The sequence below is a fragment of the Pholcus phalangioides genome, unplaced genomic scaffold (genome assembly GCF_987345545.1).
Source record: "Pholcus phalangioides strain wild (caught in Gottingen) unplaced genomic scaffold, Ppha-v1.0 ptg000011l_1, whole genome shotgun sequence".
Lineage (NCBI taxonomy): Eukaryota > Metazoa > Arthropoda > Arachnida > Araneae > Pholcidae > Pholcus > Pholcus phalangioides.
This window is the reverse complement of record NW_028301604.1, coordinates 22913500-23057678: the sequence shown is the minus strand read 5'-3', so window position 1 is coordinate 23057678 and position 144179 is coordinate 22913500. Positions and strand designations below refer to the sequence as shown.

Genomic DNA, 144179 nt, shown 5'->3' with positions numbered 1-144179 from the left:
CTATATGTGAAAAATGTACCACAGATGGGTCTATGCCATGGAAACAATCCATTGCCGATTTAAAATTACGAAGTCTTTGCTATGTTGTTCATAATGAACTTGTCTTGTAATTCTCAATCTTGATCCTTTTCATAAGGTATCTCTTCGGTTTCAGAAGCATTCAGCTTCATTAATCCCTCCTCTGTCGATTTCTGAATTGCTATTAATTAATTATCTAATTTCTTTTATCTCTATATCAGCGAACCCTTCTCCATTAAGAATAAAGAAAAGGTGTTTTCGTAATTCACGTTTTTTCATTGTCCATACAAAATACTGAGTGATGTGACTCATTCTTTTCATCAATACCTCACGGATTTGCAGATTAAATAACGACGACTATATAGTGTGCAAGTATTGGAATACATAACTTGCATACATTTTTGTTTATCGCACCTACAGAAAAACATCACTTTCAACATGAGAGACATGTGCATCCAGGGCTATATAATAGCAGGTGCAGATACAGCAACGGCTGATCGAATTTTACGTTCGTATTTCTTGATATATTTGACTGTATATTCATTGATACCGTAATAACGGGAGACCGCAGATATGAAGCTAACCTTTATCAATATTTCGAATTTTCCTCGCACGTTTTTCACTTTTAGAAACATTTATGTATATATATATAAACAACAGTCTTTTTTGTATAAATATTTTCAGAAATACCTTTAAGAGGGATTTTTTAAATGTTTATTAAACACGCATAAACTATATTTTGTTCCCATGCAGAATTATTGCGTCAACAGTGTTTTCCAAAAAAACGGGAAAACAGACTGCGAATACGAAAACCGCGAATATAAAATCCGCGAATATAAACGACTGTATTATTTATATTTTTATTTATTATCACACACATTTTATTCTAATTCTACTTTTCGTAATCTGGTAGATAAAGGGTTAAAAAAACATGTACTTGAAAATATCATGTGTTAAGAATATTTTTATTCCTCGTTTGTGAATGTGCAAGATATAATTGAGTTCCCCTTTCATCCATCTATTGTGCAAATACTTTTTTTTTGATGAAACAACAACAACAAAGTTCAGATGCGTGATGAAGCGAGAAATTTTATCAGTACTCAATTTTTTCCCGATGAGAATAAATGACGTTCTGCTTCAGCCTATTGGTTGATAAATGAAACCGCGTATTCTATTTATAATTTAGAAGACGCACACATACGAGCATACAACATATTCGCGCTCAGTGGAACGTCTTCCGCGAAAGCTTGGCCTGCAAAAGAGGCCGGACATTTATGTCAGTCGAAACGTTCCTCCAAACAGTTCTGAGAATGGAGGCAGAAAGAAAACACATGAGTATATAACACACAGTTATCGCCTTTGCAGCTCAGTGAGTGGACTGTGCGCGCCAAGGTGTGTGGCCAGTTGTGAAAGTAAGAAAGGCAGAGCCGGTCTTCCAAGATGACTATCCTCCACGAGAAGCAAGTTCGAGTACTGAAGCTTTTTGAACGACTCAGTGTTGCAGCTGGTAGCGAGAATATCCCTCAAGATCAAATTGACAAGAGGCTTCAGAGTGTCGGAATTCTGAGCAACAGTGCTTTCTTTTCTTGCTTCTTGCCTGAACATTTGGAGGAAGCGAGAAGGCTCTATGAAGCTTTTTACAGTAAGTGAAATCTACGCAATCAATAATTTCCTAGTCGAATCAGTGGAAAACTGACCTTTCAAATAACTAAAAACTCTTAAATCGCTGATATAGTCCACTGTATATAGTCTGCTGACTTTTCTTACTCAGCACTATCTAAAGTTTAATATACGTGTTCATACCATAAAAATTTTAATTATTTCGTTTAATTCAATGAAACTGAAAATTATATTTAACATATCTGTAAAGGCTCAATGTGATATTAAATATTTAGCCGGTTAAAAAAGTCAGCCAAGTGGTAGAAGTGCCAATGTCTCATTGCGCATTCAAATACTGCAATAGGTACTTTTTCTGATCACACAGAATTAGTTCAATCCAGTTTGTCTCAGCCTGAATTGATCACCTGACCTGAGTGTACAATTTTTCTATGGCATAATAAGTAATATGTAGTTTTTTAAACTTGGTATTTATTTCACTATTTTTCATTCTTGATCACAATGTAATTTCCTTTATTTTTTCGTACTATAGATTTAGAATTAGATTCATAATATCGGGCTGACACAAGTAGTCACAAAAATTCATGAATATCATACACAATATTGATAAAAACCTGAAACACATTTCAGTTGTAGAGAGTGATTCAGAGTAATAAGAGTGAAAATAAAGCTTCTTTTTTGATCTGATTTGAGGCTTTTCGAAATTAAGTTGGTATTCTAAATTAAAATAAGAAAATCATATTAATAGGTCAGAACTATGTGGCAGCCGATTAGTTTGATTATTAACTTCTGATGTAACAAATGTAAAATTCCGAATGCATCGGTCTAGCTATTCGGAATCGGCTTTTAACTTTACATCATATTGATAGCATATCAGTAAATAAAATTACCGTGTTAAAAGAAAAGGTATAAGCAATAATTGATAACCCATCTCTAAAAGCACAACGAAACTGTAAATTTACTGCCAATTTTATCAGATAAGGAATCTATGAATCGTAATATTTTGAAGAAAATGGAAATTTTTGGAACGAAAAGAAATGCACGTATATATTTAGTGATAGATTTAAATATAATTGCATTCAAGTCCATTCAGTTCGTGAAATCAATTTGTAATTTTATGTAAAATAATTTAAACGTTTTTGTACCTTCTCAATATTAAAAATCTATAATATTGAAATATTTATTCAAATCGACAAATGATGAGAAACATAATTCTTTATTGATTATCAGTGAATTCAATAATCAATTTTTTGGTAACGTTATGTGGCGTTGTATATTTATTTGTACTAATGTTTACTTCGTTCATACATTTAATTCACGTAGACCATTATACAGGTTACTAAGGAAAGTCCTTTGGCCGCATTTTACTGGTGAACCGTTGAGGCATAATTCCAATTAGTAAAAGTATCGGAATAACGTTTAGATTTCAGATCATCCATATTATAAGATGTTTCATAGTTATTAAAATAAAAACCGAAGTTTTTATACAGACACCCTGTCCTAATAACCCAATTGGAAAGTTGTGCTGCCTTGCTCTCTTGAGGACAACAAAAAAATTTCCACGTTTCAAAGTGCAATATTAGTTGAGATATTTGAATTCAAAAATCTTAGAAAAAAGTTGAGAACGTTTCATTATGAATTTGTTCATTAGTTTATGCTGCTTTTTTTTTTTCCAAACTTTTCTTCGGTTTTTGAATTCAAATATCTCAACGAATATTGCATTTAGAAACGTGGAACTTTTTTTGTTGGCTTCAGGAGATATAGGGCAACAATTTTCTAATTGTGTTTTTGAGGACAGGGTGTCCGTATAAAAAGTTAATTTTTGTATTTTAATAATTATACAACCTTTTGCAACAAGAATGGCGTATCTACACGTTATTTAGAGACTTTTCTGATCGGAAGTATGCGGTAAAATGCGGTCAATGGACTTTCCTTACTACCCTGTATATTTGAATATCCATCGCGTACACGGTATTATAATAAACTGATTTTGTGCCAGCCCCTTTGCAAGTGAGTGGTTAACATGCTGATCTTCAGTTGTGCGGGTCTGGTTCGGGCATGACTCACAATTGAGAATGTTACAAAGAAATAAGCTACAAAACTTAGAGAAGGGATAATAAGAGCCCATAAAAATATATATGGTTGTCATCATCTAAGTATGGATAGCTTCTCAGAGTTTCTCCCACCATGCATAAACGTATTTTTTTAAGTTGTCTAATGCGGGAGAATTTGCGACAATAGAAGATAAGCATTGACAACCCTAGTAAAGAATGAGTCCCTTCGACACATAACAACCTGCAATTATCTCTAACCAACCAATGCTGATGTTCCCTAGTCGAAGCACTAATTAACGGAGCAACAACCATAGGCGGGGATAGACCTGGAAGTCTGGGGGGCACGGTCATTATTGCTGGGGAGGGCACGATGATGATGATGTCAATTTATATATGCATATATACATTAGATCAGTCGACTTTACCTTTGACGCTGGGGGGGCAATGTCCCCCCCCCCCACGCCCCCCGTATCTCTACCCATGTTTTTTACTTCCCGCACCCCCTTCGATAATACGTTTTTTATCTGTTAGAAACTTCAGGTTTTTTTTCTGCAGTTGATTACATTAATTATCCGATAATTAATTTCTATGAATTCTTTTACTTGTTGTTTAATGTCTTTTCGGCTATGGCTAATATTTAATTTTCGCTTCATTTTCTTTTTTGAAAATTAATTCAAAAACGAAACTAAAAAATTACTATTTTTTAACATCTTTTCAAAATTTGGAAAAAAAAAGATTCATTGACGATTCAAATTTCATTTGTAGATACCAGCTGCAACAACTATAAATTAATGTCTCTTTGACACTTGACTGAAATTTTTGACGTTTTCCCTAAGTTATGTGTGTTCACGGCAGTATCAAATCTAAGCACAACATCCTAATAACACGAGGTTCCAATGTAAATAAACCACGAAATAGATTAGGTAAATAATGGTATTTTTTCTCAACCGAAATGGAAAACAAGTACGATCGCTAATCGAAAAAAAAAAACTTTTACCATGCAAAATTCGTATGACACATTTCTGCCAGTAGAAGTCAGAAGATGAGGCTTTAAAATATTGGTGTCATTCATATTTTTTTAGGAATTGAAAAATTCAATTTTTATCATTCCAATTTTCCTGAATAATCAATCAGTCAACATGTAATTTTTTTTTTCCATCTCGCACCCCCGGTTGGGAACCACTGCTTTATACTATAACTTTTGAGTTTAAGTAGAAGGCTAGAGCACTCTATCCCCCCCCCCCTCTACGTCAGTATTTTCAACCACCGAGCCTTAACATCGGTAATACCGAACCACAAGGATTAGATTAAATCTGAGCCGCAGTCCAAAGGTTGAGAACCACTGCTTTACGCCATTTTGCGACACGTAGTGGATACGCATTCAATAAGTGTCTGTACAGAATAGTGTTAATCATATCAAATACGAGCTCAATTATAAAAATATTGAGTATATAATTCAATCAGCTATTGTGAAAAAGTTCGATCATTGGGAAAAATTCATTTATTGTATTTCTTTTATTGAAATCATATAGCTGCACCGGACTTCGATGATTTCATTCATCTCGCCCAGCAAGCACGTACATTCGTCAACTCCACGATGTTTGCGTTTGCTGCGGAAGTAGCGATCTTGCACCGAGAAGATTGCCGTGGTATAATCGTTCCTCCGATCCAAGAAGTTTTCTCTGATCGCTTCGTTCCAGCCGATACCCTTATTCGTGCATTCACGCTGGCCACTACAAAACAGGCTGGTGATGAGGTGAGTGTTACTGATATATATGTTACGGTAAATATGATAAATCGGTTACTATGAATACCTACCAATCGTCTTGGTAAGTTTGATAAATTTATCACTTTTACCGCCAAATATATCCAATACCCAAGCGTCGTTGGTAAATTTGATAAATATTTGAAATTTATTGCCTTTATCCGTGACTATGCATAATACCCTAGTGTAATTGGTGAATTTGATAAATATGAAAAAATGCCAAATGTATGTGTGATGAATATAGTCTGACCCCGATATAATGATAACAAATTTTACGATCGTACCCCGATACAATAATACAATGCATGTGCGAATTATCATGTACAGAAACCCAAACTTTTTCTTCAATCTCCCCCTTCTTCAAAAATTTTTTCTTCTCATCGCCCCTCAACTCAAGCCAATCCATAGAATCCTATACTAAACCCAAAGCTTCTACCGCCCCCGAGAACCATTCCATCTCCCCCAGGGGACGATATTTCCCACTTTGGGGAACACTGGTGTGTAGTATATCAAATAGTGCGATTTATCATGTTTAACCACGACGCTTGGATACTATGCATAATCACCGGTAAAAGTGATAAATTTAGGGAAATTTATCAAACTTACCAAAATGCTTGGTAAGTATGCATACTAACTGGTTATTGCACATAATAACCGCATTTAACACATTCACCGTAACATATACACAACTGCAAAGTGCATAATGCATCAAAATGAATTATGCCCATTTTTTAGATTAATCAAAACTTCTCGAGAGAAATAAAAAAATCATAAATTATGCGTAACTTAAATTATAGACAAATTTTATAACTAGCTTTGACTTAGATTTTATTTTGACATAAATGAATAATTTTAGAGCATAACGTGTTCAATAACGGGGGAAAAATATTTATCTCTCTCTCAGAGCGATGTCATCGTAGATGTGCAGGAAACTGGTAACATCTTGGATCCTGAATACAAACTAGCCTATTACAGAGAGGATATCGGAGTGAACGCTCATCATTGGCATTGGCATGTCGTTTATCCCTCAACATATGATCCGAAATTTTTTGGAAAAACTAAAGACAGGAAAGGAGAACTTTTCTACTATATGCACCAGCAAATGTGCGCCCGGTAAGGATTCTTTTTTTATTCCATACACCGAAACCATTCGCGATTGCATATACGGTACTGTGATTGTTCTAGTTTCAAAATTATTAAATTAGATTATGGATTCATCAATAATAATTTATTTAGATACGACTGTGAACGTTTATCGAACGGACTCACCAGGATGCGTCCTTTCCACAATTTTGAAGAGCCTCTTGAAGGATACGCTGCTCATCTGACTCACGTAGCTAGCGGTCGCCACTATGCTGCCCGACCTGATGGTTTAGCAATGCATGATCTCCGTCTAGTGGATGTCCAAGATATGCAACGTTGGAGAGAAAGAATAATGGAAGCTATTCATTTAGGAAAAGTAATCACAGAAACCGGAGAGGAAATTCCTCTGGGTGAAGATAATGGAGCTGATATTTTGGGATCTCTCATTGAATCAAGCTACGAGTCTAAGAATCGCCAGTTCTACGGCAACTTGCACAACTGGGGACATGTCATGATGGCTTACATTCATGATCCAGATGGTCGATTCAAGGTAAGATTTTTTCACTAGAGGGAAAAAAGTCTACCTTGTTTGTATTCTTCTGTGTGATCAATATAAAGATGAGAAGATTGTTGCCTGTAAGCATCTTAACATTAACTATACAAAAGCTCGTTTCTTAAGATTTCACATTATATATTAATTCATTTGCCAGAATCTGTGTGGTACAGAAAAAAAAATTACATCTGTTGTATCTGAAAGATGCCTAACTAAAATTATGAAGAATTTGTTTTCGTTCATGACAAAATTGTTCTATTCTGTTCTTCAGGAAACTCCAGGTGTCATGACAGATACGGCAACCAGTCTTCGTGATCCAATTTTCTACCGTTTCCATAGGTTCATTGACAACGTTTTCCAAGAATATAAAAAAACACTACCAGTTTACACAAGAGAGGCAGTGAGTAGTTCACACAAAAACATGTATAAATTCATAAAAACTAAATAATCAATGTTTATATGTTGGTATCACAACTTTTCATTTTTCTTTTAGCTCAATTTCCAAGACATTCAAATTACAGAAGTTAAAGTGAATGCTAAGATTCCAAATGTTATCCACACATTCTTCAGAGAAGATGAGCTTGAACTTTCTCACTGCATGCAATTCGGCAGTCCTGGTTCCGTCAGGGTAAGTTCATTAGCGTCTTCGATTCGGTTTTCGCATGCGAACCTCAAACGAATGTTTTTACTATTAAGATATATTTTAAATACAACCCCAAATATATATTTATTTATTTAATTAGACGATGAACTATTGTAATAAAAAGATTTCTTCCATTTCTTCAACAATTCAGTTATATTTGTTTCACACAATTGTATTTGTTTTTTTTCAATAGGCACGGTACCATCATTTAGACCACGAGTCATTCTCTTACATCATATCTGCTATCAATAACAGCAATTCTGAAAAAGAAGGAACGGTTCGCATATTTTTAGCTCCAACTTACGATGAATTAGGCAACGAAATCCCACTTGACGAACAACGACGCTTGTACATTGAGATGGACAAATTCCAAGTTCAGCGTGAGTACTTTCGAGCATATTTATAGCATATTTCTCAATAATTGTTTCTAAAAACTTTTTGGAGACTTTTTATATATAAATTCCATCACAATACAAAATTCAAATGTGCCTTTAAAAAATATAGCCGGTGTTTGCAATTCACCAAAATTTCTTTTTACAGTTACAGTCGACCTTTGGTATTTGCATGGGTTACGTTCTTAAGATCATCGCAAATACACCAAACTTTATATTTTAGTATTTTAGGCATGCATACTGCCTTTAATTGAACGTACTGAGAAAAACATGATGACATGAAAACGGATGCAACGGAGGTAGAAAAATTATCAAATGTGATGCTGTGCTATTCTTAATGATATTTTCTGGTTATGCTTGCCGTTTCTGCTTCTTCATTTCTTCAAAAAAAATGTTCTGGCCGACAATACAATTCTTTTACGTACAAGAAGCTTACCATCGAGAGATTCATGTCATGAAAGTGCCTCATTGCGGATTTGCACATTTTCCCATTGCAAAACTTACGCAGCTCTTCTGGTACAATCTTTTAAAATACCATGTCTTCCATTTCAGATATTTAAATTCTCATCATCATCAAATATTCGTCTTAGCTTCATTAACACTCGACTCAATGAGGCAGACTATCGTCAAATCACCAAACTGGCTTTCAGCGCTGAAAATCACAAAGGCGCAATCATGTACAGTATCATAGGGCGTTTGCCCCTAGCTAATCTACACTTTCTTGTTTCAAAGATAGACTCTTGCTTTTCTTCGTGTGTTCTTTGAGTCTTTTTTCCCAAAACATTATAATTTCATCAGTGTTGAGCACTACCTGATGTGCAATACTCTTCTTTTCAAATATGCTGTCTTGATGTCTTAGGAAGTCCACCGGGGCTTGTGCTCTCTCAATATTTGTATTACGTAAGCGCATAAGCCAAATCGTACTCCAGAATTCTGAACTAATTTTTCGCAAGCATGAAACTATACAAAATGCGACGCTTCACCAGCTCTTACAAGAATACACTGCCTTTTCTATATATACAACAGTTGTATATATGTGTGTATGTGCGGAAAAAACCCCAAATATGAAATCTGCTAATACCGAGGGTCAACTGTGTACCAAAAAAAAAACTTGGATATTTGAAACTCATATCGTATTGGCATTTGCTTTATCTAAGTTTTAAGTTTTATTTGCAAAATGGTAATATATAAAATTAGAAAACGCTTGAAAATGAATATCTTAGAACACTTCAGCAAAACGCATTTTAGAACTGATGTGTTGTGAATAAAAAGTTTAAAGTTAAAAGTTTAGATGTCTATGGAACGCAATCAATTATTAAATACTGTATTTCTCTCTCGATTAAACCGATGATTTCAACGTGCTTATTTAAGCGTTGTTAGTTTTATCTCTAACATTTTAAATGAGCAATCAATCAAGCTTTATATCATTACGTATAATAACTTCAGTATGAGTATTAGACTCGAGATTTAAATCTGAAGTAAAATGTTTCAAGTTTTTTATAGTCTTGAAATAATCTAAAATTCAGAAACAAAATTAATTGCCTATCTATTCATCATTACGAGTTTGGCCAAAAGAAATTCATTTACTCAGTATATTGTTTCTTTCTTTATCTACAGTGCGACCAGGAAAGAATACTGTTGTCAGAAGTTCAACTGATTCCAGCGTTACCATTTCATCCACGTATACTTTCAAGGAATTATTGCATGGTGAAGACTTGGATGAGGATCGAACCGAATTTTGCAGTTGTGGTTGGCCTCAACATCTTCTTGTACCTAAAGGAAGCGACAAAGGAATGGCATACGATCTGTTTATTATGGTTACCGACGCAGCCGCCGACAAGGTACGAAAACTGTTCTGGATTAACTATTGCCGTACACAACTATCGTTACACACATATACTGTATGAGATGCTTCAGTTTTTTTGTTTGAGCCCGGTCATTGTTCATTGATCATTTTTGGCACACCACGGTCATTTTCTGCACATGAGGGCTAATTAGACCTGGACCTATAATTTATTGCCGATTCCGAATGGTTGCTTTTTTTTATATTCACCCAGAGAGTGGTGCGCTAACCCCTCGGTATAGGACTCGACTCCCTGCGATAGAAATTTTTTTCTGTGGTCATGTCACCGTTTCCATTGTACCCCGCGTCAGGAAAGTTTCTGACAAGGACGAACCTGTTATCGAACTCGCGACACCTCTAATGATCCTTTGGTACTTAAGGCGAGTATCTTATCTACCTGGCCACCACACCCATTTGAGCCCGGCGGCACAAATATGTGATGAATGTTTTTTCACGGTTTATGTGATAGCTATTTATTACTCCCAAATTATGTGCTCAAATTAAATGCTTAATAATTATTAAGAAACAATCCTGGCTTTTGTTGGTTGATTTTTCTTTCCTATCTAGTAGCGAACATATTAAACGTTGCAATTTCATTAATGAATATAATATGTGAACGTAACTCGTACACTATGTGTAGCTATCTGAATTTGGCACTGACTGCTGTTCTCAGAGCATAATATTTTGGCGATACCCTCGACACTCAAATCTTCAAAAAGCCTTATATCGAGCATCGTGAGGAGCGACGTCTGGCTTTCGCAATACTCAACGTAACCGTAGTAGATGTAGTCACATTTTGTACCCACTCCAGTCTCTAATACTACCCCTGGCAGAAAGTGTTTGATCATCCACAAAAATACTGGCAATGGTACGTTTAAAACGAAAAAATAATAATTCTTTTTCACCGAGTGAAAATTTTTGGTATAATCAATCATTCTAAATAAATTAAAAAAATCAAAAACTTATCCCATTTTTTGTCCTTAAAAATCGATTTATGAACTAGCAACACCCGGGAAAAAAAGTGTGCGAGCAGCACTGTCGTGTGGCAATAGGTGTTCGATCACTGTTTCAATAAAATATGTTGGCTCGAAATAGTAATGAAATAATGTTTACGAGTTGCAGGGTAAAACCAGACAATGAATGGGAAAAAAATTAATGCATCGGGTTTTCATCATTATGACTTTTTATGAAGCGCTAAGAGATGACTTTCAAAAGATATCTTTCTAATCATCTCTAAAGCAGGACTGAGCAAAAAAAATCTAGACGCCAGAAAAAATGTTTACCCAAAGAAAAATGTCCAAAATAATGCTTATTTTAACTTTTCAGAGCATTGTGATCCTCTTTCATGCTGGCAGATATAATGCTATAAATTCCAAAACATTTTGTGCTGCTCTCAGTCTGTAATTCAGTAACTACATAAAGCAAATTTTAGGTGCCAATACCAATTTTTTAGTCGCCATGGTGACCTGGCGTCTGGGATTTGTCCAGCCCTGCTTTAAAGCCGATCATTTTCATGTTCGAAGACGGAGTCAAAAAAAGTTGCAGGATCGTGTTTAACTGTGGTCTATGTACAGAGTGGAAAAAATATCAGAGAACTGGTGGGGTGATGAGAATTAGCCTCGGACTGGTTGCACACAAGGAGAGATGATATAAATCTCATTGCACTTCAGAAGAACCATCGTGCCACCCCAAAATAACTGAATACCAAATGAACAAAGTACAAGGTTCGTGTCTGAAACAGTACTTTACGCAATTTTCATGAGAAGAGGGGAAAACATAAACGTCATTCAACTCGACAGCAGACGAGTTCTCGATTGCAATGATGTAAATAATCACATCAGCTGGAAAATAGTTGACTGGAAGATGCCTCAACTTCACAATGAAGAGTCAAGTATCAGCTTGAAAACTGGAGATGGCTACGATAAATTCGTATGGAGAAGAACCGAAGAGAAAGTCTCAATCAGATTAGTGCATTGATAAGACAGAAACCACTCAATTTGTTTTGTCGTTCATTCAACTTTGGGCATACATGATAGCCAAAGGGACTAGGAGCATCGTGAAGTGCACTATGGTTTCAGAAGTTCTACATGGACATTGTAGAAGAATTTTTGAATCGTAGAAGAAGACGACAAAGTGACTTGCCATCGCGTCAAAACACCCCGCCAGTCCTCTGATATTTTTTCCAAAGATAGCTAGCTCACTGTACATACGACACAGCTAAACAATTCTTGCAACTTTTCTTTGAGGGAAGTCCGTCTTCCAACATGGAAATTATCAACTTTAGAGATGATCATAAAGATTTCTTTTGGGAGCTCAACGCTTTAGAAAAAGTTATAATGATGTGAAAACACTCCGTTTCATTCATTTTTTTATACATTGTCTGGATAGCCTGCAACTGCGCAAACATTATTTCATTAACATATTTCGAGCCAATATAGTTTTTTAAACAGTGATCGCGAACACTTATTGCCACATGAAAGTTTTGATCGAACACTTTTCCCTGAATGTTGCCAGTTCATGAACTGATTTTCAAGGTAAAACTGCAATAAAAAATTTGATTTTTTTTTTCATTTATATTCCGTATTTATAATGATTGTTTTCACCAAAAAGTTTTCACTCGGAGAAAAAAAGAATTATTTTTATTTTTTGCGTTTTAAATGTAGCATTGCTAGTGTTTTTGTGGATGATTAAACACTTTCTGCCAAGGGTAGTAGGTGGAAAACCAAGTTTTTCCGTCGCTTTACAATTAGCATTAATTTTGCAGATACCTTTAATACCTTTTCAATATCTTTTTCCTTTATGGATTTATTTTATGGCTGCACACAGATGAATTATAGCTGATTTAATAAATCTGAACTGAAAGTGTCAATTCATGTAATGTTGTTACAACTTTCACGAAATCTCATTCTATCTAAACTCTCATCTTGCACTCTTCGATTCAGTTTAAAATTTACATCTCATTAATAATTAAGTAGATTCAAATTTTTCTGTTGTAGATTGTGTTGTTAAAATATAAGAAGTATAACAGAATTAAAAATATTCATAGAATAAGCTACCTCCGACGGCGGTCAACTCGAGATCATCATCTAACGAAAAAATGACAAATTTATGAGAGAATGAATGAATGGTTTAATTTTGATAGCTCTTTAAAGGATCAGATATGCAGTGTTTGGAGCTCTAAATTTTCTTAACTTGAAAGCATTCATAAACGTTTTAGTTGGCCTATTGTTCCAGCATATTCTATATAGCTTTACATTTAAAATATATAATAATATAAACTTATCTCCACCCCTTTCCAATATGTCTATACCTATCAGAATACATAACATACCATATGTCTATCGTTGCTTTTTTCTCGTTAGCAAAACAATAAATATATTATCCTTTTTAGGTCTCTGGAGGAAGTGGAAAAACTTTGTGCACCGATGCCTTCAGCTATTGCGGTGTCATGGACGAAAAGTATCCAGATAAAAAGGCTATGGGATATCCATTTGATAGAACCATTCTTTCAGACTCACACGAAGAATTTTTAACTCCAAATATGAGTGTTTCTCGCATCACTGTTCGATTCCAAGACTAAAAAAAGATCCAAAATATTTGCTTACGACATAATTTGTTCACCGAGTAACTTGTATGCGTAAACTACAATAAAGTTCTACGAATATTTAATTTGAAAAAATAATTATTCAAGATAAATACACGCTTGCAGCATGCCCGATACAACAGACTTTCTCCATTCATATTGCAATGTAATGTGTGGTGAATGTAAACATTAAAAATATATCTGGAACGCGTAATCAAGAGTCATTCATTTCAAATAGCTATTTTTATATAATTGGTAACTTCGGCAATCATTGATTTTATTGACTGCGGTGAAATTTTAATTGGCATAGGGTTATACCAGACGTCCTCTTACGTTTTAGGCCCCTAACACACGGAGCGGTTTCAGATGCGGACGTGGGTCTGCATCCGCATGCCTTTTCACTCGAGCGCATACACTTGCGGGCGTTTCGCCCGCATCTTTAGACTCATTTTGTTTTCACCCAGTAAACGCTGTACGTGAATAGCGCGTTGTTTTTTATAGCATTTAATTTTTTTTTTTTTTTAAGTTTTATTTTATTATTTAAGAATAAAATTGGGAAGTATGGTCAAAAGAATGGTTCTACCTGTACTAAAAGTATTCTTAAAATATTTTAATATAAATTGCTTGTGGCAGGCATTATATATATACACATGCTAATGTTTTTCACTAAAATGCTTTTTTCTCAAAACTAAGTTTTTTTGTTAGACAAGGAATATTTTTTTCAAACATCACTTATTCAAATGTCTTAATACCCTGTGTGTCTCTCAACACTATGGTGTTACATATCGTAAATTGGGGTGACTTTGCGCCAAGGTTCTCCGACTAAGTGTCGTTTACGACGCAAGAGCTTCCTGGGAGCGTATGGATGAACAATCGGCTTCAAAATTTTTCATGCCGACTCACCGACAGCATTTATTGCATCATCTGCTCTCAGCTGTTGTCTAGGGAATTTTTTACAGAATTTTGGCAGAAATATGACGCATAAACAAAAAAATGGGATTCAGGTGGGGACTTTGTGCCACCTGTTTTTTCAAGTTTTTTGCCCTTTTTTCACTAGTTTGTTATTGTCCCAGCAATGGTTCGCAAGTATGTGTGGAAGCTGGGTAGTTGGCCCTACTCAAATTAAACACTTCAAGGGGATCTTAGTGTGATAAGAAACCGGCAGATGCTCACCATTTTTTATCATATTGGGGAGGCCATAAAGAAAGTTGGTAAATTTTACTCATGGCCTGACCCAACTGACGAAATTTGGTATCCAAGGTGACGAATCATAATGAAAATGAAGAAACATGGACCTATTAGCAACTTTGTAGTGGATTGGAAGAAATGAATGTTATATTTATAGTCTTATTTTTTAAGAAGAGCCTTATATTTTTGAGTTTGAAGTCTTCTTTATTTTTGTTAATTTTTCAGGGAATTAAAATTTTACAAAAAAAAGTAAAAATAAATGCTTTTTTTACTTAAAAATATCAATAAACTGATTTTTTAGGTTTCAGATCATTTGATCATTTTTGTCGCACCACGGTCATTTTCTGCACACTAGGGCTAATTAGACCGGGACCTACAATTTATTGCCGATTCCGAACGGCAGGCTTGTTTTTATACTCATCGAGAGGTTGGTGCGCTAACCCCTCGATGGGGGACTCCCTGCGATAGCAATGTTTTCAGCGGTCATGTCGCCGTTTCTGTTGTACCCCTGTGTCAGGAAAGTTTTCTGATAAGGACGAACCGGGTATCGAACTCGCGACACCTCTAAACATCCTTTGGTACTTTAGGCGAGAGTATTAGGTTTCAGAGATTATTTTATTTAAAAATTCAAGAATGACCTAATTTTGGGCAGAAATAATTTTTCCAAAGGGTTCCAAGTAAAGTTAACTACCGGAATTCAATAAAAATTGGTGTGACAGGCGAGAAAAAACAGTGATGGCACATAGTCGCCCCCCCCCCCCCCAGGGTGAACTATGCACCACGCGTAAAAAATTCGATGTGTCCTTTTCTCCCTTGGCTTCATAATTTTTTTTTAAACCAGAAATCGAAAGCTTGAGATGTGAGGCTATCTTTAGTAAAATCCCCAGCAGCCTAGACAAAGCATAAGGGAAGATATCAAGGAATAGCCTTAAAAAGAGTGGCACAAAGTCATCCTAGTATACGGTACTTTAACACGAGCTTTTAGGATTTTAATTGATGGTTATTTTGTATTGAATTTTAACTTTAACAACATGCAACCTTTTCAAAAATGACCAAAATTTACCCCTATTTTGTGCCATAAAATTTTTTAAAATAATTTTAATAAAATATCCTCGTGTTAAAGTATGTAACACGTAGGCAGTTAAAGTTGCTATATCTCCTTTATCTCAGAAGGAAACGGATGGATAGACGTATGTGGGTACATCCTTTTGATGAACAGGCACCTTCATATGGTGTTTTTAAGGGTATTTATGGCAAATAATTAAAAAAATTCCATGCAAAATCATCTTTAAAAGTAGCCAAAGATGTGGGCGAGTTCGACCCGAACCCGCGTCGTATGTATAGCTCAGGGTTTTCCAACGTGAAAGCTCTCGCGGAACCCTTGATGATTATGTGAGGCTATTTCGCGGAACCCTTAACAAATTTTGAAAATTTCTTCAATATACAGGGTGTCCCAAAAGTCCACATTCCGTCGGCGGAACAAGAATCCTCACTTGCAGTAAATAAGAGTGTCAAAAAATATATTTGTGAGTTACACATAGTGTGACCATAATTATGACCCATATTTTACAGATTATTTTTTATAATATTCGGCTATTTCATCGTTTTAATAAAAATGTTTTTGTCAAGCTTGCTAATTTGAAAACCCACTTTGAAGAGTTTTTAAATAGTGAATTCGTTATCTTAACATCAATGAAAATGTCTGTTTTTGTTTTTTGTTCAATTGGCCATCCTAGTTATACACATAGCTTCCGGATAGCGAGAAAAAAACACGCTCATTTAATCTTTTTGTTTTTTCTCCACCACCTTCATTTTCTGCACAATAGAACTAATTAAACCGTTACTTATACAGTTCGCGGCCGATTCCGAACGGCTTTTTTATGTTTCTCACCGAGAGGTTCGTAAGCCAAATGTTTGGTGTGCAGACATTCTTCAATAGCAATAGTGCTGTTTGATCATCATGCGCTGTTTTTGCAATTGTTCCTTGGATCATAAAAAGCACTGGCAAGGACAAAAGAGGGGTATCGAACACACGACATCTCTCTGAACATCTTAAGGCACATTTCGTGAGTATCTTGTCGACCTGGGCTACCATATTCCACTGCCGTGTAAGTAGCAATCCGCAAATACCCACGATTTTTTAATCATGACAACTGATTCACAAGTTTTCAGCAGTTCGAGGTTGAATATCATTCAGATCTGATCCTTTTCTTTAGACAGGGTCTGAACTAGAGGGGGTGGAGCAGTTGCCCCAGGCGAAAAAATTTAGGTGAACACATAGAACACCGTGTAAAATCATGGAATTTTTAATTGGCGGGGGCGGCAAGATGATACAAAAATCCTAGTTACGGCCCTGCTTTAAAGATATCATCCGAGAAACTCACAGGGAAAAAAATTTCCTGTATGTTTTTTGGATTCATTTTGTCCATGAAACAAAATTAGAATAAAAATTAGATAGTTTTTCCCATCGAAAATGGGTGATTTTCGGAAAATATATACGCTATAATAAATGAAATTTTTGTTTTCGAATTATAGCACTGAATTTATATATTGACACAGCACTAAACCAACACGACTGTCGATATATATGTAAAAATCCCTTTTCCTCATCTTCGCGCATATTTTGAACAATTTCAACTATAGTTGGCAATCTTACAATCATTTGGCATTTTTGGTGACAATTGGTAATATCCCGCATTTTTCCGTATTTCTGAGAGGAATTTTACCAGGTATTTCCTGAGAGAGGAATTTTCCAGATTTTTTTCACTTATTCCTTGCTTTGTATTCTAAACACTATATTCATATCAAATTTCATGTCTCTAGGACTGCTAAAAGTGCCTAGGATTTTTCATGATCGTGAGTCAGTCAGTCCAAGTGTCAAAATAACCAAATTTTGAGTTCAAATTTAGAAAGAACTACAGATGATAAAAAGTGAAATTCAAGGGCTTAATTGACCTTGTGAAATACTCTGGATATGACAAGTTTCAAGTCTCTGAGACATAGGCGGTGATAGACTTGGAAGTCTGGGGGGGGGGGGCACGATGATGATGTCAATTCATATATGCATATACACATTAGATCAGTCAACTTCACCTTTGACGCTGAGGGGGCAATGCCTCCCCCCCCCGCATCTCCGCCCATGCTCTGTACAAGTTCAATACAGAGATATGAGGGTCCCAAAAGTACCCAAGTTGCTTACAAAAAAGACTGTTACGGCCGTGCTTGTTTTGCTTGATCTGGCGGGGACACTGCCGTATGTGCTACAACTGTCGAGATCACTTTGTCTGGCCAAAGAATGTTTAGAGGTGTATCGAGTTCGATACGGTTCGTCCTTGTCAGAAAACTTTCCTGACACAGGGGTACAACAGAAACGGCGACATGACCGCTGAAAACATTGCTACCGCAGGAAGTCCCCCATCGAGTGGTTAGCGCACCAACCTCTCGATGGGTATAAAAACAAGCCTGCCGTTCGGAATCAGAAATAAATCGTAGGTCCCGGTCTAATTAGCCCTCGTGTGCAGAAAATGACCGTGGTGCGACAAAAGTGATCAAATGGTCAAACATTTGCAGTTTGAACTATTTCTGTATATCGGAGATAATTGGCACCATGTGCCAAAAGGGAAATTTTACAAGACAGCCGTTTAAAGTGTTTTTAAAGCGAATATCTGTTATTTATTGAAATAAGACTTGTTCTATACCTATGTATATAGCGTAACGAAAATACAGCAAATTAATAGATTTCTCTCAATATTGACAAAAATGTACATGGTGCTTTTAACATTTTAATTGTTATATTAATCCCCTTATTTCATGGAACGAGCATCGTGTCGTCTACGTTTTGAAAAACGTAATTTTAGAGACTGATGGTGACTGAGAGATGCGACGTGTGTATATATATATGTTCATTTTCATTTTAAAAACACAATTTCCAAGAGATTGGTATATTGAATCACATGAAATTCAACTGTCAATTAACCGAGTAGCATTTTTAAAATTGGCAAGCATTTGACAAGTATTACTGAGCATTTAGCAAGCATTTCCGAAATTAAAAATAAGCATTTAATAAATTTTATATCAGAAATGTGTGTGGCGGATGCAGAGCCTTCTCAGTAAATCCCACATTCGTATTTAGAATCAATTTCATATAATAAATTTGATTATTCAGACCTATAGAATTGAAATTTTGGAAAATTGTCTGGAAACTGCCAACTGTGATGAACTTGCCAAGTTTCGGAAACCATGAAGTTATGTGATGGATTTTTGGTCACTGATTTTAAACGGGGTTCATTTTTTAATATCATGTAAAACCATATCACAAAAATTGATTTCGCCATAACAGGAGAAAATACATGAAATATGTGTTATTCTAACCTTTTAAATACTAAATTAACTTTTCAAATACTTTTTACACATAATCTTTGTATTATTATATTTATTTATTATGTAGATTTCTCAATATAAAAGTAGCACAGGGAAAAGAACGAAAATGGAAGGAACAAAAGCAGTTTAATAAGAATTTCCATGTGTCTAAGTATTTACTGAGATATTTTAATTCGAAAATGGGGAGAAAAAGCGGCAAAAACTAACGGAAAACGCTTCTTTCCCATTTTTTCTCTGCTTTTTAAATTCAGATACTGTATCTCTGCGAATATTGCACTTAGAAATGTCTAAATTTCTTCGTTGGCATCATAGGAGACACATGTGTAGTGGAGAAATTGCTTTCTGAAATTGTAACAATTTTTCAGAAAAGCAGGTTTTTCTATGAGAGAAATCTGTGTAAGAGTTGGATTTCCAAATGATATGCAAGACTTATAAAATTGTATGCAAGCTGCTTTCCGTGGTGGCAGTGCTGAGCAGGGCCAGAATTGGCGGGAGGTGAAGAAGACAATTGCCCTGGCTCTGCATTTTGCAGTGGTCGGAGCAGCAAAATCATGCTGTCGTCGTCCCCTCACAAAAATCCTAGTTACGGCTCTGGTACTGAGGATTGCATGAACATAGATGACAATGTACAAATTGAACCTGACACGACATATATTGACTCCCTCATTGAAAACTTTAGAGAAAGTAAATGTTGTCAATTCAGATGAACAGTGTGTGGGGGGAATATGCTGTGAAAATCGAGAAAATATTTAGTAATTATAGAGTAAAAAATTTACATTACTTTATATATATATTTTATCTATATTTAAATTATATTTATACTTTTTTCAATTAATTTATTTTAATTTTATTTCAGTTACATATGAGATCGTTGCATAATCACATTATGTCAATTGAATCTTTATCAAGCAAAAAGTTGTGTTCAACGGAAAAAAATCTTGGTCCCCCTGCAATTCCGTTGAAAAGACAGGTTTTACTGTATTTAACGAATTTTCAAAAAAATTCATTAAAAACAGCATGATAGAATGACATCAATATAAACATACAATATTGAAACTAAAATGAAGAAAACTGTTCATTTTATAAAATGAACTAAAAGATTGAAATTTCATGGACTCATTGTTATTTAATATTTAAATTTTCAAATTTCTTTTAATATACATCAAATATTTAAGTAAGGATCTGAAATCTTTTCTCTCTCATTCTGAAATCTCTCTTCATTTTATGAAAAATGAACCGGTTTCTTCATTTTAGTTTCAATATTGTATGGTTACATTGATGTCATGTCATTTTATCATGCATGCAAGCTCATTTTGATGTATTTTTTTGAAAATTTTTAAAAAATTAAGTATTAGAGATATGTAAAATTTTATACTGACATAAGATAGCATAATTAATCAAAAATATGTGAGCAAATTTCTAATAAATCAATGGTTAAATAGTATTGTTAATGATACTTGACTTTTCCCCCCATGTTGAAGGGTATGTGACCCCCTTAATTTCATTATAAAAAGTAGGGTTTGAAAATTCTGTATATTTTGGTGGTAAACAAATGTTTTAATGAGCTAGTAACATAATATTTTTATAATAATCACATTCTTCTTTGGTTGAATTGTAATGTATTGTTTTCTCTTAATTTTCTCATTAATAATCTAAAATCTTTTTTCTTACCTTTAATAGTTATGAGACATGTCAATGGAAAAAAGGTTTAATTTCATTGTAAAAACTAGGGTTTGTAACTTTTATTTATTTTATATATATATATATCTCAGTTATCTAATATGTTATTAAAAGTACAGGTCTAGCTTCGACCAATATAACAAGAACTTCACTATCAATAGCCATTTTTGACCATTTTAAATAAAATAAAAATGTAGTAAGTAAAGTAAAATGTAGGAAAACTTTACAGCCAAACCACTCAGAGAAGCTCCATATGGCTGAATGTCTGTAGTGTGTGAAGGCATGCATTTAGTCACATGGGCCACTGTGTTCTTGGAAATGGCATGGCAGCCATGCATTGTATTGGCAGCACAATGGTGACTCATCCGCATCATGTGAAAGCTACCATCCAATTGCTCATGCAACTAATGGAATGTCTCCATACGTCCGATCCTCCGTACACACGAACACGTAGTGTGTGAAAGGAGCAATAGAACCTTCACACCAACCAAACTTTGTTTTTCTTCAAACTGACCAGAGTTCCATAGACATGCCCCCCACTCAACGTAATTCAGTCTATGGAACCGGTTTTTTAGGGAAAGAAAAGCTTATGTCATTTCCGTTTCTCCTTTTGCAATTGTGGGAAAATAAAGTTTACACCATTTCCGCTTCACTTATTATATTGTGGATTTCAAAATTCGCTCCCTTCCTAAAGAAGTTTCACTTCAAACAGCTGCAAATAAGATGCAGTGGTATGTAGTCCTAACTAAGAAATAATGATTTTTTTTTAATGTATAAATCCATGGACAAGTAGGAAAAAACAGTAACTGGATCAGATTATTTTTTCTTTGGTGCAAGGATGTTTGGCATCAGGCTGTGCCTACTATAACTAGTCTTCTGGCTATGGATTACCTTCATGCTTTCAAGATATGCATGATCAAGGCAGCAAACTGGTCAGCCCAGGCAAGCACTCATTTTGGCACCCTCTTTTAATGGTAGAGAGTTTAAAGGGTCATATTTTGCACCCCCTCTGGTTTGGCGCCCAGGGCACCAGACCCACCTGCTCTTCTCCCCCCTCCCCAGTTGCAGTTCTGTGCACAATTACATTTTAATAAATCAAAATGAAGATATCCTGATACCTCGCATGCAACAGCTCTGAACACAACTATGCAACAAGAAATCATAATAAATTTATTCCATTCAATATTAAAACCAAACATATAAGTATAGTTTCCATTTTGTTGGCCTAATATGATGTGGAACAAACTCCTAAATTGTCTCACAGATCTTAATAAGTTTATTAATTTTCAGGGCGAGTTTAGAAACTTGTATGTTTGATGGAAATAGACTACATTAATAAATTAATGAAAATAGTGGACATGATTAATATTAATTTTGGATCTACTTCTATTTTGTATGCATTCAATTTCTGAATTGAAAAAATAAATTTAAAAAAAGAAGAAAACCTTGAGACAACATGATACTTACAAAAACATCAAAATTTAGGCATCAAGAAGTGCTGCCATCAGACAGATGGCAACACTTCTTGAACAATAAACACGTATAACTCTGACATTACTAATACGGTAGAACCCCCACACAATACACACACACAAAACTTCCTGGCCTGTATCAATTTGTTAGAAGTTTCTCAGAGAAATGTTTACAAGGTGCATGTACGATTTAATTTCGTAGTAATCAGGGTATATAATTATGGCTCAACAACACTCACATGTGTTGCAAATTACTTTTTTTTTAATTGGTTTATGTGAATCGTCTATTTGTCTCAATGAACTTAAATTGATTTTTTGAATTTAATTTGATTTTTTTTCCTTTTTTGGGAATGAATTGTAAATTATACTTCATGCCTTTGTACTTGTATTGTTGTGCAAATAAGTTATATTTTATTCTTTGAAAAAAGGCAATTCGGGATAGGGTATTTGTGATATTTGTGATTGAAGAGTCCTCTAATACCTCACTAACATAAGCATAAGCATCAAGCCCTCTTAGGAGTTTCAGTTAGCACTGCTGTGCTCTTAGAAGCTACAGGTTTAACCCTTTTACTTAAATTTTTGGCAACAAATTTAAATAATATACCGGCAAAAAGCTTCTACAACTATAACCTTGATTTACATATAACAAACATAGAAAACAGACAAATGAATTTGATTCTTCTTTTTCTATCAACCAACAACTGTCAAACACCAGTTTTTCTTATCCCTTTCCACTTTAGAAGAAAGGAAAAACTATATTACTTAGTTGAATGAAAACAAATAATTTTTTTCCTAACCTCGCTCTGTTCTCACTAAATGATGAAAGTTTATATGCAATGCTTCTGAATGGACTACGAAGAGTTAACTTGTCCTTGTAAGTGATATGGTAAAAAGATTCATGCTTTGCACTAATATTTTTATCCCCATAATCTTTTTGAACAGAAATGAACAATTTAATATTTTAGTCAGCTCTGAATGAAGTTATAAAGTATGTATGAACAGAAATTTATTGATGCATTACAATATAAAAATATGTATACTGTTTAATTTTATAATTTAGATAGATGATGATGAAAATTCTTTTAGTACATTCTGCATTTCCAGAGATTTGAAACTTAAACTTTGCTTGTATTCTGAGATCACACTGCGAATCTAAAAAAAAAAATATCACAAGTTATTTTACAATGAAAACAATTAATATAGAATGCAATCAAATGAAAATCAGAAGTTTTATTTGATTGACCTATCGAACTATCTTTAGGTTTGAAGCAGATCTGAGCCTTCTGTATTTCCTGAAATCTATTACTTTAGCAGATCATTCTCCCCATAAATATTTTACTTCACATCTGATATTTTTAATAAATCAACAGGGAGAAAATGCAAAGAACTGAAGGTTCAAATCAGTCAATTTAATTTATTCTGAGAGTCCAGATATTGTAAAATATTCTCAAGATGCTGGTCTCCCTTGCTGTTTCACAGCATGCTGGCTACGAAAGGATATGGTACATACAAACAGCATGTTTATATGGATGTTGTGAACATGTGTAAGTTGTGTGATCCAGGAAGTTTGCACATGAATACAACTTCTGCCTACATTATTAGAATCTACCACAGGTTTCTAACTCCCTGGCCAAGTATATAAAGTTTATAAAGGCGCGTACACATTAGTGTGCCGATCTTGTAGCATACGACCTCCTGCAGTAGTTCTAATCCGCTCGTGGGTACACAAACTTCCTTTGTGCTTTCTTTCCTTTGTGTTCGTTGAAAAAACCTATTCTAGGCAGGTCCAGTTAAAACAGCTCAAGAATTGTTCATAACACAGTACAAATTATTGAACAACCAACTGGGAATGCTTTCATTGCATGATCCGTGCACTAATGTACACACACCTTAATAGTTTCCTGTATATAACCTGCAGGCTATCCAAGAAAAGGTTGGTTTTATGCTCTGCAGACAATATAACAATGCAAGGAATACAACAATATGTCTTTTATTCAGCAACCAAACAAAAATGTTTGACCCAAAATTACAATTGCATTTTTACTCATCCTTTATAACTTCACTCTGGGAACAAGTTTGGGAGAAATTATTAATGTCTCACCGATATTTCATCCCATTCTCATTTACGTATCTCTCTTCTGTTTAAAAGAGTTGTAGGACCAAATAGCATAAATTTGTAAATGAGGCTACACAATGATGTGGGCTATATATCAAATTTAATCATTTTAATCAGCTTTTTCTCCTGCAGGCTAAACACAGGGTATAACATTTCTTTTATAAATTTCTCATTTCTCCTTCAAATGGTCTTAGATGAGTCCATCTAATCAAAAAATTAGCATTTGAAAATTCTTCAAAATCAGTCAGATCAGGTTAAAACATTCAAAAAAATAATTTTTTATGCAATTTCAAACAACAAAAAAAAACTTTTTAAAATTTTAGTATACCAGGAGAGTGAAAAAATGTGATTCCTGCGGTTTCTCTGCATACTTTTCATACTGATCCAAATTATCATATAACTTCAGTGTAAGAGTATCGTAATTATTTCTTACTACATGAAGAACCTGAAGAAGAATTAAGTAACTGGTGAAAAGCAGATAAAAAAATCAGGTAAAAAAATAAATAAATGCATTAAAAGACACAAATTGAACAATTTTCAAATAAGTATCAAAGTTTTTAAAATAAATCTTGAATGAAATATATTAATAAGAATTTGCTATACAAATCAGCTTCAATTTCAAAAATTTAATCTGTTGGATAACAATTTTTATCCAAATTGCTAATGTTTGTGAATGGAAATATAATAATACTCTTACATTAAAATTCTGTCACATTTCTTTCAAATTTTTAATAAGTTTAATTAGTGAATGAATACCAATAAATAATACTGCATGTATGAAGGTTTCAACAGCTCAGCCAGCTGTCGCAACCTTTGTAGTGATAGTGGAGAGTGACATAATCTTCAGATACTGCATGTAGCCTTTAATTATTATAGTATTAAACCTTAAAAATTGTCTGATCCATTAACAAGCTTGTCTAGTTGCTGAATTATCAAGATGACACCATCTATTTACCTGATGATAAAAAAGAGGGTTTAAGGAGGCAAAATATCTCGTAACTCCTGCTGAGAGGGTTAGCAAAACCAGTCTTGGCTCTGACATCATTTAAATTTTGTCTCTTTCAAATCACAATTATTTTTCAATGCTAATTCAACAATTTCAATTAGTTTTACATTGTGTATAGGAGCTGTTAAAAGTTCACACTAGAAATATACGGGTCTCACAAATGGATTAATTCCTTTTACTTTGACTACTGTAAGAGAAACTATTTCAATTTTCAAACAATTCAGACTATGAATGGACTTCAGAAACAAACTAAGTTCATAAACCAAAGGTCGACTGTATATATTCACCATAAAATCAATATAGTGAGGCCATCTCCTGCAAGGTCTAATTTTTTTCCCAGATAATCAGTTTCAGAATAATGAGTTTTCAGAATTCTAAGGTGGTCTCTGTCCTGTCCACATCAGATTAAAAAGACTCTATGGTAGGTCTAGATTAAGATTTTTTGCAATTTGATTCACTTAATCTGAAAAAACTTCAATAGTCTCTCTCAATTTTTTTTTTTTTTTTTTTTTTTTGCTTTTCTGTATATACACAGCTTGAATATTCAAATAACTACCACGTGAAATACTTTTTAACAGATGCTGGAACCTACTTGGTCTTCTGTCAAAGCAGATATGTGGTTTTCTATAGACCATGCCTGTATTTTTGGTGTAAAATGATTAATGATTGCCCTAAAAGAAAAACACATTGATTGTAAGATATATGTTCAGAAATGTAAAAAAATACTTTATTAAACCACATTGTTAACTACATGAAGGACAACCACTAAAAATAATAAAAAATTTAACGAAAAGTTTTGGTACAGTTTATATACAGGGTGATTCAGAAAAGATGGAAAATCTTTGAGGTGATAGTACACAACACAACCAATTGTCATCAAAGGATGCATTGTCTAACATGAAATGCAAATGCGCTAGTGCATTTTGAAACAGCCGCTTTGCAAATGATAAAATGGCATTCCTGTTGAAATTTATTGGGAGAAAAAGAACACCATGCATGCAAATGTAACCTGGGGAAGAGGAAACCTTATGCATCCATTCTGGCAGTCCTTTTACGACATGCATCAGACCGGGAAGCAAGAAAAAGGATCTTGTTTTACACAGCACTGCCAATGCAAATATGCAAATGTTTCTGAATTGGGCAGCCGCCAGTGGGGAAAACGCTCACCGTACATCTGTGCTGCCTCTGTGGTACTTCCATTTGCAGCTCCATAAATGAAATGCATGTCTGCTGTTTCAGTATAACCAAAGTGCGCCATTATTCCGTACATTACAACTGTTAGAACGCTGAAAGAACTTCACAGGGCTGTCATCCACACCTTTAATTCACTGTGACACCGATTTGCATAGTTTCTTCTTCTTCCCCAGGTTACATTTGCATGCACCATGTTCTTTTTCTCCCGATAAATTTCAACAGGAATGCCATTTTAACATTTGCAGAGCGGCCGTTTCATGTTAGAACATGCATTCTTTGATGACAATTGTTTGTATTGGTGTGCACTATCGCCTCTTAAAGTTTTTCCCATCTTTTCTGAATAACCCTGTTATAATAAATAGGACAAAATTATATTCCAGAAATTTATATATAGTTTTGAAACTTTTTTCTAATCACTTCCCACTCATAATTAAATCTCAAATGCATGCCTATTGCTATTTATTACTTTTTCATCAATTAAATTTTATAAATAAGTTACAGTAAATTAGTTTTTTTCATAACAAAATGTCTTTTTCCTTGCTGTTCTGAAGCCATTTTGATGTGCAGTGCTGTGCTATAATCCTTGTATCCACAGAAATGCATTCTTTAAGAGATCAGACTCATCTACTGGTACAATCAGCTGTTTTTGTGGTTATTTTTAGAACAGTATTTTTAAATGATACTTACCAGAGCACTTTCGGTCAAACAGCATGGAAACCATGGTTTCCCTGGACAATGACATAGGTATTCACTGTATTTTAGCCCTAATTTCTTTGCTCTTTTCGGAAACACATCTAGACACCACATTAGACATTACTTGTGGAACCCTGGGGTCTGCAGACCACATTTAGAAAACCACTAACATAGGGAAGAGTCTACACTTTTCTCCTTAATATTCAAGGGAGAAAAACTCCTTCAGAGAAAATGTTGAGGATTATTTTTCTCATGCATCATGTTTTTTTTTTTGCTTTTTTTAAAAATCATTTTCACGTCCAAAAGTTGCAGTTATTCGGAAATCCTTGTTCGAAGGTAGACCTTTATATTAATGGGATGCATTCTGTTCCAAAAAAATGTAGACATTGTTTAGAGGTGACTATTATAGGAGGTTCCACTGCATTTGTTTCAAAAATTTCTAATGCTTCAATTTTCATGGTCCAGAGACAAAGAAAAATACTACTGAAGAGTCTATTTCAGTACAGTCTATTTCAGTCGTAGTAAACTATTACAGTAGTTTCAGTCTATTTCAGTAAATTTTGCTTTACTGATAAGATACGTGCAGCTGGGACGGTGTAAGTGACCAAAGAAATGGTGCAAATAATTTGAGAACTAGATTTATTAAATTTGTGTACAATTATGTACATAAAAACAAGCAAATTTTTTATAAAATGTTATACAATCTCTTGTTATTTTTATACAATCTCTTGGTATTTTTATACAATCTCATGTTATTTTTATACAATCTCATGTTATTTTTATACAATCTCTTGTTATACAATCACTTTATTATTTATACAATCTCTTTATTAGCTTTACAATTTCTTATTTTAACCATTATACAACTCTATTGAAATATTTACTCATATGCAAAATTCAAGGAGTTCAGTGTCTTTGAGATAGATTCCATTGTAAGGTAATATGCAGGGTGTTTTTAAAAGAATCATTCAATTTAAAAGAAATCATAACTATTCAGCTTTTAATCTGTTTTGATCAAATAATGTATAGGTAAAAGAGGGAAATCTTGAGTTTCAACTCAGTTGCCGACAGGTAGTGCTAACGCTCTTCCTTCGGCCACCACTTCAGTGTTTGTCAAGATGGCGACAGCACAACAGAAATCATTTTGTGTACTAAGCTTTGTGAAGTGTTAGTCCATAACAACTGTTCATTGTGCTTTTCATTGACAGTACCTTGATGTTGAACTTCCCACCACTTAGAGCATTAGGCGATGGTATAAACAATTTGGAGACATGGGATGTCTGTGCAAAGAGAAATCCCCTGGCCATCCCCGCATGTCAGAAAAAAATGTGGAGCACATCTGACAGAGTTTAGCACAGTCCACAGAAATCCACTCGCAGTGGATGTAAACATGATTGCAAAAGTTTGGAACGAATTTGACTACCGTATAGACATATGCTGGTGGACATATTTAGCACCTTTAATTTGGTTTGTAAAAACTTTATGATTAGCCATGTAATATAAAATTAATCTTAAGTGTCTGTGTTCAATATTTTTGTAATATACACATTTCAAATCGAGTGATTCTTACATTACATTACATTGACTACCAGTGTATAGTTAGGTTTCACTGTAATCATATTATTTAATATGAAATTGATAAAATCTGTTTCTAACAACCCAATGTAAGTTAATCCTTTTATTGTTTAAAAAAAGTATAGATATTTCAAAAAAAGTACACTACCTTATATTTACTAGACCATTAGTAAGCTTAGCTGCTGATTCTTTGGATTCCCCGTCTAATGTTGTATACCTTAAAGCTGAAATGGAAAAATACAGCAAAAATTAAAAAAAAAGAGCTTATTGGGGTTCAAACTAAAGACAATAAACACGTTTTTTCAAAAATATCAGACAGAATTCCTCAAAATTTTATATGAATACAGGGAATAATGCAGCAAAAATAAATAATAGTTTATGCCACACTCTCTCATGAATGGATACACTCATGATCATAAGAGTAATCTCCCAAGAGAAGGAATTTACAAAACTGATGGCAGTTGATGATTTACAATCACCCTAGTAAATGTGTTTCAAACATGTTAAATCAGGTTCAAATCTTGAGATCTGGCAATTCAATTCATCTGCCAAATATCCCCACTTTCATAGATACCAGAACCTATGAGGATATTTGAGACTCCCCCAATAAATTTTGTCAGAGGGCTGAGCCCTCCCTGCCCAATAATCTATGAATATACAATGCAAAGCACCATTCCGCCTCTTGCATACAGGCATGAGTCCCATATGGGCAAATGACAATTTTTATCTCCCCCCCCCCTTTTCAATGTTTTTTTCATGCTGGTGCCTCTGCCCACGTTGAAGATATTCATCCATAAGTTAGTTTCAATAAAGGCAATCATTATCTTTGTTGGAAAAAAAGCTTGAAAGTCAAATGCAACCCCCTGAAAAGTCAAGGGGCTTATGGTGTGTTACACTAAAACTCTGATTTCTTGTTCTGAAAAACCTGTTCTGTCTCTCTTTTCTTTTCCAGCATCACCTTCTCTACCAATCTTCTTCCCTTCCCCAAAGGGAAAGATACATACAGTCCTTGGTTTTTCAGATCAAAGTAGGTTGAGAATCACGGTTTAGGATAAATTTAATGAATATCACTGTATGTAAAAGTTGGGTTTATAATAAATTCAAATATACATATAAAATAGAGGAAGACAAACCTCCTTCCTCCCCCAGCAATGAATTTAATCTGAAAATTTTGTCAATTTGTAACATTTTTGATTTCACCACTATCTGTCTTTGAGCTTTTCTCCTCATAGCCTTTTTTTGAACCCCAGTCTAGATCTTCAATCATACACACCTTAGAAAGGTCCTGTTTACAGTCTTTTGATTTTACGGTTATTTTCCACCTACAAACTGCACAAGCATTCTACAAGAACTTGACTAATATATTAATTCAAATTGAATCACCAGAAAGCATTGCTCTGAAAAATATGAGGAGCGATTCAAAATTAAGGGGCAGTCAGTAATGAAATGAAAACAATGGAAAAAATTAAAAATGTATTAATGGTTTCAAAAAAATTTACATGATTACTTTATTTTTCTACATAATCACCATGTTGTTCCAAACACTTTTGATATCATGAAACAAACTTCTTCAAACCTTCTGCATAAAATTCCGCCACCTGGGATTTCAGCCAGTTTTGCACTAAGATTTTCAATTCCTCACTTTCCTCAAAACATGTAGATGCAAGCCAGTTTTTGATGTCGGAAGAGATGGTAGTCACTGGGGCGAGATCAGGACTGTAAGGGGGTGATAAAAAAAATCTCCCATTAGAATTTTTTTTTTGAATTGTTGCACATAGTGCGTGCAGGTGTGCTGACGTGCATTATCATGAAGGAGAACAATTCCTGAGCTTAGCATTCCCCATCGTCTGTTTTGAATGACACGGAGCAGTTTAGAAAGTGTTTTACAATAGACTTGTAATGTAATGGTTGTTCCAGGTTCCATAAAATGAATCAAAAGCACACCCTTTTGGTCCCAGAATACAGTTGCCACGATTTTCCTTTGAGACTAGATTTGTTTAAATTTTTTTGGTTTAGGTGAACTGGAATGACGCCACCGCATGGATTGTTGTTTCGTCTCAACATTGACATGAAATCTGTTTCATCACCAGTGACGATACGGGAAAGAAATTCGTCTCCATCGTGGTTAAAGTGGTCAAGAAAAGCACATCAAGAAGCTTCATCGTGGTCAAGAAAAGCACATACAGATGTCATTCTGTGATCTTTGTGAGCATTTTCAGTACCCATCGTGCACACAGTTTCCGATAACTTAGAGTTTCAGTCACGATTCTCAATAATGTTGTCCTAGAAACTTCTGGAAATTCTAGAGAAAGATTGCATATCGTAAAGCGACGATTTTCTTTCACTTTTGCATTGACATGCTCAACGAGATCGTCAGTCCGGACACTAGGCCTTCCACTCCTCTGCTCATCGTGAACATTTGAACACCTTTCTTAAACTCATGACACCATCGCCTCACTTTTCCTTCACTCATTGCGGTAGGCCCATGTTTCACACAATTGATGGTGAATTTGAGCAGCATTATGTCCTCTTGCGTTTAGAAATCTAATCACTGATCGAATTTCACAACTGGTGGGATATGTTATTACCGCACTCATTTTAACACACTGTTTTGCGAAGGCAGACAACAATCAAATGATGGCAATATGGTGGTTACATTCCCAACAGACCAAATAATGCTACTACACATGCGCGAACCAATCAGTATTGCCATTCTTTTTTTTATATATGATTGCCCTTAATTTTGAACTGTTCCTCATATTTTTTTTTTTTGTGAATGAAAAAGAAAGCCTTAAGTAAACATAGGACTATTTTAACAGCATCATACGCAAAGCAATAAATTGATGCATCTATAAAGTACATCACTATTCATTTTAATTACAGTGGAATGGTATCACAGCTTTCCCAAGCACCAAGAACTGCAGGCCCAGGTATGCCCATGTGTGATAACTTCTTTGTGTGAACCTATTACATTTAATAAGGGAATCTTGATATCTAGAGGCAAAATGTACAAAAGTGAATTGTTTAAGTACATATAATAACTTTTTGAATAATTATTTTCCCTGTCAAGAGCAAACTTGAGGATTTAAATGAAGAAGTAACCAATCTTATAATAGTCATCTCTGCAAGCTTCATGCTTTACTTTGATGGGGACAATTTTAAATATTTTTTCCCCTTTATAAATCTTTTCCCCACGCATACCTGCAGAGCATGTATACCAAGTTTCATTCAAATCAATTCTTTGGAATTTGTGGTGCATGTGTGAGTGCACCAACAGTTTTATTATGATCAGTAATTATATTATTTTTTCAATTCAGATTTTTATAAGAATTATATATTATCCCTGCATGTCAGAAGCATGAATGTGCAAATTTTCCCTTTTTTTATCAGCTGGTCGGATAGCTGGATACCTTACTTTGCTATCTAAGTTGTGCCTGAAACGCAAATGTGTATCTCTATTGAAACACGTTGCAAAGCACATTTTAGGAAAATAACTTCCATAGAGTAACATGGGTAAAGAAAAAATTCAAACGTCATTTCCCACGCTTCTTTTTTTCTAAGGACATTGCACATTCGTGCTTCTGGCATGAGGGGGATGATATGCTTCTGCTCTGATCGTCAGTGATTACTTTCATATTGGAAGGATTTACAAGTATCAAGAAAAAAATCTTTTGTGGAAAATAAATAAATATCTTACCCATACAATATAAGTTTTCGAACACTTGGTTCATACGCATGATTTCATAGTATAAATCATCATAAAAAGATGCAGATGGAAGAAATGTATCCCCAAATGTAATAAAAAGGTTGAGCACATTTATAACCTATTAAAGAATCACAAAAAGTTTCAATCATGTTAAATTGCACAATGAATGGCAAAACTATAAAATTTTTACAGAGTGATTGTTATAATGAACTTATGACTAAAAAAACAGAAATTAATAATCTCATGTCTTGAACTTTGTTTTTGAAATAAGAGCAAATTTTTTTATTTGTTATTTTGGAGGTCATATATCTGTAAAGCAAGATCATGTGAGTAGTGAAGAAGTATCATGGAAGAATAAAACCACAGATTATATGCAGTAAAATGCATACATATTTCATCTTTTTTGTATTAAAGTTATTTTTTGATTGTTCATTTAATAATTTACATTGATTTTATACCATGCTCATCAGCTTAAAATAGTTTTGCAAAAGTTCACATAAGAAATCTTCTGGGTCTCAGGAATAGATTAATTACTTTTACATTGATTTCTATGGGAGATATGTTTCTGTTTGTGAGCAATTCAGTTTACGAATGGACTTCGGAATGAATTAAGTTTGTAAACTGAGGGTCAACTATACTAGTTGCTTTGAATTTATCACATTGATGTGGTGATTCCTCCGTATTAATGCATTTATTTGTAAACTTGGTAATGACATTGTCTAGTAACAAAGAGGTTCTCAAACATTTTTGAAAGAATAAAATTGATCTAATTGATTGATTAAAACCAAACATCACCAAAAAATTATAAACATCCTAGCTACAAATCAGCACCATAAGCATCGATTGATATTTTCAACCATTATATATATATATATATATATATATATATATACAATATTTACTACAGTAAAACCTCTCTTTTGTGTACACCGGTGGGACAAAAAAATTTGTCTGTAAAAGAGGGATGACCATTAATGAAGAAGTTGAAATGCATACTTTTATTGTACAAGAGGAAATTATTATTCAGCGTAAAAGAGGGGTGACCTCATCTGAAGGGTATCTGTTACTTGGGGTTTTACTGTATTGTAGTACAATATACAACACATAAAGTATAATAGACTGGATACCAAAGTGGAGATGAAGATGAGTTCTGAGAAGAAAATTCATATTCCAGTCTATCGTACCTTGTATGAATAGTGAAGAGTGACATTGTTTCTCTCTGCATACAATATATTATGGATATGATAATCTTTTCTGAAATTGCTATAAATATCAACCATAGTGTTTCCTTTAAATCTGTGTTTCTCAGCCACCGGGCTGCGGCCCGACAATGGGCCCTGCCGTAAGTCAAACCAGGCCGCAAATGATTCAGTGTTTCATATTAACTTATTTATTTTCCATTAGTTGTGTTCATGATTGGTCCTTCCACTCACAAAAAAGAAATCAACCATGCCACAGGCTTCCAAAGGTTGAGAACCACTACGTTAAATTACCATAATTCTTATGCATACCGACTTTATAAGAATATCAAATACAGTTAAAGTCTGTTATAACAACAGTTCACAATCAGAGGGAAAATTGTTGTTATGCATGGTTCACATACTCTTTTAAAGTAATAAAATTCAAGGACTATTCAAACCCTGAAAAAATTTAGAAATTCTAGGATATTTATATAACGGTTGATAAAAATTGTGATTTTTTCAAAAAATTCAAATTCTATTTTTTTTTTAATAATTTATATTCAACATTCACCCACAATCAATTTAGAGTTAGAAATGATAATTTATTAAAGATTTATAATTTTTAAAATGGTTATAGTTCTCATTTTTTACTTGTACGTAGTATCTAGTTTTAAAGGTCTTGCTTTTAAAGAATTCATTGTAGTTTAGCATGCAAATGGCATCTAAGTAGAAATCATTTAATGTTTGAGACAGTATTGAAATTCATACTCGATAAAAAAGAATCAGAAAGCACCAAGTCATATATGTAACTGACATTCATTAATGTAATAGGTTGAAATATTTTGAAGCAATTACCTCAAGTGCAGTGTTTTGCTGCCAGATTCTATGCAACACTTTTTTAAGCATAGAAATGAGGCTTTTTGAATAGATGTCATCATCAGCATCACTGAGGGACAGGCATAGGATGGTCCCCATAGAAATCAATGCTAAAATTGCCAATTTTTGTGCAGAAATACAGAAATTTAGTGGGGTTTTCCACCACATCAATAATTTTAAAAATCGAATTGAATTCTTGATTTTCAAAATATTGAGTTTGCTTAGAAATATGAAGCCAAGAAAATTAAATATAAAATAATTAACCGGGCCTACTTTTGAGTTGGGTATCCATTCAATAACATTGATTTAAACTTTTTGTTTATATCTTCTCAAGCACGAAAATGAAAATTAATGTCTCCGTATTCTCTTTTAATGTCCAACTACACCAATCGATATAGTTTAGGATATTTTGAAATTCATTATGGGATCATAAATTCCATTGCAGAAATTCTGCAGCTTTAATCAAGCATTTTTTGAAGCAAAAACAAGCAGATTGATAACTTGAATTTCACAAAAATTTTCAAAATATCTAGCGCCCATTAAAAAGAAAACAAAAACGATTCATGTCTACATTTCTTTAATTTTGATTTGCTTCTTTCATGAGTCGTGCAGGAAGTCGCCATGTTGGTTACTTTGCCTACGGTTTGCATGTCCCTCAAGAAAGAGGGAAATATCACGTAATCGAAAAAGCCTCATATCTCAAGTATGCATCACCTGTTTTAAACATTGTCCTGTACTTGTTGTTTCTCTGCTCATTTTATTCTCAATGAAACATAGTTCAGGAGAGAGGGGACAAAAACTGATGAAAGAAATTCATCCAAAAAAAATTTTCAACCACTTAAAAATTATAATTTTTTTCCAAGGACTGCAACATTTTTTCAAAGACTTTTAAGAATTTTTAAGCAGTGAATAAACGCTGTTATAATTAACTTTTCATTATAAATAAATTTTAGTTTTTTGCACTGTAGAAACAAATAAATGAAGAAAACACACAAAAAATAAATTTACCTTTCGTTTTCCCCTTTTATATTTTGAACTACTTTTGCTGAAATATGCATCTAGAGTTGACTGTTTATGTACATAATGGTTGATTATGCAACAAAATTTTGCACTTTTCGGAATGCACAGTTTTTGCAACTGGAGTATATTGCACTGGAGTATTGCACTATAAAAATGTCCAATAATATTTGAGGCAAAGAAAATTATTAAGACCTGTTTATCCTGTGTCCAGTTTTGGAAGAAAGATTTTTCCAAGAAAGAAGAGTGAGAGAACGAGTTAAGCATTCAAGGGAAATAACAACGATGTCAAAACCAAAGGTTGTGCCTCACCTGCCCAACTGACACACCTACAGATAAAATGTCCCCCCATATAGATAGCAAGAAGATAAGATACAGCATGTGGTTTTCTTATCTATGGGGAGGTACCCTATTTATATACACCTATGAAGCGATCTTAAAAAATACCACTCTTTCTAGTCTCTCTATCTCCATTTTAAATATAATTCTTAAATACAGGGCAAGAAAAATATGCTTTTCCATTGTTGTTGTAGTTTTTTTAAACACCTTTTTCAAAGGTTATAACAACACATTTTTGTGTGTGCCATAAATAACTCGCTATAAATGGAGAGATATTTTCTGTATCTCTAACATTTTAGCTCTTTGACAATTACTTACGAATTATTATAATAGCAAGACTTTCGTTATAAGCCGTACTTGTTATAACCGACTTTTACTGTGTATGCATGCTAATAAATATATATAAAGCTACTTGAAATGGGTACCTGACTAGCCAAATGAAATAGATTGCAGTTTTTTGCTAATGAGTTCTCTTGTGTCATAATGAACTTCAACAAGCATATGAGAGCTGGAAAGAAAAGACAATATATATATATATACAGGGCGTATGATATTTTACTAGCAAACTGTTGATCCTAGAGGCATACTTCCAATTAGAAAAAGTATCCAAATAATGTGTAGTACTCAGATATATGTCATTCATGTTGCAAGGAGTGGTATAGTTATTAACCCCTCAAGCCAGGAGAAGACTTTAATGAAATTGCTGGTTTTCACAGATATTGGTAAAAAATTAAAACTTTTTACTTAAAATTTTTTAATTAAAAATTAAACTTTAAACTAATTATTGAATTAACTTTAAATTTTTTGTGTTTATAAAATAAGGTCTTGTCTATAATATTATATAGTATCCTTAGCATCACTTGAAAATTTATATAATATTTTCTTAAGTAAAATTGTTTTTAACTTCTACTAATATTATACAGGGTGTTCTGTTGGTAGACCGACAAACTCAGAGGATTGTTAGTAGGCATCAAGAGGAACAAAAATTGCAATGGAACATGGTGTCGCAAACCACATGGAGAGGATGAAAATCACGAAAAACGCATGCAGGCTCTGAGTCCAGAGGAGACAAGAGGTGGACAAAAGATGGTGGTCTCAATCCGTGTGACTTTTTCCTATGGGGTCACCTTAAATCACTCGTTTATGCCATGCCTGTGGACACACTGGAGGATCCCATAGTGCTCATTGTTGTTGCTGTGGCAGACATCAAAAGCATACCTAGTATCTTTGAGCGCATCTGGGAATAGTTTTTACGTAATTGTAGACTGTGCAATGACATCAACAGCTGCCACTTCCAATAACTCTTGTAATAGTTAATCACATAAATATTTTTGTAGTTATTATTGTACTTTTTATGGTTCCAGCGTGACATCAAAAACTGCACGCATTTTTCACGATTTTCACCCTCTCAACCTGGTTTGCGACATCATGTTCCACTGCAATTTTTATTCTTTTTGATGTCTATTAACAACCCTCTAAGTTTGTTGGTCCATTAACAAAACACCCCGTATAGTATCAGAGAGCCTAGAGGACCTTATGTTTATAAAATAAGGTCTTGCCTATAATATTATATAGTATCACTAGTCATACTTAAAAATTTATATGATTTTTTTTTTGTTGGTAAAATTGTTTTTTCACTAATACAGCTGCCAAAAATCGAATTTATAACACAGTCTCCTGGCTGTAACAAAGAGCTACTAACTCAATTATAGGGAGCATTTTAGCTCAAAAGAGCTTAAACACACTCTTTACAATAATATCTCAGATCCCTATGGGTTAAGCAGAAAATGTTCATCATTCACAATACAATATGATTAATGAAAATAATATTAGTTATGATTGTACAAAGCCACATTATTCCTCTTTCGAATAATGCCAAACATGCAGAGATCATGGAAATAATATAATGGATTAAAAAAATTAAGATATGAGTTGGAAGCCGCAAGTCACTCATTGAGGGGTTAAAATTAAAAAATTAACTTTTTATACCATCCCCATGTGCCCAAAAACCTAATTACAAAGTTTTTGACCTGTCTTTCCTGATGAAAACTAAAGAAATTCCACGTTTCTCAGTGCAATATTCACTGAGATATTAAAATTTGAAAAACAGAGGAAAGTTGGGACAGAATAGCATTACATGCGGGTTTATCCGCATTTAACCTCTTTATGATCAGTGACGTAATATTGCATCCAAATGCCAGAGGAATGAAATTCATTTATGTTGACTATTTCTTCAACCTTTGTTTTCCTCAACGCGAAACTTATTGCAAAGTTAAGTGTGTGTGGTTTCCCCTATCTGTTTTCCTCAGCTTTTTCCTGCTCCTTGTTCTCCCCCGCATTCCCCTCCCCAATTTACCATCTTTGTAGAGATTTATGAACAAGTGAGCAGAACTTTTGCCATTCAAAAAAAGGTTTTTTTATCTTTCTATACTTCCTTGTTTAGTGATTCCCCCTCCTCCCCCCCCCCCACACACACATATAATGTGTCTTTCTCAGAACTAATCCTTCTATTATATACTGTACATGAAAGTAAGAAAAAGAACAAGTAAAAACCTTGACAGTGAAAAAGCAGGAGACACTCTACTAATATTTCCTTATCTAATCATCTACTCTCTATACTGTTCCGACCACTCTTGTTTCTTTTTTATTTCTTTTCTTTCATTCCTTTTTTTTAACGTGAGAACCAGGCAACTACATTACTACATTTATTGCCTATACGTCTAATACAGTCAAATTTATTGCCAGTTGTTTTTTCCTAACTTTCTTCCGTTTTTCGAATTTGAATACCTCAGAGAATATAGCACTTAGAAACGTGGAATTTATTCAGTTGGCATCAGAAAAGACAGGGCCACAACTTTCTAATTGGGTTTTTGGGCACATGGGATGGTATAAAAAGTTAATTTTTATATTTCAATAACAAAGTAACCTAACATGAATAATGCATCTGAATTCTAAATGTTATTTGGATACTTTTTCTAATTGAAAGTATGCCTCTAGGATCAACAATTTGCCAGTAAAATGCCATTCAAAAAAGCTACTTATATACACCCTACCCTGCTACTTATACATCCTACATATATGTGTGTGTGTAATATATATATATATATATATATATACACATTTATTGACAAGGAAAAGAAATGTCTAACAATCCAATAAAAATACAAAGAAAATTCCAGCAATTTTTCCGAGGGGGAAAAAAAAAAATTCAAGGGAAATTTTTTCACTTCAATCTATAAATTTTCACAAAGTTACTACAGTATGGCCACTGAATAAATTAAAAAATATGTTATAATACCTTTATACCTTCAAACCATAGGTTTTCAACTGGTGTTCTGCAGTTTCAAATGCTATAAAAATGTTCATTGATATTACAGGAAAAATATCTATTTTAGAGAAAGATTCATGTTGTTTAGATTCCCGGGTACTGTCTTGTAACCATCATGGTACAGTGAGAACAAAAACATCAAAAACCTTTGCCTTAAACCAAGGAAAGTAAAGAACCACTTTTATGAACTCAACTTTTATGTATTTATAATTATAAGTACACAGGAAAATAAATTAAAAAATTTCAAAATAAGTTAATGTTTTCAAAAAATATGTTATTGTAAAATTAACAAAACTTTTTAGGATTTCATATATAGGACTATTAGATTATTTTACAAGAATTATATGCATGTATAATATAAATTGCTTGTTTCTCTTCTAAGTCTGAATATATTTGAAAAGCAGCTATCTATTGGTAAACTTGTTGATAGTTATCAGTAGTAGAAATTTTGTCAACTGCAACAAAAAGCATTGGTAAGGGAAGCTTCCTTAATTTTTTGCTCTGTTTATACAATCTTACACACATCATCTAGAAATACAAAAATAATTTGTAATCGACTTATGCTTCCATTTAACTCACCTAATCTATATCAAAAAATGCACTTGGTGTCCGACATTTTTAATAAATCTAGATTTGTGGTAGCAAAACTACAAAATTCATAACACAAAATGACACTCATTTTTGACACTCAATGAATGCCATCTACAGAGAACAAATATAACCACTATCATGCAGTCCAGGGTATCCTACTTGGGTCAGTTACCAAATCCTAATTGGTTGGTAAATTTACAAATCTGCTACTTGCTCTCAGCAAAAAAAAAAATGCCTGTTTGAGTCAGACATCATGATCAGAATGGAGCTGAGTGCTTACATGTAAATCTAAAGCAATGTTCTGATTGGTTGCTCACAAAATAGAGCTATTTAATTAGTCTGTTCAAATTTTCTTAAAATTCCTGCTTCTAATGAACCTAAGCCATGGCGCTGCAATTGGTAGTGCCGATTTCTTACTATTTACAAATATATGTTTGAAAGCTTGAATATATGTGTGCTTGAAGAAGTCAAAGTATGAAGTGGCAAATAACAGGTTTTATGGGTGCTGCTATCTTCAAAGGAAAAGAAATATTTTGCAATTGACCATATGATCTCACTGACCTCTCTGGTCTCTGTAAAGACTAACCTCACACTTCTCCACAGGTTGCTCAGTGGATCAAATGATACTACATCTGACCAAGTCAAATGCTAAGGTTGAAATGAAGGTGAGCTTCCTGCTTGCCTACTAGTCATTTCCTTGTTGGCTTTTGACTGTCTTTGTTCGGTATTACTAGCTGAGAGCGGCTATAACAGCAAGACTGATGAGGCTACATCTTGTGATAGATAAATATTGTGATCTATAAATAGGGTGTTGATATAATCTAATGGGTTGAGCGGTGGAGCTCTCAGGACAAATTTTTTCATCACAGTCAGTGTTTTCAATCTCAATTTCAAGTTAAGAGTGAGATGTCTATTGTCCTGACTGATAAGCAGCATCAAGTTCTGTTCAGTGTGCATAAAAATTTCAGAAAATATTTGTCAAAGCTCATGTGGGGCATGCACACAAGCACATAGATGGACATTGGGGGAAGAGGAGGCACGGAGAAGCTATGGGGAAAGCACTTAAATAAACAAAATTTTCAGGATCTTCTTTCACAAACACAATGGAAAGTTTAAGATTGAGAATGCTTGTGTATTGGTTGAAGACTTTTGTGTCCATGTGTCAAACCCATAACTTCCAACAAAAATACAAATGGTTGTATATTTTGATTCTTTTTTTTTGCCTATCTCTATAATGTCGATATTTTATTATCTTAATCAGTCATCTGGCTATGATGAAATAGAACATCATGGACATTTTTGGTGTACTTATTTCTCAGAAAAATAATTAGTAATTACTTCAATTATTATAAAAAAATTTGTTAATGATTTTAGAAAACAGAAAAGAACACGATATGTGAACCGAGTTTCAATATATTCATAAAGAATTTTAATCAAAAAATATATTTTATTAGCTTCAAACTTCCGAAAAAGGAAAAAAAAGAGAATTAATTGACCAGATGACTGGTTGAATCAGCATAAAAATAGTAGGAAATTTTAGGAACAAAAGTTATACTTTGTTAAAATACTTCTGCTAAAATATCAAGTTTTAAACAGGTCGTTTGTGAGTCAGCACAAGAAGTCAGAAATGGAACTCCAGTTCAAGAAAATTATGAAAACACCATTTCCTTGTATTTAAATGGGTTTATTTTATTTTTTTATGAGTAAAGATTACATGCAGCTTATATGAGGCTGCAGTATGGAAAAGGCTGTGGCATTTCTACAAAAGCTTTTTCTGCCACTTAACTTTTCTTGATGCTACTTAGGCAAGGTTCCCAGCTCGATCATTTCCCTGACCAAAACTGAAGAAAGAAATATAATTCAAAATCTTGACCATCCAACATGTTTTTCAAATTTCAGTATTTTCCATCCACAGAATTTTCCCGACTTTTATCAAATGTTTGCAAATTTCCCTGTCTTTTACAAACATTTTACATTTTCCTTAACCATTTTTCATTTTTCTGACTTTCTAGGCTGAAGAGAACCCTGTTACACAGCACAAACCCCTCTTAACAGTCACCTCTCTTTTACGACCACATAATTTTACTTGTGTAATAAAAAAGTATGCATTTCTCAAACCCCTGATGTTTGACCTCTGGGACAGTCATTGGTCTGCTATACATATAAAATGCAGTTCAATGCCTGAGCGAGACATGTTATGTGAAACATTTAGAAAAGCAAAAATTTCTAATTTTCCTATTTTTCTAACACTGACTGCGTTTATTTGAAACAAAATCATTCACGTCTAATGCCAAGTGGTCATGCATGGCAATACCAATCTTTCAGATCACTTATTTGCATCTAAAGGGGTCTAGGGGGGGGGGGGATTGCTGATGATAATTAATACTGACAGTTGGAATATTTTAAAAAGAGCAATCCTTTTGAAGTTCTGAATGCTCAAAATATCCAAGTTTTACATATTATGGTCTCTGGAATTCACTAATAAACTTAAAATTATGTTAAAACACAAATTTATGGCACAAAAATTCCAAAAAAAGCATTTTTACTAAAAAATTTTAAAATAGGAAAAAAAAAAAAAATTTATGTCATTTTGCCTTAACTTTTGGGCTCTAGTTATCACTTTTGTAAAGTATGAAACGGACCAATATGATAATATGGAGAAATTATTATTTTTTAATTATCAGGACATTGGTTTATACTGTCTATTTTTTTTTCGTGAAAAGTTTTCTTTTTACATATTTTGAAGCTAACATGGAACCAGACTCATTTTGTCCCCATAAGTTATCCTTATCAACCTGCAACACTATGAATTTAAGTATTTATACAATATTGTTTGACTCAGGCCTATATAAGAGGATGTGTGTGATTATTAGTTTGAGAATTAGTGATTTAACTTGTCATTTGGTAGCATAATTGGTGGTCTAACCAGCACCCCCTAAAGAAGAAAGCCCCACACCAAGCTTCCCTCCAAGGGATAAGTCATGCTCTGGTGGTTGGAAAAAACCAGTCCCACAGACAGCCTTCTTCTTGCTAAATGGGACAACATTCGTGTGCCAACAAATATGCGACGCCTGCTTAATGTTGCACGTTTGCTTGAGTGTTGAGTCAATTTTGTTTGTTAAGGAGAATTCTAATTTTTGTTTTGAAAAAATATTAATCTCCATGTTTTTTCTCTGCACATAAAACCTAAATTAGAATACAGTTTTTAAATGTTCCATCATCAACTTCCACAGGAATTACGATGGAACCGAGAAAGTTTCAATGTTCCGCTTCCCTGAAAGATGATGGCATTTTAAAAAAATGGCTCGCAGTGATTCCTCAACAAAATCTGAAGATCACTAAAAATTCAAAAGAGTAAGTTTCAATCTATTTATTTATTTATTTATTCAATTTCATGCTATTTTTCATCATATATTTTGAAACATTATAAAAAATATTTTTCTGTTAGTGAATATATTTATTTTCTTTTTCATTAAGGCAAACACATGGTCTAAAAAAAAATTTTTTAATGATTTCTTATTTGTTCTATTCCTTAAATTTTGGGTAGTTGTTAGCTTTTCAAAAATAAGGATAATTTGTTTCAATTATAATTAGATTTTAAGCAAAGCCTAAATAATTTCTAATTATTTTTGTCAGTAATATTATTTGATATAATAATAAACAAATAAATCATGTATATATAATTGTTAATTATTAATTCAATTTAATAAATTTAAATTTAATTTTGGTAATATTTTGTCAGTCACTATAATCAAGTACAAATAAATTATTACTCATAATTTATTCAATAATTACCACATTTAATAGCAGTCTAAAAGTATAAACTGAACAAAGCATTTTAAAATTAAAATTTTTGAATCCAAAAAATTCCTCTCCAACATTAGACTATCCAGTGATATACACTCATGTCCATAAATTAAGGATAATTCAGAATCACACGGAAATCGAAATCTAAAGTAAAAATTTCACCTGTAGAATTATCACACACATCTGCAAGAATGATATGCAAATTTCAGGAAGCCACCAGATGATGCCGATAGTACATCACAATGACGAGAGTGTAAGAGAGGGGTATATAAGGAACGGTGGCAAAGAAGTAAAATTGTTCACAAGAGTTCTGTAAGGCGCTCAGTGCCATAAACGAATAGTTATGACACAGAGGATGCATGTGGATGATTTTTTACGTGGTAGAATTATCGGCCGCCTGGAATGTGGGGGTACTCAGATGGAAGTATCCAAGGAACTTGGAATTGCCCAAAATGTCATCTCTAGGCTTTGGCAACGATTCCAAGATAACGGAAATGTCAGTAGACGTTACAGTACAGGTCGCCCCAAGTGACAACGCCAAATGAAGACCGGTATTTGGTAGTAACTACCAAAAGAAGCAGACGGAGCACAGCATCCAACCTGTCTCGTCAGCTATCTGCAGCCACGGGTACCACAGTTTCAAGGCAAACCGTGTACAGACGTTTGGGAGATATTGGTCTATATGCTCGCAGGCCTGTCAGATGTGTTCCGCTCACGGCAACTCACTGTCGGCAGCGATTAGCCTGGAGTAGAGAACATGCAATGTGGACATCGTCACAATGGGCTTGTGTGATGTTTTCCGACGAGTCCAGGTTTAGCTTGCAGTCTGATTCACGTCGGACTTTCATATGGAGAACGCCAGGTATCTGTTACCACCAAGACAACATCGTTACGGTGGTGCAGCATTGCTCGTTTGGGGTGGAATTATACTGGGTTCCAGAACAGATCTGCATGTTCAAACCGGAACCATGAAAGCCCAAATTTATCGGGACATCATTCTGGAACAACATGTACGTTTGTTTAGGGGTGCCAATTTGTGTTTATGGATGCCAACGCCCGTCCTCACCGACGTAAACGAATCAACGTTACGACATCGTAAACGAATGTCTTGAATCTGAGGATACAACCCGTATGGAATGGCCAGCATTCTCACCTGACTTGAATCCGATAGAGCATGTGTGGGACATGCTTGGCCGACGAGTTGCAGCCCGTCAACCACCTCCTACATGTGTACCGGAACTTCGGAGAGCATTGCTTGCTGAGTGGAGTGATCTTCCCCAAGATCAGATCGATAATTTGATACTCAGCATGCCTAGGCGTTGTACGGACTGTATTTTATCGCATGGGAGCCATACAATATATCAACCATCATACCAACCATGTAATAGTAAGTTTTTGTAAAGGAGATATTTTTTACAATTGCTCCAGGGAGCAAAAATCATAGTTTTTATGAATGGTATCATACATACACCATCGTTTTTGTTCTTTATCTTTTGTTTAATAAATGGTCTTTATGAATAAGTAACGTTTGTTTTGTTTCTGAACCTTTATTTGCCGGAGCTGGCATTATCCTCAATTTATGGACATGAGTGTATATAGGTTTGTGAACGTCTCTTCTTTTAATTTTTCCCATTTGTAACTGTACTTTCTCGACTGAAATTATTGAATGAATAGGGATCAACTTTTCATGTTTTTAAAAATTTGTTTTCTTAGCAGTTAATTTTAAAAAAAGAAATGCTATGTTTGTCGCCTTTTTCATCTGATTTGTGTTATTGTATCGATTTCTAGATCTGTGAAGCACATTTCCAAGAAAGTGGCATTCAGTGAAGCTCTGAATTGTTTGTGGAAAAAACCGGTGAAAAATTAAGTGTTCCACTGCCTCATCCACGAATTTATGATTTTGCTATCCCTTCCAATTTTCCAAACTGCCAAAAATATGTTATCACCAGAAAATGTTCCCAAGAAGGACCTGATGCAAAGCAACTTTCTTTGGAAAATGAAGCTTTCTCCAGTACCATTCAGGGCAGCATTAGATCAAAAGAACAATACGAGATGTTTGCGTTCAAGAGTTTTCAAGAACTAAAACATTGTTTGAAGGACTTCAAAATTAACTTGTCCATTATGTCCACAAGAAGATTATGCTGCCACTTTACAGCGATTGTTTGTAAATCACATTACTGATCCATTAGATGAGCAAAATGTTAATTTCTTATCATATATTACAAATAAAGTCTCTCATATCAATGAAAATGATAAAACAGTGTCATTGTTAATGGATGAGATTCACATTAAAGCTGCTCTCAATTACAAAGGTGGAAATCTGATTGGCCTTTCAGTCAACTTAGTAGATATTGCCATTACATGTTATGTATTCGTGATACAAAGTGTTAAATCTATTTTTAAAGATGTAGTTCATATTTATCCAGTTAAAACCATTTTCGGTTTTTATGTGCATTTTTATTGAAATTAATTATTGGCTTAGAAAATGTTGGTTTCAGAGTAATTTGTGTCTGCAGCAACAATAATGCAATCAATTTAAAAGCAATGTCTCGATTCACCAATCCTCCTAAACTTCTCAGTAGGTATAATCATCCCATTGACAACAACAGGCCACTGTTTTTTGTTATTGACACTGTGCATCTACTGAAAAATATACGAAATAATTGGCTGAACTAGAAAAACGCAAAAATTGCATTTTAACGTTAATATCCTCTCGTCAATAGCAATGAAATGCTTTCATGTGATAAATTTAAAATATCTTCATTCCAAACCCTGAGAAAATTACACCGAATGGAATCCTTGAATGTTACCAAATATTGCCATACCATAACTAGCAAGTCACTTTTTCTTTCTGGTTTAGAATAACAAAATGTCAAGTTAGTATTGCAAGTATTTAGTGCACATACTGTAGAAGGTTTGAAAATTGCAGGTCAAGTTTATGATTTGCTAAACTTTGAGGAAACTTTTTTATTCATCAAACTTATTACCACTTGGTGGGATATTGTAAATGTTAAAACTCCTTTTAAAGGCATTGCAAAAAGAAATGAATTTCAGCAACCACTCGCGAACTCACCAAGTGATACGATATTAGAATTTTTGCAAATTTTTTTGGGGGTTGAATAAATGGAAAATATGCAACAGTGACACTGTAAAATTAAGTAATTAAACTCATTTAGCTCTGTCACACTCAACAGAGGTTCTAATTGATATTGTCAAGTATTATACAGAAAAATTACAAATGTCTTACATTCTTACTGGTAAATTTCAAACTGATTAATTAGAAAAAAGATTTAGTTTACACAGACATTCGGCAGGTGCACAATATGTCTCTTTAACACAAATATTTGAAACTGAAACTAAATTGAGAGTACAAAGTCTTCCTCCCTTAACTTTAAATTCACATTTATATGGGGATTTTGTTGTTGACAATTTCAATACTGAAGAAAATGTAAGTGCAACACTTATGGATGATGAGATTAAGATAATGACTCCGAAAACTTCAACATTTCAGTGAACTTAGATGATTTAGAATGTGTTGATGATTTAAATATCATCTTAACATATACTGCTGGGTATTATGTCAATGTTTATTTGAAAAGATAAAATGCAAAACTTGCCATGACATTCTAATTCCAAAAATCTATAGTTCAAATACCAATTAATAACAAATATAGATAAAGGGGGATTAAAATATCCATGTAATGAAATACTAACCATCGTAAAATTTAATTATGTGATCACAAAATTGTTATCATCTGTATTTGAAAAGGAATTTATTAAATGCAAAAAACCACCTAAATGTAGCTTGCAATGTTACGTTACAAAACCTACATTTATGAGAGATATATTTGAATTCAGAATGTCATAAGCATAATACATATGATATCATCAAAACTATCATTTTTTCCTCCACAAATACACTGTTGAAAAATTACTGTAAAAAAGTCAATGATGATTTGATTTAAAAAAAAAATTGGCTCAAAGGAAAATAGGAAATTAGAAACATTAAAGAAATAATTTTGTGTACATGTAAATATGCATCTGATTATTTATGTTGCATGTTGTTTAATAAACCTTTTCGATCAAAAATTTGTGGTTTTATTTTGGAATAAAAAAATTCAAAGTGTTGCATTTTCATAGATTAGCAAAGGCAGGTTGTTAATTATTTTTTAAAAGAATAGGACGAAAAAATCTATCAATTACTTTTAAATGGAAATAGTCTATTTTTAATCTTTTTCGCATTTATAGTTGCACTTATTAGAGAAAAAGGAAAAAACAAGAGAAGAGAAAACAGCACATAGGGAAATTCCCCTTATCTTTGAAGGAAAAAACAGAGGTCACCAAAGCACGACTCATTCTTTGTGTGTGAGGGCTTTCTTCTTTAGGGGGGGGGGGGGTTGGTTTTTAAAATAATTATTTGGCAACATAAGCTATTTGGCATTCATTTATTATCCACATTGGAAAATAAATCTTAGCCAACCACCACAGCATGATTGAAGAATTTTATCAGGCTTTTGAAATGGGAAGCCTGATGAAAGGCCATGATTTTCACAGATGAAATCAAGCAAGGGAACTTGTCATGGAAATTCAAAAATAGATTTGTAAAAAAAATCCATGACCATCACTCTTATTTTGTGACTTTTCCATGATTAACACCTTGCTAATCGTTTGGAAATTATGCAATTTAAATCAATTTTCAACACATTGAAAAGGAACAGATATTTTTCAACACATTGAAAAGGAACAGATATTTTTCAACACATTGAAAAGGAACAGATATTTTTCAACACATTGAAAAGGAACAGATATTTTTCAACACATTGAAAAGGAACAGATATTTTTCAACACATTGAAAAGGAACAGATATTTTTCAACACATTGAAAAGGAACAGATATTTTTCAACACATTGAAAAGGAACAGATATATCAGCTATCTGATGCCTTTCTGTTAAAAAATTTAGTTCTATATTTGTGATCATCAAAACACCATAAGCCTTGAACAATGCTAATGTTTTCATAGCAGTTTAAATGTTTTTAACTACTTTTTAAATCTGAATTTCTCATTTTCAAACGAAACAACTAAATGGTATGAAAAAAATTACATGATTTTCTCAAAAGTGAGTGTAAAATCAAAAATTAGATATTTAATTTTGTATATATAAACTCAGGAATTTTTTTGAAAGAAAAGAAAAACATCACCAGTCCATAATTCTTTCCAATTATACTGAAGTCGAATGCGTCCTCTCTTCTGATAGCACAAGATTCTTTGTACCACTCCTAGACAAAGGCTAATGAAACAACAAACATTTGTGAAAAGAAAATATCTCAATCTTTGGGAAAACTCACCATAAACAATTCATAGAAAAAAAAAGATATGGAAATAATAGTTCAAAAATTAAAATTTTTTTTTTTTTCAAAAATTCATTTAATTTGTTTCTTAAAATATTGGACAAAACACAATGGAAAAAACTATTATTGGCCATTTTCTTTTCAAGAATCATACAAACCAGGTCAAGTAAAGAGCCAAACGAAGGAATGAGAACCTCGGTACAATAGCGGGCACCAGTGACTAAACCATCTTAGAAGATGTACGGGTACCAAGCATGATACCTCCCAAAGGAGAACTTCGCTACCTCTAAGCTGGTCCCTTTTGATGATGTTGGAGGGGTTATTGTGTGTCCCCTGCTCTCTCCAGATGTGTAAGCATCCTGAATCACTAATCAGACTAAATCTGCTTTCATCCATAACGAGTATTCAACCTCAATTTTTCAGCTTCATCCTTAATTTTACACGCCAGCGTACATATATACATACAACACATTCTGGCATCTCAGACAAATGTCTATGAGGTGCATGTACGGTTAAGCAGTGTCGTCTTAAAGCATGGGCCTACCCGGGCATGGACCGGGGTCCTCAAGAGAAAAGGGGCCTCCCAAAAATGAGATCTGGTTGAGATTTTTGAGAATTTGCCTGGTAGGGCCTCAGAAAAATCATTTGGCCCGGGGGCCCATGATGCTGTTAAGACGGCCCTGCAGTTAAGTAGCAGTAGTCAGATCTTGGTATAGCATACTTAATATAGTACCACTCTTTTAATAGTACCCCATTTATAATCAGTTTTTAAAAGATCCTTGCAAATGTAACTAGCTCATTGAGTTTACTCATTATTAAGTCACCCTGCTTATGAAGTCGTTTTTATTTTATTCCCATGGGTAGCATTATACTGAGATCCGACTATATTTGGAATTGATCAGATGTGTTTGAAAAGTATTTTCTAAAAACTATTTGTGGAATGCAAGAAAACAGAATTTACACGAAAGTTAAATTTCATCAAAGAAATGGCTGTGGTGCATTTGCAATGAAGCTCATTCTGATAAATACATTATTGCAGTGCCAGTCAAGTTTCTATAAGTGACTGAGTGGCACAGTGGTAAGATGCTCGTCTTCCACGCTATGAAGGTTACCATCAAGGTCCACAGGTTTGAATCCGGGCATAGAATGTCAGAAGCAACTTCTTTACCTACCGAGCCTGGGGCAACCACTGACGGATGGAGCCTTCATTTCCCACCCAACTCGACTGGTTGGGAATTGCTGTATGGCAATATATGACCAGAGTTGGTGTATGGCAATATATGACCAGAGTTGGTGTATGGCAATATATGACCAGATTTGGTGTACGGTAAAGTAGTAGTAGTCAAGTTTCTACATTCTTTCACTATTTTTTTTTTTATTACACACTTAGATTCAATATATAGTTTTTATGTTATCTGTTATAACATATTATATATATAATTCTTATATGATATAATCATCCTTGACAATCATAGTGATCACAGAAGCGACATATCATCTGTGTTCAGGCAAAACATTGTATGTAAAAAACTGCACTTTTTAGGAGAAAGAAACTGCAATAATAGGTGATCGATTTGAATACAAATATAAAGGCCACAACAGACAAAATGGCCATCGAGGTGGCTGAAAAAAGATGCTCATAAAAATATGGTTGTCAAATATATATCTAAACTATATCAAAAATACAGCAACCCAATAAGAGCAATAAAAAAACCAATAATTATGACAAAATATAAATATACTGCCCATAAAAGTTGTGGATGTCTCATCTAAGCATGTGTAGCCTCTGGATTTATCCCAATATGTTTATCATATTTTTTTTTAAACATGTCAATCGTGTTAGAATTTGCGACTAATGGTAAGCTATTCCACTTATTCACAACCCTATTAGAAAAAAACTCCCTGTGACACCACAACCTAGAATTATCCTTTACCAATCGATACTGGTGTCCCCTTGTCAAAGTATTTCATTGATAATGTATAACTCATGGTCCATTTTATCCATGCTGTTGAAAATTTTAAACACTTTGATCATATCTCATCTGATACCCGGGCTCTACCAATGTAAACATTTTCAAAAAATTGAATCTCTCTTCATAGCTCAAGCCCAGTGTGCCACAGAGAGCACACATGGCTTTTCTCTGCACCTCCTCGACCAAGTCAATGTCCCTCTGTAAGAATGGTCTTTAAAACTTAATGGCATACTCCAATCCAGGACTAAATAAGCTCCAAAAAGTGGAAGGATCACTTTGGGAGAAAGCGAAGAAACCTCTTTGAGAATGAAACCGAGCATTCTGTATGCTGTTTTAACTACTGCTTAACAATTTTCAGAAAACCTAAGCTGCTCGTCAATGAGGATTCCCAAATCGGTGATCCTAGTTGTATCTAGAAAAATAATACCATTAAACTCGTAAGTGAAACGTGGGTTGTTTGAACCAAACTGAGCAACTATGCAATTATCAACATTAAGGGTCATGTTCCATTCATTAGCTCATGCTAAAATCATATTCAAGTTCCTCTGGAGCATATCCCTATCGCTTTGATTCCCCACTACCCCCCCCCCCACCATAAGCTTCATGCCATCTGCACATTTGCTAACAATCCCGTCAATATTCTGATCGAGTTTATCAATAAAAAGTGAAAAAAGTATGGGCCCAAGGACACTTCCTTGAGAAATTCCAATGTTCACACCTGTCCAATCAGAAAATTCCCTGTTCACCACAATCCGTTGTGACCTATCACTCAACCATGATTCAATCCAATTCAACAAGTTGCCCCCAATCCCAATCTCATGTAAACGCTTCAAGAGTTTACCCTGTTGGTCCCAATAGAATGCCTTCTAGAAATCAAGATAAACATCATCTATGTTTTTGCCTTTTCCCAAAGCCTTAGTCACGTGATCATAGAAGCAGAGGAAGTTGGTTACCTAAGACTTCATCTTCCTGAACCCAAATTTGTTTTCCAACAATATGTTATTCTTGTTTATCCACTTCACCCCAATTGACTTTTGATAATAATTTCCATGCTGCTATCATATTCAAGTTTTTCTGGAGCATTTCTCTATTGCCTTGATTCCCAACTACCCCCATAAGTGTCACGTCATCTATGAATTCGCTCACAATCCCATCGATACCCTGATAAGCTTACTGATAAAAAGTAATAGTCATATGATCATAAAAGCAAAGGAGGTTGGATACATGTGACTTTCCCTTCCTGAACTCATGTTGGTTTTCCATTATTTTTATCACATTATTTTCATCAATCCCCTTCACCAATCACCTTTTGACGAGTTTCCAAAATTTTCGAGAGGGGAGGGGTTCGTTAAACTTACTGGATGATAATTTGACACGGTTTACCTACTACCCCTTTCAAATATAGGAAGAACATTAGCAAACTTCCAATACCCTCAGCAACACTACTTCTGTAAATCTATGCAACTGGCGATAACAGTTCATTACCACATTTCCTAAAGACCCTAAGAAAAATATCATCTGGTCCTGTTTTGCTTGCACATACATAGTTTAGGAGTTTTATGACTTCCACATCTTCCACTCGAATTTCGTTGAGAACTTTGTCACCCCATGTCACACTGGTACTTTGAATATCACCTTCACTATCACACTCACATGAAAAAGTCATTGAAAGCACTACACATGCCTACATTGCTCTCTACCCTAGACCCTCCTATCGTGATTGGACCAACTGTCCACTTGCATCCATTACTGACATACCTGAAAAATGATTTTGGGTCAGAGCCAATGTTAACTGCCAACTTTGATCCAACTTCCTTTTTACTATCCCTTATCACTTTCTTCACCGCCCTTCTTTTCTTTTTCAGTTTTGCATGAACACTGACGATATAATTAGGATTCTTTATAAACTTAGTGACAAAAATTATTATACCATATTGTTAAGAAATTTAAGTCAATAGACATTATTTATCATTAATTATACTTTTTGATTGTAAACAATGTAAATAGCCTTCACTCTATGTGAAACCAATAATTAGGACAGAACTACACATTTTCCTGTAAATCCCACCAAGTTTGCCGACAACATCTGTGTTTTGCTTATGTTATAACATTATCAAAACAGAATTGAAGGTTGTTGAAGATACAGGATCTCATGAGAATATTTGACATTTGTGTCAAACTTTCTTTTCCTTTATGCATAAAACATGCACCAAACATGTGTGAGAGCATGTTGTAACTCTAGCAAGAGAGAGAGAAACCAACTTATGTCCTCTGTGATTTTTAAAGAGCGGAATCGCTGCTTGAGAATCAGTGTAAAGAGTTATTCTGTAAATAAATCTGAGATGTCCTGCATTAAATTATTTTGTGTCTTTACACATTTTGTAATATAAACACCACACACATTGAAGTTTAAATTAAAAACTACAAGGTGTCTACAAATAATTAACCCATTTCTGACTGATGTTGCATTTGCACAATTTTTTTTCAATTAATTTTCATGCAAATTTTTGTATGAAATTAACATTTTTGGAAATTAAAGGGTATAATGAGTGTCATAGTATTTTTAAAAATTTGTTTACAAAGACATTTAATTTTTTATAACTTTTCAAAAAAAAATTTTGAAATTTTATCCTGATTTTTGATCTGGAAATGACCATGAACAGAAATAATTTTTTTTAAAATAGAAAAAAATGGTTTTTCTTAAATTTCTTTTGTCACATAATAAATGAGATTGCCCAAAATCATAACTGCCAATTACTTTAATTAAATAACTTTTGAATAAAGTTAATTAATTTATATATTAATTGGAAGTTTACATTAATTACAAAAAAAAACATGTTAATGTCTATATATAATTTTTTTAAAACTTCTCAAATATGTTATATAAGTAACTAGTTATCATTTTTAAAAAAATTATGCAATTTGGCCAATTGGGGGAGTGGTCAAAAATGGGTTTTAAAGCATTTTCACAATTTTTTGGTAGTGTCAGATAAGAGATGCTCTGATTGACTTTGATGCTACAAGGTAAGTATCTCTCAAAGTTTAATTTGTTTTTTGCTTGTGGCAGAAAAGTGAATGCCTTATAGTCAGTAAAATGGCATCAAACAATAAAAAACGTGTTTGCTTCTTTTTTTAACAGACTATTACAACAATTGTAAAACTGAACATGCTGGAAAATTAGCTCACACTGCAAATGGAGACCAGCGGACAGCATTTCATTCACCAATAAGATAATTCTCCCACTATTTCCATAGCACTTTTTGTGATTCTTGAATGAAATATTTTTAAAAGCAATGAATAAGCCCTGTTGGAAATAATAATCACCAAATCACCAGAATGATTCAATTCTTCTGCAATTCCTTTCAGCAACATTAATAAGCACATGATGCATAATGTGTGGGAGGAACATTGTTGCAGGGTTGATATTTGTCAAATAAATCACTTGAGGGGCACATACTGAGCATATGTAGGTAACGGTCATTCTGGTTTTCTTTTCTTTCTTGCCTGCATTGACCCGTTGATAGTGCATTTTATTTTTATTTATTATTTTTTTATTTTATTTTTTACTCATCTAATGTTCGTCTGCATGGTATGATAATATGGACAGATATTATACCGGTTTTCTTTCTTGCCTGCATTGACCCGTTGATAGTGTATTTTATTTTTATTTATTATTTTTTTATTTTATTTTTTACTCATCTAATGTTCGTCTGCATGGTATGATAATATGGACAGATATTTTATGTACAATATGGTGAATCTTCACTGAGCTGTAAATATTCTGTGCACATCAAAGCATTTTCAGCCACAGGAAGCATTCACACATACAGCTTAGATGGAGTATTGCCTATAGCAGAGGTTCTCAACCGGTGCTCCACAGAGCCCTTGGGGTTCCTTATGCACTCTCCAGGTGCTCCGCGACCGCTCAAGGAAGATTTAAAAAAAAACAGAAAAAATTAAAAAAAATAATTATAAATATTTTTAAATAGTAAAAATAAATCAGTAACTTTGATGAGTAATTAAGAAATGGGTCTTGCAGGGCTCCGTCATAGAATTTTTTACTAAAAAGGGCTCCGCGAGTCAAAAAAGGTTGAGAACCGCTGGCCTATAGCATGCAAAAGAAAATGTGAGCTTTTCTATGCATTTATAAAATTTTGGAATCGCGTTACAAATAATCCTACAAAAAATCTTGAAACTGCTAAAATTATTTGTCTGTATTTTTCACCCTGTATTTTTATATGTTAAAACATTTGAAATTACAAAAAAATAATTCTTACTAATACAACTCAAAGGGTAAAGATTTTGTCATGTGACTTAGCACAAACTCCACCATCAAATCCAACAAAGAACATGCCAGTGGCCTCGAAGGTCCATCAATATCAGAAATAGCTCTTCTATGTCTCATTGGCTATTAAAAAAATACAAAATATATATATATATCTTTCGCAAAACTAATATATATATATATATATATATATATATATATATATATATATATATATATATATATATATATATATATATATATATATATATATATATATATATATATATATATATATATATCTTTCGCAAAACTAATATTCTAAGTTCACATTAATAATGGCATACTACATTCAAAGGAAAATAGTACATAAATATTAATTTCTTTAAATACTATAAACCAGTAATTTCCAACCACCAGATCCAAGTCACACCAATGATACAAGGTTATAAGTTTCCCAATGTCACATATCCTATGAATATTTTGGAGTTATATGCAGTACCAGCCACTAATAAAATCACTGGTTTATAAAATCAGCCACTTTAAGAAACCAAATTCCAAAAAACGAAATCAAATCAATATCAATCACATGAGGAAATTTCCATTTTATTAAATCAACACTGCCACTTTTAAAATAAAAAACATTTCTGAAATGAATTTCATCTACTAAGAAACTGGGTGAAACTTGTAACGAAATTTAACTTTGTGAATTATTTTGTTTTATTTCTGGCATCAGGACTTACAAAAAATTACTTGAATGAAATTATTATATAAAAATTACAAATTTCAAAATTTTTTCACTGTATCTCTCGCCCTCCTCAGCTCTCACAATTTTATAAACATACATAATTTTGGAGGCATGCTGCACTTACTATGATGAGGCCCCTAGGCTAGTTTTTGTTTTTGAAAATACAATCTCTGAAAAACTGACCATGAAAGCACAAAAAATAGAAGTGACAAAAGAAACTGGAAACTCAGAAAAGTGGGTGTCTAATTCTAAATCAAGCCCACACAAACAATTTCAATTTATGGACAATTTACTATTGCAAGTATGTCAATTATTTTAATAGGTTATCCTGTCATAATTGTGAGCAGAATATGCATCATGGCAGAACTATTAGCAAATTCATTGGGCTGGTTTTATAAGAATCACCCTTTAGCTAATAATATTAATCCTGTTAAAAAGTATGATTATTGCCTTAGTTGCAATACAAAAAATAGTTCCTGTTTAGTTTATATTTTCAACTGTCATTCCTAACCACATAAGATCAAATACCATGAGTTAGATATGGTGATAAGTTACGTGATTTATTGCAACAAGAACGCCAGAATTTTGCTCCAGAATGCCAGATTAAGTACACAGTTTGAATGATTTGCCAAGATACTACATTCAAGCGCATACAATCAAGAATTTCTCTTGATCTTTTAAAGAGAGATCAACTACTTTTAGTATAATATACAGGGTGCATAGCTAACAGCATGCACCACAAATTACTGGTAAACCGTTGATTTTAGAGGCATACTTGCAGTTAGAATATGCAATATGAATGACTTATCTGAAGTCAACACATTATTTTGATACTTTTTCTAATTGGAAGTATGCCTCTAGGATCAACGATTTGCCAGTAATTTGTGGTGTGTGCTGTTAGCTGTGCACCCTATTTAGTCATACATGAATACAAGCATACCATCTTGTGCACATGAACCTTGAAGACCAAGTTAACATCATGCATAATGGAATTTGCATACTGATCCTGGAAATAACACAATAAATTAGTTCTTATTAGAAGCATCAAAATGACAAAACTTTTATTCCACTGTTCTACAAATTAATTTATAGTTGTAGAACCAAATGCACTGGTGCCCAAAACTTGAGGAGAAACTCTATCCATCAGATTATAGCCCCAAAAAACTACTACCAAAAGCTTGAGATGATTTGCATAATGATAGCTGGTTGGTAAAAAGATATGTATCCAAATTTTTGAAAAGTGATGCTGGAAATCACACAAGGTTTAGCAGTTTCTTCCAAACAAAAGAAACTACAGTCTGTTCATGGATGCAAATTCTTTGCAAACATATAAATGAAATAATAAAAAAAAAATTATTATACAAAACTAATATTTGATGTTAATAAATTAAGATAGTTTATACATAATATAATTATGTCTTGTTTTTTTAGCTCTTTCACTTTATACATTAATTTTGGGCAATTTTTGTGTCCAGGGGTTTCTTCCATTTCTTTTGTTTTTCCCAGTTTCTTCCAGAAGAAAAACAACCCTGCCAACTGAAAACTTTATTTGCTATATCACACCTTCTTCTTCACCAATGGTTACGAAGACCATGATCAAGAACCTACCATCCTTACTAGTAAAAAGGGTTGTATTTTTGCCAGGGACAGTGGCCAAAAGTGAAACAAACCAGGCAAAAATTGGTGAAAATTATTCTTTTTACTCAAGACATACCAAGCTTAGATTTTCAATTAAGAAAAATTCTTTTCAATATAAAAATTTAAAAAACATGTGAAACTCATAAAATTACATGGTATAAAAATGAATATTCAGCAACCAAAAATATGAAAACATATACAAATAAAATATGCATCATCCAGATTTGTTATAAAAAATTCATAAGTAAAAGACTTTATGGTTATTATCTCTGTTTTGAGACAGTGTAACAGGTGAAGTGCCCAAGTGGTGTGGTGGAAAGATGCTTGTCTACCACCGTGAAAATTGCTGTCATGGTCCTGGGTTTGAACCTGAGAGAGGATATAGATATTTTCCCTAACAAACTTGAGGCAACCACCGATTTTAAGGTTTTAGAATATGCAAATTCATTTATTTTCAGTTATTAAGCTTTGCAATCTAATATGTAGAATCACATAAGTCAGCCTGCAAGTAGCCTTCAGGTTTTTTTTCCTTTTAACTTTAACCTTTTATACATTTCTTGCAGATCAGACACTTTCTTGTCATTTTTACTATTTCTCATTGCCCCTTCCCACCAAAAAGCATAAACAAAATATTTTACTGCAGTTCTGCAAATATTTAAGTTTTGAAAAATCTTTAAAATGCCATATTTTTATGACGTTATAAAAAGACATCAGTTATAGAATAAGATTGATAAGTGAAATGAAGGCTAATTTCCACTAACTTCAGAGATGCACATTAAAATGATGAAACACAACTTGCATGTATTCATATTAGCTTCCACTAAAAAGGAAAAGAAGGGGAATCAATTAATATTTAAAATACACTGGAACGATAAACTATTACTGTGAAAAACCTGTATAACAACACTCAAGGGACTGGAGAAACATATTGTGATAGAGAATTTATTGTTATAGATGAAATATATCAACACTATTAAAAGTGCATATAGACAAGAGAGTAATACCACTACATTGGGTATCATTATATAGGATTTTCACTGTATTTGCACATACTGATTAGTGAATTAGAACGTTTGATTCAATATTTTTCTAAACTTTTGTTTCAATGCCCTGTTTTTTATGATTAAACCTCCTATTTTATACCTAAAGGCACATAAACAGAATTATTTCCACTTCTATTGATCCATTCCAGCTTCTCCTTTAGGGAGATATTGACTAACCACTTTGAAAAACACTGCTTTAGGTGAATACCAGAAGAAATGCCCTGTCTATTATGCTCATAAATAATAAAAACATTAAGAATACAACTTTTTGGGAAAAAATATATATATTTAGTAGACCACAACTTAATTACAGAAAATCATGGTTATAAATAAGAATTAACTAATTAAAAAACTGAGCTAAAATTATATAATATATATATATATATAAACTTTCTTATAATTAAAAAAATCATACTCACTTCTGGTATTCTGCATCACAATGGAACAAAACTCCAAAAATGTTACTAATAGATTTGAGGGTGGAATATGGTCAATGTTGGAACTGTTTGCTGAAAATATACATTTATCAATGAAAAAAAATTGAAAATAAATTTGAAAAATACTAACTACAGTCAAACTTTGATATCTCTTGACATAACAGGAAATACACATTATTTGATAGGGAGAAAAAGGATCCAGAGCATTGAAAGTTTCAACTTTCTTTTGTTTTTGGATATTATACAAGCACATTTAATTTACAATAGACTCCTTCATTTATCATGTCATAAAATTATGATTTCTGAATATTCAGAATTTCAGTGTACCCACAGCTTTGTAAACTGAAAGGATTTCTATGAGGAAAAGAGTATTGCCCTGAATTTGCCCTATTGAAATAGCATTGATTGTAATAACATATAAAGTATAATGGAAACATATACTTTATATGTTATTACAACCCTCTCCATTATAACATATAAAGTATAACATGTAAGTAAGTCATAACATAAGTAACATAGCATGTAAGTAAGTCATAATGTAAGTAACATAGCATGTAAGTAAGTCATAACATAAGTAACATAGCATGTAAGTCACATGTATAACATGTACAAATACAAATACAACGCCACAACAGGCAAATTGCCCAACGAGGTGGCTGATTTAAGAACATCATGGATCCCCGAGCCATTTTTTGGAGGCCCTACCTACTACTGCTACACCACACATGCACCCCCCCCTGCGGAACCCCCAACGAATCGGTACATGCGGGAATGTGCGTGTACGTGTAGTGAAACCTAACGTGAAGTTTTTTTTGTTTCTCTGTAATGCTTGTTATGTGTAGTGCTGCCATCTACCACCAGTTTTTCTAACTATGAGTGAAGTGTTATGATTGAATGATTTATCATTGTAGGACTGTTGCTCTCTGTGGCGAGACTTTTTAACGGGGAGATCGGCTTGCATTTGCGCCTTGCAGTTTGGAACCACAGAAAACCAACTTCAGCCGACCACCACTGTGGGGTTTGAACCCGGATCCTCACATCACGAGTCCGTCACTATAACCACTCGACCACCACAGCGGCTATGAAGTATACATGAAGTATATAACATATAAAACATTTCCCTTTCTGTATTTAAATTTTTTTAACAAAAATATTTTTTCTGTATAAATTTTTTCTAACTAGAGTGACAATTTCTCACCCGCCCCCCCCCAAGACGATCAAAAATTTATTTGTGATTGTCTTTGGGGGAAGGGCACAAGCACTCTATGCCTCCCCCCCCCCCATGTACACCTCTGATCCCAATATCTGGAAAGAGGTGGGGGCCAGAGCTTACTTGCTTTTGCAAGAGTCTGGGGAAGTAATTGAGCAAATTAACCCCTCAATGCACAAAGGCAATATCTCTCGTATCTTTGCAAATGAACACTTACACACTCTCTCTCTCCCTTCTTTCGAGATATTGGTAACCCTGTAAACAAACATTTTTTCAGTTTTTTATTTTCATTCCTTCACGTCAGCATCCTCTTTTTTCTTTTCTCCTTCGCTACAGTTTGACAAGTAAAAAAAATGTAGTATCATGTACATACTTGAGGGAAGGGGCTGGAAGAGGGAGAAACAATAGAAAACCTGCTTTTCCTCATCTTTTTGTCTTCATTTCTTGTATGTTAACAGTGATACCAGTTTTCAAGACTTATTTCTGCTAGTTCAATTGCATATTACTCAAATTTGTCACCAAAAGGGTTAAAAGTATGTAAAAGGGTTAATGCCTTTTTTGCTGCAATGCCATTTGTGTAGCACAGCTGTCATTTTTAGCAAGTAGGTTTTCATGATAGCTCAGATTTAACAAGGAACTAAAAAAGAAAACTTAAAAATAAATACAAAAAAAGAAGAGAAAGGAAAAGTAAATGCCAGGAGAACCACGAAATTGTTTTCTACCACTCTCATAATAAGGAAGCAATGCATTCCAGAATGGCTTGAGACGAAATTCTCACCTGTGTAAGACATCTTTTCTCATCTCCTACAGTGTATAAGTCACACCAGAAACACATCTGAAAACCCTAATATTTGTATACACCATGTGTAATATTGTGAAAGATAAATATTACAGACAGGATGATAAAAGGTTCAAAAACTAAATGTCATTGAAGCTCTTACCTGGGCTTACATTACTCCCACTTCTTAACATAATATGCTGGTTACATATTTATATTTAATTGTCTGTGTTCTCAGCTAGATGAAATGCATCGAAAATTACAGTTTGTTCTGCATATTATTCCATATAATGCATTAATTCATACCTTGAATTTCACAAATGAAACATTTTTCCAAATGTTTCTGTCAATTATTATTTTTTTCTTACCCTGGATGATGCACCCTGTTCCCATAAGCGGATATAAACTCCTTGTATGGGAGGGGGGACAAATCACAGAGGATGTGTATAGTAAATGGGGGGAGGGGAGGGAAGTGTCCACCTCCTGCCTATGCCAATAACACAATTTTTTCACTGAATGGGGGGGGGGAGGGTGATCACCCTCATTGCCCTTTCCCTGTAGCCACGTTTGCCTATCCCCCTAGAGCCACTTTTGAATGCACTCGACTGGGGATTAATGTCAATCACATGGTTCAACAATAACGTATCACTCCTTTGCGGTTGTCACTAAACAGAAACATGCAACCCTTTGTCTAAAAGGGAGAGATAATCATGGAAAATAAAAATAAGAAACTAGTGACCAATCAGAACAAAAAAAAAACAAATTCAGTCCTTGCTTAACTTTCAATTAGTGCCATCTCAACTGCATGTTTTATAACTATATAAAATTAGTACAAGCTCTCACCACCTTTCTGTTTCAATTTGATGTTGATAGATAAAATATGCACTGTACTGGTATATATAATATGTGTATCATTTGACATGGCGTTGTTGGATAATTATTACACTTACTTTGATAATTATTATACACTTATTTTGATAATTATTATACATTTGTTTTAATAATTATTATATACCCCAATGGAAGACATTTTAATCAATTACCAAATTTTAAAACTTGTTAAAAAGTTATACAAACATCAGTGCAACTGCACATTATAATGGTTGAAAATGCTCAGGAAAATATATTTGCACATTATTGAAACAGAAAACATAATTTAAAAAATATATATATTTTATAACTTACAGATGTTTTCAACAGTTTCAACAGAGCTTCCAATTGCATCAGTTTGGCACTAGTAAAAAAATAATAATCATAAAATCTACTGCATTGGATGTACAAAAAAAGAAAATTTTCTAACAAATATATCACAGAGATTCTCAAATTTTTATGTTTGCTGCACTACCACCTCAAGCCAATTTGGCAGCACCTCAAACTGACATCATACATTGATTATGAATCACGGCCCTGTTCCCAATTGCAATATAATTTTACCCCTGAAATATTCTGTGTCACCCCCTGGCTAATCAGAAGGTGCATTCTTTAGGAAGCACCAAACTGCTGATATATGATAAAAATTTATTTAAAGTTCCAAGTCCAGTAGACAGTTCCAAGTCCAGATTTTGCAAAAAAGTACTGTGAATCCTCTCATGAGAATCCATTGCATTATTCATTTTTTCAACTTTTCACTGTTAAATCCCATTTCGTTCACAGAGAACATCATCAGAAAGAAAAGACTGATATTCCCAAGAATCTAATCTCTAAAGCAACTTTAAAATGTGCATTTACCAATCTTTAGCGAGATTCGGACGTTGCTTGTTGCGAGTTGAGTTTTATGGATTTCAAGCACAAAAACACTCTGTTGCTTGAAAAATTGAAGTTACACAGTCATTTGAAAGTCAAAAATGAAATCCAGAATACTGAAGATAGTTGAAAAACCTTTTAAATAATATAAACTTCTGTGCACACATAATCAATGATAGGTTTCCACACTTGAAGGGAGCCCATCTGAAAACCCTGGATTCCAGTTCCAGGACAGCCTGACTAGCCCATGGCTGGATTACAGAGAGTCTACTGTACACTAGAGTATGAATAGATACTTGTAAACAGATATTATACAAGATATACAGAAGACTGGATGTTGTGAAGATATTTATTATTTTAGATGTTAATTTTTTAAGGAAGGAAAAAACTCATCTCTGCCTCTACCGGGAGTCGAACTCGGGTCCCTCGATTGCCGGACGAGTGCTCTGACCACTAAGCTACAGAGGAGATAGAGATTTTCCTTCGCTAGAGCGTATATATGTGGAACGTAACAAGTGGAGAGCGACATTCATGTCAAGCAGATATTAGTTTAAACAAGTGGTTCCCTAACTTTCTTAGTCACTGAGCACTCTTTTGGTGAAAAGTTCATCACAGAGCACTGACGTTAATATCGGCAGTCATGCTCGACCTGCGTGCAACTAAGATTTGTTTTCAATCTATCCTATGACCATGTGTCCCAATTTCAGAAAAAAAGAGTCATATTTTTGGAAAATGAAAGTAATTTTTTTTATTAGTCAAATTCGTAATCTCCTGAACTGATCTTTTTTGTGCTAATTTTTATTTGATCATAGTTATTCTACCAACCGATAGAATGACAGATAATTCTACCTGTCCTTTTTCCAAGAGTTGCTTCATATCTGAGGGTTTCCGCAGATATGAAGTCCTTCCATTTGCCTACATGGAAGGACGTGTACAAGTTGACAGAAGTTTTGGGATGATCCTTTGAAGACCAGACACACCAAATCAAATCACTGGGATGATCCGGAGACCAAGGATAGGGCCATTTACCTAGTGCTGCTCAAAGGTTAATCTGAAACTAATAGAATGGGCCATTGTTTTTTTCACACCATTGTCTGTTCCCGACCTACCTGAAGTGGTTCAAACACCTCCTACAACCACCTCCCAAGAAATGTTGCCATAGTGTGGAGATGCAGAAGATTTTACTGGCAACGATGATGACTCACACTTTCTCCCACAGTCACTGGTTACCCTGAAGTGCCACAGAAGGGCATGGGATAGAGAGTGACGAAATTATTTAACACGTATTGTTCTTGAACTTACATGGGCATTTTTAAACTTCTGCATCCATAGACTATTCATAGTCATATTTTTCTGTAGCCTCATGCATTTATCATACACCACCCCTATACTACTTTGTTTTTCTGTGTGTTTGCACTGTGTTTTGATATTTCATTTAATGTGACCTCATGTGTTTGCTTTGCACTATCCACTGTACGGCTTTGCACTTTAGCTGACTACCATTGTTGCAAACAAATTTTGAACCTGGATCCTCACAATGAGATGCACGATGCCTACATGGTTCAATTACTAATTACTATCTGGAACTGAGTTTTTGTGCGAGTGGCAAGTGTATGGTGAGAGTAGATTAAACGAGTGGAAAAACCACAGAGTCACACAGTTAGAATTGGGTGATAGGTACCGAAGACTACTCAGCTGGATTGCATGTTGTTATCGAGGTCAGATATTTAAATCAGATTATCACCCAGCTGAATGAAGAATACAGTGGAATAGTCTGCATATTGACCATGCAACGCATACTTCACCGTATGAAATTCAGGAGCCACAAACTCATAAGGATACTTTTTCTGAAAGCAAGTCATCACACTAAACGTTTTTCAGAGCTAGAGTAATGCGCTCATAATAGGAATTTCTAGGAGGTATAAGCTAGAAAACACAGTGAATGGATGTAATTAGGAGCAAATAGCATTGGATGACTAGTTCCATTTCCAACAATACTAGGCGGTTGTTTCCAACAATACTAGGCGGTTGCATGGCTGAAAATATGATGGAGCCTGCATGAAACTATGATCCAACATGCCATATTGAAACCTTACTAGTTCATCATGATTCGCTGATGGCCAGATGCAGAGCCGCAGAGCAATCTTAAGGCTCTGCATCAGGCCATCATTGAATCATGGTGAACTAGTAAGGTTTCAATATGGCATGTTGGATCATAGTTCATACACATGGGCGGAACCAGGAAAGAAATAACTCTGGAAATTTTTTGCCCACTTGTTGAATAAATGCAGAATTTAGTCCAAAAACAAAATCTCTGATGTTTGCTCCAATACATTTTTATCATATAAAAACATTTGCTTTCATTGATTCAAAGAGAAGGTAGCTCCCAACTTTAACCTAGTATAAATGTCAATTTTTGAAATACTTGGAAAAATGATTTATTTTCCAATTTCTTTGCTGAGAACCCAGAAATCTCTCATTGGCAGAACACAATTTAGGAACCCCAGGTTTAAATTATTGGAAAGTATTCAATAAAATAACCATGCACAAATGAAAAAAAACAGATTTGAATAAACATTTGCCAAGATTCATTCCACCTTCATTTGATTTTTTATCTTCGAGATGCAAGGTTATTAATTCTATGTTAGATATGTAAACTACAGCATTTCCCTGAATTTTAATTGACACAGAAAGAAATTTTTTTAGTACCCATCATTTTTGAAAAGAACCAATTATTGAAATAGACTACTTTCAAAAATATTTTATTTGCTGTTATCCCTTTGTGATTATCAATATTTTCAGGAACTTTGCATTGTGCTGAAACTGGTGAATACAGTAGAGCCTGTCTACCTGAAAACTGATGGGAGTGAAGAAAAATTTCCAGAATGTTTTTGAGAAATAGTTTCTTTTCCATGTGAAAAAGAAATATGAGCAAAATAGCAAAAATTTGATTAAGAAAACTAAAACTGGGGCTGTATCACAAAAATTTCTTTCAGGGGGGAAGACCAAAGTCATAGAAAAATAGACTTAACCATGTTTTTTTTTTTTTAAATAACGAAATCCTCACATATTTCCTGAGATCTGTAAGATCTGTTTAGGGAATTTGTTAGTGTTAGCAGACATCCATAACTCCATACCTGAACCAGGATTCAACCCCAGACCTGTTCAGTCAGAGGCTAGCTCCCTAACCACTGGACTGCATCAGTTTATATCAGTTCCTATATTAGTTTATTTCATATATACAGTCTCGCTCACTTAATAGCAAACACAGATATGTTATAAATTTTCCCATGTAACAAAGTTTTTTCATATCTTGTGAATTTTGTATTGATTATCTATACTGTTTTGGTTGATTATAACAAAGGCTGATTTCGGCAAAGTACGCCAATAACAAATTTTCAACCAGTTTTCAAAGAAGAATTTCTTTGCAATCTTATCTAAATCTTCTATCAGCAAAATTATCTTTCGACAATGTGTAGATACAACTAATAATGCCCTTTATTTCCCTGACATTTCAGTAACACACACACCCATTTTTGAGTACTGTAAATCCTCTCACAAAAAAGTACTGTGAATTGTCTCAAGAAAGTATTTTGAATCGTCTCAAGAAAGTATTTTGGATCCTCTCAAGAAAGTATTTTGGATCCTCTCAAGAAAGTATTTTGGATCCTCTCAAGAAAGTATTTTGGATCCTCTCAAGAAAGTATTTTGGATCCTCTCAAAAAAGTACTGTGAATTCTCTCATGAGAATCCATTGCATTCTTCACTTTTTTTTTTTACTTTTCTCTGTTAAATCCCATTCGGTTCACAGAAAACATTATCAGAAAGAAAAGACTGAAATTCCCAAGAATCTAATCTGTAAAGCAGCGTTAATGCGGATTTACCAATCTTTAGCTAGATTCGGATGTTGTTTGTTGTGAGTTAATTTTTATGGATTTCAAGCACAAAAACGCTGTCCATTGCTTAAAAAATTGAAGCTACACAGTCGTTTGAAAGCCAAAAATGAAAAAAACTGAGGTATTAAAGCCATCTAGCATTAACTAATTCATTAATTTAATTTCTATTTATTTTAAGAATGCTCGGATTATTGAAAAATGCACATTGTGAATTTAAATTATGTCTCATTCTGCTCAAGCATATAACTTTACAAACCAGTACGGATATAATGAAGTTTGCGTATGAAGAACAGTTTTGCTATTTATTTTTTCCGACTTTGTTATAAGGAGAGTTTAACTGTATGTATATTCTCCCCCCCCCCCTCCATTATGTAAGGATTTTTCATTCTTTCTATCACTTTTCTCCATGATATAATTTAATATCTGAAAATTTTGGAACCTCCTATTTTTTTTCATTGGAAGTATCTTCTCATTTCTCAACCGCTTTCCAATATTTCTCTTGTTGAAACAAATGAGCAGTATTTACTCATGAGCATGAAATGGCTAAAGGTGATGGGTGGCTGTGAATTCTTTTTTATGTGGAAAAAGATGTCCTCTCTACTTGTTAATACAAGATATTCAGAAAACTGGTTGTTGCGCAGATATGGTGACTAGAAAATTTCACATTTGCCTCCACTGGGACTCGAACCGATCTGTGTATAACAACCAGTTTCCTGCAATTTTTTTTTTCTTACTCCAAATCTTGACTTCTGTGTTCAACCACTTTCAATATTAACTCCAAATGGTTTGTATTCCTTGAAGTTTATCAGTTTCAGCAACAATATTCATCACCATGATGGGTGGTAGTTCTATATATCACCAATTTTTTTTTTCTTTTCAGTTTCCTTAAATACCTCTAGAAGAAAGCAAGGTTTATGCCAAGGAGAAAGAATCTCCTTCTACCATATTGTCTATTGTTATGGGATCAATGGAACTTGTTTAGACAAGTAATCTTGTACTTGCAAGTATTATGTAAAGAATAATCGAACTTGAATAGTTTCTTTTCCTGTGTGCTTCTGCAGTCGTGGATTCTACTTATGATGAATCCTTGCACGGAGAAATAAAAATGTATTTCATTGAAAGATGCAAGAAAATGAACAATGGCAGTGTTAATAAGATTCATCTGAATAACCATCATTTGACCTTCAAGATTGAGAGGTTTTCAAAGAAAGTGCTTTGAGACAGGGAGGTGACAATTGATTGGATTATCAAAAATGCAGTGTTTTTCCCCCCTTCTTCAAAAAATGGAGTTTCTAAAAACCTCCTCGTTTCAATGTAATATTCTTCCATGTAGATTAAATAAGCTACATTATGAATTTCACATCTATTACAGATGTAAAAGTAGAACGAGAAGAAAATAATAAATATAAATATAAGTATAATAATAAATGATAATTATTTAAATTATTTAGTACATCATTTTAATTCTAATTAAAGGTACAAAAATATAAAAAATACTGTTTTTCAAACAATTAGTTAGTACAGAACAAATAATCTAACCTGTTACTTAGAAATACTGTCAGTGGATGAAGGATTAAAGAAAAAAAAATGGAAATAATTTTAATTAATCAATTAAGGTAAAATGAACAAAAATGCTTAAAATCACTTACATGTGTTAGGGTTATGAGAAAATTTCTGTTTAAATGAACCACTTCATAGAATGCAAGTAGTGCAGCATTGTTTGCTCTATAAAAAGTACATTAATGATTTAAGAACATAATTTGAAACATCTGAAGATTACCATCATCATTAAAAAAGGAGTTCAAAACAACTAACTTGAAAAAAAGTTCATATGAAGGTTTTTAACAGCTGGCTGATGCAAAGATATCTTTTGGAAAGAAAGAAAATTCAACTGCCCTCGCGGGGATTCAAACCCACATCCTTTCACTTTCCGGGTGAACACCCTAGACCACTAGACTACAGAGGCAACGAATATCTCAAATCTTTTCTTGGAGCTCGTGTGCACTGAACGGGACTGTACATGGAAAGTCAGACCCAACACAGGCCAAAGCTCACAATTGCTGACAATGCCACCAGATGGCAACTTATCAGAGGAGGATGTCACTCTTCGCTATCCATATGAAGGTTTTAACAGATGGCTGATGGGAAAATATCTTTTGGAAAGAGAGAATTCAACTGCCCCCATGGGGAACCAAACCCACATCCTTTCACTTTCCGGGTGAACGTCCTAGACCATTAGACTACAGAGGCAACAAATACCTCAATCTTTCCTTGGAGCTCATGTGTACTGAACGGGGCCATACATGGATGGTTAAATCCAACTCAGAACCAAAGCTCCCAATTGCTGACAATGCCACCAGATGGCGACTTATCCGAGGATGATGTCACTAACCGCTATCCATACGAAGGTTTTTAACAGCTGGCTGATACGAAGATATCTTTTGGAAAGAGAGAAAATTCAACTGCCCCCACAGGAAATCGAACCGACATCCTTTCATTTTCCGGGAGAACGCCCTAGACCACTAGACTACAGAGGCAACGAATATCCCAATCTTTCCTTGGAGCTTGTGTGCAAGAAAATTCCACTGCCCCGGGGGGGGGGCAGCCATCTGGTGGCATTGTCAGCAATTGTGAGCTTTGGCCTGAGCCAGGTTTGACCATCCATGGACGGTCCCATTCAGTGCACAAAAGAAAATGCTTTGAGACATGCTTTGATGTGAAGGCACAAACATTTCAGACACTATATGTAAATGCTTAGTATTTAATGTTGCAGAAAAAGAATATTTGAAAATACATTAAAATTGTTCAAAAGTTTCTGATAAGATACACCCACATAAAGTACAGCCAAACTCAGTTAAAACAACATTTGGGACCATAGAATTATGTTGTTATAATTGAGGTGTTGCTAAAACCAAGGATGGGAGTTTTAAAGATACTCTAGTTCAAAATATTTTAATCAATATTATCATGAAGTTTTTATTTTAGACCTTAACATAAATATTGCAGAAATAAACAAAGCTTGCATTACCCCCAAGAGATGGTCTTTGTATGTAGAAAAGCCGGACACACCTTGAAATCTGAATTGATGATAAATACAACAAGTATGAGTTTACGAGACCCTGACGTATTCCTTGAAGTGGGCTCTGAAAGGAATTCCAGAAGTTTCTTCAAATAAAAGACAAAGTTTTTAAAGAGATAATGAATGCATGGATTAAACTGACTTAAGAATCTTGAACCCTGAAGCAGAATTTATAATTGGTGATGAATACTGAAAAGTAAAGTATGCAGGGTGATTCAAAACTCAATGTACAAACTTTTAGGGGAGGTAGAAAACACAAAAACAAAACAGAATCACATAGAAATGTATGACCGGAAACTGCAACCCGATCAGCTGGAGGATAAATGAAGATGCAGAAATTACAAGCCAATAATGCGTGGGGAAAACTCTTTATTTAGCATTACTTCAAACGAGGGCAGTATTTGTGCACATTCAATTTCACAACAAGTGCTCAAAGTTCTTACCATCCACAGTTATGCACGCTTCACAATGGCTATGCATTGATAGTCAAACCCTTTAAAAAATACTCAAGATTTTGTGGACATTTGTAGCTGCGACAGAGATTCTTGCAACGAGGTCGGTGTCAGAGTAAATGGACTACTCTTGAAACCTAACGTATACACGTACTGTCCTCGTGTAAAGTACCCCTAAATAATGAGTTTTTCCCATCCATCATTGGCTTGTCATTTCTGCATCTTTGTTTATCCTCCAGCTGATCAGGTTGGGGTTTCCGGTCATACATTCCTGTGTGATTCTGTTTTGTTTTTTCTACCTCTCCTAAAAGTTTGCACATTGAGTTTTGAATCACCCTGTATATATCAATATAGATCTACAGCTTCAAGAGCTCTGACAGTCTTTCTATATTCAATAGATAGAAACTGGACAAGGACTGTCAACCATAATTTATCAAGGAAAAGTAGAATAACATTCCATCAATGCATTCAATTTAAATTCTGATAATTTCTTGGAAAATCACAACAAAAGCTAAAGTAAAAGCTCTGAAACATGGTGCCACTATATCTGAGATAACTGACATTTTTTTTTTACTTTATGAAAGCTAAGTTCATTAACACTGATTTCCATGGGACGGGGACCATTGCTCATTGATGTTATATTTACTGTGCTGTGATAACCGAGTTAGACTGTATTTAATACTGAAGTAAAACCATAGTGAGAGAGATTATGAATAAAGTGATTAACCTTATAACATCTGTTCTTGTACCAGCTTCATCTATGATGAACATACTCCCAACCTAAAAAAAAAGAGAGATTAATTCAACTGAGTACAAGTATATTTTTAAAATCACAGCCAACCAATGGAATATACTGAATAGGTGCATGCTGAATAATGGCACAGGGATATGTGAATGATGAATCACAATTGTTTAAAAACTTGAATAGTAGATTCCCCCTTCCCCCAGTAACTTGCTTCTGGCATAAGCAAAGTATCATTTTTTTCTATATCAACTGGATTTACAGCATTTTATGAAAGATGCAAAAGTGTAAATCAGACAATGACTGTTGGTGTCTATGCATATTGTACCTGATAGGTAACATCAAGGCATTTGGCTATCTCACAAGGATCCAGGTTGATCTATAACCCATGGAAATATCTTTAGAGTCAAATTAATGCTACTAATTGGTGCCAGATTATAGGAGCATTTAATTCTTGACTACCTTGACCTTTGCATTAACTATCCATTGACTCAAATTTTCTCAGAGCTTTGAGAAATTTATAATGATGATTTGGATCAATTTCTCTCAAATGTGGATTAAATTGTGTTCTTATTGTGCTCTTACTTCGTAACAGTGTACCAACATTACGGGAAAGATGAAGATTATTAACCTACAAAGGATAGTACATATAATAATATGAAAATACCAGCTCCAAGTAAATTTTGTTACTTTTTAATTGGAAAGATAAAAAATGAATGTGTTTGAATGGGACAACTCAATAGTTTAACTTGTGAATATTTTTGTTCTTAAAAAATCTCTGTTCTAGCAATGACTATAAAGACATAACAGTGACTTTTTCAAGGAGCAAATCACAAAATTTATTACTCACAAAACTTGTAAGTGATGCAAAAAATCCACTTTGAGAACCAACATCTCCTTGATAAAATTTTCTGAAATACAAAGATCTTATCATTGCTTATGAAAACATTTTCATTAGTAATATTTGCTACACACCCCCATTCAATTCAATTCCCACTATATTCATCAATAATTTTTTCCATTGACACATCAATTTTCATAAATTTTAATCTAGACTGGTGTATTATGTTAAGATATATGACTTGTATTTTATTTGCATAATTTTTTTTTGTCGAAGCATGGCCTTACACGCCCATTAACTGATCAACATTCAAACTTTTACATGAAATGTTTAATGTTATTAGGATTTTTTTTCCTTCACAGATTTAATGAGTAACTGCTAATGCAATAAAATAGATTTTTCAACTTCTTGTATCGATAAATTTTATCTGTGAGTTCTTTGAAAGCTCAAAATCCTCGACATAAATTCATCATGAAAAATAACAACTGTATTTGATACGTTTTAAAAATTGAAAAACAAAAACATTTGTACAATATAATAAGAGGCAGGCTACAACAGGAAGGCTCAGTGAAGATACACAAGTATTAAAAGAAATTTACCTGTTTGAATCAGACAAGGCAAGGGCAATAACTTGGCCAAAACCCTGTGAAGTACCAGAAAATCAATAAATAATCATCATTTTTATTATTATAAAGAAAACATAACAAGCATCAGTTTAACCCTTTAATTGGCAAGCATTGAAATATTCAGAGGAGAAATTTTCTGAGGGGTTATATTAAGCAAATGAGGTACCATGAGTGCCATTACACAACGAAAAAAATTATTGCCAATATTAGAAAAAATATGGGATGTTGCACTTCATTTGATTAGTTTAAAAACATCATTTATCATTTGCCAAATTACTTTCCTATAGTTTTTGAAGAATGCACAGCAATATGTGTCTCCTCCACATATGGTATTTCCCTTCCCCCAAAATGCATTGGTCAAAAATCATTCTTGTTTGACTCGTCCACGATGAGAAATAAAAAACGTGTACCTTTGAGCTATTCTGCTGGTAATTATAGAAACTTCATAAACAGCTCACACGCAAAAAGTTGAATGGTTAAGAATTGTTTAGAAGCATCAATGCTGAAACAAACTCAAAATATAAAATATCTTTACTTGAGAAATATAAGAAAACCATGTAGCTTGAGAGTAACGCCACCAAATAAAGAGTTAAAACATTATTTTTTAAGGATAAACAACAAAGCATTCAATAGTATCATACATTTTGTTATTTTTAAGTTAAGCCTTTAGATGTAATATTATAGGGCTGGACAAATCCCAGGCACCAGGTTGTCATGGCAACTAAATTGGGGGATTGGCCCCTAAAATTTTCTATATGTGGTACTAAATTAGAGTCGAATACAAAATTTTTGGAATTCATATCAACATATCTATCAATGTGGAAGGGGACCACTGCGTCCTGGAAACGTTTAAAGAAACGTTATTTTACAGCTGATTTTCTTTGAAAAAAAAAATTTCGCTCCTAAAAATTTTTTCTGCACCTAGATTTTTTTGCGACTTGTCAAGCCCATCAACATAAATTTTCAAGTTATGTGACAATGAAGCATATCCGATGATGATGTCACTCTCTGCTATCCATACAGAAGTTTTTAACAGCTGGCTGATGCGAAGATATATTTTGGAAAAAGAGAAAATTCAACTGCCCCTGTGGGGAATCGAACCCACGTCCTTTCACTTTCCGGGTTAGTTAATGCCCTAGACCACCAGTTGAATTTTCTATCTTTCCAAAATATATCTTCACATCAGCCAGCTGTTAAAAACCTTTGTATGAATAACCGAGAGAGACATTATCCTTGGATAAGTTGTCATCTGGTGGCATTGTCAGCAATTGTGAGCTTTGGCTTGAGTTAGGTCCAACCATCTATGTATGGTCCCGTTCACTGCACACGAGCTCCAAGGAAAGATTGAGATATTCATTGTCTCTATAATCTAGTGGTCTACGGAATTCACTCAGAAACTGAAAGGACGCGGGTTCAATTCTCCACAAGGGCAGTTGAATTTTCTCTTTCCAAAATATATCTTCACATCAATCAGCTGCGCTCTCTATTGTTGGCATGTTTACATACATATATTTTGGCATAACGCACTTTTTGTTTCAGCCATAACAAATGCCAAAGTCCAAAGTCCGGGCACTTCACACATTAGAGCTATACACTGAAGAGCCAAAAAAACTGGTACACCTGCCTAATACCGTGTAGGGCCCCGCGAGCACGCAGAAGTGCCGCAACACGACGTGGCATGGACTCGACTAATGTCTGAAGTAGTGCTGGAGGTAATTGACACCATGAATCCTGCAGGGCTGTCCATAAATCCGTAGGAATAAGAGGGGGTGGAGATCTCTTCTGAACAGCACGTTGCAAGGCATCCCAGATATGTTCAATAATGTTCATGTCTGGGGATTTAGATGGCCAGCGGAAGTGTTTTAAGTCAGAAGAGTGTTCCTGGAGCCACTTTGTAGCAATTCTGGACGTGTGGGGTGTCACATTGTCCTGCTGAAATTGTCCAAGTCCGTCGGAATGCACAATGGACATGAATGGGTGCAGGTGATCAGACAGGATGCTTACGTACCTGTCACCTGTCAGAGTCGTATCTAGACGTATCAGGGGTCCCATATCACGCCAACTGCATACGCCCCATACCATCACAGAGCCTCCACCAGCTTGAACAGTCCCCTGTTGACATGTAGGGTCCATGGATTCATGAGGTTGTCTCCATACCCGTACACGTCCATCAGCTCGAAGCAATTGGAACCGAGACTCGTCAGACCAGGCAACGTGTTTCCAGTCCTCAACAGTCCAATGTCGGTGTTGTCGGGCCCAGGCGAGGCGTAAAGCTTTGTGTCGTTCAGCCACACTCCGAAAGCCTATATCGATGATGTTTCGTTGAATGGTTCGCACGCTGACACTTGTTGATGGCCCAGCATTGAAATCTGCAGCAATTTGCGGAAGGGTTGCACGTCTGTCACGTTTAATGATTCTCGTCAGTCCCGTTCCCATTCTTGCATGATCTTTTTTCCGGCTGCAGCGATGTCATAGATTTAATTTTTTACCGGATTCCTGATATTCACGGTACACTCGTGAAATGGTCGTACGTGAAAATATAAATTTCATCGCTACCTCGGAGATGCTATGTTCCATCTCTCATGCGCTGACTATAACACCACGTTCAAACTCACTTAAATCGCGATAACCTGCTATTGTAGCAGCAGTAACCAATCTAACAACTATGTCAGACACTTGTTGTGTTACATAGCCGTTGCCGACCGCAGTGCCGTACTCTGATTAGTTCCCTATCTCTTTATTTGCATACGCATGCCTGTATCAGTTTTTTTGGCTCTTCGGTTTATATAATGTATATATTTAAAATATCTTTTCCTCCTTCAATTTTTTCAATTCAAACAATGTGAAATTATTAATCTTACATGATCTTAAGATGCAATGAGGGAACTTACATTTAGTGCCATTTCGCTATCTACAATAGATAGCTTCACAATATATGGATTAGCAGCCTGAAAAAAAGTAAAAGAATGAAATTGTGTAACTTGGTGAACCTTTAATATTCAGGGTGCATAAGATGTGATTGCATTTTTAGAAATTTATATACTCAGATTTCAGTATAATATAACAAACTATGTAAAAGTCACTTCATAATTAATGTGCATAAAATGAGTAAGTTCAATTTGACAAGTGATTATATGATGATCTACATCTGCATAAAAAATAAACTTTTCTTTTTGTGGTAAAAAAATTAGCTGAATTGTTTTCAAGTCTGAAATTTGATTACAAGCAGTGTAATTGTCAGTAATGAAAAGATGGCTTTTTCATTTTTTCCAGAAAATGCCAAATGTTGGATTGACAGTTTCCGTAATTTTTTTTTTGCTTCGTGGTATACTAGCAGTGAGATTATATGCAACTGCTTATTTGCAGATACTATATCTACAAATAAATCTATATGCCCTAGAGAGTTGGAGCCCCTAGACCAGGAACTTTCACAGGCTCTTCTGCAGTGAATGTTTAGTGTACAAAAAATAAAAATGAGATTTGTCCAAGGCTACTCAGCTGGAGCCTTGTCAGCCTATCCTATATGTGGGGCCTATTTCAAAAGTGGTTAAATCTGTATGGGGGTACTTTCATTTACACATGCGTACTTGTGGGTAAAAGAATGGAATTATTACACACACACATAATGTAAGGTTCAGCAAAGGATAGCATTATTTAATTATTAGAAGGAAGAGTATTATTATTAGAAGGAAGAGTATTATTATTAGAAGGAAGAGTATTATTATTAGAAGGAAGAGTATTATTATTAGAAGGAAGAGTATTATTATTGAAGGTATGACTATTTATATTATTCAAACTTTTCTACAGGATGTCCCATAAATAGAGGTACAAACTTTAAGGTGAAGTAGAGAAAATCGAAAGGATTGAGAATTGCATAGAAACCCATGACTAGAAATGTCATCTTTCATCACTAGATAATGCGTTCATGACACCAGTGGAGGAGAAATATATAACTTTTTCTCATTTTTCTGCTCTCTTTCTGTTCATACAGTGGAACTTCCATTAATGAGCTTAATTCACTCCACTAATGTGCTCGTTATCCGAATCGCTAGTTATATTGAATCAAACTTCCCCATAAGAAATAATGGAAACTCAGTTAATTCGTTCCACTATTATTCATTTCCATAAAAATGGCTAATGTAATAATACAATAATATAATAATGCCATAAACAAATATACAATACAATAATGTTAAAAAATTAACTTACTCTAAACCAGTGTTTCTCAACCGCTGGGCCCTGACATCATACATACCAGGCCGCGAGTGATTAGCTGTTTCCTTTTTTCCTCACTCATTTTCTGTTGGTCGTGTGTTTGACTGAGTTTTCAACTCACAAAAATGAATGAAACTGGGCCGCGGGTTTGCAAAGGTTGAGAACCGCTGCTCTAAATGACGAGAGAGAGGAGAACTATCATTTAGGACAACTTACAGACTCATTGTTGTCTGTAAACTGTTTTTTGTATCACTTTGAAAAAGAACCCCTATCCAATGACATTTGCATTTTGACTCCTCTTCAAAATTTCTTGGAAATAGGAAATTACATTGTCGTTGGACAGCTTCATTGCTTGCTTTGCTATAACTTTATTTGGGTGGTTCTTTTCTACAAAATTTTACACAGATTCCCACATTCTATACAGCTCTCTAATCTCATTTGAAGAGAGGGATTTTCACTTCTCTCTTCTTCAGAGGAGATACTGTCATAAACTCTTGCTGTTGCGTGCAAAGGATATTTATCAGTTCATTTACGGTCAACTCTTAACCATGTTCCCCTACTAGTTCTTAAATGTCATTCTCATTCACCTACAGTCTTATAGTCTTCCCCAGGGACATAATCCCTCTAACAAATGTTGGCTTCTGTTCATGAGCTAGCTCAGTGATTCCCAGGGGGGGGGTTATAGAAGCTACGGGTATAACATAAAGTACTATGGGATTGCTTGAGTTAGAGGAGGGACTGATGAGAGAAAAAAAATTCTGAAGAAAGGAGCAATGGAACAAAACGTTTGGGAAACTACAAGCTAGTCTCTCAAAGTTACATTCAATAATGTAATCAGCCCACAGTTTTCTTCAAGTAGAATTCAAAAAACTTCAAGCTCACATACGAGTGGTTACAATGCTACATCTGGTTTTGTATCATAAACAGTTATACTCGCATGTGTGTTCATTTTTCGAGTGAGGCACGCTGATCAGACTGTAGGAGAGAATATTACCCACAATTACACAGTGTCTTGTGAGGAAAAAAGCAAAAAATCATCAGCTCAGTTGTGATAATGTGGAAGTAAATAAACAAAGGGCAACATTTTTGGTTGTAATGCTTACAGACAAATTGCCCTTATTGCTCATTAACTGAGTTAAATTTGTTATAAATGTTTGCTTGTTATGCAAACTGCTCATTAACTGAATCACTTATTAACCGAAGTTCTCCTGTATATTGTTGCATGCTCTTTCTATGGCTACTACTGTTAGAATGAGAAAAAATCACATATTTCCACTCCAAAGCTGTCGTGAACATCACTGCTTAGTGACGTATCATGACATTCCCCTTCATGTGTTCCTATGAGATTCTCAATCTTTCTGATGTTCTCAACTGCTCCTTACAGTTTGCATCTCTATTCATCGGACACCCTGTATGTAAACACAGCAATAATTAGTAATTTCACTGAGGGAATTTTATTCTGCAGGTATACAAGAAAATATACACAGTCAGACTCACCTATAACGAACACAGATATTACAAATTTTTGCTTACAACAAAGCTTTTATTTCTCATGAATTTCATATTGCTTATCAAATCAGTACTAGTGTTTGCTAATATGCAACTAGACACGTCATTCATGCATGAAAATTCAATTTTGTTCATTATATTTTCAGGATCATGTTTAAAGAGAGATGATAGTCAATAATATTCATAATACGGTAAAACCTGTCTTCAACGGAACCTGTATTAAGCCGAAACCTGTCTTCAATGGAAAAAAATCTTCGTCCCATGATTTCAATGTAAAAATACACATTAAAAAACCTGGATTAAACAGAACCTGTCTAACGCAGAAACGGAAAGAAAAATTGCACCCTCTTAACAGAAAATATCACACCAACACTTCTCAACTGTTTTGCCACCAATATACCAAAAGATCATATAAAATCTTGAAGTGCTCAATTGAAATTTTTACGCAATCCTTGCTCAGTGCCATCTTAAGGCATGGGCACAGCCCGTGGCCTTCAAGAGAAAAGGGTCCTCACAAAAATGATATCTGGTTGAGATTTTCAAGAATTTGCCTGGTAGGGCCTCAGAAAAATCATTTGGCCCACGGGCCCATGATGCTCTTACGACGGCCCTGTCCTTGCTTGCCACTATGAGTTCTACTACACCCACTCTTAGATTAGCAAAAACCGTTTCTGTACTTGATGCTGTTGTTTTAAAAAGCCATATGTAGTGGAGCAGTTGCTTTGTGACATTGTAACAAAATTTTATGGAAAGCAGGCTTTTCTACATTACATTAGAAATCAGTGTAAGGGTTGGATTTCGAAATGATATGCAAGACTTACAAAACTGCATTCTAGCTGCTCTCCATGATCGCAGTGCTGAGCAGGGCCGGAATTAGAGGGAGGCAAAGGAGACAATAAATTTATGTCCCCCCAAGGGCCCACAAGGGCCACGGCCCTGGTTCTGAGGATAACATAAACATAGACAACAATGTGCAAACTGAATCTGACATGAGATATTGACACCTTGATTGAAAACTTTAGAGAAAGTCAAATGAGCATAAATGTCATCAAATTAGATGAACAGTGTGGGTGAAGTTTTATATAGAGATGCTGTGGCGATTGAAATATTCAGTAATTATAGAGTAAAAAATTCACATTACTTTATATATATATATATATATTTATTTATTTATTTATTTATAACTTATTTACTTTATTTTCAGTTAATTTATTTCATTTCAATTAATTTATTTTTATTTTAGTTCAGTTACAAGATTGTTACATAATTTTAAGCATTATGCCAATCAAACCTTTATTAAGTGGAAACCTGTGTTCAACAGAAAAAATCTTGGTCTCTTGCGATTCCGTTAAAGACAGGTTTTACTGTATTTAATAATAGGACAAATGGGGGTAAAACACCTTTTACCTGCATTAATACTGTTTTTTTCCCAAACTTTTCTGTTTTTAATTAAAATACCTCAGCAAATATTACACTTAGAAATGTGAAATTTTTTGGTTGGCCTCAAGAGAGACAAGGAAACAACTTTCTAACTGGATTTTTGAGCAATATGAATGACTTATCTAAGGTCTAGATGTTATTTGGTTATTTTTTCTAACTGGGAGTATGCCTTTAGGATCAACGGTTTGCCAGTAATTTGTGATGTGTGCTATTAGCTACGCATCGTGTATATCATAACATGGAGAAAATTTATTTATAGTCACTAGGATCTTGGTTTATATAATAATTTTTTTTTTAGCATTTTGGAGCTGAGGTGGAACCAGGCTTTTCTGTATATAAGTTATTACTATCAGCCTGCAGATTATATAGGACAGAAGTGATCAACCTTTTAGATTGCACAGACTACATTTAAATAAAATTATTCAGTTTTAAATTTTTATTTTTTTTAACCTTTTCTACACTAAATTTATTCTAAGTTTGAGGTTTCAAAAGTGTCAGCTTTTTTCATAATGCATTTTTATAAACGTTTTCACATCAAGAAACGAGAATTCTTGTTTTTTAAAAAATAAACATTATTGTCAGGAAAGGAGAATTCTTCTTTTGCAAATTCTGTGAAATACTGTTACACAAAGGAAGCTGTTTCACCAATAATAATCCTAAAAAAATCATAGTTTTAATACAATTTTGTTAAAATATTTTTATATAATTAAACTACGGAAGAGTAGATGACTTTGCTTAATAATACTCAAAAAATTATCAACAAATAAGGCAAATGCCAGGAAATACTGAAAAATTCCTAATGCATTTTGACATGCTATGGGTGTTGTCTTTAAAGGATAAGAGCATCATGCTGACCGAGTTTCCCACTTGGATTGAGTACCAAATCTTCAATCTCGGTTGCTCAGCAGAATGAAAAACTATGCGTCTGTTCAAGTCAAACATTTTGGCAAGAATGAAGCGAAGCGCCTGTGTGTCTTTTGCAACAACCTGATTGGCTGCTTGCAAAATGGAGCTATCCAATTGGTCTATTCGAATTTTCTTTAAATTCCCGCTCGTAATGAATTTGAGACATGGTGATGCGATCGGTGGTGTTGATTTATTTTTGAAGGCCCAGATGTATGTGGCTTCATAGAAGTTTAAATCAGCAGTGGATTTCATTTTGTGAAAAACTCTCGCTTCCTGAAATTTGAATCTATGGTCCTCTTTCCAGCAGTGAGCGGCGATGGTCGATTTTTAACCCAGCCAGCATTGTTCATTTAATCTAGTTTTTATGGGTCTCCGTGTTTGTCCTATGTAGCGAAGCAGGCAATCACCACATTGAATATATTAAATGCCCCATTGTTTATTCTGTGGTATAGCATGTTTAGGGGGCTTGAAACAAAAGTTTTTAGTAGGCACATCTATGGCTGTAAGATTAAACTTTTTGAGAATCTGCTTGATCTTAAGTGAGACTATTGGATTATATGGTATAGCTACTTTCATTGAGTGGCTTCTCTTGCTGGTTTCATGAATTTCCTACTCATTTCGTCAACAATTTTGGTGTTGAACCCCCTGTCTTTAGCAATTGCTCCGATGGTTTCAAGTTCATGGCCTAATGTGCTTCGATCTAAGCAGATGTTAAATGCTCTCGCAACATAAGTGCAAAATGCTGAGAGTTTCTGTTGCATGGCAAGATCTAAAATGTGGTGGTAGTACGATAGACTGAGGTTTTATTGAGGTTTGGAAATATTATTTTTGTTTAGTTACTAGAGTACATCCAAGAAAGGCAGTTCATTATTTGTTTCAAATTCAGCTGCGAATTGAACATGAGGGTCTATATCATTCATAATGAGTAGCAATTGCTCCAAGTCATGTTTGCAACCATCCCAAAGCACAAAAGTATCATCCACATATCTCCTGTAAAATGAAAAAGGCACAACGTTTAATAGCTTCGGTTCAAACTCATCTATATATATATCACTCAAAATCAGAGAGATAAGATTTCCCATTGCTAGGTCATCTGTCTGCGTGTAAAACCTATCATCGAAACTGAAAGCTGTTTGTGAGACACGTGTGAATGTGAGATTGCATATATCCTCTACTTCGGGCTGTGAGAAATTGTGTGTTTTAAGATGACGTTCTAGACATTGAATACTACCAGTTATGGGAATGTTAGTGAAAATTGAGACAACATCAAAAGATACCATGTAAATAAGCTCGCTCGATGAATAATATAAGCAAAGCTCGACGAATTTCTAACTGTGTTATTATTTGATTTAGTGAGTGGCAGGAGAATGCGAACAAAGTAATCTCTTTTCTGTATTTTAGACGGCAACGGGTCTATTGTGATGAATACGTTTAACATCTGTTTGAAGCTATGAAGAAAGCATGAGCACCTTCTGAATATAATTCGGTTCCTGCTGAAATGTAAATGGTTGGGGATCATCCCGAACTTTTTGACTATATCCTGCTCTCTAGGGAAAACCCCTCATGTAAGTAAAGATCACTAAATAAATAATCTTGCCACTCACTAAATTAAATAATAACACAGTTAGAAATTAGTCAAGCTTCACTTGTATCATAAGTGCAGTTGAACCCAAACAGCTTCACATGGTATCTTTTGACATAGTCTCAATGTTCACTAACATTCCCATAACTGGTAGTATTCGATGTCTAGAATGACATCTTAAAACACAATTTCTCACAGTCCGAAGTAGAGGATATATGCAATCTCACATTCACACGTGTCTCACAAACAGCTTTCAGTTTCGATGATAGGTTTTACACGCAGACAGATGACCTAGCAATGGGAAATCTTATCTCTCTGATTTTGAGTGATATATATATAGATGAGTTTGAACCGAAGCTATTAAACGTTGTGCCTTTTTCATTTTACAGGAGATATGTGGATGATACTTTTGTGCTTTGGGATGGTTGCAAACATGACTTGGAGCAATTGCTACTCATTATGAATGATATAGACCCTCATGTTCAATTCGCAGCTGAATTTGAAACAAATAATGAACTGCCTTTCTTGGATGTACTCTAGTAACTAAACAAAAATAATATTTCCAAACCTCAATAAAACCTCAGTCTATCGTACTACCACCACATTTTAGATCTTGCCATGCAACAGAAACTCTCAGCATTTTGCACTTATGTTGCGAGAGCATTTAACATCTGCTTAGATCGAAGCACATTAGGCCATGAACTTGAAACCATCGGAGCAATTGCTAAAGACAGGGGGTTCAACACCAAAATTGTTGACGAAATGAGTAGGAAATTCATGAAACCAGCAAGAGAAGCCACTCAATGAAAGTAGCTATACCATATAATCCAATAGTCTCACTTAAGATCAAGCAGATTCTCAAAAAGTTTAATCTTACAGCCATAGATGTGCCTACTAAAAACTTTTGTTTCAAGCCCCCTAAACATGCTATACCACAGAATAAACAATGGGGCATTTAATATATTCAATGTGGTGATTGCCTGCTTCGCTACATAGGACAAACACGGAGACCCATAAAAACTAGATTAAATGAACAATGCTGGCTGGGTTAAAAATCGACCATCGCCGCTCACTGCTGGAAAGAGGACCATAGATTCAAATTTCAGGAAGCGAGAGTTTTTCACAAAATGAAATCCACTGCTGATTTAAACTTCTATGAAGCCACATACATCTGGGCCTTCAAAAATAAATCAACACCACCGATCGCATCACCATGTCTCAAATTCATTACGAGCGGGAATTTAAAGAAAATTCGAATAGACCAATTGGATAGCTCCATTTTGCAAGCAGCCAATCAGGTTGTTGCAAAAGACACACAGGCGCTTCGCTTCATTCTTGCCAAAATGTTTGACTTGAACAGACGCATAGTTTTTCATTCTGCTGAGCAACCGAGATTGAAGATTTGGTACTCAATCCAAGTGGGAAACTCGGTCAGCATGATACTCTTACTCTCTGAAGATGACACCCATAGTGTGTCAAAATACATTAGGAATTTTTTAGTATTTCCTTGTATTTGCCTTATTCGTTGACAATTTTTTCAGTATAATTAAACTACTCAGTATTATTGGGAGGAGCAAAAATTTCCCAAAGCTAATGTGTTAACAGAAATATTTAAAATTTAATGGCACAATTGAGGGGCATGGCGATTGTGCAGCATTAGCATCTGTTAAATTTCTCTATTCCTGAGCTGCACATAAGAAAAGCCATGATGACAGATCATGGGTACCAGAGCTCAGCTTGAGTTAAGTTGGGAAGAGCTTAAATAATGCATTATGATTTATAAATATATAACAGTATCCTCATATTCTGTGGAATTAATCTCTATAGGACTTGGATGCAGTTTTTGCCAGTGGCTTTTTAGTATCTGCAACAAAAACAACTAGCCTATAGAACAGTAATTTTCAAAGGGTAAATGAGATTGGTCGGGGTGCTGTGTGAGATATTTTATGAATAAAATTACATTAGAAGTTCAGTAATGGGGCTTTGATTCCCAAACATGCTACGTCACGCAGGGTACCCCTGAAATGTCTCAAGATCAGGTAGACATGCCACAAGACATTTTTTCTTCATTTTCAAGTATGCTGCAAATGTAAAAAGTTTGAGCATACCTGCCATAAGAATTCATAATAAGAATGCATTGGTTAGATTAAGGACTTCTTTTTGTAAAACAAGGAACTAGTATTTGAAATTACAGTCAGTTAGTCAAAAAACACTTTCATCAAGTTAGTTTTGAATTCATAAGCTACATGAAGAGACACTGCTGGTCATGTTTAGGAGGTTAAGCTGTGTTGTTAGAGAGGTCAAATTTTCTTTTTTGAAAAATATTTCCAGAAAATTTATTTTGAACAGACACAACAGCAACAATTTGTATTTTATTCAAATTGTTTTAAAATAACTCTGTTCTTTTAACCTTTTTTTATTCCTGGCAGGTTATCTGCAGTCCTCTTCCCCCCGAATTACAGTGAAACCTGTTTAAGAGGGACACTGTATGAGACAGAAACCTGCCTTGAACGGAACAGAGACATAGTCCAGTGGATAATGAATGATTTTTCCATTATGGGGAAACTGTCTAATGTGGAAACAGAAGGCATATTTAGTCTATTTTCGATAAAAAAAACCTTATGAAATAGAAAGAATTTTTGGCCAAATGCAAGTTTTTGTCCCTTGAATGGGAAAAAATTAAGTCGTAGTGATTTTCGTTTTGTTAGGGAACTCTTACTTCTTAGAAAAATGATGAATGCTTACTATTTTATCTGAACTGGTTTTGGAAGCAAGGGATTGGGTTTGGATGAAAGCAGATTTATTAAAAGCCTATTTCGCTTATGATGAAAATGATGGCTTTCGTTAGAAAGTACTCCTGTTTTCTAGAAAAATGTTGATAATTCCCATTTAAAGTAGTTCGGGAGAGGAATAGGTGAGGGAGATTCACAATTTATGTTATACAGTATCATGATACAATTCACCGGAGCTTTGTAATGCAGTCACGGCTCGCAAAGATGGAAAATGCATCAATTTTATTGGAATTAACAAAATCTATCAACCTACATACTTAATGCGATATTGTGGCTTTTGAAAGCATGGAAAAAAGTTGATAATGAAACTATAACTCTGTTTTGTGAAAGCAAACTTCCCAGAGAAATCAATTCAATAGAAGAATCAGTCAATCATGAAATTGATAATCTACAAGACGCATTGGATGCAACAAAGTGCACTGCAACAACAAAGTAGGACTGCATGCAATAGACTTTGCAACAGTGGATGATGAACTAGTAACGGTAGCACTGTACAAAAACTGTATTGAAACTGCTATTTTTGGGCAGCTTACCGATGAAAGCAATCCAACACAGTTGCAGAAAAATATCTTTGGATAAACTCATACACAAGTGCAGTTCAGTGCCTTACAAATTTAGACGATTTTGCAGCTTATAAAAATGACATGGAGCTTTTGAGCATGATAAACAGTGCTCAAATGTTTGTGAAAAACCGTATTGTAAGAATGGCGCTGGCGCAGAAAACTCATGTACAGAATGCAGAAAATGCACATGATTTCAAAAAATAATTCACGTATAGATATGTAAACATGGCAAGAAATGTATAATCTTTCTTTCACAAAGGTTATTGTTGTTGATCTCACTGTCACTATTTTGAAAAAGGTATATGCGTCATTTCTCAATTATTTTTAATTTTAAATCATTTTTTTTTTCACTTCTGACATAAGTAAGTGTTCATTCTATTGCTACTCAGGAGAGCGTTTCATAATGAAGTTTAACTATTTGCACATCAAGTATGAAATTTCAAATGTGTAGTAATTTGAAATAACATAAAAAAATTCAAAATGCATAATAATATGCGTGTCACTATTTAATACTCGTTGGTCTACAGTATTTTGGATGATATTCTCAAAATTGAAGTTTTGTGTAATGATAGAAAAAATACTGAATATGTTTTCGTGTGCACCTTTATGAAACGGAAACCTGTGTGTAACAGAAAAAAATTTCAGTCCCTTGGCGTTCCGTTTTATAAAGGTTTCACTGTACTTAGATAATTGAAGCTCTAATGCAACTGCTATCAATTATGCAATTAATACACTAATAGTTAGGTAGGTCATGTTTTTTTTATTATTATTTATTACAGTTTATATAGGTTAAATTTTTTTTATTTCCAAATAATGCCAACAAACCTAGAAAATTGTACATAAACACATAAAGGTTACCTCATATTTTCTGTAATTAACTAAAACAGTCAGAATCAGCACCGCATCATATCCGTGATACTGCCGGGATTTTGGATTTTGTAATATCTAAAAAAAATTTTTTTTAATCATTATAGTTCAACGTAATACAGACTACACTTGTTATAACAATCATGCATTACGGTGACTGGTAAAATAAGTCCAGAATGTTTTCCCATTCGTTCTTGTTATTTTTATCCAATATAATGACTTGCAAAAATTTTTCAATTCAATACAACGTCTGAACTCAGCTCTATCCCACCCCTCTAATTGCAAAGTAAAACTGTATAAAATTGAAATAAAATTGTGAAGGATATTAATCACAGCAAGTCGAACTCAATTAAAAATAAAAAACTTTTATAAACACAAAATAAAAGGTAACAGACTTGCAGCTCCTCAAGACACGTCTACCTCATCGCACTCGCACTGACAAAAAACAGCCATCGATAATGTACACTGACAAAAAGCAGATGACATCAACACAATATTGTCTGCAAAAAAACTCTCACAGATGAGATGGATAGTTTTCTCTATTATAACTTCTTTTTTCTCTGATAATGTTTCATGTAAGCTCTAATATACCCCCACCCATAAACCCTCTGGTTCATCACATATGATCAGTCTACTGGAAATTGGCATATATTTGATATAGTGGTTTTGAAGGTACTCGACAAAGTGTGCAGAGATACCACTCCCACTCTTGTGTCACTTCTACGGTATGTTTCCATAATTCTGGCTAACTTCCATCGCAAATTCCAACACCAATTTATTCTTTAAAATCACAATATCTCCAACATGAACATCCTTGGTCACACAGTACCACCTGGGCATCTGTTGGAGTCTGGATAGGAATTCAGAACTCCACCTCTTACAGAAATCCACCTCCTGACAGACCCTTTGAAGTAGTTGCCATTGGGATCAGTGCATATTCTGAACACATCACCATATTAACAACAATTCAACTCTGAGAGTTTTGTTAGGTACAGTGTTTCTGCTCACCCTGATGGCCTGGAATATGACTTAAAAATGAACTATGTTTTATCATGTTTCATATTTTCAGAATTCATGTTGAAGAATTAAAATTTGTACCTTAAAAAAAACTTGTTGTCAACACAAATTTGATTCATATTAGATTTGAGTGTTTTGAAGATCTTGATACTTTTATTACATTGTTATATGCAAGAAGAGCTGTTTCTTCCTTAGACATGAGCTAAATACAGTATAATTTTGGATTATGAATAACTCGGTTTAGGAGTGTTTCACAAGGCAAGAGAAAAGCAAATTTTTTAAACAAATTTTGACTCAAAAACTAGCAATGTCTAACAATGCAAACAAAAATTCCAAACAAATTTTGACATAATTCTGAAAATGTGTCTCATTAATATTCAATTTTTTTAACTTAAAAATTATTTCTCCTTTTTAATTCTTAATTTTTATTGATTCTGAATTAAAAATACTCTTGGATTTTCAATAATTCTGAAATTATTTGTTTTCATTTATTCTGAATTTTTAATAATTCTGAACTTACTTTATTTACTGTATTCTGTGAATGTTGACTGATTCGATTTCAATTATTGAAATTAATTCTGAATTTTCCTTTATTCCAAAATAATTTATTGATTTATTTGAATTTTGTATTTTCATTCAGTGTGCTTATATATAATTATGTTTCAGAATTTTTCCTTATTCTATATTGTGTTTTGTAATTACGTATGTAGTTTTTTGGATACTAACTTCCATTCCTTCAATTATTATTTTTTATTCGAAACCCAAGCCCTAGAACCAGTTAAGATGGTCCTAATTAGAAACATGACTAAGGTTTTTTCTGAAAAAGACACCATGACAGACAGCAGATGAACTTGATCCACAACTGAGGTCTAACGATGTTTTCTAATTGCAGGCTCAGGAAAAGGTTCATTTAGAAATTGATTCATACAAATGCATTTTGAGTGGTAATATTACAAGTTTGTCTCACTGATGTATACACACCTTTAGCCTCATTTCTTTCACTGACCAAAATGAGAGAACTATTCTTTTTGTTTTTAAAGAAACTGCAACTGTATACACATTAAAGGAGGAGTACAAAATTTGCTTAAAGTTTGCACAGTATTTATCGCATCAGAGAGGTCTAAACACCTTCAGTTTAATTTCTATTACTCTATATATATACAAACCAAACCTGGATGATAGCTTCAAAAATGCTGTTCATCATGAAATACTCAAGTATTGTATTTTGGCTTACATTCTCAGTAGCCTGAAATAAAAAAAGTTCAAAATACACAACAGCTATTAGAAAACAGAATACATAGGAAGAATGTAGTTACAACTTTTATTTTTGCATGATATCTAAAGTAGACAATAAAGAACAGATGATTGGCATTTGTCCCATTGGTCAATAAATTCTTGAGATATACAAATAAAAACTAAAAAAAAAATATTTATATGTAACTTAACCTCTTGATTTACCACATTGTGCAGCAAGCACAAATGTCATGCACGACTATTGTATGATCAAATCAATGACTTAAAAATTAACGGTCACCACTCACCTCATGGTGACCAGACATATAAAAATGGAGACAGATATTTTTTGCTCTAGTCACCACCCCAACACCTGATAAATATCATAGATTTTCACAGCAGCACTTATTCAAGTAGTAGAAATCTCTGAAAAAAATCGTGAAAAATTTGTCACTATATGATTTTTTTTCCATGCATGTGACTGGTGATTTCCTTCATCTTTTTTTCAAAGACATCACTTTTTTCAAAAAACAAAAAAAAAAAAAAAATGATGTGAATATACAGGAATCATAGCAAACAGGGGGGGGGGGGGGTCTGGCATTTTAATGACGAATCATTGATCCTAGAGGTATATTTTCAATTAGAAAAAGTTTCCAAATAATGTGTAGTCCTTAGATATGTCATCATGTTTCAAGGGGTTGTATAGTTATTAAAATAAAAGAAATGAACTTTTTATACAGTCTCCGTGCACTCCCCAAAACCCAATTAGGAAGTTGTTGCCCTGTCTCTCTTGATGCCAACTGGAAACATGTCTCAATATTCACTGAGATATTTGAATTCAAAAAATAGAAGAAATTTGAGGAAAAAAACTGCATTAAATATGGGTAAAATGTTTTTTCTGCATTTAAAGCTGTTTTTTCCCAACATCTCAAAACTTCTTAAAAATTAGATACTGTCATGTTAATTCGCTTAGATGAATTGTAGCAACAATATGGTGACAGAACATTGAGCTGAAAGAAATGTGCCAATTAATTGGTCTCTGTAAAGAAGAAGTACACTCTCTGAGTGGCGAATGCTCACAAACATAATGTACAAAAGTTTTAAACCATCAATATCTTTGGAATCGCTGTTGAAGGAGATGACTTCTCCAAGTTTTGAGACTATGAGAATGATATTGCAAATTCTAGCGACAATTCCACCATGCAATGCCAAGGTAGAAAGAGTATGGAGCAAAGTAAAAATCATCATCAAAAATAGATCCATCTCAATTAAAAAAGATGCACTAGTGCACTAGGCAGTCATAGTTATTATTACTATTATTTTGCGGGGGGGGGGGAGAGATAACCATGTCTGATCATCCAGAGATCCCAGGTCATGTTGGGCATAGTCAAACATTATGTAATTTTATGGTTTATTTTTGAATGAGTTATTATTTTTCTATTTTTACAAGGAAATTTTGTAAAACAGTGAATATTGTACTGTGAGAAATATTTTCAGTATAGGATATTATAAAAACCAAATTTCTTTTAATCAAAATTTCAAGCAAATTGAAAAAAGCAAATTAACTCACAGTAACAAGGATCAAAATAAACTTCAATATAAGTGTTTTAAGGCTTCTAGGATAGTCCAAACACAAGTAGTGAGTCAGCTGGGTAATTAATACCTGGTAAAATTTCAAAGAAATAAAAATAACATGATAATTTAATAACTTTTCATAACACATACACCTAAAATTAAAGTTTTAACACTATTTTGGGAAAAAAAAATAAGAATTTCAGTATGGAAATGAATATGATTTACATAAGAAAAGATGCACAGAGATACCAGCAATGAATTCTGCCACATATAAAGAAAATACACGACATTTCTACATACAGGTTAAGAAGTATGACCATAAAGCTAATTTACCAATTGGATTTAGTAATTAATGAGATAACCTCCTAAGATTTCACAATACTGTAACTCCAATAAGTTTTGACAACTAAGCAGGTAAGAAAGACAACAAAAAACTGAAAAATGTAGCTTTTTATTGAGGAATTCTCAACCCTGTATTTTGGTGCAATTTTTACGACAGGCTTATTGACATCCATAGTGGAGGCTACAGTGAAGGAATCAAATGTTGCATAACTGCTGTTAAATCACTATCACATAAAAAATTACCAAACAATACTAGTTTGAACAATCACTCAGTTTATTTTTTCGCAAAATTAGGTTTTAGGTCAAGGACCACATCAGAAAACTTAGGCCTTATTTGGCCTGTAGTTCATTGTTTTTTACCAACTTTGAGGCACGAATGTAAGCTGATTTACCTATTAAAAAGTCTTGTCACAAAGAGCAACAGAACAACAATGGTGTAAATATTCAATCATTACACTTCACTCACAAGTTGAAATATTTATGACAGCACTGAAAAATCAGACAAAACACTAGATACGCACTCAGAGACCTGTTGGATACACACACTCACACTTCCAGCACCCCACTCAGTTGCCTATGGGGATAGGACTTTAAGACCAGACATGACCCAGGCTCTGTCCCTTAGGGATATAAGCCAGTTTGGGGATAGGACTGGAATTGTGCTCGGTTTGAAAGAAAGTACATGGGTTGAGCATGTACGCACTTGGGCTGCTTTCTCAAAGCAGGCGTTGCCAATCTTTGTTAAGGGCCTCGCGAAGAGTTGGCGCTATTATAGTGTGCATGTTCAGTGCTTTGAAATGGTACTTTTCTAGACAATTCTGGGGAGTAGTGGATAACTGGAGAAGGAAGTGTGGGTCGAAAAATTTTGAGAACCACTGTTCTAGGGGCTTGTTTATGGAGGGAAGTTATTTTATAATTACCTTGTAATTTTATTATCACCCAAGCAAGCAAAATAAAAAATATCAATAAAAAGTTTAATTTCTAAAAAGAGTTAATAATCTGCAAGTGTTATTAATAAATACCTGCATCTGTTGTTCAGCAGCATTAAATCCAATCAGATAGTTTATTATGTCAAAGCCAAAACTGCTGTGGGCTTTTTTATAAACCCCTCGAACCAAAGCACACAGTGTCTGTAGAATGAATGAAAGAAATTTTAATACAAAATTTATGAATATACATAAATTATGTGTATGTACATCAGGTGCCTTCAAACTTTAGACACAGTATGGGTCACAATTTAAGAAAGCCTGCAGGCCATGAAGCTATACTTCACATGGTATTAAAGAGCTCAGCTGGCCATGTGTTGAATACATGTGATGTACACAATCTGCAGAAAACTTCCCAATCAAATTTATTTGATGAGAATGATTATTTTATTTGTACAATCAATTGAAGATTAATGGTGCTAAATACTATGAAGTTTCTAGGTGCTCCTCTCTTAATGTTATCATTCATGGTAAGATATTGTTGTTTCAGATAGATTTAATGATTGTTGTATCACTTCAGGGCTGTTTTTTTGGCTCTTGGTCTTTTATATACAACCTCTGACAATAAAGTTCGGTGAATAGTCCTGTAACATTAATGTAGATGAAATGTTAACGATAGTTACCTTACTGTCCTTCGAAATAGTCACCTCCCATTATTATGCACCGCTGAGATCTCCTATACATGTACTGGAAACTTTGCAAGAAGTCTTCTTTTGGGATGGAGTTTAAAAGCCTCGTCACGTTTCATTGGATGTCAGGAATATCGTCAAATCTCTTTCCTTTCAAAGCGAGTTTGAGTCGTGGGAATAGGAAGAAGTCTGGAGGATTGAGATCTGGCGAGTATGGTGGATGTTCAATTTACACCACCCCCTTTTTTGCCAGGAACTGTTTGACGATATTGGCTGTGTGAGGGCGAGCATTGTCGTGAACAAGAAACCATGAACCTTGTTGTGCGTACTGAGGTCGTACCCTGCGTAGACGTTTCATAAAACAAGTCGAAATTTCATTGTACCTTGCAGCATTCATCGTCGTTCTCTCAGGTAGAAATTCCTTGTGGATAATGCTTTGACTATCAAAAAATCGGTCTTCTCAAAAACAGGCGAACCACTCGTACACACACTTCATGGACAGTGCTTGATCTTCATAAACACGTACCAGCATCACGTGAGTTTCTTTCGGTGTCTTGCCAAGCTCAAAACAAAACTTTAAATTGATCTTTTGTTCGTTCATTTTCCTGTTCTCAGTTAAAAACCAACGCACTAAACAAGCACTTTGTAAAACAAGTCTTTCACGGAACACAAACGATGCTCAACTGAACAACGGTGGCGGCAGATGGTCAACACCTGCCGCTACGCATGTGCAGCGTTTTGCTTCGCCATGGTTGCCAGATCGGCCGTTCTGACTTCATTCAACGAACTTTATTGTCAGAGGTTGTATATATATATATACACTGCTGGCCACCCAAATTGCAACACCAAGAAAGACAAGAGATATCGCAACAATATTTATTTTGTAGATAACATGTTGACCAAGCATCAAATGATTAACTTTATAGACTTCTGTGAAGTGTGGTTCCTGCCAAAATCAGTAGCCAGAGTAGCCGCCATTGTTGGAGATCACCGCTGCCACACGCCTCGGCATTGATTCAAAGAGACTTTGGATGTGTTCTTGGGGTACAGCAGACCAAGCAGCTTCCACGCGTTGCCAAAGTTGATCTGGTGTGGCAGCTGGGGATGTAATCTGGGTCAATCGTTGAGCAACCATGGACCACATGTTTTCTATCGGCGAAAGATCCGGAGAGCGAGCTGGCCAGGGAAGCAATTCAATCTGGCGATTGACGAAGAACCTTTGGACAATGCGTGCCACGTGTGGTCGCGCATTATCATGTTGAAATATGGCTGTGGGCAAGCCCTGAAGGTAAGGAAGGACAACTGGCTCCAACACCTCGGAGATGTAGCGCTGGCTTTTTAAAGTACCGGCAGTGCGTACTAGAGGAGTGCGAGAGTGATATCCAATACCGCCCCATATCATAATACCCGGCGCAGGACCAGTGTGGCGGTGCATAACGGAGCTGTTCAGCATCCTCTCTCCACGGTGTCTCCAGACTCGAATCCGACCATCGTGGTGTTGCAGACAGAAGCGTGACTCGTCAGTAAAGACAATTTCATTAAATTGTGCCGTCCACATCCTTCTTTCATCGCACCATTGGCGGCGGAGACGTCTGTGGTTCTGCGTCAAGGGTAGACGAAGCAATGGACGTCTTGCGGACAGACCACTCTGCTGTAAACGGCGTCGAATGGTACGCGCAGACACTGGATGATGCGGTACAGACTGAATGTGCTGTGCTATGGTTCGTGATGTGGCTGAGCGATCCGTCACTGCCATACGCACAATACGCCTGTCATCACGTGAAGTGGTGCACTGAGGTGGATGCGATCGAACACGTCGGTCCGTCGTACCCTCCTGCATCCAACGATCACATATCCGCATTACAGTTGTTTGGTTTCGTCCAACACGACTACCGATTTCCCTAAAAGATAATCCACAATCTCGGTAGGCCACAATCCTTCCTCTGTCGAACTCGGATACTTGATCAAAAGATGATCGCTGTTTTCTACGAGGCATAATTGATCGTTTTTTTGAAAAAACCACAAGCAAAACACAATTGCCGTACTTCAAATCGTTGAAATCTCCAAGCCTTAAATAGCGCTTTGAAGTGGCGCCACAGGCGCGCGTGATGTGCGTCTGCGCTGAAATTCTAATCATTTGCATATCTCACCTCCGCTAATGCATGTTGTAAATTTCATATTATTTGCATGCTTCCTTCAGGGTGTTGCATTTACGGTGGCCAGCAGTGTATATATTATAAACACAGAGAGCTAAGTCATCAAATTTAAAATTTTGTTTCGAAACAAAAAGTTTTGGATTGAAAACTTGATTGAAAATGGGAAGATAAAGGAAGCCTTTTTGATGATGACTATAAGTCTTGTACAGCTCAGAGATGGCAGTGACGTGCTATAGTGCATCAAATACCCGAAGTTTTGGAAAAGGACCCATAAAAATTTTGTTCACGCCTCCTGAGGGACGCGTTCCTCATTGGATTGGATTGGATTTCAAATTTATTGGCGCAAGGACCAATTTGGTCAAGCTGCGCCATAACAATCAATCATGTCAGAAAAATAAAAACTATGCATGATAAAAAGCAACGTGAAATGTAAAACAATGGCATGAATTGTAAAAACTATAATTTGTTATAAAAACTAATGGCTTTAATGAATTTAAAAATGTGAGATGCATCGCAATGGTCAGATAAAATGTCACAAAGTGAAAGATGATTCAGAGGGCGTAAAATGATGACGATGGTGTGAACAACTAAAAGCATGGGCAATGGTAAGTGGACTTTGACAATGAGGGCACTGCGGTTGACTCTCTCGTAATAACAAATATGATTGTGTGATGCGACTGTGTCCTATGCGTAACCGGGCAAGCAGAACTTCCTCCTTTCGGTTAGTTCCGCAGCTCGAATGCCAATGGCCAAGTGTAGGCTTGATGGCATGAAGTTTATTATTTATCTGATTGTTCCAATGATCCTGCCAGCGGCGATTCTTTCCTCGTTCCAAGAAGGAAAAAGTAGAGAGAAAAAACCTTCCCAACTTCTTTCCCTTTTTTAAAAATTCTTTTTACCATCTATCATGATCGTGCAACCTTAAAAAAGTGGTTTTACTACTTTGTATGCTGTACTGTATTGCACTGATATATGCACGGGTTATTGAAGAATAAGATGATGGATATCTAGTTGCTTCTCTGAATGAGGGGGCAGTGTGCAGAATTTTTACATTTTCTGGGTTCCTATTCCCTGCGGGTTTATCCCTCTGGTTATATACCGGAAATTATGCTACTTTTGCAACTATCTGCTGGCATTCAAAGACAGCATCTATATGGCATAAATTCGCCTTGTTCATACAAGATTGCAAATGCACATTTTTTGAAAAATCTTAAAAGATTTGGAATGCCTGTTCAAATTGTAAAACATTTTTTGAGATTGTTCAGAAAAAAAGGCAATAAATGCATCTGCAAAACTCTACCCTAATGGAATATCTACAGTTTTGTCAGGCCCATCATTTGGGGGGATCAGGGGGGGGGGGGCTTAGAAAATACATTGGAAATGGTATATATATATATATATATATGCATTCAGAACATGTTCTTCACCCTCCCCCCCTCCCCTTCCTCGGGAAAAGTTGAAATGATGGTCCTGAGTTTTGTCATCTGGTAGTTGCCGTTTCACATCACGAAAATCATGGGTGTGTATGCAGAATCAGCTTTTGAAGGGGCACAAGGATTTCTTCCAAATAAATTGTTTCACTAACACAAATCGACATACATAGCCCCCATATTCAGGCGTGAAAATATGTGGCAGTTAAATGGTGACAGATCAGAGTGGTGGACTATCAGGGAGGGAAAATAAAATCATTCTACCAGGAAATTGCTTCACAAGGATTTATATGAATAGGGAATCAGAAGATAAGTGCCTGAGAGAGTGTACTGAGAGAGAGAGAGAGAGAGAGAGAGAGAGAAAGAATCTCATTTGCTTTAAATTTAATTAGAAGATATTATTGAAATTTAATTTTTTTTAATTTTAATTCAAAGTTCATTAAATACAGTACTTCATTGGCACTGGAACCGCCTGAGCCCCCTCCCGAAACAATGTTCCGAGGTTGTTGAGTCCCTTGATAGTTCATGAATATTCAATGCAATCCCAACCTGCATGGCATATACGGATATCTAGCAACCCTAGACCCCTATCCTCATTTTCTTTGTATCAGAGCTCCTATGGCACCTACGATGAAACATTCTTTCCAACACAAGTTACATAAGTTCCGCGAGCTCAACCATGCAATATTTAAATGAAGGCGGGTCTGGACCCGCCGTGCTGAACCATTCAAAAATCTGTTTTTATCCCAACAGCATGGGGTGGTTTTGATGAAGGTTTTGCAGGTATTTGTGCGTTTGGGCATCAAGTATAGCCAATACCTTCTATAGCAGGAAGCCTTTGAGGGAAGCTTTGACGACACTGAAGTTGTTCATTTCACCTGCAGCCATTGGATAAAGCAAGATGACACATGCAAAATCTTTACTTTTTTGGTAGTATATGCAATGACTGTAATTGAAATGGATGACTACAGTGACCTCATGAGCTTTGCGCAGAGGATTTCTGCTATAGAAGGTCTTGGTAGAGCGACAGGTTTATACACGGCTTTACAGATTGCCTTCCACGTACAGACAAAACAGATCAGCTCAGAGTTTGTCTCCTCTCAAACTCTCTCACGTGTGTATACGAATTCATTGTTACGGTAAAGATTGATGCAATTTTATAAAAATAATAATAAAAATAAGTAAACACCACATGAAACTCAAAGACCAGATTTTTTTAAAACCCAGTTCCGTGGTATTGAGAATGTCTCCCATAGCTCTGTAGTTCATTGCGGCCATCCGTAGAAACTACGGACAATCCGTAGTAGTTGACAACTCTGCATAAATATTTCTTGTATTAATGCTTGATCCAAAAAATACATTAGGGCTTATTTTTAGGTGTGATTTATAGGCCTATTCTTTTATGTGCACAGTGATTCATGCACAGTGATCTCTCACTTATGCGTTGGTGCAAGGGAACAGAAAAAAAAAGATAAATGAGAGAAGCATACTTATGAAAATAAGAATAATGTGCTAAAAAGTATATGAAACATTAAAATTGATAGATGCCAGTACATTAACATAAAACATAGGTATCAGCATGTTTATATACTGAATTAAAAAAATATGCTTTGTAGAAAAATTTTGGAAAGGTAAGGGTTGGGTGAATGTTGTTAATGCACTAGACAACGGGGGCACGAAATTGGTTGTCATTGGAGAGAGGGCTTTATTGCCCCTGAGCGTGTGTACACGCACACTCTTATCTCTGAGTGGCCTTATTGTTGTCTTGTTTCCAAAAGCTGTTTTCACAATTTAGAAACATAGATGGCCCTTGTAGCGCTGATTTTGTCTGAGAGGGGGGGAAAGAAGAGCTGTTTGTGTGTTTTTCTTCATGTCGTATGTAGCTGTCAATTGAATGTCATGTCCTGTATGCGTGGCGTGTATCATTTGTAATTTTTATTTATGTGAATGTCATAATGTTATATTTTCCATCATTAAATATTGCGATTGTTTGAAATTTGCTGCCTCGTCCATCTTTGCCTTTTCGTGGCACCCTACTACACTGTGCATGTGCTGTAGATCATTAGATGTTTGTCCATTCACCATGAGTCGCAAGCAGCAGTCAGTTCCTTTCAAGGTTAAGCAAAAAATCTTGAATGAAATAAATGACAGTAGTTTAAAAAAATGATTGAATGCTGCTGGTATGTAAATTTTTTGTTTTAAAACTTGTGAAAAGAAAGAGCATTTTAAAGGAGAACTTAATGATCAATTCAGCTTATAATATTAGTGTAAATTTACACTGTAATAAATTTCAGACTAAAGCAAATGGAATGTCAAAAATTCTTTTGCTGGCATGCTTATCGGTTAATTTGAAATTTTGTTAAAGTGAAAAATTTTGGCAAAACCTTGAGTTTCATTAACGGGTTTCGACTGTGTATGGTATTTATCATGGTTTATTAATTAAGATGATAGCATATAGATTCAGCAGTTCTATAACATGAATAGAATTTATTCCAGTTAATGTGAAGAGTACATAGCTGCCAACTTTTGAAAATGAAAACTACGGAGATTTTCTCAAGGACCCGTATTTTATACTAAAACCACTCTCTAATAAATACAAAAGTGATTTTTCCAAATAAAATAGGGATTTTTCACATACAAAAATTAAAGCTTAGGGAATAAAATCCCTACACAAAAACAAGTGAAATTGGAGGCCAAAACTTTGATGGTGATCTAAAAAAAACAAATACTGTGTTCAATCTGAAACGATATGAACAAACATTCTTCGCAAATGACCCCAAAAATCATCGGAAGATGAAGGGGGGGGGAAAAAAACGTCAATTTTTGAAGAACACTGACTTTTTGTGACACTTGCTTGATGTTTTTTAATTTCACATGGGTGATGATGTCAGTTTTTTCATCATGGCCGATGTTTATGTCTTTTACACAATACAACTTGTACAAAAGGAAAAAGTCGGCCCTATTCTGGAACGTTTAATGAAAGGAAATTCATCAGGGGGAGTATCTTTAAAATGAATTAAAAATTTTTTCTTATCGGTATTCATGTTTTGTTATCGCACGTACGTAACTTCAACAAAAGAGGAAGTTTCGACCACATGCGCGTCACTATAATCTTCAATTATTATCCAGGACTATTGGCTGCTATATCAAAAAAAGCTATTTCCCGGCACGATAAGGCAAACAACTTTTCTTGTTACCATCAGAGGGTTTGTAAAACTTCCTTAAAAAAGGAATTTCCCACTATTCCCCCATTTATGACGTGTGACGTCATTTTGAAAGGGGAAAAAAACAGAGGCAAAAGACTTTTTGCCCCCACAAGAAATTCCTTAGGGATTGTTTTCAGAAGTGGAGATTCTTTTCAGATGAAGTTGAAAATTTTTAGGGACAATTAGGGATTTTTTGTGATTTTCGTAAAAATTCAGGAGATTTAAGAACTTTTCGGGAGGTCGAGAGATGAAGCTAAAATTCGGGAGATTCCCGGAAAATTCGGGAGACTTGGCAGCTATGAGAGTAGATAAGAGCTGCTGCCACCATTTGCAGAGAGAAAAACTCGACTTTTAAAGTGTATGGGTTTTTATCATGTACTCCCATATACATACAAAAAGCCAAACAGTGAGACCTATATGAACATCATCACATCCCAAGCACATTCAAAGAAAGGGAAAATAAAGGGTTGCATCAGGGAACATTTCTATATAGCAGCATTTCTCAACCTATGGTCCACAGGTGATATAGAAAATTTTACATTGTGATACATCGTCAACTTTACATCACGATATAATGATATATCAATATATATAGAGCTCCCATTCAAAAATTAGAAAAAGTGGGACAAGGGGGAGGGTACCCTCCTAAGACAACATAATCACAGCCTTATGAAAAAAAAAAAAACCTTAGAAAATTTATTTTTTCCATTTTTTTTTTTTTAAATTTAAATTAAATATTTTTTTTTCATAGCATTATTTCAGTATCCTATAAGATTGACTCCAGCCAAAGCAAAATGACTTGGTAACAAAAAAAAATTTGAGCCAAAACAGCATATACCAACAACCACAGATAATTCATCATTTCTGGATCTTTGCAGAGCTTTTTCCTTTTTTTTTTAAATAACGTGATCATCACGTATTCACAAGAAATCTTCACAATCTGTCCGGGGAATTTGTTACAATGTTAGTAGGCATCCATGCCCCAACCGGGATTCGAACCAAGACCTATACTGTCAGAAGCTAGCTCCCTAATTACTGGACTGCCAGGCAGCTTTGTAAACATTGTTTATGCCTCTGCATATCCTAAAAATACAGGAGAAAATTGAATGCTATTGGGTAGCATCAGAATCGCCACACCTAGATTTGGCCTATGTATCCATCTGCTTTTTTATGCAAACTCTTGTTTTGCCTATACACAGAATGTGCACCATAATTTTGAATGAGGAATGTTAGTTACTATTCAATGAATAGTGCAAGACCATGAAGTAGTAAATACAAAATGATTCTTTCTATCCAGATAGAAGTTTTTAATGATTACTCACAACATTGACACAAAATGAGTTTTTGAACCCTCAAACTGAACAAAATAAAAATTAATAAACCGCATGGTCCACATACACTCACCAAATATCCTGAAAAACAATACAACTTTTGCTTTGGTAGAATCATTAATTGTAATATACTGCATTTGTATCATTTGGCAATATTTTGATGATTCCCTTTTTATTTAAAAAAAGTTACATAAATTTTGACAAGATTTGGGAAAAATATAGGAAAAGTAGGATAAAACCTAGAAAAGACAAAATCTAGAAAGTAGGACATTTTGCTTTACCAAAACTCGTGGGACAAGTGGGAGCCCTGTGATACGCCATCCTGAACATAAGCAGATAAAGATTCCTTGTATGGGGAAGGGCAAATCAACTGAGTATTTGTATACTTTATAAACCCAGTATTCACAATTTTGTAATCACAGTCCACTACATTGTTTAATAAAACTATCCGCAGAATATTTGCAGCACCCCAAAGTACCATAGCACACCATTTAGAAATCAAAGCCCTGCCATCACCTTCAATATAATTTAATTTGAAATATATCTCATGACCCTATCACTGGCATACGTGGGAGAAAAGAGCTAGGCCAAGATTGCAGTAGTTTTCTTTTTAGTAAAAAAAAAAAACCCTTGGGAAAAAAAGAAAAAGATGAACCCCCTCCTGAGAAAATTCTGCATGCGTTACAGCCCCTACCTTCTGGTCATTGAAGGATTAAAAAATATATATATTTTATATATATATAAAATATATATATTTTTACCCCTAAAAGCAAAAAATATATATATTCCCTGGGGGATATCCCATTACCCCCTGTTTGTTGCATCTTCCAACCAACAAACCCCTCCCCCCCAAAATTATATTAATCTGTCACTGCTTTTTCTGGTGCTGTGGCACACTGTTTGGGAATCAGTTTTACTACAGTATAACTGTTTTAACAAACTCACATGTGTATGTGCTAAAACATTATCCAAAAAGTCTGAAAACGTACATTATTCTAATTTATGTGAGGCAGAGTTTAAAAATAATAATAAATACGTGAATATATATTTTTTTCCAAATTCAATTATACCCTTCAAACACTGAATTTATCATATTCTTTTCATTCATATATATATGTTTCCCCCCCCCCCACTCCTGTAAAGAAGCATTTCTCGCATATCAGTTTGGAAAAAAAAAAATCTGTCCAAAATCAAATAAATTTTTTTTTCAATTACAAAAAATATATTTGTCTTGCAAATGCGTAATATTTGTATAGCATTCACTCGAGAAAATTCACTTAAGATCTGTGAATAAAAACTATGAAAAAAAATCAGTTCTCTAAAAATTGGCATCATAGGTGGGTTTGTACAGCGATGTTCTTATCTGATTTCCATGATACATACCACGCTTGTGTATTCACTAAATTGATATCGTCATTTCAACTCTGATGTTGTTGCATCAGATTCCATGATATTAAACATTACGCAAGCGCACTCACTATATCGGCATCACCATTTCAACTCCAAAATTTAATAGTGGTGGAATCCAATGTAACAACATTGCACATGCACACCAGCTATATCGGCATAGTCATTTCAACTCTGATGCTGTTACATCAGATTCCACTGATATTAAACATTGTGCAAGTGCGGTTGCTAAATCAAAATCAGAATTAATGATGCATCGCTGCATTCAAAATTGAGATATCAATGTTGGCCTTACATCTGTGATTTATTATAAATCGATAGCCACCTCGATCAGCCACCTCGTTGGGCATTTTGTCTGTTGTGGCGTTGTATTTGTATTTGTATTTGATACATCGTCCAGTACTAGATAATAATACAGGTGGTCAGCAAGCAGACTCGATAATTTTAATTCTAACTAAATTAAAAATGTTTTTTTTAATAGAGATTAGTAATATTTTTACGAGTTCAAATAAAAATTAGACCTTTATAGTTAGAGTAAATATATCCAATCGAGGAGAATACTGCAAACTATAATACTAAATATGGAGTAAATTATAGCAAAAAATACAATTTACATCATTATTTCTAAAATTACTGAAGAGTGGAGAAATAAAGAATTGCAGCAAATCGCAGTAAACTAAATTGTATTTCATGAAAAAAAACCCATCCATCATGACCAAGAGATCACACTTCATTGAGAAAGTACAAATGGGAAACTGTGATGTGAGCCGAAATGCATCAAAATACGGGACCAATTACACCAAAAACGTTGCCATAAGTCAGCAAAATCACCAATTGCTGCTGAAATGGCTAAAAATTATAAATGAGTGGAAAATGAAGGACTACTGGAACTCTAAGTGAACTGAAGTGTAGTTCACAGAAAAAAACGTTGAACATGACAAATATGTGAGATGAGCGTTAATTTATAGTCACAATTACCACATAGTATAATATATAAGTTATGAAAGTTACCTTCATTCATAATTAAGTAAAGATTACAAATTCAAATAAGCTTTGCTGAAAAAAAAAGACAATGAATATGGAATTAGAATGGACAAAAATACAGGATCATCTAGTCGACTACAGGACACAGTCACACTATTCATGCTAGAAGTTGCAGGTTCGTTGACTTGTCTCAGTTATTTCACTGGTCCTTGGGTTCAGAAAGGTTAAGAAACACTGTTACATAGAATATATAAATATATCCAATATATATTACTTTTATTTATAAACATAAGAAAACTTTGACATCAATCACCTGCACTGAGTTGATCATTCTGATTTGATTGTCTTCTTTCAATGCTTGAACACAATGATAGAAAAGAAGGTTTATCATTTCCTGTATAAAGAGATTTAAAAGTTCTGTTGAAATATGAAAACTATACATAAGATAATTTTATTATTTATTTAGTTGATTATTATTCATTTTATTATTTATTTAGATATTTTGTTATATTATTTACTACATTAAAACCTCTCTCTTTTGCAGACACCATTGGGACAAAAAAATTTGTCTGTAAAAGTGACCATTAATCAGGAGTTTGAAAAGCATACTTTTATTGTACACTGAGAAATTATTATTTGGCCGTAACACAGGGGTGACCGCATCTTAGGGGTGTCTGTTAAGAGGGGTTTTATCGTATACTAAATGCACTTGAAAATGACTTTCTAATGCAATGGAACCCCTCTTAATAGTTACATGGCTGATGCAGTGCATGTTAAATGGCTAAATCAAAATTCTCAGTAGAAGAAACCAATTTGGCCTATACATTTTGAACACCTATTTAATTATCTTCCTCAGATGTCACACACAGATATTACTTTCATAATTTTTTCCATAAGACTGAAGCTCCTGTATGGACAACAGCATTTTCTTAGTTGAAATATTCTCTACATTTTGAGGGATTTAACTCAGTACAAGTGGGTGGTAAAAACAAAAAAATTGACCATCAACCCTATAAAAACTTTTTACAAAACATTTTAACATTTTAACATTTACAAAAACATGGATCTAAAGGTTAGCATATGAACTGAAACAATATTTAAACACAGTCATTTAATTAATTACAGATTTGTATGTTCAAATATTTGATATACTAGACACTTATAAGGGTAAAATACACAGTTTGCTCTTATTTTACTGTAATCTGTAAAATGTAAAAGTTTCTTGATCTGCCACTATCACCGTCTTGACATCACATCACATCAGTTATAAGAGGCTGTAATTATTGCTCAATGATGCTGTAATTATTGCTCTAGTACACTGGTTTCCAAACTGTGCTCTGTGACTTCCAGAAAAATTAAATAAATAAAAACAGAGGCAAAAAAGGACTCCACTATAATTCCAACAAGGGCTCCCCAAATCAAAAATGTTGGGAATATCATCACTAGGAATATAGTGTTCATCGCTAGAGCAATTCTCAAAATCATTGTCACTTCCTTGAAGAGGAATAATTTTATGATGACTATAAAAAACAGAGGAATAGGAAGCATTTGTGTTTCCTTAAAAATTAAAGCAATGAAAGCAAATTTAACTATTTGGAAGAAAAATGTATGAAATACACAACAAAAAAACTAATAAATTTTTAAAAATTAGAGAAGTTGTGGACTGTATTTAGTTCGCCTATAAAATTATCTGGATTAAAGACTAGTGTTCAGAGCACCATGGGCCCCGAGGAATGTGATATTTTTCAGTCTCCCTACCTAATTCAAAGTACTGGCCTACCAATTTCCATACTTACTCTCGAAAATTATAGTCATTGTGACGAGGTCCCCTATTCACTCAAGGCCCCTGGGCCATGCCTAGGTGAGCCGCCATGCATTAAGATGGCTCTGCCAGAGCCGTAACCTCAGAAATGATACAAACTTGATTTGACTGCCCTCCCCCCTAAACTTCATGTTTTTTTTGTCTTGTTTTTTTTTTGCGTTATATTTCAAAATACAAATCATTCTTTTTGCTTTTTATTTTTTAAACATAAATTTTTCCATGCCTTTAAATTGCTACCTCTATTGGCTGAAAAACAAAAATGTGTGTGTGCTTCCAATAGAAAAAAATGGAGATTACAATATTTTCTGACATACATTTTTTTGTGAATAAAGGTGGAGACGTAGCTAACTCTGAAAATCCCTGTAGTAATGTTTCAGCAATAATCAGAAACCGAAAAACCATCTGCAAAAAGTATGGAAACAACACCAAGAGAGTGATTTAACTCCTGGAAACTATTTATTTCAATATAAGGGGATATGTTCAACAATGGTTCATACAATGTAAATGAAAATATGTTCAGGTGAACTGAACCATGATTTTGAAAAAACTGAAGATTTTGTCATGGCCACAACAGTGATGTTTGGAAATGTAGAAAAGTATAGTATGTATATTGTTTTTCTCAATTGAAATTTTTGCAATTTTGGTCATATTTCTCTCTTTTTGCATAAGAACTCTTGGAAACTCCCTATCATAAATTTTTTTTCAGTCTTATCAGATTCAAGATAGAGAGGTTTACTGTATACAGGGCGATTCAGAACTCATGGGCAAAACTTTAAGGAATGATAGAACACACCCAAATAAGCAATTTTCATCATACAATGCACGGTCGCAATGCAAGTGGTGAACTGCTAGACAGCACTCTCATTGAATGCATGAAGCGCTGGTTTTGTTTCTGTATTTCTATCACAAATTGCAGAAGGGTTGAGTGGTTGAACAGGAACATATGCATTTCATGTATGGTGATTTAACAAAGAAAACTGTGCTAACTATCATTAATAAGCCAGCCGAGATGAATCACATAAAACTTTATGTAAAAAAATTAAGAGACTAGACTCAAAATCATGTGGGTAACTGGACGAGATAAGAAAAAGAAAGTAGCTCAACACGACTTTTAACACGCTGGGAAGACATAACACACTGCATAGAACTTTCCTTTCCCTCTCCTTGGTCACACCCTTACTTATACATCACTCTGAACCAGGGCACTATTCCTCGAGTGTCGAAAAGAATAACAGAATTTGCTGTTTCTAAAAACATTTGTCTGTAAATCAAACCATATTTCGCTTTATAACATTTTTTTATTAAAATATTCATGAAATCTATGGGATATATGTAAATATAGAAAAGTGGGAAGAAGACCATGAGTACGAAATCTATGATTACCAGAAGCCAACTGTAACTCATTTTTCACTTCAGGAAACATTTGAAATAATACAATTTTTGACATAATCACCTTATATTGACAACTTTCAACTATACAATATTCTTCTCTTTTGCAAGATTTTGGTTCATTTATTAAAGGTTTTGTATTAAGGACTTTTGAAACCTTAATATTTTATGAAAATTATTTTAAAATGAACTAAATATTTAGAAATAATTTCAAAGCAGAAAATAAAATCAAAATTGATTGACAAAGAGAGCTATTTTCATAATTATTTTCATTCTGAGAAGAAAAGTTATTCTCATCAATGGATATATACTCAAATTCTACATCATTCATATTTATTTTCAAGTTTTGCAATTGAGTCATGTTGGTTTCATTTCCTTGCTTTAAACCTTAACATATAGCGAGATATCTCATCTCTTTGTGAATGGAAGAAATAAACCCACGCTCTTTCTTTTTTTCGAGACTCTTCATTGGTAATACGGTGAGCAATTTTTTTTCACCTTTTCCTTTCACATCAGCATTATCTTTTTCTTTTCTCCCTTGCTGCAGTTTGACAAGTAAAAAAAATGTAGTATTACATACATAGGGAAAAGGTGGCTGGAAGAAGAAAACATGGAAAACCTGCTCCCTTTTTTCATCTTTTTTTCCCTCACTTTCTAATACGTTAACAACAATACCACTTTTTGAGACATATCTCTGCTAGTTCAACTGCACATCGTCCAAATTCATTGTCAAAAGCTTGTACGTAAAAGGACTAAAACTTTAATAGCTCATTTTATTTCTATAAGCAATGAATTCCTTGTTGTTGCTTTTGTAATTTTAGAAGACAAATTTTGTCAAATGCATTCCATTGCATGCTTCTTTTCACCATGTGACACCACAAATAATTTCTGTAGAAATTATAACATAACTTTCTGGAAAAGCCCTATTTTTCTCAATATTCCAGCAGTTCTGAAAGAATTCTTCCCTCTAATGGGATACCTTCTATAGTTGCCAAGTGATGAATTAAATTCTGATCTATGCTCATCTTTGCTGAAATTTACGTCACAGCTTTTTTTTATACAGCTTCAAGCATGATTTTCTCATCATTTTTCAGGAAAGGTGATGAAAGTTTTCACAAGCTTTTTGTTAGTTTCAGGTAAAATGCTTTCGCAACCATACTCATTGATTCTGGCAGATGTAATAAATATTCTAATCCATTTCACAATAGATTGCTACGAATTGAAATTTTTTAAACACATGGCCAAAATATAGCTCAATCTAGAATGCAAGAATCAACTACTACTCATGCTATTGTGAATATAATTAGAGTCATAGTGCCCATTGAAGAACAGTTCTGTGTCCTCTGAGAATGACGATGTTTAACTTTGACTTCTTTTCACACAGTTATTGCATAAAAATCAAATAAAATAGAGCTTTCTTTTACTATTAATCAATCCACTTTCAATTATAATTTTTTTAAACTTATTCCTAAATATATATATGTAGCACTTAATAAATATTTTTTAGATAATTATTCACAAGTAAAATCTTTAAAAGAGGTGAAGTTATTCATATCAATAGTTTTTCCAGAGAATATTGAGTATTCTCCTCAGTGAGGATATATTCTCAAGTTATTTATAGAGAAAATTTATAATAATATATACCATTAAAATATTCTTCAGAATCAAGAATATTCTTTAGAAGAACTACAATTATAAATAACTTGGGAATATTCTAATTGAGAATAATATACAGGGTGTTTCAAAAAGAATCATCCGATTTAAAAACCATAACTATTAAGCTATTAATCCGTTTTGATTGAATAATGTATAGGTAGAAAGAGGGAAATCTCAAGTTTCACCTGTTGCCAACAGGTAGCGCTAATGCTCTTCCTTCGGCCGCCACTTCAGTGTTTATCAAGATGGCAACTGCACAACAGAAATTGTTTTGTGTTCTAAGCTTCGCAAAGTGAGTCTGAAGTGTGAGTCCGTAACAACTGTTCATCGCGCTTTTTGTCGACAATACCCTGGTGTTGAACTTCCTACTGCTTGGAGCATTAGGCTATGGTATAAACAATTCCAAGACATGGGTTATCTGTGTAAAGAAGAATCCCCTGGCTGTCCTCATATGTCAGACAAAAATGTGGAGTGCATCCGACAGAGTTTTGCACGTGTAGTCCACAGAAATCCACTTGAAGTGGATGCAAACATGCTCGCAAAAGTTTGGGAACGAATTTGACTGCCAGATAGACATATGCTGTGCATCTCAAGGTGGACATATTGAGCACCTTTAACTTGGTTTGCGAAAACTTTATGATTCACCATGTAATATAAAATTAATCTTAAATGCCTATTGATCAATATTTTTTGTAATATACGCATTTAAAATCGGGTGATTCTTTTTGAAACATCCTGTATATTACTATAAATATTTTTGATGGGAATATTCTCAAGTAATTTGTAATACAGTAATACTTCTCCATCTCAAAACTGCTGGAACTTAAAAAAATTTTGAGATAGAGTTTTCGAGAAATAGAGTTTTTTCAGTAAGAAAGGAAAAATACACCAAAAAAAGTGAAAAATTTGATTAATAAGGGCTAAAAAATACTATACTATAATTTACTACATACTAATGAAATTATTGGTTAAGTTACACAATCAATGTTCAATCACACTATATGCTATACACAAAAATAAGTTCAATTTTTTTTTCTTTTTTGTTCAACTTACATACCTTATTTAAAATAATCCGTAAGCTTAGTTTGATGCATATTTTTTTGCTCATTGAACCTTCAAAATTTCACCTATACTAGCAGGAGCTGCAAATATTTCGGGTCCTATCTTTTCAGTTTGCTCCAGAAAATGGTGCAGCATTTTTCACTGTTACTTTTTTCTAATTCCTTTGGAACATTTTCTGCTGTTTTTCATGATCCGAGTCGGTCATATATTGAGCAATAATTTTGGTATCAGTCAAGGTGCTGCAAGTTTGTAGTGAACTGTCCATTTCCACAAAATTGGAAAATGAAATTTCTAGCTTTAAGTGTTTTTAGTAATGCCCTAATGTTCTGAAATTTTATCTTCAACATTGTTCTGAGATTCATTGAAATTCAAGTGAACCACCAGATCTGATCTGATTCATCACTAAAATGACTGGTTCCAAATCTGTAGATTTCTTAAAGCCATTTTGAATTGTCTGTTGGATGACTTTTTGCCATGCTGAACAAGCCATCACATGGCATCCATCTCCTGTCAATCATAGTACACGCCCAATATTGATACAACCCATCAACACAATGGGCTGTTTTATATTCAATAATCTTTTCTTATATTTCTTTCTCACCTCCTGAGAAAAACCAGATTTGCACGAACGAAAAGGAAATTCTGTGTTTTCTTTTTACTATAATTGGGCTAGGCCTTTGAGATAAAAAGTTTTTCGAAAATCTCTTCGAGACAGAGAGGTGAAAATGCATTGATTCAGTACAGTAAAAAAAAATTCAAGTATTTTATTATTTTACGAGATATGGAGTTTTTCGAGAAAGAGAGGTTTGACTGCAGTAGTTTTTCCAGAGGATATTCTTAAATATTCTTTTCAATAAGAATATTCAAAAATTATTCTAGAGAATATTCTTCCAAAGATTATTAGCAAGAATTTCGCATCTCTACATCTATAACAAATATTCTTATTGGTCCAATCATATAATTATATTGAGACCAGGTGTTTATATTCAGAGGAGTAATTTCAAGACCTCAGATATCCAAAGAGGAACACAAATATTTTAAAGCAATTATAATAAACTAGAGAAACCTTGATTATCTGATGTAATTGGGAAGAGCTTACATCAGTAAATAAAAATTTCTAGATTATCAAATATACATCATCAATAGTAATTATAATAGAATGAATATTCAATAGACACAGACAATTTGATCGTTCTTTGCAGCTCTATCACAAAGTATTTTTAACAACATTATTTCTGATAATGTTGCTGTTCCAATGTTGTTGCTGCTTCACCCCCAGTAATGCATTTGAAAAATCACACAAAACATCTTAGTTCCTTATTTGCACTTGCACAGTACCTTCACCTTCATCATGACCTTCATTTCCAATGGTAGGAGAATTTCAGCCCAATGGTAATTTACGAAGGTTTTTTTAACAGCTGACTGAGATGCGAAGATGGTAATTTCCCTATCACTAAGGAAAAAATCATTGCTCAGGAAAATGGAGGTGGGTTAACAGAGTTCTGGATTAACAAGGATAGGATAATCAAGAGGCTCTACTCTAATGAATATCTTTGAAAAGATTATCTAACTTTAATTAATGCTAATTTTTTAATTTACAATGAATTATTTCATTATGGGACACCACACAATATTTCATGTGGAAAAATATTTATACCTTTAATGAAGCAACATTTTCTGGTGTCAGTTTTTCAAATTGTTCTTCCAGGTATGTAACATTAGCCTGAAATATAAAAATGAGAAATATATTTAACTTTAATTTAAAAAAAAAATGACAGAAGTTTAACAGTCAACAATTTAAATGATCAATAATATCATAAGTTACAGAGAGAAAAAGATGCAGTGAAAAATACTGTGAAAAACTAACACAGTCAAATCTCTGGAAGAAAAAATGACAATTTAAATAACACTCTCACAACTGACATTTTTGTTTTAAATCTTTCAATTCTGGATTTAGGACTTCAATGCCATTTCATTTATTTTCCTGTTTAAAAAAATTAGAGGTTTTTTTAACACTCACCCGTAATAAAAAGAATTCGTCCCAAAAATTAGGATTTCCAGAAGAAGGATCTTCACCCTGAAAATTTTGTTTCATTACATTAACTGTATTTTTTTGTGCATGAATCAAAAGAGTAAAAAATTTATAAATTATAATATTTATATATAAATTTAAAATTTCTTTTCAAATTTAATCAATGTTTTTGTTACATATTTTTAAATATGTATCCCATTAGGACTGCTTGAACACTGATTTAATTAGATTGATTATATATACTTACTTAGTTTATGGAAGTAATCTTACCCTAAAAAATGATTCATAAATTTGTACAACTTTTTCTTTCAAAGGAACTTTACAACTAGTGTTTTTGGCCATCATATTTAATTAACTTCAGAGTTCTTGAAAATTCTACATGAATAATAATACAAAAATTATGCAAGGATAAATACCATATACAGATCAATACAAAACATAAAAATTAATCATTTCTGTCCCATCACCATTGGAACAACACAAGTACGAATGAAATACAACCCCTGAAAAAAAATATTTGATGATGGGACGGCGAAACTAAAATGGTAAAAACACATGACCAATTTAACTATTTGAATGGAATGAAATTAATGAAATAGGATTGTCAGACTCATAAGAATAATATGTTGAAATTGGTTGAGATATGAATAGAATAGTTTATTAAGAAAGAAGTGGAAAAAAAAAACCACAATATATATAAATACATAAATACAGTATTCTACTCAAGGGATCGCTTGATCTGTCCAGAGTATACAAACATAAATTTTTCTGCAGTGGCAAACACTTTCATATACTAGCAAATACTAAAAAAAATACAAGTATACAGATAGACAAATATTTCAAAGGCCTAGGTGACACATCACTGTATACTGGGGGCTGAGAAGTACCTTCCTATTGTAGTAAAATATTAATATAATTGATAATTAGTTTTTTGAAAGCTCTTAATTCATTTTCATATTTTATTTCATTTGGCAGGTTATTAAAATATAATGGAGCCAAATATATGAATTGCTTTTGGGTTAATGTTTTTTTAGGTTATATAATATTATATTGAAAACCTCGGGGTGGGTGGATGTGTGTGTGTGTGCGTGCATGCATTGCTTGATTTCAAACCAAGTAGGATTTTTATAAACAAGCATTAGACATCGGTATATATACAATTTTTCAACATTAAATCTATAGTCTGATTTATAATTATAGGCAGATGGTGTAGGGTTACGAGAGGAAATAATATTTATAGTTTTTTTCAGAGCACTTATTAAAACATTTAAATTGGACTCATAATCACCTCCCCAAACACATATAGCATACTGAATAAGTCAGTAGAACCAAGCAAAATAAAGTGTATGAATAAATTGAGGAGATATAATATTTTTTAAGCAATATAAACGAACATTCATGTATTTTATCTTGTTACTAAGTGCAGTTGCATGAGAGTTCCATTTCAAATTTTTGTTTATAGTGACTCCTAAATATTTAAACTCTTCAGTTTCCGAGACAATCGGACAAAAACATTGGTCATCAGAACATCCCAACTCATGGCATCGAATTATAAGTGTTTCAATATTTCTATTATATAATTGAAAATTTATGCATTTAGTTTTGTTGAGATTCAAGGTTAACTTATTATACCTCAACCAAGTGTTAATTTTTGTTAAATCTTCTTCAGTATCATATTTCAGCATGGTATAAGTTTGTTCTGACAAAACAATAGCTGTGTCATCGGCATAGCTAATCAAATCACCATGTAGATCCAGGTTATTGATATCATTAACAAAGATTAGAAAAAAACTGGTCCAAGAACAGAACCCTGTGGGATGCCAGTTTTAATAATCCTGTATGTACCTATTGTATCATTTATTTTAACTGCTTGCATTCTATTTGACAGATAAGTTTTAAACCAGTGATAAGTGTTGCCTCTCAGACCTGAACAATATAACTTGTGCATAAGAATTGGATGATCGACACTATCAAAGGCTTTTTTTAAGTCTAAAAACATAGCAAGGGTTCTTTTGCTGTCATTAATACTTTCATATACTTTTTCTGAAAATTTCAAAATTGCCATCTCGGTATTCTTATTTTCAAGAAAACCGAACTGGTTTCTCGAAAAAAAGTTTAATTGATTTAGAAAATTTATACTTTTGTGTTTCATTATCTTTTCCAAAATTTTCGAAAAAACAGGCAAAATAGAGATCGGAAGATAGTTTTTGAAATCATTGACATTACCTGATTTATGAATGGGTATGACAAGAGCACATTTTAATTTATCAATAAAAACTCCATTGAAAATTGAAGAGTTTATAATGTGGGTTATAAACTTTAAATGGTATTTACTGACAATTTTTAGCATTTTTGGAATGATTCCATCACAACCAACCACTTTATTATTCTCAAGTTTGTTTATTAAATTCTTTACATTCCTTTCCTCTATCTCAGTAACAACTATAGAATTATACTGGTTTGGTACTAGCAGCTCTATTTCATCTATTGACTCAGAATCTTCAGTTATTGCAGAATTAATAAAAAATTCATTCATTTCATTCACTGTTTTAGAATTTGTATTTACTGGAAGTACTAGTTTATTTATTTTTCGATTTATGATATCATTAGTAACTTTCCATTGTTTCTTGATGTTGTTACCATATTTTATAAATTTATTATGGTAAAAAGCATCCTTTGCAGCTTTTAGCTTCTTTTTTAACTGTTTGTTATAAGTAGTTTTTGTAATTATTTTCCTTATCACGATCTGAAGGATTTCGTTTAAAAACTTTATAAAGTCTTTCTTTAGTATCGACCATACATTTCAATTCATATGTAATCCATTCACTTTTCAAATTATTTCCTGTTTTGCATTTAGACTGTTTTGTCTAGAAATTACGATGCCTGAACCCTTGAGCAATATATATATATATATATATTGCTCAAGGGTTTTACAGGAGTCCCTCGCTTTACAAGATTAATTGGTTCCACAATATGTACGATGAAATTGCATAAAGTGAATTAAATTTAACATGGGTAAGATAGGTATAACAATAAAATAAGCCCAACTTCCAGCAGAAAAATAAAAATTTGTGAGTGACCAAAATATACATTAAAAAACCTGGATTAAACAGAACCTGTCTAACGCAAAAAAGGAAAGGAAAATTATACCCTTTAATGGAAAGTTTCACACAAACACTGTGAGTGTTTGGCGACCAATAGACTAAAGGATCATACAAAATGCTAAAGTGCTCCACCAAAATTTTTTATGGAATCTATGCTTGCAAATGCGAGTTCTACATCATCCACACTTAAATTATCAGAAACAGTTTCTGTACTTGATGCTATGATCATAGGCGGAGATAGACTTGGAAGTCTGGGGGAGCACAGTCATTATTGCAGAGGGACACGATGATGATGTCAATTCATATATACATATATATTAGATCAGTCGACTCCACCTTTGATGCTGGGGGCAATGCCCCCGTATCTCCGCCCACGGCTATGATTTGGATAAGCCATATGTAGTAAGGTAGTAAAGGTTGTTTTCTGAAATTGTAACATAAATTTTCAGAAAATCAGGCTTCTCAACGAGAGAAATCAGTGTAATGGTTGAATTTCCAAATGATATGCAAGACTTACAAAATTGTATGCAAGCTGTGTGCATTCTGTGATCACAAGGCTGAGCAGGGCCGGAATCAATTAGAGAAGCAAAGGGAGCAACTGCTTTGGCAGAAGAATTTAGGGGGTAGCAAATTTGTCATAAAATCATCAAATTTTACAGTGGTAGGAGCGGCAAAATTATGTTGCTCTTTCCCTCACAAAATTCCTAGTTAAGGTCCTGATGGGGATGAGGATTACATAAACATAGGCGATAATATACAAACTGAACTTGACACAACAGATATTGACACCTTAATTGAAAATTTTTGAGGAAGTTAAAAAGAATGTAAAGGTCATTATTTTAGATGAAAAATGATGTAAGAAAAAATTTTATACAGATGCTGTCAAAACCGAAATACAGTATTTAGTAATTTTATAGACTAATCATTTATTTATTTTATCTATTTTAAACTATTTACTATTTATCTTCAATTAATTTTTTTTATTTTATTTCGATCACACACGAAATCACTACATAATTTTACACATTATATCAAAGAATTTTTATCAAGCGGAAATCTGTGTTCGATGGAGAAAATCTTTGTCCCTTGCGATTCCATTGAAGATGGGTTTTACTCTATAAGGGTAGATAATGTAGAACCCATATTGGCAAGCTGAGATTACATTAAAAAAATTACATAGAGCACTTTAACATTTTCTACAATTCCTTGATTTGTATGGTATATTGGTCACGAAACACTTGTGTTTAAAATTTTCCGTTAAAAGGATAAAATTTTCAATTTCAATTTTTTTTATTCATCACATTAACAAAAAGCATTTTACACAAAACAAAGAAAATAAATCCATCCAAGGGATCGCTGTTTATCCATACCGGTGGGCACAATTATTGTTAAGTTAATAATATTTTCTTTTCCGTTTCGCATTAAACAGGTTTCATTTAATCCATGTTTTTTAACATGTATTTTAGAATTGATATCACGGAACCAAGATTTTTTTCTGTTGAAGACAGGTTTCCACTTAATACAGGTTCTGTTGAAGACAGGTTTTACTGTAACACTTTTCAGAGGTTGGTAACTCAAAATTTCTCTGGAAGAAATTCCTTGAGGCCCCCCATTGGTCGATCGCCATCTACATATGCCGCTGGTTTCACCTGTACTAAGACAGCATCTAGACATTTAGATCAACTAAAAACAATTAAGGTGTTCACTACTGATGATGAAATAAGGAAACTCCCAAATTCAACTTGGTATAAAACCAAAATAGGAAAAAAAATCTCAATCTTTAAGTCATATAGCATTGTCAAATCAATTCCAAGAAGGACAGGGGTATTTTCATATATAACTGAGGAGTCCCATACCACGGAATTGCATCAAGGAAGAAATTTTGAGGAGAATAATGTGGATTCTTTATTAGAAGAACAATTGTAGTTTCGTTGGCAATTATACATGATAGATACACCAACAAATTCCCTATATTTGCTTGAAATGAGCCCAATGTCTTTCCGAAGCTCAAGGATCTGTTGGGGCTAGGTGGGTTAAAAACTGTCCCACCTTTTGCTTAGCTTTGTATGCATGATGGGATATATTTTAACCCACCTCGAAAAGTTGAAGTTACTCATAGTCATACAGTTTAATATTTTATTTAAAGTTTTCCATTCAGTTGGCAATGCTATGCACCAATGGTAAATGCGTTAAATAAGTGAAAAAAATTATATAAATCAAAACGCACATCAGTAAGCTGTGTGTGCTGCTGTGATTAAGGTTTTATAATAAAAAAAAGTCTGTGCAACTATGGTTTTTATTTTCTTTAAAATCGTGTGCCTCAAAGAGTTAGAGAAAACATTTCCCCACTATAAAAAGACATTTCAACACACACTTTTCTCACTGGAGAAGACTGGAATCTGGCAAAATTCTAGGCTTCTATTGCTCCTGATGACTGACATTTAAACAACATAAGTAGTAAGAATGCGTAGATGATAAACAATTCGTACACAGCAAATTTTCTGTAATTAGTCAGTACCAAACAAAATCAAAGTAGAATGATCACTCATGGCTCTCATCCTTCATGATTATTGTTCTTCTTCCATAATGGGAAACGTCTGGTTTTACAGGGAGGGAAAACGAGTCTGATTATTTGCTAGCCGAACAGTTTTTTTTAAATCTTCAGAAGATAACTTCGAGTGCTTTTATGTTATTTTAAGGCATACCAGTACATTTTCAGTCTGAAAGAAACAGGCATTTTCATGAACATATGCAAGTTAGTCATTGATAATTGTATCCTTCAGGTGCATTGTAACTCAAGGTGTTACATTTCTATGGTGACCCACACAGGGTTTTTATAGATACGGGGGAAAAACTGGATGGCTGAAAGGACCAGAGAAAGAAAGATGGGTATGTATATATATATACACACACACACCTGTTGCCAAAAGGGTGGGGCAGACAAACATTTGTATAGGAATATATAAGAAATTCTTCTGTAAATTTCCGACAATACTGGATTCTTGCGCAAGAAATCCCACAATTTTTGGACAGCAAGACACCTTACTAAGAAATAAGATGATTGGATTATCATTTACATCACTTAACACTTAATCTTAGTAAGTGGTATTTTAGTTGACAGTTTTTATTTTATTTTTCATTTTGGGAGTTTCTAGTATATTGTTGGAATACAAAAACTTTTTTGAGCCAGAAATACAATCTGCCCCTCCCCCCATATCCTAGAACAGGGCCCCTAGGCTGGGATCCCTGGCGGGCCCCCAAACCAGACCTCTCTCCGTAGCAAATTAACATCATGAAAAAACAATGACAATCATACCAGAACCCAGAGCCCTACCTTTAAAAAGGGTCATGTGAGTGCAGTTTGAATCTTGATTATCAGAGCTAATCACAAGCCTTTTTTTAATACATTAACTGGTGAGGTTTTTCTCCCACCAGCCTTTCTTTTGGCAAACCAATAAAGAGAAAAAATGTTCACTTTTGGGCTATGACTTATTGGGGGTTTTTTGACAATCGTTATAACTCCCACGATGTTGTTAGAGGTCCTTTCTTCAAAGTGGCCCACCACAGTTTGAATTTCTTATAAAATGGCCTAGAGTTAATGGAAGGAAAGAGGATAACTGATATAACCACGTAATACGACAGAAATATATTTTTTTCGCAACATTGGAGCAATCACAAAATAGTTGGAATAAAGTACATGTGTTCATGCATTTTCTTTAATGCTTAATGAATTTTCATGCTTTTGAATTCAATGTATGTGATCATGTTATTCATGTCTAACAATCATAATTAGGATAGAGAAAAAAAACGTATTTATAAAATTAACTTGATGAGCCGGAACTGATTTCAGCAACAAGTGAGACATTTTCTCGGGCCATCAGAACTTTATTCCCTAAATTGAAACAGTATACAGTGAAACCAAATTTTACGGACCAAGAAAAAATATTGTTGTGTAAAGGTGCTATCCTTATATTGAGAGGTAACATTACCATCCCGTGTCAGCCACCAAATTTATACTGTTGTTGAAATTTTTAAAATATTTATCTTTCTCATATTATATTTAGTATATACAATTTATGTTATAATTAAAATGAAGATTTTTCTTTCTTTATATTTGCAATCATTGCTATGTTATGTAAATTTATCCAATTATTAAATATTAACTATGAATACTATGCACAATTAATATACTTTACTTTTTTCATTTTTTTTTCTGTTTTTTTATTAAAAGGTATTCCAGGGATCGGGTCGTCTAAGTCCCGTTATCCCAAGATTAAAGGAAAAACGTTAATCCCTATTCATGATAGACACTTGCAAGGAGAAATGTGTGAAACAGATTCCCGTGAAAATAAATGTGACACTAGTGCATTATTCATTATTTAAAAAGCTGAATGATGTATAAAAGTAGCTGAATGGAATTACACTTTCAAAAGAAAAAAGATCAGTAGTGTGTATTACTGACTGACAACACTTGGAATTAAAGTAAATTGTAGTACCAACTTTGAGTTTACATACACAAAATCACCATATCAAGACGGTCTTAACTACGACTACCAGAAATTCTAGATACTAGAAAGTTACGTCACCTTTATGTGACCATATGGTCATTTATCTTTTGCTACCAGACTCGGACCTGCCACAGCGTTTTTAAGTTTTTTTTATCCCATGGCACACTCGAATTTACACGGTAACACACAGTTTCTCCAGAGGAAGTCGGTAGACCAGCACAAACATAAAAATTATTTCAATCTAATTTTTTTTCATTTCTTTCACTTCGATTCGCAAAATTGACAGTGACATTTCAAACACCTAACTTAATACGCCACAGATATACTTGAAACATTATAGACACGTACGACAATTTCTGGCACACACCAATTTGTTTGAAACGTTTGAAATTCCTAAGCAGTGATTCCCTGGTTGACTGGAATGAGTTTTTTTCGGTTTTCCAACTTCGAGGTACGAGCGCTAAAGCCGGGTTTTCCAAGGAGTAGAATTTTTGCGCCGTGTGCAGCGTGAAAATGCTGATTGGTTAAAAAACCGAAATTCAGGTTTTTTGACCAATCAACGTTTTTACGCTGCACGCACTGTAGAAACCTACTTCTAGGAAAATCTAGCTTATCCAATTTTTCGTTTGAAAAGTTTTCTCGCAGATGGTATTTACATAACACGAAACTTCAGGCGTCTGCCAGTTTTACTTCAAATGTGGAAAGCAGATGGCAAAACGTCTCAAACAGAAACCACACATAACTATGACATCATATATACGTTATGGTGAAGAAAGAACTTTCCGGTATGCACCAATTTGTTAGTAATTCTGTAGAGAAATGTTTCGGAAGTCGTGTACGATTGAGTAGTAGTAGTGTGATATATGCTTACGTAAGAAGGTAACATGATGAAAGCGATTGGATAAAAGCATGAAGATTTTTCTGCATTTTCATATCTTGGATTAGTTTTGAAAAGAGAGAGAATATATTTTTTAATTTTTTTTTTAATTCTCCTATTATTTTTATATTTTAATATAAATTTTTTTCCAACCAACTTTTTGGGACATTTCCCAGTTGGGTTTCTTGTGTCTGTAGAAGTACACAAAACAAAATACTTGTATAATTGACATTTTTTTACATTAATTAAAAAATTAAAATTAACTAATAAACTTGAAAAGAAATTAATTTAATTTGAAAAATAACATCATCTAAAAACAGATAATAAATTTAATCTGATTTTTTAAATTGAAAAATTTTACGTTCTTACTATACAATTTTAAGTTTGCGCCTTAAGCCAGGTTTTCCCAGGAGTAGAATTTCTGCGCCGTGTGCAGCGTGGAAACGCTGATTGGTTAAGAGCTTGAAATTCAGGTTTTTTTGACCAATCAGCGTTTTCACGCTACAGGCGCTATAGAAACCTGCTGCTAGGAAAACCTGGCTTAAAGCCGGGTTTTCCTAGGAATAGGTTTGTTGCGCAGCGTGAACCGAATTAGACTATTTCGCGGCGACAGAAACGAGTTACATAATCACGCTACGTGTTTGTGTTATCCTAGCGAGGTGCATCAGATCAGGGCGGTTATATAAAGTATATGGCTTTGGCGTCAGCTACTCTGTCGTCTGCATGCTCCGGTTTGAAGGGAAGGGAAATAAAACACACAAGAGTGAAGAGAATATCGGCAAAACCGTGGCGCACGACGCATTTGACTCCTCCAGAAGGAGTCAGCCAATAACGCCCAACGTAAAGCGCTGTCGTGAGCCGTATTGCGCTCTGTAGGAAAACAGTCATGCTGCTTTTCGTGAGTGGACGGCGTGTCGCGCTGGGCGAATCACGTTGCGCGTGGCACAGGAAACCTGCTCCTAGAAAAACCCGGCTTTAGGTTACGATTAAAGTGCATCCTGGTTTCCAAATCAGGCGCGGTTTACTCGTGCGGGAAGGGTCAATACCTTCTAGAGCAGAGCTCTAGTATTGGAAGGGTGCTCATGCATAGTGTGCATGCTGGTTTTTTCCGCTGCCGTACTTTATAATGTATTTTTTTTTTAATCGTCAAACGGCGCAGGGAAAAAGCGAAAAAAAAAATGCAGACGTAAAGAAAAAAAAGCAGTTTCGATTTGGCTTTTACACTATGTGGGTGTTGTATTCCCTTTCATCTTTAAAACAATATTCGTTGCTCATTTGGTTTCGTTCCCAGCCAAATGGGTAATGCATTCAAAAAATCAAAAAATTAGTTTCGTCTGCAAATTATTTCATCAAATCTATTCATAGTTTGAATTTCTCTCACAAATGAAACATTTGTTCCAATTTTTTTTGCAATTATTATTTTGCTAAAATAGGCAATTTGCCAAAAGAGGTGACAGAAAAAGTAAGAAAACAAATTGTCCATGTGTCAAGTTTTAGGACCAATTTCTGTCTTCGAAAAGTGTAAGGTGATAACCAGGACCCGGATGTTGATGACATTTACATTTTTATGCTTTTGTTTCGCTGTTAAAGCATTTTTTTTAGTTTTGGGACATTTTTTTGGCATTTTCATGATATTTTTCCACTTTCCAAAATTTTTGACAATGGAAAAGATTGAGAAAATTATATGAATACTGATTGCATTGAGCACTAATGAAAAAATATGCTTGAATTTCTTAGAAAATAAAATATTTTTTTTGTTTTTTGGTTTCCTAACCATAGCCATGCATACACAGGATTTCCTCGGGGGGGGGGGGTTAATTTTTCGTTTTTTATTGGAAAATCCCTATTCCCCCTCCCCCCACATCTATCAACAGAGCCCTTCGATCAGATGCTTCACGGACTAAAAAAATGATAAGATTTGTCTTTGCCTCCAAGTCGGAACCCTGTCAACCCCACCCTTGGGGCGCCAACATGCCAGTGTTCCTAACCTATTCATGAATTATAACTCGTTTATTAGAAAAATTGTTATTTTTGGTGAAATCTAAACGAGAGATAAAAAAAAAACTAGAGAAAAAAATTTACGTATAGTTTTGATGCTGTGAAAACTTTCTTTCGACATATTGAAAATACTCAGTTTTTCAAGGGAACTTTGTTTTATTACTTTGACGGCATTTTTTTAGTCATTTTTCAAGTTTTTTAGAGCAACATCATCCGGGCCTTGGTGATAGATAACATAGCAAATTATTTTCGTTACTAGCAATAAATGAATGCAAGTAGTTTTCCGCTGTTGAACGAGAATAGCTCGAATAATGATCACAAATTTAATTTAACACCTTGTCAATTATTAATTTTAATTTGATAATTTTACCTTGTCGGGGGGGCCTGTGGGCCAGCTGTCGGCGACATCTGCCATAAAATATGAAGTAGGGGTAGAGATGGATTTATTATTTTTCCTATCTACTCTGAGCACAGTGAACTCGCCTCGGGAAGAAGTTCAGTTAAATAAATAATAATAACAAAGTTAATATATATACACACACTTTTTAATAATATTTATAATTGATAATCAATCTGTTGGATGGATTTGGAGGATTGGAAATCACTTCGGATCACAAAACGGATGCATGCCAACTTTAGGATTGGTATGGTATTTACATTTGATGGGTTTTTACCGCCTTTGGAAAAATCAAATATATATATATATATAGGCCTGGTATAATTATTTTTATCTATTAAAAATATTAAGTTCTCATTAATCAAACAAACAAAAAAAAATGTGTGTGTGTGAATATTTTTTTTTCTCTTAACTACTAACTGATGTCGAACGATTCTTTCAATATTTTCAAATTTACGGGAGTACCAAGTTTGAGTTTTCAAAAGAAAATTGACACACACACAAATATCATTTTATTTTTAATCAATATAAATCAGTATCTTCTATCGCTCGCAATCTAGTTCAAATACCAAGTCCAACACGCGCGGAATCTTTTACGGGGAATTTTCCGCTTTTCACAGCCGGTTTGCGTAACGCGGCGACACGCTATTTATGCAAATGAATAGAGCGTTTCCTTATTCCGATTGGCCCGATCGCCGGAATCGAAAATATCGAGAAATTTTTTCCGTTAGTCGCCCGATTTTGAAAGCTAAAAAAAGTTGAAATTCGTATTTTTAACTAATCGGAGACGACGTGGGTTCCCAGGATCGGAAATACGGACGCACTCGGGCCGTCTTAAGAGCATCATGGGCCTCGGGCCAAGTAATTTTTCTGAGGTTCTATCTGGCCAATTGTCGAAAATTTCAACCGGTTCTCGTTTTTGTGAGGCCCCCGGGCCGTGTCCGGGTGTGCCCATGCGTTAAGACGGCAATGGACGCACTATGTTCACACCCTTAAGCAGGAACAAAAATGCCGCCTTTATTAATTTTGCTCCCCCACTGACCAAAACCTGGATACGCCACTGAGAATGACCTGCTGATCCACCACATGGATTACAGGTATATAATAGAAATCGTATTCGGGGACGTGAACATTACTGAGATGAACTCGATCTCTTCAACCAACTTTTTTGTCAAAGGAAAAAAAAAAAAATCGCCACTTGGCCTCAGACTTCTGAAGTATCCTTTCCTCGGAATTCCATTCGTTTGCGTGTTCGTAAACCGAGACGTCAGTAAACCGAGGGTCGACTGTACAGCAGTTGCGTTATCTTTTGCATACAAAAAGCAAAAAATCGCTATCATCGAGAGAAATCTCAGTTCAAAGGTGGGGGAGAATCAGCTACATAAAGCGTGAGAACACATGACGTCTTGATTTGACGCGTGCTCTGAGAGTGAGTGACGTCACGCAGTGGCTGTATTTAACCAATAGGAAACAACGTTTTCTGAAGAACAAAGAAATTCTGCCATTTTGGGAAAGAGCTTGACCGCTAGGAGTGGGTAACCGTTTCCTGCAGACCGTTAGATTTAACGAAGGCGCTCTAGGAATAGACTAATTAGTAAATGATAGACTCATTCTTTTGAAAAGATTGAAATACTTTGTAACCGCCAGGAAAGAACTTTGTAAGAAGCTGAATTTAGCTAGACTGCGAAGAGGTAAATTTTAATTTTTGTAGATTTTATCCATGATGGCACGAGATTCTCCCAGGCTGCGATTGCGTAATATTGTGCAATATAGGCATGCAGGAGTAGGCGTTTTTCTATCCATGAAATGATAATGACAACCAACTTGATAGTGACCTTCCATAAACATGATACTCAGTTAATTGATTCATTTACAACTATTTGTAAAACATTCGTGACAATTTGATCGACAACCTGTACGTGTGATGCGTTATTCGACTTTTAGCGGAAGAGGAGGGGGGAGGTGTATCTCACGTTATATATATGCTAGGGCTTGACAAATCGAAAAAAAAAAAATCTAGGCTCTAACCAAATATTTTGGGAGCCAAGCACATTTCTTTTGTTGGAGCTGGTAATCAAATGCAGAAAATTTTAGGCACCGATATAAATATTTTAGTCGATCTGGCGCCTAGGATTTATCATGTCTTGATAGGCATAGTTGATAATATTCGTTTCCCTTCTGTATACAGTGAGGGCCGTAACTAAGATTTTTGTGAGAGGGGAAGCAAACAGAATTTTGCTACCTGCTTTCAATACAAAATTTGATGATTTTATAATAGTATTTTTGTTCTTTCCTCTGAATTTGTCACCCGCTCTAGTTCCAGCCCTGTGTATAGTGATACCTAGGTTAATGAAAATAATTCGTTTTGGAATCCCATTCGTTAGCCGATATACGTAATTTCCCATAAGTTTCTATGGAAAATTGTGTAGTTCGTACCAGGTATGGCCATATTTTACATCATGTACATAACCCAGTCGATTTCGTTGGTGTCTCTATATGTGATGTGGTCAGCTCATTTCTGTGTCTTGAATTTGTGGACTTCTGTTGATTTAATTAAATCAAACTCTAAAGCAAGGCTTGACAAATCTCAGGTGCCATGGCAGCTGAAATACTGAAATCCCGTCTAATATTTTTTTTATGTGTGATAACTTAATTGAAGTCTAAGGATAGCATAAAAACTATCAGAAATTATATTGGCATATCTGCTAGCATATAAAGGGGTCCCTAAGTCCTGGACAAGTAAAAAAATACATTATTTTGGCCTTATTAATGTCAGAAAAACAGTTGCTTGATACCTATAAAATTTTGCTGGCGCCTAAATATTTTTTGATTTGTCAAGTCCTGCTATAAAGGCAGTAATCCTATGGATGATTTTGCAAAAATTAAACTCACACGTGAGCTGAAACAAAGAGTGCTCACTCTTATATGAGTAAAATCGTAGAGCACATGTATTCTTATATACCAAAACGTTGGTTAGCCGAATCTGTATTAATTAGCCAAGGTAGAAATAATAGAAGAAAGTTTGTATAGTACCGATATACAAAATTTAATTTTCGTATGCATTGAGCCAGTAAAGGTTGATATTGTTGTCAAGTGCTTCTAAAAGGTATTCAACATATCATTGCAGTAGTTGACACACAGTTGAAATTTGAAGTCGTTAAGAGCCATTAATGTGCTTGGCTGTCAGGGAAGATAACAATTAGTTTGTTATGATACCCTATAACGATTAAGTTTTCAGTTAGTGTAGCTATTGCAAGTGCTTCAACTTGGAAGACTAATCTTTATACCAAGATACAAGTGTAGTCATGATCAAATCCGGAGATATGAAAGATAACTCTCGGATCACTAAAACTAGGGCAATCAGTGTAGCATTTGATGGCTCCAGTTGGAATTTTACCAATAACGTCAGCAATTTCATTTCTTCCAGATATTAAAGATGGTGTAATTTTTTGATTGAATTTTGATTTTGAAACAGGAGTCTTTTTGCATCAGTAAAAAAAGAATTTCCACTTTGCCTAGTCAGGGCCGTCTTAAAGGTATCTTCACACACATCCATCATGACTCATCTCTGTCTCATGCCAGTTCCAAAAAATATTCTTCCCTCTATTGTTTTAAGCAGTGGAGGGCAAAAGAATATTTTTTCGAACTGACACGAGACGTAGATGAGCTCCAACGGATGTGTGTGAAAATACCTTTAAGAATATCATGCCTCCCCCGGGCAGTGATTTTTCTAAGGTCCTACGTGGCATATTCTAGAAAACTTGAACCAGATCTCATTTTTTGCGAGACCCTTTCTTCTCGTGAGGGGCCCATGCGTAAAGATGGCGCTGTTCCTAGTACACGGCTGTCAACTTGGTTCCTGAAAGAGTGTTTGTATCCGGTAAAAAGGTCGATTGTACCATTTATTTCAAACCTGTCCATGGTTTTAAAAGCTTCTTGCAAATACTATCTTTGAGGTGGCAGCTTCAAGAGTAGTTTCGAGAACAATAGAAGGGAAGCTGGGTAAGGCTCTTGTGATTAGAATTCAAGCTAATCTTTGCACTTTTTATAGAACAATCTCAAGAAGTTTTGACTAACACTTGATGCCAAACCATACATCCGTAACTTAACATGGTGCATGCAATAGCAGTGTAAAATATACGGTTCTTGGTAAATGACATATCAAAATGAGCATGTTTATTTGAATATTTTTCTTAACTGAAAGTATGTTTCTATCACCAACGATTCACAAGTTATTTGAACTGAAACAGACATTTAAGTTTTTTCCTGTAGCCTATATAAGAAAATTTTGTGCAACAAAATATTGTGGTTTTGTGAAAAAATGTGATTTTGAATAAAAAAGATGGTAAATATTTGAATTGTGCTAATTTTATTTCAAATCGGTAAAGCCTATATTCAAAGGGTGAAATGTTTCACATTTTATTGACAAATGTTGACAAGTATAATAGTCATTTTTATTGAATTTTGATGATAGTACTCTATTTGAAGTTCCGTTAATAAGGAGGCAGACTATAACCCAGAGCAGACATAACTTCTAAGGGTTTCGTTTTAACAGGCTCTCAGGTATGTTCTGGTTTTTTTTCTTCAGAATTTATGTAATTTTACTGCTAGTTTAAAATTGATTTTAGTTTTTTGATAATTTGTATCAATTATTAAATATGTTAAGGGTAATTTTAATAGTTTGAGTTTTATTGCGTAATTCAGGTGCAATGCAGGGAAAGGTGACCGAGATTACATGGGTTCATAGGATCGTTCTGTATTTTATGGGAAAGACTAATTTTTCTAATACTGTGTTTCCCTAAAAATCAGGGCTGGATTAACCATTAAGCAAAATATGCACGTGCTTAGGGCATCAGGAAAAAGGGGTCCACAAAAAAGTATCAAATTTTTTTTTTTATGTATAATTTTTTTCCAGCATCAAGCATCTGGCAAAAAATCCTAGAATTCTCTATTGATTGTATAGTTGAACACCTTCATTATATAAAAAGATTGCAGAAATTCGGAAAAATTAATAAAATATTGCAAACTGAATCGCGTTAATAGTTTAATGCTGAGTGAGATACTGTTGATATATACCGATTCAAAAAATCTGGATCCTTTTTTGAGTAAAAGTGAGATCCTCTCTCGAAAAAAAAATCTTGAAAAAAGTATGGTTCCCCCCCCCCCCCCAATAATTCACTGGTATCTCTATGAATTTTTTCCAGCATGCTCCAGGTCTTCGATCACCTGCTTGTATCTCTTCGTTGAGACAGAGCGGTGAGCCATGTTCTGGGTAGGAGGTATCTCTGTGAATCAAATAAATTATTCTTTTCTAAAAACATGCTCTATCTTGGTCTTGGCAGTTTAATGAATTGCACTGTTAAGTTAAGGGCAAAACAGCTAATAGTAAGTAACCCCCCTTTCCCCATTTAAAATGTTTTCTACAATTTTTCAAGTAATCTGAGGTGTCTCAGTCCCGTTTACCTTGGATTATCGAGACTACTGTACAGTTACTGGATTAATATTGGCATTTATTTTAAGTACGAATTTAAAAAACAGATGGTAACAAAGTACTAAATTTAATTAAATATGATTTTAATTGGAATTCGGTGCATTCGTTAAATGTGGGACACTACAATTGGTAGGAATTCTAGGTAGAATTCATAGGAATTCAATGGATGTCCATCTGGCTGATAATTTAAACTAGGGCTTATTTTAGGGATAGGGCATATATTAGAAGCATCTTGAAAAATCATGCTAGGGCTTATTTTTTGGTTAGGTTTTATTTTTGGGGAAACACAGTATTATGCCACTCGTGCAATTTAGCAAGACAAAAATACTCAATATCAAAAGAGAATCAGTAAAGATTTATTTCACGAACCTTGCAGTATATATTTACTCATTAAGGACCCAGGTTCTTTACCAACTTGGGTTTGAGGGACTAGGAGATGTAATGTCGCTCTATTGTGAGTGTCGTCAATGTTGCTTATAATATAGCCTAAATAATATTTTTCATTATACTTTTGTTATATCTACGCTTGACTATGTTAAAGGTAATAATTTTAAAACTGCTTTGTGTTGAAAATTTTCAAATTTAATATCGAAGCATGCACGATACAGTATGAACTCTGCAATATATATTTCCAGTTCAAATTATTTTTCTTAGATTGGTCTTTTTTTTTGCAGTTGGATTTTTTTCAGGAAAGTAAGAACTTGGAAGAAATTTCTTTTTGTGGAAGTAGTACTTTGAGCAATCAGGTTAGGTATTTAAATGCATTCTTAACCCCTTTAACTGGCGTTGTGAAAATTCTGTGTGTAACTGCCATTGTGAAAATTCTGTGTGTAACTGCCATTGTGAAAATTCTGTGTGTAACTGCCATTGTGAAAATTCTGTGTGTAACTGCCATTGTGAAAATTCTGTGTGTAACTGCCATTGTGAAAATTCTGTGTGTAACTGCCATCACTGTGCCATTTTGACCCCAGCAAGTATTAATGTATTTAAAAAATTGACTAAAATAGTTTTCATGAAAGCAATGAGTTTTTTTACATGACTTCATATTTATTAATTAAGTCGCTAAATAATTTTTCAAATTTTTTATTTATTATTTATACTAATTATTTTCTCAAAATGATCTTTTACTAAGACACATATTTGAAAGAAACCAAGGGATATACATGACTTTTGATAATTTTATCTTAAATTGGATATTAAATTTTTTAAACACAATTTTCATGATTAAAAAATGAACAGATATGATTAAAATATACTAAGAGAATAAGATTTATGAATTAAAATAATATTTAGCATGTTTACACAAGCACCAAAGTTAGTCTTATTCGAAGTTGGAAACACAAAAGGTTATGTGTGGAACATAAAAGGTTCAGAGTCTCTGTTGCAGATAATAAGCAGTGATCTCTATAATCCACATTAAGAAACACAGATGTTTTTTAAAGTAGAATTTGTGGATTATGGATAGGGAATTATGGTAATTTGAATCTAATGTAGCCTACACCTCATTTCTAAGCAATGGAAATATTCTTTAATATTGTAATCAATTCTAATGTATACTCAGATAAAATTTGGTTTTTGTAGGAGAAACAGAAAGTGCATCTTGAAGCCAAGTAAATTTTATATTTATTATTAAGTTTTTCTATTTTACTAAAAGAGTAAGAAGCCATATTAAAGCTTTAAAAAATAAAAATAAAACCTATAATTATAGAGCAGTTTTTCTCAAACCTTTAACTTAAAAATATACGATAGGCATCCACATCTTGCATGGTTTAAGGCTGTGTAGAGTGAAAACTTTATTTTGATAGCATTTTTGAAATTGAGTTCATTATTAATCTGATGCTTATTAATTTTTTGCTACACCATCTACGCGAAACAAGCAGAATGAGTTTACTTTTTCGTGGCTATATTTCTATAACTTGGTTTACATATTTTTTGTACATAAAAATGTTATAAATTCTGATTTAATGTATAAAATATTGAATATTCATGATTTGGCAAAAATTAAAAGAATTGGGCAATTTACATGTGATGAAATTTTATATTCATCATGTATATTTATTTCCATTCAGGATATAAAATGGCAAGAGTTAATGAAGCAAGATGTGTTGCAGCAGTTTCCTTTGGCTTTACCCAAGGAAGTCAGCAATACCATTTGCTCAAATACAAACCATTGCAGCAGCAATTTGTTGCCACTGGGAGAATCAATGTCTTTTTTGCCAGCAGTTGCAGTGGTTCCAAACCAGGATAATAATTTTGGTAAAATTCAACTTGATATATTGATAGAGTAGATCTTTAAATTTGAATGTATTGATTTGTATATTTGATACATATACAGTAAAATATACCGTATTTACTCACAATATAGGATGAGGCACGATTTCAGAGATCAAAGTAAGAAAAACTATATTTATTAATGCAACTCCTTATTTTGTTTATTCTCTGATAATGGCATAAGCTGCACTTATTAGGGTAAACAACCATGTTTTCTTCATGCTATGATCTTTCATCTGTTCCGACTCTCTCTCCAAAGCTCCCCGAAAACTTTACTTTTTTTCCACTCTAATGCCACCAAGCATCGTCCACTGATTCGTCGATTGTATTTGAAATGAAACAATTCTTGATTGACTTTGATACCATCTCTAGAGGTATACTCTTCCACGCAACTGGCAATCAATCAGTTATTATCATCAGAAACCCTAAGTTCAGATGTGATCGCATTGAGCGGCGCGCATTATACTAAAGAAACTGCAATGAGAGAGAATCCTTTGCTTATGTCAATAGGACGACCTAGATTTTTGAACCAGTGAAAATTGAATGAAACCTTGTCCTATACACGAGTAAATACTGTATATTATTTTCAAGAAAAAATTATTGTTATCAGTGATGATATTGATTTGTGTCAATTACCCAAAATTTTGGAAAAGAAAATGGGCAAAAATTTTGTTCACTTGAGCCACAAGACAAGCTTTTGTAATAGCTAAATGGCTATCTTGTGGCTTAAAATTTTTTTTTTTTAATGCTGCATGTGTGTAATGCAGATATTTTTCTTCTGTTCAAAAATGGGATAAAAAAAAATTTCAATCTAAAAGTATTAAATTTTTACTTGTTCATGATATGTTTTCCTCTAACAGGTTGTTTTAGAAGTGGCTATATACAGTCAAAACTGATTATTCATTCCATATCCCCTCTTGCCTCTATATGAAAGGGTTGCCAAAATAAATGATACATACTGAGGTGCCAAATTCACCTTTTAACTACTTCAAAATTGAATAGGTGTGTCAAAATGAGTGTCTGGTTGTGGCTCTCAATGAAGGCTACACAAGGGTGTGAGCTATAGCCTATACCAAATTTTTAAATTTTAGAGCATTTTCTTTCCTGTGGGCTTTCCTGTATATTTATATATATACTGGAAATTATAATACTTTCACGACTACCCCCTCTTCCTTTCAGGGTTAGGATATCTACACAGAAATTAGCTTTATTCCATTAGACTACACACATTGCCCTTGGTGAAAAATCACATATTAGTTTGCCTGTTGAAATCATAACATTTCTGAGATTGTTGGAAAAGAAACCGTAATTTGTAAAAGCTCTAACTAACATATCTGCAGTTTTTCCATTTAATCACTATGTAGTCATAGGGTTATCGTCGGTGGTTGCCAGTTATGACAGTTTCACATCATGGAAATCTGAGTTTTGACGCCTCGACTACACAGTGGTGCATCTGAATACAAGCACATCATACAGGGCTGTCTTAATTCATGTGGTTCATCTGGGCACTATCCTAGAGCCTTTTGTAGCATGAGAGGCCTTAGATGACTGTTGTACAGCAATTATGATTTATACTTGACTTGTGGGATTTCAGGGCCTTACTTGGCCCAGGGGCACCGTGATTCTCCACTTTGCAGGCTAAATCAGTGCATCCCTGCTATGAGAGGGGGTATTGGCCCCAAACCCTTGTTACAGTTTTTCTTCTGAAAAACTGGTCCATACACTCCCCCCACCCAAATATAGGAATGAATTTTTGAACAAAATATTCAGCTTATATGAGTGTATATTAATAATCTTTGTAATCTGAGGAACCATTGTATATATAGTAGAACTCTTCTCTAATTCAGACTCCTTGGAACCAAAGTTATTTCAGATTATGGATCCAGTTTTGTTTATTTCCGAAGTTTTCATATTTAAAACAGTAGTGTGTCTCTTTGAGCATTTTGATTCCTATTCTAATTTAAAAGAAAATTAGTGAAGCAATATGATAATAAATAATTTAATTTTAAACCATAATTTCTGAATTAAATAATAAATAAGTAAAGGGATCTTTTTACTAGTAACATTATTATTTAAGCATATTTTGTATAGGCATTGCACAGATTTAGAGATTTTTCCCCTGAAGATCATAAAAGGTAGATTTTTTGATGCCATATCCTTCACATAATATTCGTGCTGGTTTTTTGCGTTGTAGATTTTTCGAAAGGTCAACTTTCTCACATGTACTTTGAGTGCTGTGTTTTCATTAGCAGCTTATACCTGCCACATCACTTGACATTTTTAGCATGTATGGAAATTTACTGTGAGTAAACACAGAAAATAATAGTGCTCGACAAGTTCTAAAACACTAAGGTTAACTGTACAGCACAATGAAATGAAGAAAGGAAAGTTCTTTTGATCAAAGCTGACATTTCTGACTAATCACATTTTATTGAGACACGTAGGTGCTATCATTGTTTCCATTTTCCCAGAAGCCCGAAAACCACAGTGAACACCAACAATACACAGGAAATATGTGGTACAGAAAAAGGTAGAAAATAGCTGATGTAATAGAAAAAGCCGAAATTCATTTTATTTGATGAAAATATTTTCCGGTATTTCATAATTTGTGTGCAAGCACTGAGACCAATCAAAAATCAATCAATCTTTTTTCAGTATGTAATTTTTTTTATAACTAACTATCCATGTCTTATGAAAGGAGTAGGAAATTAATTTTGAGCTGCACATTAAATGGTAGCCATGACTATCTGATGAATGTTTGGTTCAGTTTTAAATTATCATTATTGACAAATGAAATTATTTGTTTTTCCAGATGATTTATCTTTCCTGGATGACTTGACTGAGAGTTCTGAGTGGTTGCAAAACACCAACTCAGATTTAAACATTCATTCATTAGATATGGAAAAGACTTGTGGTTTTGTGAAAGATATCGATGATGACATTTATGGTGCATCTGCATCTAGTGACATGCTTGAAATACCAGATCTGTTTCAACTCATAGGTGGAGATGGCTATGATGACTGTAAGGAAGTAAGTTCCACTTGATATCATGGCCTCTTACTTTTTTTACATTGTAGTTTACAGTTCTACCGTGTTTATATACACAATATGTAGTAAAGTCCTTTCAAGCTGAAACAAATGGAGAGTAGGAAGAATTGGGATGCTTTTGCAAGAATTTTTTTAAAATTATCTGGAAAATTTTGAAACTTTTTAAAAAAAAGTTTTTTCTCCAAATTATAAAACATTTAATGATGATTGACAAATCATTGATCTTATGATTTTTAAAATTAACTGCAATATCAAAATGAGTAAAATTTGATTTTTAAAAAAAAATTGTCCCATTCCTTTAGAGCCGTAAGGACTCCATGTGCACTTTCAGGAGTTCCATGGCCGTTCCAGTACAATAAAATAAATCTGGAAATTTGATGAATAAATTTTTTGAAAAGAGGCTTACAGTTCTCTGCCATAGAAATGATAGACCAAAAGAGCTCTGTGAGTGAAAAAAGGTTGAGAACTGCTTTAGAGAGCGAGGAAAATCGTATAAAAAAAATCGAATTTCGTCTCTCTGTACACGTACGACCACCTACTAAAAGAAATCATACATCTAACTATGCACTCTGTATTGCTTCCTTGGGCTCTTTACGTTAATATGTTCCCTGCCCCTGTGTGTGTGAACCACATGTTCAGGGGCAGGGAACTTGTTAACTCTTTGTGGTCTAGGGATTTTTCCTGTACTTTGTTAGTACAGTTCTTCCTTTATATTTGCCTCCCCAGAGCAATGAGGAAGGCCACTGGATGTAGCTAGCTATCACATTTTCTGAATGGCCTATGAGTGTTACTAAGAAGCCAAACTCACTGGGAGCGTTCCTGTGATCGTAAGGGGTTGTCATAATAATGAAGTACAGGTTTTTCCTGATGTCGATTCCATCTTGACATAGGGGTTGTCTTTTGGTCTAAGATTTTTGCTTCAGAAATAATGCACAGCCGAACCCTGTTAATACTACATTCGAAAGGCTGGGCCGAAACATCCTATAAATGTGAAAATTGAACAATTCTAACTTAAAATGGCCTTTTCCAATGGATCTAAAAGAAAATGTTACAACAATCCAGTAGTTTTAAACCTTTTTTATCCCACAGCATACTTAAATTGAGATTTAAAAAAAAAAGTTAATTATATATTGTGTGTGATTATTATAAAAAATAATTGCAATTTTCTGAAACTAAAAACTTAATTGACAAATTTGTAAAACATTTTCTTTTTTAGGAATACTCTTGTGAAGCTTCTTCCAAAGATTCTAAATGTGATCAGTTTTTATTTTTAATGTTTTTCATCACAAAAAACTGGTGTCAACAAATGTGATATTAAGAACAGAATTATTATTATTATTTTTAAAACTTCAAAATGTGCCAAAATTTGAATCTGTTGTTTACCAAATTAAAATTAAATATTTTTTGAAAATTAAATTGCCATGCTCAAGTATGTGGAAAGAAGTGACAGCATTTCGCTGACAATTTTTCTCATACTCTTCTCAGGGGTGTACATAGCATTGACAAGATATAAGGAAAGACTTACATCCAGAAAAAAAAGTCTTTCCTTCATACAATTGATCCAAAAAAAAAAAAAAAAAAAAAAATCAAAAATCATCTCAATCTTGTTACTGCCATTACCTGGGGCTATTTGCTGGAGTCAAGAGGGCTACTATATGCATATACTTAAGCGCATTATACTACAGAGTGTAAATAAGGAAGGAATGGCTTTGCCTCCTGTGGTGTATATGGATAGCAAGAGGACTGTGTTCGATTCCCATTGGAAACCAGTTTTCTTTCCAAGTTCACCTCTGCATAGTATCCGGAAAAAAATCTTTCTTCCACTCACACTTATCCAAAAATTATGTGGACACAATGGGTGGAAATGATGCCATTTTTCAAACATTTGGAAAGTTTTGGGTCATAAGTGAAAACGTTGAATAATTGAGGTTGTGCATGGAATAAATGAGATATTTTAACATGTAAAATGTATAGGATTTTACTGAAGCAAAATGTCATATAAATGCAAAAGTTGTTTAACTGAGAGATGTACGTATAAACAGGGTTTCACTGTATATAAATTTTTTTTAATGCAACTTCTAGAAATTTTGGTATTTTTATAAATATGAAATAGGTTTTAGCAACTTTGAGCATACTTTGTTTATTATTGATTTTTCAGAATTCTTTCATAGAGAGACATGGTGAATTTGTGCCATCTACAGTTGGTCAAGATAATTATTTGCAAATTAATAAAGACAAAGATAATTGCATGCCTGCTGATCTGGAAGTGCATGACATTGATTCTCCTGGTGCTGAAGAAACAAGTATTTCATCTACAGATAAATCTGATGCTTCTTATGGTCATAAATATTTAGAAATGAGGCGCAAAAATAATATAGCTTCTCGACGCTCCAGACAAAATCGCAAAGCTAAAGAATTCGCCATGGAAATAGAAGCAAATGAGCTTGAAAAAGAAAACAGAAAATTGAAGTGCGTTGTTCAACGGCTAGAAAAACAAAGGGACATCTTACATGCCCAGATTACTAAAATAGTTTGGAAGAAGGCATTTTGAACTCCGTAGGTGGTGGTGATCAATATTTAATTCATAATTTAAATATGTTAAGGTTTACCCCCATATCAATAAAATGAACTAAGTTATTATTAGCCTTTGTGGAGGCAAGTTGTAAATACAGAGAGTCGTGTAACTGTTTTTCCTTTTCTGTATGGAAAATTATTTTTTTTTGTATGCTTAAATTTTTTAATTTCCAGAAAACATGACTTTCAAATAGTCAATGTTTGTATTAAAGGTTTTTATATTGATGTTCAGAATTAATGGGAGAGATAGACCTTCAAAGATAGTATTGGTTTTAATTCTGATTGGTATCTATAATATTTTTCCACATACTGGGGGTTTTTTTTTTGGTTTTGCATAGTGTTCAGTTGTAAAAAAATGTAAAGTATTGCTTATTGTTTCAAAAAGTGAAGTATATACATTTATTTCTTCAGTTGTGTGTACCTTTTTGAAATGATAGGAGATAAAAAAAAATTTAATTTGCATCTCTTGCTGATTTTATTTTATTGCATGTAGAAAACAAAACTATTGTTTCTAGTGATCATCTGATAAAATTGTGCATCCCCATCAAAGATAATCTGGAAAAGGATGCAAGTATTTCCTCTGGATTTTCAGAAAACTGGTATTATCTCTCAAAAGAGAGGAATGTATATTTTTTGAATAAAATGCGAAGGCGACATTCGAAGTTTTTTTAATCGGGGTTGAGGTTTCAAATGCTAGAAACTGGTTTTGAACAAGTGACATGGTTTTGGCTCTTTTAAACTTTTCAAAACCTGAGTTTCAAAAATATGATGTAAAAGCCTATATAGGTTCCTTGAATAGGGGAGAAATGTTCATCTCTCTATTTTCCTGCTTATGCTAATATATATTTTTTTCCTTTTTACTGACTAGTGGAGAAGTCCCCTGTATCAATTTATAATGCTAGGTAACCAATATGGCGTCTTTCTCAGACGAAACAAATCTATATTAAAGAAATTAATTTGTTTTTCTTCGTGGTAGATGCTAGATAATTGAAATTTCTTTTAAGTTTAAGTATTTTTAATATTTTATAAAACCTTTTTAAGTTAATCTTGTCAATAAATGCTTCAATTATACTTGCATATACTATAATGAATTTTAAATTTTAACCCGGGAGCATGCGGCCTACAGGGAGGAACATGAGAACGCCCAAGGGAATAAACGCCCTGCTAGTTTATTCCTTCTGAATGGTGTTTTTAATTTAAATTTTAGTAAATATATATCTTTTGAAAACTACATTTAATCAAAATGGAAAGAAATTATGAGTAAATACCAGCATTTATTTGATATGAAAACTTGCGTTATTCCACACTCCGTGCAAAAACTGATAGTGTATTCTTTACAAATATCCTTGCTGTACTTGGAGCAGCTTGTTTTGTCTTTTTTCATGCACATAAAAAAACGTTTGTATAAAGTCTTTAGCTTTTTGCAAATGGTTTGGAAGCTGAAAAATTTGTTCAGAATCTCCCTTTTAGTTGGAGTGCACTCTTTTACTATTTTGGATCTAGTTTTTCATTGATAACAAGAGTACCCTTGCATTGATTGCAGCGACGGTCAACAATACAAAAAATATTATTATAGGTCATCTATTTGAAATTTTAGCAGTAGAATATGGAACGCCCATTTCATCTATAACACATCCACAGTATCTTCGCAAGATTTTTCTCAGAAGAGGGAGTATAACTCATGACACATACCAATCTGACTCATTTATATTGATTTTTCATTCGTAGAAACATTTAAAAAAACTTTTGTCAGTATTTAATCTCATCTTTTTGTAACTCAAATTGAGAGACATTTTCGTACAAGTAAAGTAACACCAGGATGTGCAAGGGGGTGTTTAATACTCCAGCATTCAAGTGAACAAAAGAGGAAATTTTGCATCTGACATGTTCCCCTACTAAAGAATGACCTTAGAAGCAACTACACCAGGTTATACCCATTTAAAAAACAGGGGGGGGGGGAGAGAGTTGAAAATTTTGTAATGTATATTCACGTGGGGTGCTAAACACCCCTTGCTATATGAATCAATTCAGTTAAAAGATAAGACAGAGATGTTAATTTTCATTGGTTAAATATGAAAAGTTGAAGTCACAATGTTGTATGCATATCCAAGTCAGAAGTAGGTCAAACTAATTATATTTTTCTCAGCATCTTATCTCTAAGCACACTCAAGATTTCATTGTTAAGCATTGAATTTTAAAAGTTGATGTAGCTAAAAGCCCTACTAAATTTCTATCTCCGCAGTGAAATTGACACTTTTAACATAAATTTATAGGAGGCCTGGGACTTGTCCTTTAAATTGATGCTGATGATTATGACGGTTATATGAAAAGCGCTGCCCACTGAAAAGTTGCCAAATGAAAGGTCTAATCACTTGCTACTACACTGAGATCAAATCACATACACAAAAAAAAAAAAAAAAAAAAATCGCTAGCAAAAACAAGACACATGGTAATATCAGATACAAATTTCAAGATGCTGAATTAATGCTGGCTGTTCGGTATTTATCTTTTCCTTGCTGAAATTAAACATTCTTTTGTGATTTATTGCAATAATTCCCCCCAAACGCAGGGGGCTTGTGGTGATCACGGTATATATACAATAGCTAGGAAGGAAGGTACAATGAGATGTCATCACATGCTCACAATTATACTGTTGGTTATGTCATTTATATTTTGCTGGGGGAGCAAGTATGTACTGTGATGCAGAATTATATTTTTTTATACGTTCCCCTATCTTTTAACTTCCAATCAATAAGTTTTTGCTCTGTTTACTAAGCCAACAAAAAAACCCATATTTCTAAGTGTAATATTCATCGAGATATTGCTGATTGGAAGTTATGGGGACATCTTAGAATATAGTAGTCTCGAAAAGGTCAAGGTTTTGGACAATACAAGGTGCTGGAATTTTCCTAAATTTATTCTCAATATAGTGGAGCCCTCATAACGGACATAAATTTTTTTAACCCTACAATATTAAAATAAAAACCATGTTAACTATCTATTCGTCTATGTTTCTGAGACATAAGAGTTGGTATTCTAGGATTAAAGTCTATTTTTGAAACAGCTTCAATGTGTTTCACTATACAGGGTTAACATGATGTAATCTGCCGAATGAAAGAGGGTAATAGACGAGCCTAAGTGGAACATAAAATACCCTACCAACCCTGTTCTATCTCGAACTGTTTTAGAGTTATGGTGGATAATGCATTACGGAAAAGAATGCACCTTGTTAGCTACAATTGATCAAATTTACCAGAAATCTTGCCCATTATAACAGCTTTTGAAAGGGCTTACAATAAACTATATCAGTGTTCTAGTTCAAGAGAAATTTAGCCTTTTGTTTGTAATATATCACTGAAATTGGTGTTTGTCAAAGTAGATATTTAACGAAAATTCAAAATTGGCGATTACAGATTTTGGCAACAATTTGATTTTGCAGGAAAAATCCTATAAAGTGACACTATCTCTATCAGGATATTTGAAATTAATGGCAAGCTAAAAGACTGAAATATTACAGATATAGAATTATCACCAAAATCTACAAAAATGTCTACTTCAACAAACGCCAAAATCTAACTGCAGAATTTTCATTGCATACCTATTTCGATGAATGGTGATTTCAGTTATGTATTGCAAACTGAATTTCTCCTCAACTAGAACTCTGATATAGTTTATTGTAGGCCCTTTTTCAAAAGCTGTTGCAATGGACAAGTTTTTGGGAAATTTGACTGATTGTAGCTAGAAGGGCGTTTGCAAAATTGACTTATAAATTTTGGTAAAAATTAGTGACTTTGCACTTTGCCAGCAACAGGGTTGTTTGGTTTAAACCTTGGTTTTATTCAAAAAATCAAATAAAAGTTGCCTAAATATCATTTTTTTTCCTTGAAAAATATCATATTGGTTCATTATTAGCCAAAATGTTTCATTTTTGCCACATTTTATATCCTTGGGGTACATTCTGATGGTATATCTTTAAATGACATAAGATTTTATAAGTGGTTTTTTTCAAAAAGTCTCATAAAAGTGGCCAGAATATATATATTTTTCATATGAAGTATCTTAGTTATTTAAAGTTATAAATAAAAGCCAAAATTTCTTATTCTTACGTTTTCTAACCTTTGGCTACATTCTGATGCTCTATCTTTAGCAAATTCATGAATAAGGATTGCATCACACATCTAAATGTAGTGGTGTATTATCTCACAGGGTTTCTTTTTCCCTTCACAAAGAAGCAGCTACAGTAGTGACACCATCATGCTAAGGGCAGGTGGTCCTATAATCCAATAAAGACACCAGCTGTCCTTAAAGGACAAAGACTAGTGTACTAGTTGTTACATTACCTCACATACATTTTCATTTTCTTTCCCATAAGAAGTAGCACATCTCCTACTGTATATCTCCCAGTCTTAATATTCAATAGTTGTTTTTTTTATACTTTCACACACTGTTAAGCCCAGTTAATCAAGGTTCTACTGTATAGTAGTAACAGATTTATGAAAAATAATCAGCTATATACAGGGTGATTATAATTTAAGTTTTGATTCCAAAACTATACAATAAGTACTGATTAGAATGACTTGAAAATTTGCATGGATACTCCTGAAGCAATGGAAGTTTCTTTCGCAAAAGAAAAAAGTGCAAAATGTGCAAGTAGATGATGCTGTACTTGGCCAGCAGTATAAATCTATTTTGTGCAACAACATCATTTCAGCACTTCCACAGCATCAGTGTGTGGATAGAACTTCTATCAAGATGCACATTGCAAAGCAGCTGCTGAAGACCCATTTTGACAGGATGCACCTTAACTCTTGCAACTTCTGGCTGTGGGGGTACCTCAAAATGTTATAAACAGTGGTCAGATTGCAAACTTTGGTGAAGTGCAATCTCCAGCACATTCCCTATATGTTAGAAGTTCCTCAGGAATATTAACGGGGGGAGGCTGAATCGCAAGCACATCCACATTATGACCATGGCATACTCCGATTCTGTTGTTGAACAAGAATTTTTGTGCTTTCAACCTCATAGCCAGAACACGCGGTGGACAACATATTTAACATTTCTTAAGTAAGTTGTAGTTATTTGTTCAATTATTTCGTTTTTTGTGATGTTTCCATGAATTATGAAATCGTGAAATGCTATAATTAAGGTATCATTCTGCCAAGACTGGCTATTGTTTCCATTCTGCGAGCAAATTTCCCACATGTTGGATGATGTCATTAATTTTACATTTTTAAGTATTTTTTCCCCTTTATCAAATAAAATTGAATTTTTTCAGGAATATTCATGTCAATTTTCACGTCATTCTGACAATCATTTTTTTTTACAGTGTTTTGAAATCAGAACCTTAGTTATAATCACCCTGTATATCGTAAATCATTGCTAATTGATCTGCATTATTTATGCTTCATTAAATACATTATGTTCACCTAATTTTTATTACTTTTTTCAAAATAGTTTCCTAATTAAGTATACTGAAAGTAACTGGAGAAAAACCTTTATATATTATATGATTAATAATAACATTAAAAAGAATTTTCAAACACACAGTAATCCATTGAGTTAAGCAAAAAATAATTAAATTGCAAAAGTTGGTTTTTGTTAAAATGTAATAAATATTTATTGATTAATTAGCATGGGAATAGTGTTAATTACATTAATAAACATTTTATTTTAGTTAATTATTGGAAGTTTGAATGATTTTTCAGAAATTTTATTGTTTTTAATGTTAATACTATTTAAAAACAAAAAAACCCGGTTTTTTACCTATCCTGGCCAGCAATCCTGCAGCGCTTGTAGCTCACCATTAATTCCAGATATTTTCATGGAAATAGTGTCACTTTATAAGATTTTTTTTGCTCTTTTTCAAATATGAGCTTAGTTTGTGTGTAGGTCTTTCAGATACTTCACAAATTTGTTTTTTTTAAGACTCATTTTTCTTCCATTATCCACCAGAACTCGGAAAGTGGTTTGAGGTAGGACAGGGTTGGTAGGGTGTTTTATGTTCCACTTAGGCTTGTCTATCACCCCCTTTTGTTTGGCAGATTAGGTCATGTTTACCCTGTATAGCAGTGGTTCTCAAACTTATGTCACCCTTGTCTCCCAAGAATAGTTTAGTGTAGATATTTTATACTTATAAAAGAATCAGCATAAAAAAACACTGCTGTATAGTAATGGACACACTCTGTTAGCTGACAAAACTTTTGGTTTCACAGCATTCGTGCTGAGAGGTTCCACTATGTATTTCCATTTCTGCCAAAAAAGAATTCTGTTCCATTCCTTATGAACGCAAGCATCTTTAGTTTGAAGGCTGGGGCTCCAGTGACCCCCCCCCCCCCAGGAAAAAAATTTTCATAAGTCCTATAGCAAATTTCTAGTGTGTAAAAAATATACTCTCATACTCAGGGCCTAACTTTGACTTTATGGATCCCTGGACAAAGCAGGGGAATAGCCTTCAACTACTGTCAAAAGTGTATTGTACATCAGCAAATACATGTTTTTTGTGAGAGCATTACGAAAGGATGCAATAAATTTTGTGAATGATTCTTTTTAAAAATTCATTAAATACATTGTATTTCAACTTTTGGAAATGCCTCTTAACTTTTAGTCTTATTTAACATTTGTAAAATTGTGGCGTCAATATCCGAACTAATGATGAATATTTTAGTAATTCATATGTACAAAATCTAATGTATAAAATTTTTTGCAAATATGCAGAAGCTTGATGTAGATTTCAGGATTTTATGTTGATTAACCATGCAAAATTTTTTCTTACTGTTTCCTAAACCATTTTACTGTCAGAAAGATGTGAAATTGAAGAATAGCACAAAACATAGTGACACATTAAAACATATTGTTCTGTAGTCGTTAATTGCATTTAGTATTTCTGGGTCTTTGCTCTTTGGTATTTTTTTCTTGAAGAGTTTCATAATTCTTGTGCAAATTTTTCGTACAGTGTGAAACTGTCACAAACATGTGAAGCCTATTAATGGCTGATACAAATGAACAACAAAAGTTGTTAAACATTTTTTGCAGTTTTACACTTAGAAGCACTTGTTGCCAGATTTTTTAGTCTGTTCCCAACACGTATTGCTGAGGTATAGTTGAACACCAATTCAATGAATCTATTAAATCAGAACTTTTTATTTGTTAAATCGATGAAAATTGTATCAGGGACAAGATTGACACAAATATAAGCACAGAAACTTAAATTAATATTTGATATTTGCTAATGATGGGCACTTTAGAAAGACTATAAATGTGATTTAAGGATATTTTTTGATTTTCAAAAATTTTGTAACACAAAAAAGATTTAAAATATTAATCATAAATTTGGCCCCCCACCTAAAATATGAGATCCTGGGCAAGTAAGTGCCTCTGTTACCCATGCAGGAATAGGGTCCTGGTCAGCATTTTGACAAAAATGCCCCGTTTTTGGAATTCAAAAACGAAAGTAATTTGATTAAAAACTTTTTTATTTAGTCAAATTGCCAGTCCCCTGAACTAACAATTTTTTCTTTTTGCACAAATTGTTAATCCCCTTTCCATCGTGAAACCCCGATAATATCCGTGATCGTGCAACTGAAGATGGGTTGCAATGGTCTTTCAGCTTTAAAGCGCAAATGCGAGTGAGTTGCCGTTTAAAAAAAAAGTCGCCACTGGAAGCAGCAGAAATTTCTGTAGTCGATACCGATTGCGTCAAATCCCGATGTTTCGTGAAAAAATTTTCATTCCGGGAGTAAAAAGTGCATGTCCGGCGAATTACGAATGCTAATTTAGAAACTTTGCCGAATAACGAGCATAAAATCGCCAATATTGCCAAATAACGAGTGGCAGATCGCCAAACGTTGTATTGATTTTTCCGAAATTCTCTCCTATTTTGCAACAATTTCTTTCCGAGTATGAAAAAATTGAAAACTTATAGAAAATTTTTAGCCCATTTGAAGTGCTGCGGTTCCAGACAGCCAATAGTGCCCTCAGTACGCAAAAATCATCTAAAATAGACTGGTGCGAAAACTTTTATGACAGCCTCTCTTTCAAACAAGGTATCAAAAGCCTGAAACACCAAAAACAAAAAACAAGCTGATGAAAAGATGTTTGATAACAAAAGACAGTGCAGTTTTATTTTGAAAAGGAGTGAGGGTTAACGAAAATATTCTTGTTAATTTCCCTGCTCCAATTTATAAATATCTGCTCCGAATCCTATATTTTGCTGCTCCAAAACTGCTCCGGATCCTGAATTTGCTGCTCCAAAACTGCTCAGAATCCTGAATTTTGCTGCTCCGAAATGGATTTTGTCACTTCCCACCCCTGAACATGCCATCTTGCAATTTTACATGGTATCTGGAAATGATGGCTATCATGTGGAACATGTTTTATTGTAGTAGCAATTGCAAAAGTGCTTAACGATTGTTAAAATTGTAAATGTTTGCCTAAATGTGTCATTTCTTAATAAAACGCCCTCTAGTGGTGACATGTGCAACTAACCCCCCCCCCTCCCCCTGAAAAAAATTCCCATCACTTCATGAAATCCTCCACAAAATTTCACAATTTTCTGATGACTGGTTTCACCTGTAGGCTACTTTAAAATAGGGTCTTTTAATTATGGATGCCTTGTATATATTTAGTGTGTATTTTTTCTTCAATAAGCTAATTTTGTTGTTATCTTTCAAGTTTAGAATTTTTATAACAATTCATGGAAAATTAATGTAATTAATTACAAAAAATTAAATTTTAAAACAAAAACCGACAACAAATTATTCAGAAGTTTTTGGGAAGGTAAAAAGAATAGCATTAGAGAGAGAGAGGGTGTGAGATGGTAAAAAGGGTTTAGAGTCACTTCTAATTGGACATTAGAAGACAGGGAGATCGCATGGAAAAACTATCATGGGTATCAATGTATCTGAGCATATATATATATATATGGCCCCCTAGTAAAATAAATTGAATATCTAAATGGGCATGTGTTATTTGGGGATACTGGTAAATACAAATTGAAAGTATGTTTCTATAACAACTGGTTAAAAAAAATAAAAAGGTGTATAAGGACTTAACTTTAACCGTTTATAGGCTTATATTCGATCAGTCAATTCTTTCTACTTATGTATGAGAGAGAAAGCACCAATCCCATCTCTATCCATGTGTTTTTGTAATACGTACATGCACGACTATGGGTCATTTAGATCCCATGATAGGGACCCCCAATCATTATTTTTTTCTCCTTGTAACTCATAATTTTCTCCAGCACGACCACACCCTACAGGG

At 34.0% G+C, this 144179-nt stretch overlaps 3 protein-coding genes across 10 annotated transcripts; 2 read left to right on the top strand and 1 right to left on the bottom strand.

Annotated features, from left to right (window-relative positions):
- The first annotated feature begins 1386 nt into the window (after positions 1 to 1386).
- LOC149080234 (hemocyanin A chain-like) lies at positions 1387 to 13765 on the top strand. The gene is made up of 9 exons (XM_089239313.1): positions 1387 to 1660; positions 5222 to 5445; positions 6359 to 6567; positions 6691 to 7087; positions 7362 to 7490; positions 7584 to 7718; positions 7927 to 8113; positions 9743 to 9966; positions 13360 to 13765. The coding sequence occupies exons 1-9, from the start codon at positions 1459 to 1461 to the stop codon at positions 13546 to 13548; spliced, it is 1896 nt and encodes a 631-aa protein (XP_089095439.1). The 5' UTR covers positions 1387 to 1458; the 3' UTR covers positions 13549 to 13765.
- A 9495-nt stretch (positions 13766 to 23260) lies between these two features.
- LOC149080233 (armadillo-like helical domain-containing protein 3) lies at positions 23261 to 118416 on the bottom strand. Of its 7 annotated transcripts, none has more exons than XM_089239310.1 (26): positions 118341 to 118416; positions 110921 to 111025; positions 110639 to 110695; positions 110276 to 110341; positions 103003 to 103083; positions 91583 to 91690; positions 90214 to 90306; positions 88582 to 88656; positions 86385 to 86471; positions 75411 to 75467; positions 72493 to 72536; positions 71903 to 71963; positions 71038 to 71090; positions 68429 to 68504; positions 62326 to 62374; positions 59135 to 59224; positions 58434 to 58492; positions 56975 to 57040; positions 55300 to 55430; positions 48900 to 48988; positions 36400 to 36482; positions 32553 to 32679; positions 29004 to 29079; positions 25986 to 26064; positions 24716 to 24832; positions 23261 to 23423 (listed from the first exon to the last, which is right to left on the bottom strand). In XM_089239310.1, exons 2-26 carry the CDS (start codon positions 110993 to 110995, stop codon positions 23328 to 23330), a joined length of 1995 nt encoding a protein of 664 aa, XP_089095436.1. In that variant the 5' UTR covers positions 110996 to 111025; positions 118341 to 118416; the 3' UTR covers positions 23261 to 23327. The 7 variants fall into 7 exon arrangements, with proteins under 7 accessions (XP_089095436.1, XP_089095434.1, XP_089095438.1 ...); XM_089239308.1 differs by lacking the exon at positions 118341 to 118416 and adding an exon at positions 118270 to 118320; XM_089239312.1 differs by lacking the exon at positions 118341 to 118416 and adding an exon at positions 118217 to 118296.
- Positions 118417 to 122925: 4509 nt separating this feature from the next.
- Positions 122926 to 135574, top strand: LOC149080232 (uncharacterized). 2 transcript variants are annotated; one of them, XM_089239304.1, is made up of 6 exons: positions 122926 to 123225; positions 126023 to 126097; positions 127700 to 127771; positions 129095 to 129281; positions 132109 to 132326; positions 134503 to 135574. In XM_089239304.1, the coding sequence occupies exons 4-6, from the start codon at positions 129116 to 129118 to the stop codon at positions 134893 to 134895; spliced, it is 777 nt and encodes a 258-aa protein (XP_089095430.1). In that variant the 5' UTR covers positions 122926 to 123225; positions 126023 to 126097; positions 127700 to 127771; positions 129095 to 129115; the 3' UTR covers positions 134896 to 135574. The 2 variants fall into 2 exon arrangements, with proteins under 2 accessions (XP_089095430.1, XP_089095429.1); XM_089239303.1 differs by having other exon boundaries at positions 122943 to 123225; positions 126009 to 126097.
- The last annotated feature ends 8605 nt before the right edge of the window (positions 135575 to 144179 follow it).

Excerpts from the sequence above, each read along its gene's own strand:
- LOC149080234 (XM_089239313.1), top strand. The coding sequence starts at position 1,459 with ATGACTATCCTCCACGAGAAGCAAGTTCGAGTACTGAAGCTTTTTGAA. Across the intron at positions 6,568-6,690 it reads CACCAGCAAATGTGCGCCCG|ATACGACTGTGAACGTTTAT; the intron begins GTAAGGATTCTT and ends TAATTTATTTAG. Across the intron at positions 9,967-13,359 it reads CCGACGCAGCCGCCGACAAG|GTCTCTGGAGGAAGTGGAAA; the intron begins GTACGAAAACTG and ends TATCCTTTTTAG.
- LOC149080232 (XM_089239304.1), top strand. The coding sequence starts at position 129,116 with ATGAAGCAAGATGTGTTGCAGCAGTTTCCTTTGGCTTTACCCAAGGAA. Across the intron at positions 129,282-132,108 it reads AAACCAGGATAATAATTTTG|ATGATTTATCTTTCCTGGAT; the intron begins GTAAAATTCAAC and ends TTGTTTTTCCAG. Across the intron at positions 132,327-134,502 it reads GCTATGATGACTGTAAGGAA|AATTCTTTCATAGAGAGACA; the intron begins GTAAGTTCCACT and ends TTGATTTTTCAG.
- LOC149080233 (XM_089239310.1), bottom strand. The coding sequence starts at position 110,995 with ATGATGGCCAAAAACACTAGTTGTAAAGTTCCTTTGAAAGAAAAAGTT. Across the intron at positions 58,493-59,134 it reads TGTGATGCAGAATACCAGAA|TGGAAGCTAATATGAATACA; the intron begins GTGAGTATGATT and ends TTTCCTTTTTAG. Across the intron at positions 26,065-29,003 it reads AATGGTCTAGTAAATATAAG|GGCAATCATTAATCATTTTA; the intron begins GTAGTGTACTTT and ends TTTTTCTTTTAG.